Source organism: Hippocampus guttulatus, chromosome 18 (assembly GCF_054856545.1).
Source record: "Hippocampus guttulatus isolate MCC_2025c chromosome 18, RoL_Hgut_1.0, whole genome shotgun sequence".
In the NCBI taxonomy this organism is placed as follows: Eukaryota; Metazoa; Chordata; class Actinopteri; order Syngnathiformes; family Syngnathidae; genus Hippocampus; species Hippocampus guttulatus.
In genome coordinates this window covers 5193827-5335706 of record NC_141278.1, presented here as the reverse complement: position 1 = coordinate 5335706, position 141880 = coordinate 5193827, and the positions used below count along the sequence as shown (strand labels likewise).

Here is a 141880-nt window from a genome sequence, read left to right as displayed (position 1 = left end):
AGACAAGAAAAATCAAACCGTCCAAATCTTTCCTCACTCTAATCTGCAGCACAGCCGCTATCTGCTCGTGACAGATAGGCCGACTGAGTGTGAACTTAACAATAGTGGCAGGATGCATTTATGCACTGGCCTCAGACGACAAGCGTATGAAGAGCATTCATGGTTTCCATCGATGAATAATCAGTTGTTGCCCTGCGAGCTCATTCATGAATGTTGCCAGAATTCATTTCTTGGTGCCAAAAGGCCAAATCAACCAAGCATATGACAATTGATACTTTCCACTGGATGTTTGAATTATACTTGATCCCACAAGTCTGCAAACAGCGGCAGAGGTTGCATCATAAAATAATTCCTCCTTCAGCATTATGTGGCAACACTCATTAATAATAAACCTAAATGAGCGTTGGGTGTCCAAACCCGCTTTGATGTATTATTGGAAGACAGCATTCCCTGTACGATCATTATTTAAAGCTTGATATTATGAACATATTACGATGCCTGGAAGGAGAGCGTGGATTTGCCATATCCATCTGATTCTACGAGACAGCAGACGAATGACACACCCGAGGCATTCTCAGTCTCCAAGTGGATGTGACAGAAATGAAGAAAAAGGAGTGGTTATCAAATTGTGAGTTTTTCCCAACCGTCTACGTTGTTTCTGGGGGGTTGGTATGTTTTGTGTGGTTTTTGTTTATTTCAGGAATAGTTGTATAAAAAAAACAAAAATATTCAGGAAAAAGGCCAAATATAAGGTTATCATATCTTTTCTATTATATACAGTATATATATATATATAGATACTGCGCAGAACCCTCAAGCTTCCTGGCCTCTGGTAGAGGACCCGAGCTGAATGAGGGACAGACACCACCCGAGGGGGGGTGAGACGAGGAATTTATATATATATATATATATATATATATATATATATATATATATATGATGGATGACGTAGCCTTACCTTCTTTCGTACTGTTTGCAAACTACACGTTAAAGTCCTCCCCATGCCAAGCGCGGAACTTGTGAAGACTGAGGAGAGTCAGGCCACTGAATAAGAAAAAAAAAAAACAGGAATAAACTGAATGAGACCAATTTAAAAAAAACAACAACAATTAAACATGCTACAAAATTATCTATTTGATTGACATGGACAGAGTTAAGCCACGTGGGCAAAAGGCATAATGGCTACTTGTTCTCTAGATTTGTTGAGCGATAAGATATGGATTTTTATTAATCAAAGCCAAACGCCCTTTCTGAACTGAGACGAAAGCAGCAAAATTAATAGTAGCTAAGCATAACAAAAGTTACTTTTCATCTAATAGAATCAAGAATCATCTTGTAATGTCATGACATACGCATATGATTTTTAGTGCGCTTGGGGCAGTTCAGGGTGTTTCGCCCAGCCGTGGGTGCCCGGGGATTTGGGGGTGTCTGTCAGCACTGGCCAAATTGGATGGGGGGTTTTTTTTGTTTTGTTTTTTGCCCACATTCTACCAAAGGTTAATGACTTGAACCGGGATGCTGATGGTGGCAGCAGCTATTTAGTGCCATTAGTGTTCATGATACTAGGAAGAAAGATCAAGATAAATCTTTTGTTAGTGTGTAGCAACGCTCCATAGCAGCTCCTCAAAGATAAATTGCAAGAAACTAACTTTAGATTAAAAAGAAACTGGGATAATGTGCATCATTTATCATGCATTTCACTGTACGCTGTTTACACTCTACAATACTTGGAAGTTGAACGCGAGTTGAGGCCCACGCCAGCTGACTTCAGGTGAGAGGATGTGAGCAATCCCAATTTGGACTTCAGTGAACTGAACATGCATGCTTTAGGAATGTGAGAGAAAGTAGAGGACGCCCATCAGGTATGGGGAGAACGTACAAGATGGCTAGAGCAGGTTCGAACGCAGAACCTCTCCTATGATTGTGAAGCCAATATACTAACCACTTGGTCAGCATGGTGCTGGAATAAAACTGTCACCTAACACCTCTGGCAATCTTGGTGAAAACATTTGGACCAACTTTAAATAAAAATGAACTTGGATTGATTTGTTTACACTCAATGCTGTAACAGGACAGCTTTCACTGTCAGATTTATTTTATTTTTCTTAATGAAATTCTCATCATTGATTAAGATTAACATTGCAGTTGATTGTGCAGAGACTGAGAAATGAGGAATGACTGCAGCTGAGAAAACCAGTAAGCCCGGAGCATCAATTTGTTTCTCACAGAGAGTGAACTGTGTAGTTTCTTGCTGACCTCGTGTACTGAGCTGTGCCAAAGGCTGTCACCATCCAAAATAATATGTTTCGATAAATTGGAATTTATTTCTGTATTTTTTTTAAAAACAGTTGGCCAGAGAAACCCTGACACTAATCCTACTCGTAACTCACTAAAATGAATATCATGTAAAAAGCCATCAAGGAGAGTTTATGGCACCTCTAAGCATTCACACAATAAATAAATTTAGTTAGCAAAAAGATGTACAGTATATGATGCTGCACCATGAAGGTTAAAAGAACCAGGACCAAACGAATGAAATGCACGTCGACCCGGTTTTCTAAAGTGATACCTGCCTTTTGTTCAATTGTCGTCTAACAAGTCCCCTCCAGGCTGGAATTGTTTCAAGTGTCTCCTTCCCCCCAGGTTATTTACTACTCTTTCTTTTTCATACTTTATACAGAGATGCTAAATGTCCTAAATTCAGTCTTGTGCGTCGTGTTTTGGTCCTCTTTTACGGCAGCAGCAAACAGGTGTTCCTAATCAAATGTGGCATGTGTGGCAGTAGCACGAACGCCAATACCCCCTGTGCCCCTCGTTCCAGTCAAGACTGCGAAAACGTCCGGTGTCCCAGTTCTGCGGTCTGCCGTCCCGACCCTTTTGCGCCATTGATTTACACTTGGTCGAACAGGCATCCACGACGCCTCAGAACAAAGTATATTACCCACAATGGGACAAAAATCACAGGAAACTGAAAAGTTGAAATCGGTATTTTCAAGAATAGATATGGAATAATTATATATTTTACATTTGTACCTAGATGTTTTTTTCCATCGATGTTTGAAACACACCTACGTAATTTAAAATGTGCTTATTTTGGTCGTAGTGAATTGCCGTATTTGGTAACCTTGCGCCTGAGATCGCGCAGTGGTCGTAAATACTGAAGTACAAATAATGGAGCCATAGCTCACATGGACTGCAATGTTGAGCCCGAGTTAACGAGCCCGAGCTTTTCCTTTACTACTACGTTACTGAAGTGTTAATCGAAGCACAATAGCCAGAACCGGTGCCGCCATGTTTGATGATACACGGGGCGTAAATCGATTACGTCATACGCATTGTCCAATTCTGCCGTTTTTTGTATGCCTGTCACCACTCGAATGAATACACAGTCACATTTACCAGAAAGCTGAACTAACAATATTCATAGTCATGTATTATTCATTCATTACCCTCTGCTCAATCTTATTGTGGGGTTTTTACCTCTCTTTATACCCATGTCTGTATTATACTGCCTCCATGTAGCCAACATGGATTCAAGCTTCCTTCAGCGGTATTACTGGAGAGCATGGCCGGCCTTGCCATGATGATGCGTACAACATGCACACATATGATAAAAACAATATGAGATGACTCTGCATGAATTGGTGTGTGAAATTTTTGGTCTATATGGTAATTCTGGCTGTGAAGCACATTTTCCACACATTATGAGATTTGGTACACGACCTTAGAGTTTAGTATATGATGATGTATTGCTTTCATTACATTGCCATCTGCTAGAAATACAAACCACTTCTCGGTCACTCTGAGGTTTCACTTCTCTGTAATTCCTAATTTAAGTATATGATATATTTTTTTAAATAATAAATGTGAGAGTGAGTTTGTCTTTTCAATATGTGTCCCAATTTTGGCTGGTGACCAATACAGGGTCCACCCAGCCTCTCGCCCAAAGTCTACAGCTCACTCGTGAACCCAGTCAGCGCAAGCATGAAAGAAAATAGATGGCTGAATGAGAACACAAATGAACCGCGCAGCTATTTGTTGCCTCTATTATTCTGTATGGAATGAGGATTAAGAGGTCAGGACATTGATTATTATGCAGAATTATTATTGGGGAAGAATTTCTTGTTTTGTTTAGCGGCCTAATAGAGCGATTCATATTCGCCTACGTGAGTTTTACTCGCTCTTGCCTTCATTCACAGATGTGAGTCATGTGTTTATTAAGTTTAAAAAAATGGTTGGAGCTCCAAATTTAGGCTGTTGAGAAAGTGAGGAAGACTTCATTACATACACATACAGAATCTAATAAAACCGGTTCAAAAAGCTACTGTATACCAAATTAAGCACATAAAAAGATGACTCGACATCATGTAGAGAATATGGACAAAATATGTTGCTTATGGTTTATATACAGTATAAAAAAGAAAAAAAATGTTTAAAGGTGGGAAAAACTCCCTATTAACCATTACGAAGGAATTTCTTATCCAGTTGAACCTGAATTGTTTACTCACATTGTCAGCATCGAGTGCAGCGCCGACGTTCAAGCGCTCTCACCACTCTGCTCGTGTCACGGCGCAGACAACATTTATTCCGCCCTACCTCAGGTAGTCAGGCAGCAAATTAGCAGTGGCTGCTTTGCTGGAACAACGATCTCGAGGCGCTGTTTTCACAGTTGAAGCAGCACATCCAATTAGCCGTCTTCATCACTGATGCCAGTCAACAAGATAGGGAATTACCGGCGTTCAGTTATTTAAATACAGATAAATAACAATGTTGATTTCATTAACCAGAGCTGTGTCTGTGTCTAACTTGAACTTGTGTACGAGACACTATACATCATTTTCTCACTCTCAACAGCTTGTTTAGTGGCTTCAGTTAGTATAAAGGTCATATATTCACATTTAACAGGCCATAGAGTTAAACCAATAAGATGAAAAGCTGTCCGAGGTCCATCCACGGAGGCATGCGCATGCTATTTGGTGACACTTTTATATCATGTCAAATTCAAGGCCTGGAGGCCTAACCTGGTCCAACACATCTTTTTTTTTGTGGCACACGAAAGCAAATCGGGTGTTGGCAGAAAATCTGGACCAAAACGGCCCATTTGTGCCGTGCGGAATAATACATGTGGACGCCAGAGTGTAAATAAAAAAAAAACTAACTCCCAGATAGCGAACGAGCTGGATGCGTTATTGCTGCGAAGAAAGCACAAAAGCCATCCCTTTATATTCTCCTGAACTTCGAGCCCTGATGACGAAATGGGTGGGGGAAGTGCCGCAAGTATCTCGAGATATTTATTTGCCCAAGTATAGACTGAGCGCATGAGGGTCACAGGCGACGACTTGGTGAGCCGCTCAAGATGTGCGCCATGAATCATGCATTGCCCTTCTCCGTCAGACTGGATGTGATGACCTCTGCGAAGTCTATAAACGCACGCCTCTTCCCGTTTTCAGCCCGATAAGAGTGTGCAAAACACACTGCGTGGGTGGAGAGCAACCCGTGGAAGAAGAAAGCAAAGTTCCCCGTGTGATGCGTGTTCTCGTATCGTGTCCACTGCTCTCGTCCTGAATCAATTAATCACGGGGCGCTTCCCAAATAACATGCTCATGACTTCATGACAGAAGAAAAGCACGTTTGAGTAGGAGCAGCCAATGTGAGGCAGTTCAATAATGAACACGCACGCACTGTGCATCGGTTCTGTGTTTATTACGGTACCATTATTGTGGTTCGAACCTTCCTCCATCTCTGACAGATCGCTAAATGGTTAAGAACGATTTGCATTGGTCTCATTTGATGCATTACATGATAAAACCAGCAGGCATTCCGGTTGTGATAGAAAACACCAAAGACAAAGAGCCACAAATAAATACAGACGTTGGTGGAAACATTCACGTTTGTAATATTCTCCTCTGAAGACGACACACGATCAGGAATATATACACTTATGGATTTTTTTTTTTTTTTTGCATTTGCGGGAGTCCATTGCAATTTCATAATCTAATCACGTCATTCGCACATAATAACGAACACAGTCAATTCTAGATGGTGCAGATATGCAATCTCGCTGTAAATTACAATTTGATTCAAGATTCTTGAACAGAACAAACAAGAAAACAAGCGGGAGCCATTCAGGCACAACTATCTAGTTCTCATTAGCTGGAGTGCACGAATAACAAGTAAAACATCATCTAAAAAAAACCCCTCATCAACATCATGTGATTTTTTTTTTAACGGCTACACAGTTCTCATCTCATTAATTACACGGTGAATTCCAGTTGTCGTTAACTGAAGGAAGAAAACTGCAGTGAAGTTATGATAAATAAAATCTATATATAATAATAAAATAAAACAATGAGGTTGATAAGCGTTGTGGTACAGATATGAACTTGGAGTAACATCCATCGAAGCAGGTGGTTCATGTCAGAGGATTCCACTGTTCATCTGCTCACGCCGCTTGGTCCATTTGTGTGCGGTCTATCTCTTGGGTCTGTCAATGTCGTCAATGGCAGCCAGAAGTTTCTGGCGGGCTTTCTTGTTTATGTGGGAGCCCAGACAAACGTTCACCAGGTTTGCGAGCTGCTTCATGGAGTACTCCTGAAAAGCAAAGCAGAAAGGGTGTTTTATTTTATTTTATTTATTTTTTTAATTTGAGAGGGGTGGTGGTGTGTTGTTTTTCTTCTTGAGGCCAATTCATTTGTCGATAAGGTTAAAAAACATTCTACAAATGACTGCCGATGATGCCTCACCCTGTGGTTCTTGATGAACTGCTCCATATCATTCTCCGTCATGTAGTAGGCCTTGATGTAGGTTTCGACAAACTCCTTATCGGGAATGGGTCTGAGGTCAGTCAGCTTCTCCAACTTCATCAAGAACTGCTGGAAGTCCAGCTGCATTAGGGCCCGACCTTCGTTGCTGCATTTTTTCACATTGGCATAGCTACAAAAGAGGGGCAGGAAATCACATGTTGTCGTGTCTGGCCGCCGGAGAATGTTTCATTATTTTACTCGCGCCATCGTGGGCACACCCCATATTCGGGCTCGCCAGCCTCATTTCGCGCGGTTGGCGTCGCCAGATGGCACGGCGCTGCGTTTCTTTTCAAGCTGCAGATCACAGGCCCTCTTGTGCCGCGGAGGCGCCACAAGCCAAATGGTGCTCGGAACTTGCCGCTGAATCTCATTAGAAAGCTGACATTAGCCAAACTTGGGACGGGCTGCGCTTGAGTGCTTGACAATTCCATTTTTGCTCTTTTAATGGGGGTAAATGCAGACGATTAAATCCAGGGAAGGTTGAACTTAACATTAGGTAGCCACCAACCCATATTCTCCTGTGTTAGGTTTTCAGGTGCTAGAGCCTATCCCAGCTAAAGATTTATAATTAGCGCATTAAAAATGTCGATTTCCTTTTTTTCTTCTTCACATTTTACGTTAGCATTAAGCTTTTGTGCAAAGCATATATGGTTTGGTTGAACCTTTTTGCTGTTTTAGGCAGACAATGTGGAATGAATTATTTCATTCCGGTTGACTCGAAACACACTGCAACCTGTTTGGAGAACCGCAAGAGCGACAGTGAGGAAAACTTCAAAAAAGTGTGTTTCGGATTCCTCTGCAGATAAATAGTCTTTTCCGAGCGAAGCTAACGCTTTATGAATTTTCTTTTCTTAAGTTTGGAAAGAAAACGCAGACGCTACCTGCCATCAAAACTGTACCAGGTAGCTGGTGGAAAAGGTGCCATAGAGACAAGGAGAGGAAATTATAATTTCATGATGAGCCACGGCCTGGCGCCAGCAACATGATCCGCGTTTAGGTACTGCGGCCTTATCTTCTCAAGTTAAAATAAGTCAGGATGACTTTGGCCTTGCTGCCAGCATCACCGAGTGTTTGCTATCTTCGATCAGCATGTGCCCTTTTAACACCCGCTCGAGGAAGAGCTTTGATCAGCTGAAGGGGAAATGGATGGAACCAAATGGTGACCTTACCCGTTTTAAATACATGCAGGAAGTAAAAAACCCCAACAATTTGCAGCTTTTTTTTTTTTGTAAAAATGCAAAGAGAAAGGTGAGCAGCGAAAAATAGGAGTTGGGTAGACAATGAGGATGTGTGCAATAATCAAGATTCTTATGTCACTAATCCACTCCGTGCTGTTCTTTTTTTTTTCAGCCCTTCAAAATAAGGTTGGCTGCAGCCTCACATCATCATCATCATCATCATCAAGCTGGTAAAGATGAGAGCGCTTCAGCACGCCTCCGATGTAACAAACCACTCCGCACGTCCACTCAACCACAAGGACGCAGGTAGCGTTTCAAAAAAAAAAAACATGCACAGGCCCTTCCTGTCACCTATCAAAAGCCCTACTTGGTGCCGACAAGCAAAAAAGTGATGACCTGCATTGCAAAGGGATGTGTCAAGAACATGTTACAGTTAGTACGAGTGGCCCGCGTCATGCGATTCCCCGATGAGTCCGGACGAGACGGCAGCAGAGCAAAGCGAGCGAGACGGGATGAATGTCGAGTTGTTTTGTGAAAGCGTCTTCCCAAAGGATCTCCGCAAAGTGAGTCGGCACCACTCTGGCACGAGCTGGAAATACGGGCTGTTGTGCGCCCGTATGTCCAGGCGCATGACGGCATCATCTTCGGGACGATTCTCGGATGTGGATGTCAAAATATGTAAATGCTGCGTTCGCTTTTGTCCTATCGGCAGGCTTTCTTGGAAACGATGACAGTTGCGCATAGCACAAATCACAAATGTATTCTCGGAACATTTCCTCGAAGAAATCTGATGATGAGAAACATTCAATTGCGGGGCTCTAAATGAAAAATGGAATGAGACGGGGATTTTTTTGGGGTGTTTTGGGGGCTGGGGGTGATCCAAAGTACGGCTTGGCTGGACTGACATGGGTTCAAAAGGTCACCGCAAATATTTCTTGAGATGGGCCAAATGAAATGACTGTCTTACCCCTCGACAAGAGTCCTGTTGGCCAAGCGGATGCAGTGCTCCCACAGGACATTGGACACAGGCAGTGGGATGCGCACCTGTCTGGAGACGTCACCAAGCCGCTGGTTGAACATCTCAAACTCCTTTCGTATCAGAAAAAGAAAAAGCAGACATTTGTCAATCGAGACGGATGACATTTCGATGCTCATTCTTTTATTCCCGCACAAGTTGAACGCTTTCATGCACCCTGTAACCCGATACGCTGTCCACTGTAAGTCACCGCTGTCCCCGAAAGGGTTAAGCTACAAACGGAACGCCGCAACATTCCCACTTCCCTTCCAGTTTCACGTGTGGAAGGGTACGCACTCGTTTTCCTACTACAGTTTGACACATACATTGACGCACACGCACTCACACTCACCACTAACGCTCTATTCAGGAAGTCCAATCATGGGCATCGGTTACGATCTCCTTAAATGAGGCTCTTTCGTACGTTTCAGAGGTCAGGTGACCAGAAATTGTTGTGTTTTATCAAATGACACGTTTTTTTTTCATGATTCATGAGTGGGCAATGTGGGACTTTATGGTTCCAGATTAAGACTTACAGTCATTAATTGTCCTTAAAAATCACTCGTATGCGAAAATGAAAGTAAGCTAGCGCCGATTATATTGATGTATTCTGTTTTGATGGATAGCCGGTTTGGATTGTCTTGTGACTTATCAAAATCATGTAAACCTATTTTTGGTCTCGGGTTTCGGACAAGTGTGAGACCGCTTTGGCCCGCCGCGTGAACGTCTGATGTCGCTCACTGCGGTCCAAGGGATGCTCAGGTGGAGGATGCGTGAATGCTCACACGCACGGAAACGTTACTCTCCGCTGCGAGGTGGACGCGACAACCACACCGGCGCAACGCAAACCAGAGAAAAACAAAAGCTTGATAGCCGGCGCGCAAACCTGTAATGTTATTTCGTCTTAAAATAGCCTCACAATAGTTCCTTTACTTCAGCGTTTTCTCAATGAAGCAATTTGGAGGCTACGGCATCTCCATGCCAATTTATATGCAAATCAATGTCATTGTTGAATGTTGGTGATAAACGTGAATTCATGAATAAAATATCCTTCTGCATGCAGTATAACCAAAAAAAATAAATAAAAATGTGTGGCACGCAGGTTTCCATCAATGCACAATGCGCTTGCATTGTGTGTATCTGACAAGTTGTGAAAGGAGGTTATTAGTACCCGATGGGGAGAGGGACATGCCGGTTGTAATAGGCACCGTGTCAGTCCATCAAGCGGACCATTTTGACACCGTAAGGATTTAATCCAGTGACTCTGGGATTGCAATTTACCTCAAGAACTAAATTAGTTCGGTTTAAGCGTAGCGCTGCCAGAGCCGGACAAAGATCTGTGAGCCATGCAGGAATTCAAAGAGGTGAGTTGAACTTCTTTTTCGGGACAAAATACTTTTCCCTCTGAGTAGAATATTTTATTATGTATGACTCCATTCATAAATGCATCATCTCTGGACTTTGAGACAGATATGTGATTTAACACATTCCTTAACAGGTATGTGGGTCCTGTGCACAAGTGCACACGCCGCTAACTTTTTCTGACTTCTCGGTTTGACCTTCCCCCTCCCCCTTCCAATGCAAAATGCATGATGAGCATGCCTCGAGGTGCATATTTAGCGGGTTTACTTTCACTTCAGCGACAGACACAAAATGATGAAAACTCTCTGCTCCACGACACACACACACGTATATACATTATTTATATATATATATATACACACACACACACACACACACACACACACACACACATATATATTGACTGAATTTAGTTATTTGCATAATCTTCTGCAAAAGAAAAAAAATGTAAGAAGATTCGAGGTCCACTCTAGTACGTGAACACAGGCTTCAGTGGGCACAAATCAGAACAAAACAAAAGAAAGGAAAAAAACAGGTGACTATATTGGATTAATATAAGTACTGTAATACTTCTTGGGCAACAAATCCAATTTGCAAAAGAAGAAAAAAAAAAGAGCTTGCTCAGCGTGACCTGTTGCCTTTTGGCTCAGCATCACTAAATCAAATTTCCTTTTTTTTTTTTTCGGCCAGTGTGACAGAAAGAAGCCTGTGTTCTCGTGAAAGGAGAAGAATGGTGAAGATACAGATAACGTAATAGCAAAATGCACATTTGTTGTCGACACCTGTATTTGATGTTTGTGAAGGAAAACGAATGACTGTTGCTCTTGAGATCGAGTCAAAAATCCATTACGATCTATCCATTATCTTAAGTCAGTTTTACGATGGACAACAAATTCACATACCTGTATATGTACAGTCACTCTCTTGCTTGAGTTCTATTTTGCTACTCTGCCTTCCGCCCACATTCCCAAAATATTCATGTTCAAACTTGCCCATTGATGTAAATGGTTCTCCAAAATTAGCCGAGAAAGGCTCCGCCCCTTCGTGACCATATTGAGGACAAGCGGCACAGAAAGTGGATAGAATCCAAGGCGGGCTAAAACAACGGGAAACAAACTACGGTCACACCTTACCTTTAAGAGCACATCCACATATATGTTATGCTGGGACATGATCTCTTTAATGTCCCATTTGACGCCGGACATCAGGAGCAACATCTGCTCATAGTCGATGGCCTTGGCAGCCACGATCCAGTAAATGGGCTTCCGCAGTTCGCTGGCCGTCGACACAGTCTGAGAGAAGGAACAGCCGACCGTCATTTTGGCACGTGGTCAGATTAGATTTCGTTGTGCATCGTTTCGAATAATGTTTCACTTTTTGGGAGGAGGGGGGGGGTTGGACAATATCGCTTGACGCGGGCAAACGGTTTGCACGTGCGCGACTACATTGTCATAACCTGGCATTCAATCATCATTTAAACATCTGAAATGTCAAGTTCTTTGCCAAAGAAAGTGGCAGGAAAAGATCAGCGGGCTGACTTTTGAGTGACAATTTTTTTTTTTTCAGGAACACAGAGATAATGGCACACAGTGATGGGTTACTTGGCCGTTGCTACCGGAGCAGAAATTGGTTTCTCAAGAAGTAAAAGTCAGCACTGGTTGAAAAAAAATGAAGTGAGATACTTCACAGAGAACAAGGACATCAGTGTTACATCGGGCCCCAAAAATTCAACTCAAAAGAGCAAAAAAAAAAAAAAAAAACATCGTCAAGAATGATCACCTCGTGTAACAATAAGCTGCTTAGATATTTAAATGTCAAATATGTCACATTCGATCACGACGGTAGGCTTGGTCGCTCCCGCTATTGCTCGATTAGCAATTCGAATGGAGGCGTCTGTTGCTGACAGTGACAAATCATATTTGGAGTAATTAGACTAAAGGGTGCGGGATTTTACGTGCTCTACCTGGGAATAGAACTGCTGCAGAAAAGGCTTCTTGGCAGCGGGCATCATTGTGTCCAAATGGGATTGAAGCGACTCAAACTGCTCAGCCAAAAACACACTGAGAAAAGACGAGCAGAAATGTTGCCGATCAACGGCGGCGACGTCTCGTCTCCCAAATAGGTACGGGACATTCTGAAATCAAGTCTACAATATTCATCTCATTTCAACTTTTAGTCATGTCCACTGGACCTTCCGAGTCTTTAATGGCCTCGCTGCTTTTGTCGAAATGTACCTTGGATTGATCACGTTTCATTATTTCATGTTCACATCGGCTGCTTACGTTTTTTTGAGGGGCTACTTACAGGGACTCGGTGGCGACCACTCTCTGCGCCAGCCCATAAAGCGTGCCGCTGTTTGTGAGGACCACCATTTGGCTGAGGTGGGGGCTCGGCACCTTCTCCTTCCTGTCCTCTGAGGGAGCGTGCATGCTAGTAGCTTCACTGCCGGCCTCCTGCAAGGCAAAGAGATGGATGCAACGGATTAGCACGCGGCCAAAAGCAAACGTAAACTCAAATTTTTTGTTTTTGTTTTAATGCTTCACTCATTCACTCCCAAAGACGTTTTTAAACGTCTTTTCAGGCTTGGTCTAGAATTGGCTGGTACTGAATGAGTTAATTTTTGAGTTTTCAGGGATATACAGGATATATATATATATCTTGTGAAAATGTGCCGTGGAACCTAATTTTCTTACTTGACTCTTTTGACAACAATGTTAACTTAGCAAAATGGCGCAAACATGAATTGAAAGTGTAATAAAAAAAAAACCTGAAGACTAAGCCCAACTGTTCTTGAAAATTGTGAATTCTAGACAAAAAAAAAAAAACCCTAACTTTCATGAGAATATGGCAATGCACTGGCCAGTGGCGACTCCAGATCAGCAAAAGCCGGAACGGCGATTCATGGGGAAGCGTCTCTTCATTCAAATCGAAGCAACACATACTGCTTATAGCCATTTGGGAAGCAAGTTCAGATTGACAATATTTTGGGGGTTGATATCATCAAATTATTTTTTTTTCCAAGATCACAAACTCATGTATTACACAGTTGATTGAAAAGCCAGAAGGGAAACGGGGAAGACGAAGAACTCGCCAGGGAGGAAGACCACACAGAGAGAAAAAAAAAAAGGAAAACAGAAGAGAGACGGAGGATGTCAGCCCTAGAGGAGAAACTGCCCATTAAGGCAGAACACTTGAGAAAAAAAGAAAAGTGAAACAGCGTACTTTTTTTTTTCTTTCCCCCTGATGAAACATGTGACGCAACACGGCCATGTGAGAACCTTGGTGCTTTGAAAACAGCCTCCGGGCGGATCGGTGGCAATCACGCAACTAATAAATGGCTGTGAGCTGCGCCGCTATTAGGAGTGCTACAGATCATCCTCTCACAAAAGCACACTCCAGGGCATAGCGGCGCGAATGCTATGAACGGCCACTATTGGTCCACGCTGTCAGGGTTTGCGAAGCAAAAAGTGTGCAAACGAAAGAAAGAATTCAAGCATGGACTCTAATGATCTTGAAATACAACGCGTGAGCACAAAACGAGAAATGAACAGGGGGGGGGGGGGGGGCATCACAAGGCACCGCAACATCCGTGGTGAACGTCTCAACTTTTTGTGATTATTCAGGAGAAGGAAAGATGAGTATCGATAAAAGTCGCGGCTTGAAATGTTGGATTTCAGTGAGCGGACATAAGTCGCGTGCTGCGTTTGAGTTTTGCAAATCTTACTTTCAATAAAACTGCAGTTGCTTCAGACTTTAAATGTAGCTACAGTACTGTATATATAAAACCTCCGCGCCCCTCCTCCTAAAAAATAGTTCAGAAATGAATGAAGTATTCCGTTCCAGAGGCATCCATGTAATTATCTAATCAGGGCAGGGAGTAGCAGGAGATTGTTCCTGATAAGAACAACAATTAAAAATTGGCCTTTTCTTACGTTGAACTTTTTTTCAAATACGCTTGACAGATTTAAAAACGCAATAAATTCACTCTAGCAGGACTGGAGCTATTCAACTCCCGTGCTCATTTCAGCATGTGTTTGTTAACCCTTTCATGCACCCTGGAACCAAGGGGTGTCAAACTCATTTCTGTTGCGGGGCCACTTTGGAGTTACGTCTTCCCTCGGAGGGCCGTTATGACATCTCGTCGTGTTATTACTTGTAACACAACAAATTGATGGGATTACTAGTTTTGAAAGCAGTCAACGATAATAGTTTTCAAGTGTGTGCAAACAGGGTCACAAAATCATTGCAAAATCTTACATTATCACAAATCAAACATTATTTATTTATATGTGATAATTGGACATTTTGGTACAGATTTGAGCAAGGTTCATGGAAGTTGACATGCTTGATTTGCTTCGGCGGGCCACATAAAATGATGTGGCGGGCCGGATCTGGCCCCTGGGCCTTGAGTTTGACACCAGTGATGTAACCTGATAACATGAGCAACTGTCCACTGAAGTAACCGCTGCCCCTCAAAGGGTGAAGACAAGATCGCAATGAGCGCTTCAAAACAAACTCGCGTGTAAAAATCTCAAAAGCATCTGCGCTGCCTTGTAGAACAAACAGTCGGATCAGTTTTTCCCCTTCGTAGATAAATTGTCCTCTGCCGGTATGGACAATATACTGTAACAATGTCATACATCTTTGATCCTACCAGCTCCCCGAAAAGACGAAAATGTTTTCCCTGCGATCACAATCACATCCTTCTCAAAGCTTCTGTAAAGAATTCTTTCCCTGAGCTTGTCAGCGAGTAATAACGAAGAGCTTGCCCGGAATACCGCTTTCAAGATTCTTTCCGGTCATTCATATTCAGCGGATGTGCAAAGGGGGGTAAAAAAAAAGTTGTTTTGATTGTGTCTGTTGGTATTAATGCCACAAATGCACGCAACACACACTTGTCCCATGTGGAGCACGTGCTCGGTTAAAAGACGAGGCCATCAAAGCTTGGGAGCTTATCTACCCTTGTGTAATGATTTCAAAATAAAGGATTGAATTCCCATTGGAAATAAAGGATACATACGGAGATTCTGCACCGAATGAGGCGGGAGATAGATCAGACACGGGATAAAAGTGTATGCCCCGCTGTTTCGCTTAAAAGCAATGAAAAAGATAAAGCGGCAGGATTTGCTCACTTGAAAATGACAAACCAGCAACAGGAGAAGCACAATGACTTTGTGAAGTGTCGCACGGTACTCGTTGGGCGGGGATTCGTTTTCCCTCATTGGGGCTCTGGTACTGTGATGCAGGAAAGCCAGGATCAAGATGAACAGCGTCAGACCGCTCATCCGCAGGTGACAAAATCACCGTATTCGAGTCCAACTGCATTTTCATGTCAGGCAAGCGTGTCAGTTTTGCGCTTGACACAACAAAGTTGCTCGGCAGCAGCAAATGCTGTGATTTTTTAATTGTATTTATTTATTTACCCCTCCTCAGATCGGTTTCTCAAATTTGGAGGCATTGGCGTGCAAAGCCACCGAGCGACAGTGGACAGCCTATCATGTTATCAGGTTATCCTTACTGCTGCATGAAAGCGTTAAAAAAAAAAAAACATCCCTGAAAAAGTGAGATGTGATACTGATCAGATCATACCATTTGGTGAATTCAATTTAAATCTCCACAACAGAAATGTCACGACATTTTTTGCTGCTGACTAATATACAGTGACGCAAAACAATCTCGAGCATTGTTTGTGTACAGGTGTGTCTCTGAAAATTAGAATGTTGTTCTTTTTTTCTTTTTTTTTATTACTGCCATTTCCAATAAAAAGTTTTTAAAAAAGGACTATTAATAAAGGGAATTCAAACCATATCATCGCAGCCATCATAAATGAGGCTTTCAGCAGGGGGTTATAAATCTGATCTATTTGGTGAAGTGTCTCAATTTATCATGATTGACTGCTTATTCCTCTCCAGTGTACCCGGTGGGGTGGTGGGAGGTGGGAGTGGGGGGGGGGGGGGGGGGGTCATGGTCAGCTCAAGTGGTCTGGCTCCAAGGCAATTACTGTCAAGTGGATCTTTTTGCACCTCTTTGTCACACAATTACCGGATATTTTGTTCTCATTAGACACGTTAAATGAACGACGGCCTTCCTTGATTTTGTTTTGACAATCACTCGGCGCCTTGGAGCCGTCGTGGGGCTGACAACAATGAATCTGATGAGAGTGACGCGTTTGGGATTCAGAGACAGCAGTTGAACACGAGGATGCCAAAATGGGCCGCATCGCGTTGAGCTCAACTGGCCGACTTATGTTGGCGGTTAATTCAAGTCAAGTCGTCATTTCACTGCTTTTGAAGTCAATACAGTAAAGACGCTTCATCGTATGGACGGCTAACCCCGACCCCTGATCCTTCCAGCTGTGGCAATGAATAAAACGAAGGTGTCGGGAGTGCGCGTTGTAAATATTTAAATGACAGCGCTTCCATGCACAGCAAAATGTTTCTTCCCACGGGAAATGCGATGAGTCACCGGTGGAAATTTAGGGAAGCGGCGGAAAGTGTCTCCGAAGGGGATCAACCGTCTCCTTCTGACTGCCAAGGTACGTGACGTGCGCTACTGCTGAACCTTTCAAGCGAGGCCGCCTCCAATCAAAACCCCCTCAAAGTGTCAATACTTGTGATCGTCTGACAAATGCGGTCAGACCGTAGAGCTTAATTATGATCCATAACCGCTGTCAAAAGCCAGTCCCTACTCGAAGCGAGTGAGCGGGCCACAACAAAGACACTGATCGCGACAGCGATGCGCCCTGAAAGGTGACGATCCAATTACCGTACTGTAACGTGTTTGGTGTGCGACAAGAGGGCTGTGCCGCTTATTTGAGAGCCAGCTCACCATACTCTGTCGATTGGAATGTACGAAATATTACACAATCCAGAAATTAACATATGCAACCCACTCAACTCATCGCAACTCAGCAATTACAAGCTCCAAAAGAATAGGAAAATATAGACGTTCTAAGCCGGCCTTGTGAGGACATTCGGCCACATTTACTTTGTTGTAGTTACTTGAGTAACTAAGTTACAGGCTACTTGCCAGAATAGATGTAATGCAACAATTGCTGTGCTCAGCAGAACCTTTTTTTTTAATAAGCAAAACAGAAGCACCAAACTAATGCGTTAAAAAAAAAAAACATATCCCAGATGAATTAAAGTGAAAGGTCTTAAGGTGTGCACCGATGGTTCCGTTAGGGAAGCTACCGTACACACACTCGGCTTACTTTGACTCGGCCTGTCTCGGTTCTTCCGTAGTATAAATTGAATGGCACAAAATAACAAACTATGCCTGAATTAAGTTATAAAAGCCTATAATCATGAACATATAGTAGTGAACAACAAAAGGGATGGAGATAAAGGCAGGGGCAGAACAGGAAGACATGACAAGAAGAAATCTCTTGTTCATTAAAAATCCAAGTGTGTGACGGCTCGAAATGTTGCCTCGGGCAAGGGGCTCTCAACATCTGTCACAGCTGAACTTTCAACCAGGGACACAGATGGGCCTCGGCCATGAATTTGATATAGCGCTGTCATCAAATGTTCCCGCAGAAACATCATCAATGACAACAAGCGTTTACACGGTGCAGCTGATCCCTACCAAAATATCAACTAAAACCCGAAAAGGGGACTTGGAAGAAGAGGAAAATTAAATGTAACTCATTCGGTCATAAATTCCCTCTCTCTTGAACAAGCTTTAAATTAAAAAAATATATGTCAGCGAGCTATCATGAAGGCAAACATGATATTAACCCTTTCATGCGCCAGTAATGATAACCTGGTGACATGAGAAGCCGTCCACTGTAGGAAGCGCGGTTGATATTTTTCCTCTTCCCCCCCCCCCCCCGGCTCTTCCAATTGAAGGCGAGTCCACTCCGTACCTGAGACGAAATGAGATGGTACCTCACGTGGGACTCTGAGTCATTACCAACACGCTGGCTTTAGAATCAAACCGCCGCGACGTCAAATCACGGGAGCGCAACCGCAAGGATTTGACAGCTCGATTGAAACGCCGTGTCTAATTAACTCGAGAATGTGTTTACAAATGAGGTCCAACCTGCCCACTCTCTGGTGTACAAAGTCTTTCGCATTTGCATGCAAGTGCGAGACTGCGCCTGTGGACTCAGCCGCAGTCGGGTGGAAGCAAAATCACTTGCACTACTTAAAGGACAATTCGTGCTCAACCTGAGTACATGCCAAATAAAACTGGAATCAAGAAATCACTTACGTTGCGATCATGTGATTTTTCTTGAAAGCATTCCTGATTGTTGGCACTCAATAGTTTGGCTTGAAAATGTTCGTCGGCCTTCGGTGCACTACGAAGACTTGTTTAGTGCCCGCTGAGAGCTCAGTGGCACTCGAAGAAATCTCTTCATCTGCGACAATTCCCTTCTCAGCACGGCTGCGGCGTTCCCAAACAGTAAGACGTTATTTGTACTCAAAAGCTCTCCAAAAAGTTTGGGGTTCCCTGTAAGCTTTTATGTTCTCATGTAATTTCCCATAACACTTTAAATGACTGAAACTTAAATTCTGTTATGAAGATTTAGTCGTTTATCAGTTTTGAAGATGGTGTGAAAATCTCCGCAAAGTCTGTGTACAGCTTGTATGCTTCTTCACATTACACTCGTTTTCCCTCCGTTTTATTTATTCAGCCATTTTAACTTTTTTTGTTTTTTTTGGTTTTGTTTTTGTTTTCGTACAGCCTCCTCCTCAGGGGCATCCCTGAAGCGGTGAACTTTGCAGCGAAGAAGCCCACATTGCTAAACAGCAAAATGCCATTGTGCTGCACTGTCAAATGTATGGGGGTTTTTTTTCTCTCCCCCAGCTTGCCTCTGTAGGATCCTTCCACATTCAATATTTCAGCAGGCGTGCAGGGAATTTTGGTCAAAGTAAATCATGTTTTTTAACACAACACATACACTACTTCTATTATGAATACAACAACACACTCACATAGCTTTACACAAGGCGGAAAAAAGGTAATTCCAGTTTGATACGTTTTTCAAAACATATTCACAACGAAGAGGCAGAGTGAACTTCATTTGCATCAACTCTTACAGCACAGAGGAGACCGATTCGAGAACCAAGCCAACAATGTCATCAAAAGTTTCTATTTTGTTGTGGAGAAACAAAACTACGGGCGGCAATGGAGACACAGCCAGATTAAAACCCGGAAAATGGAGACAACCGAAAAGCAGAAGTGAACAAGACGGCTTTGGGAACATCATGGATCAGTCGAGCCAGGCTGCAGGGAGGGGGGGGGGGCTCGGGCATCATGAGAGTACGGCTAGCATCAGACTAATTGTCATCATTGAAGGCCCTAATGGAACAACACGTACGAATCCAGCCAGCCCTGGTCACTTAGAGAGAGGAAGGTATGTGTGTGTGAGTGACCGTTGGCCACCTAATGACGACCCGTAATGTATTTGGTGGCAACATAAGCTGCGGGCTCTCTCGGCAATAAGGCCACACATACGACCGCGACGGTGAGAGAGAATAGAAGAGGGGGAGGGAAAAAAGCATTAAAAGGAGAGAAATGGAGAGGCCATAAAGGAGAGAGCATGTTTGTGTCAGAAAATGAGCCCGGCAATGAGGTAATGAGCAATTGTAAAGCAGGGAAAAGAGGAAGCATGAGCGTGAGGAGACGGTGTACTGCAGTCGTACCATGTCAATGAGGCTCTCCTGGATCCGGTTCAGTGTGGTTCGCAGTCTGCTGCTGATCAGGCCCAGACCCGATGATTCATACTGTGAAATACACACATGCACACACACACACACGTTAGTGTCAGAAACAACTTCCCGTATGAGAGCGCACACTTCAGGAGAGTGTGAAAGCATGCCACACGCATACGCATCTGCGCTCATCGCATGTTCTCCGAGACAAGAGAATCCTTACGTTGGGTTTCAAGCGGATCCTCTTTCGACAGGGAGAGGGGTAACTGTAAGGGTAAGGGGCGCACATCAAAATAAAACATTCACACAAACTAACGCAGAGGACAGAAGAGGGTGGAGAGACTGGAAGCACTACAGAAAAAAAAAAAAAGTCGAACGCCTCTGGAGTTACTTTCAGATGCACTTGGCGTCAGTCGAGGAAGCAGATCAGGCACACCTTCAAATCACCATACAAGTGCTGCCTAGGGCGTGGAATTCGCAAGGCAGGCCTCATTCTACTCTTACCAAACAAGCCGGGCCCACCACTCGGGCTGTACCCGACTCTCTGCCACCATGAGCGGGCAAAGATGGGCTTGGGACAGGCTATAGATGACATAGGGACCACAGAAACGGGGTGGGGGAAAAAGACAGTAAAATTACAACAGTGAGGATCAAAAGTCAGAACTACCCCCAAAAAATCTAAAACCACTCCAAAGGGAATTAAATGGAGGAGTTTAAATTTTAATGTGCCTTCGAACTGACAATCACCAAAAAAAAAAAAAAGACTGTGACAGTCAGTTAACGAAGTGACGTTACGTGCGGCGATCATTAAAACAGGGCACGAACCATGAAAAGAAAAACTTGACGGAGAATACTGAGTCATTGTGGCACTTGCCTGGTGCAGTTTGGCTCGTTTGAAAAACCTTTTGAAGCCTCTGACATACTTTGTCAGACCAATTAAGCAGTTGATGTGGCCCAACAAAATAATTCGAGAAAAAGATTGAAATGGTTTAGTCTCACCTTAAAAATAACCATAAAATGTTTCCCCCCCTTTTTTTTTAATATATAAGCTGTTATTTAACATGCCCCAAGAAGTAAGCGTGCAATCCTGCTCCGTTACATCCAGGAAAGCCTAAAGACAAATTGCACTCAAGGTTTCCCAGGAATTACACAACAAATCAACTGTATATTAAATCGCTCAAGTTCAGGAGGTCATGCCAAGTCTTCATTCTGAAGTGCTCATTTTTTTGGGATCTCTACCATTCGAGCAACAGCGTCGGATTCAGTTATTTGCCATCTCTATCTGCGCAGTACACACCCATGACTTTGCTTAGGCTCGAATTTGTCTCTCTCCAAAGGAGACATTTTAGTGACGCATCCAAGTCTGAAATGCGGAGTCCAAAATCGTCTTTGCACTAAATCCAAACAGATGAACGCCTGATTATTTATGAAGTCTGTTCTGTGAAAATAATGCATCTTGAACCTACGTGTGACAGACTTGGTTCAGGCAATATAAACACATACTGGGGGGTATTTACCCCTTTGGAATATGAATCAGTCTTGACTTTTCAACGGGAAAAGTCAAGCATCTTGGCAGAGCAAAAAGAGCAAGTCCTGGGTCAAAACTGCGGCATGCGTGCATCGCATAAGGGCTTTTGAAAGATTCATGGAGCGATTTGCATTTTACTGTATGTGCCTCTTTAAGTGAGACCATTGATGCAATGGGATGGTTCATAAAATCCTACTCAAAGATGGCAGATGATCATAAAAATAATGTGTCGCAGTGCGTGGAAGACGGACAAAGAACTTTGAAGATGCGACTCACACGTCAGCCTCGTTTACCTCGGCGTGCCACGCGCATGCAAGCGTTAAGAATTTCTATTACAGCAGACCGTGTGGAGCGTTCGTCCTCTTTATCTCTTTCAACACAACAGGATAGAAGTCTCCATTTCCCTCTTGCTACCGTGACAGTAGGGTGACGGCGCAACAAATGTGTTTTGTGGAGAATAGTTTAGCAAGACGCGGCTGGGCTGAGTTGGCGGTAGGCTGCAACCTTTCATTCCGATGGAATATGCACAGAGATAATCCAATCGCTTGTTACCGGGTCAATTTGAATTTTGTTCCTAAGTCAAAACTCGTACACTGAGCCAAAATGCAGACTGGAGTCACCAGCTCCGTTTATGGGTGAGCGAGTTTCGGAATATGGGAACGATTCACCCGTGAGATCATAAATCTACAAGACCGGGAGGGGAATTTTCTCTCTACTGCAAGAATTCAACTCCCAGCGGGGCTCCTGTTGCTGTTACGGCAAAATAATCTGTCAAAATGAGGGAGAGCCTTTAGGTTACTCTGTCTAAATCTCAGTCAGGGGTGCATAACATTCTGTTGACGCAGCCTCTCTCTGCGCGCGTTCCCGACCGCTGAGAACTGACTGAAGAAAAAAAAAAGAAGAGGAATCACTATAATGCCGTACCATGTCATTTCGTCCAAAGAAGGCGTAAACGGCATAGAGGTAGTAGTCAAAAAGCTGCGACACACAGTGGATGACGTCGAAGGCAATCGGCTTCAGAATGCTCATCATCTGCATGTATTTCCCTGACGGGACAAGACATCAGCGGTTAGAAAGTGGTGGAGTCAGGAAAACCTTTGGCTTTTTTTTTTTTTTTTTTAAACATCATCGCGATTGAGATTAAGTTTAATTGCATCTGAAAGCTTAAAGTCACAGAGAATAGATACTTTCAACTTTGTGGTCACATTTTGAAGAAAGCCCTTTTCTATTCCAGCAACGACCAAGAGCATAAAGCATTGTTTATGTACGTAGTGGCAAAAATATCCCACCAGCACATATTCCAAAATCTGGTGGAAAGTTGCTGGAGATTCAAAGTGTGAAATTACGATAAATGATATCCCAGGAGGCTCGTCGATGTATCACATCACATTTGGATGCTGTAATAATGTCGCACGGACATCGAGGTACCTCTTAAGAAGTGCAAGGGCAGAGTTAAGGGCAAAGACTATATAGTATATGTACGTATGCACAAAAGGGACTCACCGACAAGCCGGATGACATTGAGAGTCGTGTTGGTAAGGATCGGGGCATTGGTTTTATTCAGGTTATAATCTGACCTCTTCTTGCTTCGTATGGTCTCGCGAGACACACTGACAGAAAGGAGACGTGACATGAACAAAATATGTTATTAGTCCGTTGCAAAAGAGCGGGACAACAACCTCAGCGGGGGTGGAAATTGTTCTAATTGATCCATCAGTACGCATTTTACAATGCCGGCGAGAAAGAAGGACCTGTAGGGTGAGGTCACTGCACCGGTGAGCACGATGAACTGGACCCCTGACACCCGTCATTGAGCTACATTAACCAGCAATCATGACATAGGGCATTTAATTACTGGACGTGACCACGCGACCCAGTTCATCATGAGCCATTAGCTAGTACTGCTTAAAATAATGAGATATTAGCATTTTGGGAGCTTTAGGCCAATGCGCGCGATGGAAACTGGAAAAGGGTTAAGTGATGGTGAGCGCCTGGGCAAAAGAGGCAGTGTATCAGACCTTTGAAAGAATGAGATTCAACCCCGAGTGCATTCTTAATGGTGCAATTAATACGCGAGTTTGCATTGCGGGACAGGGCGTTTTCAATATAACGTACCATAACAATGCCTCTGAACTGGCAAGCTCTTGAATAAGTAATAGTATTGCACGTTTTCTTCGCTGAGTAATTTTGTGAAAGCACTGCGCGATTCAACGTTGCATCAAAAGAAAAATGTACTTTCAAGTCACTGACCCTCACGTGATATGCATTTGCACAATAAGGAGGTCCAATACAAGAGCTGCTTTTGTAAGGACGCCATCAAAGTTAATAAGATATATACAATAGCGTGCTTGGATTGATATTGCCGTAGAATCAAAGCAGCAATCTTCCAGGTCCATGCGGCTACTCTAGCATGCGACCCGCCATACACAATGATCATAAAATTAGCCGTCGCCGGATTTGGTCAGGCTAGTCAATTGATCTTGGCGGCGCATGATAGCAACTGCAGTAATTGCTCTATAATAACCAATGTGGAAAGAAAGGGGATATTTCATGATTTCATTCACGGGAAGCCTACAGAGCACGGTTAAAAAAAAAAAAAAAAAGACGTAGTGGGTGACTTGCAGACTTGAAATAACAAATCTATCCATTTTCTAAACCGCTTACCCTCATTAAAGTCATGGTTGAGTTCGATCATTTTATTTTTTAAGCGTAAGTAATACCTGGGAGCAGAAAGGATAACACATGAACCTATTGTGAAACTCCACTCGCGGTCCCTCCCCACCCCCCGCTGTGCGTCCTATGTGCAACTGACCTCTTGAGGGGGACGTCTCCCGTCTGCTCGTCAACGTAGTCCTGCTTGAGCTCCTCGGGGACGTCACTGTCGCTGTCGTAATCGTGATAAGTGCTCTTCTCCAGCTCGTCGGACTCGTACTTTGAAAAGGGCAAAAAGAATGGGACACAAAAAAAAAAAGAAGGATCGGTGCGAGAGAAAAAAAAAAAAAAAAGAAGCAAGGCCAAATAGAAAAATACACAAGTGGAACCTACTGTCGAGAAGGAGGTCTGAAGGAATAACACTTTTAAGACTTGTAACGTAGAACCGCATTGGATATGGACGACTATATTGAAACTCAATGGACATGGAAATTTTCAAGGTTTTCCCTTCGGTAGTGAAAAGAATGAAAACACAAACTACTGCCATGACTCGTAATTTACTAAATGTAATTACAACTCATATCTCCTGGTGACATACAACTGCAAAAATGAGAAGCTTCTACCCTTTTGAGAACATAGCCATGAAAAGAAACACCTTCCAGATAAGAATTTGGTCACACCTTACCAGAAATAATTTGATATATTCTTTTTTTTTTTTTTGTACTCCTTCACCGTAAGCTCCGGCATCCCAACAGCTCGAGTGTTACAGGCTTATGCACAAGGAACGCTTGGGCTGTGAAAGCCTGACATATTAGATAAGGCAATATGGCTTTAAAAAGGATAATATAGCCATTTAAAAATAACCAGTGTAATACAAAGAGAAATGTGGTATCATTCATAAATAGACCTTGACAGCACAACTGAATGCTTTTTTTATTTTTTTTTTAAAGGAGACGGTAGAAAATTGCGCGCACTGGACCCGCGCGCCTCTATTAGTGTGATATATGAGTGCAAACACAAGAGGCCAACTCTTCTTGGGCTGAGAGAGAGCGTACAAGGAACCAATCACTCCAACTGTGTGCCAGCTCTTTTGTGTCGCAATCACTTCGAACGTGTCATACACTGAATGACAACTGCTCTGTCTGGCCGTCACATACGGTTCAATATCACCAAACAGCGTCTTTGGCGTCCTCATCATGGAAATGTAGTACATATCCATACGACGACGACAATGAAGTTCACTTCACTTCTAAGCAGAAACGCTTTGTCTGTTGACAGAATACAAAATGGCCGAAACACGCATGTCATTTAAAATTTCAATGGGGCGGATGGGGGCTGATGCGAAGCCCCCTCGGTGACTGTGTGACAATTAATCAACTTGTCTCTTTATAAACGCCGCGGTGTATCTCAACAGGTAGCTCATTAATTAGTCATCGGCATCACGCTGATGTTGACTTGACTCAATCAGAGGGCAGACGCTGTAAGCTGTCAACAAATGTCTATCTAATGTATATACTGTACCTCATGAACAATCACATGACACATAAATAACGTGCATCATTTGAAGTATTGATGATAGCCAAGAGGTTTTGTTCAAATGATATAACGCAAGCGTTTGGGCACTCACCCCATTCGATGCCAGCACATCCTCTGTCTCTTCCTCTTTTTGCTCAATGTGCATCTCAAAAGGGTTTCCGTCTTGCAGGTATTGCTGGAACAGACACAGTTGCTCTTGGATTTGGATGGCGGAGGATGCACCCTGTCGGCTTGGGGAAAGCGGAGGGGAGCGACACTGGTCCATGAACTTGAACTCCTAGTTTATGGAAGGTGTGAAATGGGGGGATAGATCAAGTTTTGAAGCATTGAGAAAAGTCCCAAGTGAAAATAATGTTTCAAAAAGCGACTCACTGAATGAATACTGCAGATTATCTCCCTTTTTAATTGTCTTGTCTTTTTGTCTTACATCCAGAATTGATCACAAATTCCTCGATTCAGATTTTGCTGAACAACCCGTGCAAAGGCATCAACCGCGACACCGGTTTCATTTCCTTCTTTAAAACCTAGCAGTGTTTGTCCTGGGCACTTGATGACAAGGAAAGAGTTAAACTCACGTGGAGCTGGGAGATATTGAAGTTGGATTTGACGGGGCAAAGTTCCCATGTTTCATTCTCGAGAAACATACGCAGCTCCTCCAGCCGTGCCCTGAGAAATTGTAAAAGAAAGTAGAATAAAAGGAATGAGTCGCAGCTTTTTTTCCCCAAAAGTTTGAACAGCCTTCACAGTCCAAATAGATAAAGCCCTGACTGGAGTGCAAATTAAAAACATTTTTTTAAAAAGGGATCATAATTTTCCAATTATCTCATGGCTCTTTACAATGCACTTTTAAGACCATGGAGAGGGGGAAAGGAAACGTGTCAAAAGCTGAAAATAAACATTCACTGAGAGTCCAGCTCATGCGAATATCAATTGTTTTCTCCTCCAAAATGCACCTTGGGGATCCCCTCACCAGTCTTGTTTGTCCTTGCAGTAACCGCAATCCTACCTGTGATAGTTTTTAAAGTAGTTGACACTCTGGCGTTTGATGGACTCTTGCAGGACCTCAGATTTACTGCTACAGAACTCCTCACCAACCTGCATCAGCCTAGGGAGAGAATGCAGAGAGTTAAATGAACATGCATGAGCTACCAACTCATTCACTCCCAAAGACGTTTTTAAACGTCTTTTCAGACTTGGTCTAGATTTGGCTGGTACTGAATGAGTTAAATGGAAATGTCTCTTGATGGGAATCTTATTTGATTAAAGATCCTTAAAAACAAAGCGGCGGGTTGTTGTGATCGGGTTCTCATAAGAGCAGGTATGTTTTGAAACTACTTATGAGGTGAGTTCGGAAATGCTACAAATTGTGAGCAATGTTCTGAGTGGGCCTGGGTAGTGGGGGCAGTTGAATTAATCAAATGAATGCTTGGTTCCTCCGCTGGGGTACAGTCATGATGAAACCCAAATCATTAGCAAGCAACAGCTACCTGCACTGGCATGAAACAATACCTGCTGATAACATCCAATACCACGATGAAGTCGTCATATTTGAAGTTGGACATGTCGGTCCCCAGGATGTAGGCTTTCACCTTTAACTGGACATCCTGATGGAAACGAGAGCAAACGGTCAATTTTGTTGGGACAGAAATGATAACGGTAAACGTCTGAAGAGAATCGGCGGCGAACCTGCCAGATCCGTGTCAGTCCGTGCTCCAGCTTCTTCTTGACATAGCTGCGGTCTATCGCCAACTCATCGGACTCTGTCGACACTGCGTCCTCTACGCATTTAAAAAGAGAATCGAGAAAGGCTGAGAAACAAAACAAATTTCCTATTTCTTCCTGTGCATTCAAGTATGAAATCATTGAAACTTTCAGAGAGCAAAGGAGTCACAATTTGAAATTGCGCTATCACCGAAGATAGCCGTCAATCAGTGACGGGGGGGAGCGTTGGGTAAATTCTTCCAGCCTGCAGTGCTCAACAGTGGACGACAGTCACCGCAGAGTAAAGTAAGTCTGTCTTCGTTGTGAGGTGGTGCAGCGAAACCAAATTCTTCACTTGGCCCACCACCTCACGTTGGCTGAGTACATTCGGGATGGAGAGCGAGAAGCAAGAGTGATTGATGAGGGGATTGGCGGATGGGTCTGTCAAGGTCATTTCCAGTAGACAAAGAAACTTGCGGACAAAAGAAATACAGCGAAACCTCGGTTCAGTAAGGATCAGCGAGTATGGATTTGTCAAAGCCTGCAGGAAACCAACAGAGCCTTTGAGGTTGTTCTTTCACATCAATACACACACTCACACACACACACAAAATCAAATGGGCCACTAAAAAGCAGGCCATTGTGAAATGTGTTGGTAAATTGTTGGCAATAAAACCCTTGCCGTTATACAGTGAAATCTGATTTTTGTTGTTTGTCTCTCTCTCTCTCATATACAAGAATTAAAACCAACTCCTCTCATATAAAAACATATTTGAAGAGAAGTGGACGGGGGAGTTGGGGGGTCTCAAGAGGAATCATATCTGGTGGAACAACTTCCTGGACTAAATGAAACAATTTAACATCAAATCTGTCAAATTTGTGCCATTCCGCATTTCTCCGTCATAATCCGTACAAATCAAATTCTTTCGTTCTCTTCAATGTTGCCATGAAGGTATCCAAATATGTGGTTTTAGCTTGCGCAACAGGTGGCCACCGGTGATCATTCCACAGCTATGTCTACTTCACCCTGCCGAGCTAATGATAATGACCGATTCCTAGCGATGTGATTGAAGAAATACAACCAAAAAAAACCCTCCAACAACAATAATCTCGTCGATTCTGTGAACATCAAATTCTCCTCCACCTCCTCCTCCTATCCTTGACCTGTGATTGCAATCATTATAGAAACAAATGAGACAAGGAGTAATGTGTTTTTGTCCGTGTTTAGGTAGGGCTGCCACTCACTATGTGCATGAATCAACTGCAAATTCCAGATGTCCCCATCGCTTCATGTTATCTGCACTGCCATTTATCATGACTAACGACGGTAATAATAATGGCAGTGTGGCAATATTTATGGAGATGTCAAGGAAAGTCAATTACTATTTTTAAAAAAAAATGTTGACGTATACGTATGGGAAGCAACGTGCGGTAGAACTTCTACGTCGACGGCGACTGAGGGTATAAATCCATGTGGTCAGATTCTGAAGCTCATAATGTGTCCGACTGGAAATCTGTTTCATTTTCTCATGCATTCTCAGATCAAAGCGCAATTTTAAGTTTTAAGTGGCAATCGTCACAATAGCCGTTGGGGCCAAATTAGAAAAATCAGACATATTGCAATTTAAGAAACACCAACACAGAGAGAAAGTGAAAAGCTGTCCTTTCATCGAGGGAGAAGATTACTGAGTGAAACGTTACAGAGACCGACTCAATATATTCAGTGCCAGAGTTAGACGAAAGACGCTGGAGGAGGAAAGGATCTATAAACAGGCTTGGCTGTTCTGGCCTCTAGTGCAGTGGTTCTAAACCTGGGTTGGCTCGAACCCCAGGGGTTCGGTGAATTGGTCTCAGGCGTTCAATGGAGCCTCTGCCATGGAAGTTAAGACACACCCGAGTCAACAAGTCAATTAGTTATGATACGCCCGCTTGGCCATCACTGGCTGCAGATGATCACATGACATTGCTTGTCCAATCAGTGCTGCGGGAAATTTAGTTCGCTCAGTAGTCAACGTGTGACTGTCGTGATAGTACGTCATGCACGGTTAGTTTTTAAAAAGTGATACTTTTGTCTTGAAATTTTATTTCCTTTTTTTTTCTCTTTTTAATAAATGCGTTTTTATATGTCTTGAAGTTGTTAAAAAAAATCCCATTTTTATTTTTCACTAATGAAGGGTTCGATGAATGTGCATTTGAACTGGTTGGGTTCAGTACCTCCAACAAGGTTAAGAACCACTGCTCTAGTGTGAGCTGGAGGTCAAAGTCACCTCAAAATCCTGTCGAACAAATGAGACGGCCCATGCACAGTAAATCACTGCAGCGACAGGTCACACGCATACTTGGAGAACCTCTAATGCAAGACAAAAGCTACGGCCAGGGACACCTTTACACAGAGGTGAAAGCAAATCAACCATAGAGATGATTGATGGCACTCTTGGCAGGAAACGAGGCGCATGTCCTTTCCTTCACGGGGAAGTTGGCATTTAATGAAATATCCAAAGGACTTGGACTCGGCAAGGCGGTCTACTTTACAGCAGCCAACTTGACATCATCCGCAAGTGGGGATCTTCTAAACGCACAGTATGCACGCGTATCTCCCGCATGGACTCCGGCGATCGGCTCTTATGCTTCTCCCATGCGTCTCACCGGCGATGAAGTTAAAGGGAATAAGAACCGCCACTTTGATTGGCCGGGAATCACCCATGAAGTGTAAATATACAATTACCAAATACCAAATGAATGTTGAGATCGCTTGTGTCCAGTTTGGGAATGTTGAGCAAGTCTCGACTTCGAAATGCTGTACATAAAAATCAAACATAAGGTGGCGTAGGCATCGGGCAGTACCTGGAGTGGGCGCGGCGGCTTGCTTGTCGTGGGCCTCGTGCCACTGCATCGTGCGGTGGTAACTCAGCATCACCTCCCACAATGCCTTGCAGAGATCCGTCAGACACGGGATGTAGCTGTCCAAGGTGATATGCTGCAAACACGGCGGTAATGCAGTCACTGATGCCGTTTGGTGGTACGAATTGCTAAAAGGCTCTAATCTACTTCGATACAGCCTGAAAGAAAATGAAGGAAAGCTCTCATTCAACAAATAAATGTTGTCAACTGTTTCACAACTCACGATTACGCATCAATGGCAATTAAGTGTCCCTCAAGATAAAACCAATCATTACTTGAACATGTGAAAGAAAAAAAAATTGCAGGTCCATCCAAAACTTTTCTGATGTAATCTTATTCTTCCTTCTTCTCCCGATATTTTAATGTGCTATATAATGTTATTCAGTATTTCAATCAAATTTGGGATAGGCCCCAATCTTGCCGCCCGCATGATTTTTAGAGAGAATCTTAGAACATGTTCGATACAGACACGCTACGCAATGTGAGAGCTTCCCGAGCCAGATGCGCCATACATTTAACGCTCCATATTTTCTACAAGTCAAGCATGTCAGCAGCATGTTGCCAAGCAACAAAGGCACCGAAAGACGTGCGCGAGTATGAGTGGCTCTGTGGGTTTGATGGGGAATACGCACAACCGCAGTTACACCTACACACAATGACTGCGCTTAACGAGGCGAACAACTGGGTGGGGTGGGACATCTATCCTGACGTTTAAATAACCGTTGCTGGAATCAAGCTTTCTTGACAGAACTGCCACAATAACTCCACGATTTGATTTTTTTTCTGAAAACGGCGACCTGACATCAGGCACGTCATATTGACTGCGCTGTGCTACTTACTGCACATTTTAAAAATGCTGTATACATTTCAGTGTCGGTTTTCTTTGTGTTGTTGTTTTTTTTTTTAAATAAAAATTTGTTGTCAAAACCGTTTCGACTAATCAGTAACCTGAAGCTTCAGTTCATCATCAAAGTGCTTTGATGAAGCCTAAACCAGATTAGAGAATCGGCAAAGAGATGAAGATTCCCTATGGGAATACGGTTTTGAACTGCCCGTTTCAGACCTGATCAGCCTTGACGTACATCTTCTCAAAAACTAGCGATATAATGGCCAGGTTCATAGAAGGTTCATCATCGCAAGAGCCCTTAAAACAAAGACATCAATTTCCATCAAGCTGGAAAAATGCTGATGCAGCAGCTCTGTATTGTTTGGTATGAATAAGCAACTACACCTGCATGACGGCATATGCCTTCAGGCATATACAAAAATGTGTAGCCCAAACAAAAATAAGCGACAAAATGGCTTGGCATCAGATTTTTTTTTTTTAATGTCAATATGATGTCTGAAATACAGACACCCCATTAACGTCAACCTTTTTTTTTTAATGACAAAAAAAAAAAAATAGACAGCATCGATATACAATGTGGCCAATGGCCTCCACCATGCCCGCCTTTCATTACGACTCCAAGAATTAAGATTCAAATAATGTGCATGATCCCCAAATAAATAACTTCCAAAATCTCCAGCCACTTCACTTCCAATGACTGGAATGAGAGAATTCCAACAAGAGCGGTCCAATAAACCAGGGGATTGATACAAAGTCTGGCCAATAATGATGAGATGCTGATATAAAATTAATATGGCCTTGCCCTAATCCTAACTGACCTCTCAGAGAGTTCTCATTGCTCTTGTATTTTAAGTCCCGCAATCAGAAAGGTGGGTTCAGAGGGTCCGACGTGTGCTTTCACATCATTCAACCTTTACTTAACGTGGAAACAGAGAGTCAATGCGTTCGCTCCTTCACAATTACTCTCTCGACCGTGCAAAAGGGAATCCATTTTCAAGACTGCCCGCTTTTGATGTGAGAGGTGTTAAAACAAGCGAGCAAGGAGTAAAAGAAAAGGACAGATTTTCATCTTCCCATTACAGAAGAGAAAATATGACCCACTCGGGTGACTATGTAAAATAAGCTCACCAAAACACTTTTGCAGTATGTTACAGTGCAGCTTTCGTAAAGCTGGAAACTACAAGAAACTGTACCCGTATTTGCCGGCGTGAACATTTTTGCAGTTTTCAAAGTAGAGTGCATCGTACAGCAAATAAAAATAAATCTGTTCTACCAGATCTCACCAGACTGCACAGGTGTACCTAAGCTTGAGGCTGGTCAGCATTCAACATGTAGGGTATAATAAAAAAGTCCTGAAATACTACTTTGTGTTATTCCTTTGAGGTCACCGCCTGTCATGTCTGTCCAATCAAACAAATATGCCTTGACTTCGACCTTTCCAAAAGCAAATAGTGTCTTTGCAAATTTAAAGCAGAGAGAAGGATGAAAAGACAGGGAAAAGGGAGAGCACTGGAAATCTGCCGCATGACAGCTGTGCCAGCCAAACAAGAAGAAGTCAACAAGCAAGCAGAGCGTGAAGAAGAAAACGATCAAAACTTGAATACGGTGTTAAATGGGACAGAACCCAAAAACATCCACTCCACACAGGCATCGGGAACCGTCACCGGTAACCTTCTAATCTCTGCGGGACACACAGCAATTTGCCCCAGTAAATTCAGGATAAATTGACCAAGCTATGTCTTCGAAAACAGCATTCTGGGATTTCTTTGAAAGTGGAACCTAGATGAGACAAATTCAGACACAAACAAGGAAAGGAAAGTAAGGGACCAGTGTGTACATTAGAAGAAGTGACCATGGCGTGATTTATATTCATTTACGGTACAGCATTCCATTGGTAATCGGCTTTACTATATCATGCTTTTTAACCATCACCTCACACAAAATCATGATAGGAAAGTACTGACACTGACAGACAGAACGCCACCAACGATTGGGTCAAGAAGACTTCGACTTGGTCACAGGTGATCTGCGTATCGAAGGTGCAGGACATGAGTCTCTTACCGTACATAGATCCTTATACTGCATTTTTTGGAACTTGGTATCAGCATTGCCAGCACAGAGCTCGACGTAACCCAGCACCACTTGGAACACAGTGTTGTGGATGGCTTGGGTGAAGTGCATGTGCAGCTGGTCCATAGCGGTCTGCAAAGAAAGCCAAACACCCAATTCTGAACATGATGGTGCCATTGGCATCTGCCCGTGTGCCTATCCCAGCTGTGTTCAGGCAGTAGGCAAGGGACACCCTGAACTGGTCGCCAGCTAATCGCAGGGCAAACACAGGCGAACAATTATTTGCACTCATACTCACTCCTCGGGACACTTTAGAGTGTTACATTAACCTGCCATGTATGTTTTTGGAATGTGGGAGGAAACCGGAATACCCAGAGAAAACCCACGCAGGCACGGGGAAAGGCCAGAGCCGGAATCGAACCTTGCACATCTGCACTGTGAGGGGGAAATGCTAACCAGTCGCCCACATGCCGTTCAGTGTCCCAAATATTTTGAAAAACAAATAGACTTCATAAGACAGCACAGTTTCCACATTTACAACTGCTAGGGCATAAATACGACACGGAATGTTCAGCAGTTAAGGGGCTACATTTGAATGACTGAATAAATCGATGAAAAGAAATTTGCCACGTATTATATGCGCTGTCCTTGGAGATGAATAACATTTATACATGGGGATAGTAAAAATGTCGGTGAGAAAGTGAGAAATGTTTTGCAGCTCAGTGGTGAGTACTCATTTAACAAGCATTGGCATTTCAGCCTACGCCTAATAGCTTTTTTCTCCATGACAGAAAGATGCATTGTTGTCCAAGATCTATTAAAAAGTCATCAGTGAGCTACATACTTGCTCCATGTGACATTATTCCTTCATTAAGATGAAGGTGGACTCTGCAGTTTCTCCCATCTCCCATCCCATACCATTGGAAAAACTGAATGAGGCTCCAACTAAACGCAGCTGAAAATAGTCCACTTGCACAGCCTCTTAAAATAAGCTTGCCCGGCCTTTTTTTTTTTTTGTGATTGCATTTTAGCTTTTCAAGAACCGCATGAAGGGGAAGAGTTCATTACCCGTTTTGAAACATTTATGTTTTTCATTACACTGAGTGGGCTTGGGGCTGTTCCCCCCCCCCCCCCCCCACCCATGTGCTGCTCGCTTCGGTTTGTTACCAAGTTGCATATGAGGCAGAATCCTCTCGAAGTAGGAGTAGGAGTTCAGAGATTTTTGAAAGGTTTATTCTGTTGTGTATGACTCATTATTATTCGAGCAATTCTCCTTTCAGTTGTGTTTCTTTGGAGATATGTTTGCAGAAACTTTGAAAATGCCCTTCTCACATCAAGCTCACACCACAAATATGTCTCTCCATTTAAACCAGGCTTGGGTGAGGCAAATCGATTTTTAACAGTAATTTTGCATCAAATACTGATACCATTCATTGAACCAATTCAGCCGAGACCTCTGGGAGCGGTGTGCACAACACTGTGCATGCAAGTAAATATTCATTTGGAAGATGGGGACATTGCGCAAGATATATTGGGTGATTGTCACCTTCTGCCAGGACTCCAAATTAGCACAACCTTGTGATTGTCATTTCACTCCGATACAGTTTAAAAAAAAAAAAAAAAGTAAATATTGGGCAAGACTTGCTCAGGAAACAAGGATTATGACAAGAGGAAACACACATTTCCGTGACCTTGAAGAGGAGCGCCACAACTCACCTGCGTCTTTCCCAGGAGTGTGTAAGCCAGATGGACCTTGGTATAGTGCGAAACATCAAAGTGCTTACAAGTCTTTGACAGGGCAACGTCAAGCTGCTCCTGGAGGCAGAAACAGATGGATGACAAAAGGTGGGGAAGGAAACAGTGGGGGGATTATCAACTTTAAGGCCGGGGGATTTCGATATAGATGTGCAGATGCATAGCTCGTACACAAAGCAGAGGCTACGGTAATTAGATGCGGATGAGAGTGGACGCTTTTGACAAAGCGCTACAAAGATGTGAGGGGGGGTTGTAAGAAAGGAAGACCTTGCCACACTGAATCGAACTTTTCGAACAGGGTGCTGACAGAGGTACAAAGCTCTCTGGCTGCAGGTTTTAAAGCCGCATAAAAAGACAACGATAAAAGTCCTAACTGTGCGTCAAGGTGTGTTTTTGTTACTCTGAGACTGCAAATACCAAACGGTATTTAATCCACATGTACACGTCACCGGACGTAGTCCATAGATTCCCCTTTGGCATGTGTGTCTTCCATCACAGTTGCAAACATGGCGCACATCATCTTCCTGACGTGTCAGACGGCTCTTTGTGATTAGTAAAATGAGTTTAGGGGATTTTCTTTTGTTGATCACCAAAGCTGACGGGTAAACAAGCGGGCACTTCCACCGGCGGCTCGTCAATATTTGCGCACATGCGTTTGTGCCTTTTTTCTTGTGTACAGACAAACGAAAGTAATTAATCTATTCAAGTGCAGAGGCGGTGGTGCAGTGAAAATTGCTTTGCATACCTTTTATCGTGCCATAATATCGCAACTGAGCGCGAGATGAAACTGATACGATTTGCGTCCTTTTGCGCTCAAAATAATGACTTTTCAGCCTGTCAATATTTGAACAGAGGCAGAATTAAATCGCCACAGTTGCGTCTGAATAAATGTTTTTCTTTCATATTAAAGCATAGGGCCAAATGCTAAATAACATTAATAGCATTTTCACATATAGTGGCTCTCAATAACTCAATTACAGATAAGGCAGAGTGAGCGGGCATGAGAGAGAGTACCTCTATTTGCTCCAGAGTGTCTTGTAGTTTGGAATTCAATTCACTGTGGAGACAAAAAAGTTGACTATCATCTTTAAGTTCCTTTAACACAAAAAAAAAAGACTCTAGCCATTATAGTATTTATATTTTCAATAGGCTAGAGAATATTGCTGAAGTTGTGGAACTGGTACTACATTAAAAAAAAAAGATTAAAAAACACTTTCAATATCTTTAATGACATTTGCGAGAGAAAAAAAAAAGGGCTGGTCTCCAACACCAGTTTCAAGTGTGATACTGTAGCACTCATAATGCTTGCTTATGACACACAGAAAATGCCCACACAACCTTGAAGCATCTTAAGATGTTATCTCCTGGTAAGAATCTTTTTCAACCGGTAATGAAGATAACAACAGAATTCACATCTTATTCCACCCATCCCAGGACACCCACATAATTCCCTTGGGCTAGCTAGCCCCAATGCAGCACCCAGCTGTAATCCTCCTTTGTTCCACCGTCTCCCTGCATCTGTCCCTGCTTTGTTTGGGGTCTTTTTCGGGTCAGCCCGTTCTTGTGTTGGGCCTTTTGAGACAGCAAGTTGCCCAAGGGGAGAATGTGTCCTTAATAAAAATTGCTAATTAAGCATCGTCGCTTAATGTGGAAGGAGAATGGGGAGGAGTGAGTCGAGTAGCGAAAATAGAGATTGGGTCCCTCGCAGCTTGCTCAGATAGAAAATCCAGAAATGATAAGATTCTAAAACTTGGTTCGAGATGAACTTTGAGAGTGACAAAAGAAAAAAAAAAAAGACAGTTTGGGACTTAGTCAGAGTTGTCAGCTACTGACGCGACGAGGACACTCATGATCCTCAAATACTGAGGAGTCAGTCCAACACCCATGCGACATTGGCTGCGCTGCCAAAATACAAACACCGCGGTCAAGGCTGTTACATAACACAATGCGCTGCAGAAAGTGTGGTTCAAGTACAGACAGGTGTGCTGATCCATCTAACCGGGCCGTGACTATTGAAGAAGGGCGTCCTCGTGTCCGCGCTCAACACTCGGGAGATGCTCGACTGAAGGTGGAGGAGAGGCCAACTGGATCAATGCCCTCGCTTGTCTTTACATCGCGTGAATACACAACCACAATGTCATGTGCTAGCGTTGAGTAAGCAAACACACAAGCTGAAAAAATCTGGTTATCTCGCATATACACTCTCTCTATAAATGGCAAAACAGTATTTGTGGTATATTCATGCATTTGAGTGCGGAATCAGATGCTTACTTACATACTGGCACCTTTTCCATAATCAGACAGAATCCATAAATAACAAATGAGGAGGAAAACCTAATTAACAACATGTTCCCCGCAGGGATCTCGAGGATTGAAATGTAGTTAAAGGAGTGTGTTTCGTTTTGTTTTTTTTAACACCTCATTTTCAATTAGAGGTGACAACAGGCGCGCCCACGGGGCTTGGAGGAAAGTCCCTCCGCAGTCGACTGCTGACTGGATAAACAGGCTAGCCGTGCCTTCGAGGGTCTGGCCCGGAAGCTCAGGTTCAGTGGGAATACTGTATTTATTTATTTTTTGCTGCGGTCATGAAAGCCACCGTTACGCAGCGGACCCAGAGGCAATAAAGTGGCTTTGAAAAGTGGAACGATGGCATGGAGGGAAAAAGGAAACGCAGTCACAATGTGGCTTAAAGAAATTTTATAAGGGGGGGCAAGGGGGTTGTTTTTGTTTTACAGACCAAACTCTGTGTAAAGCTTTCACACAGCCCAGAAATTGGTTATTCTTTGGAACTGGTGAGATGAACGGGAACACTCCCTCATTTCAGTTTCATTTTGTGAGCTCACATTGAGGCGGGAAGCCGAACTTTCTGTTACTGGGATCAGGCGATAGAATTTACGGTGTGTAATTCCCTCTGTTAACTTCAGGGGGCGCTCTCACTGCCCTTACAGCCACCAGTGTGTTACTTCATGAAAATGCATCGAGACAAAACCGTGTTCTTCAAATAACAATATTGACTCTTAAAAGGCAAGGGACATGAACGGGAGGGGGCGGCCATCAAACACCCCCCCCCCCACCCCCCGGCGGGGGCACTCAGTGGCGCATGGCAAACTGTCGCTACAAGGTTAAATCAAAGTGCATCCGGCCGGCAACAAGCTGCTGAGAGTGGGCAATGCCGTAAGGGCCAAAGAGCTTGAGTAAAACATGCATGATAATGCTCGTTCGCGAGTGTGGCACCAACGTACTCATGTTGAGAGCTACTACTGAATGCTATCACCACACCATATTGAGAAGAACGCAGAAATGGAGATGGCCAAAGGGGAAGATTCTTCTCCTTTGTTCCCCACCGTCCTCATTGAACACTAACTTAAGGGGTTGGATAGGCAACTTGTTCACTTTGCTACTCCGCAATGATTTTTTTTTTTCCAGCGTGACATCAGCCAGTCGCTAATCACGTCGCTTTGGCTTGATGAGGAAGTAGAACTGCCTCCAGCAAGAGATGTGTGCACGAAGTGAAATAAGTCCGGCACCTAAATTGATTTAAACTGTTCTCTCTCGCTCTCTCTGAATGTACAGCTTTGGTAAATGAGGCGAACCAGGGAAGGGGGAAGGGGCTTATCTCAAGTAGGATTTGTAGCAATTATTCAACCCGACCTATCAAAGTGGAAGAAGGATGTGGAATTATGCACATGCAAAGAGGTCTGTGATTATTTGCAAACAACACAAATTCCCAATGTGTAAAACCCCCCTTGCTGGGGTGGGCCCAGATGAGGTCAGGTTTCCTCACCTGACCAAGTCGGACAAATAATACCTGGCGGCAAGCACAACGAGCGAGAGGTTTTTTTTGTGTGTGTTTTTTAATCTCTGACTGGAAATGCAGTCACGCCACAGCAGGTTTCACCCAGCCCGCTCCCACGCTCTTGTGTTCTCCATAAATTTGGCATATGAGCCATCTGTTGTGGGTAAATATATTTTATTGCTGTTACTTTATTTTTTGTTTTTAAATCATAGTGCTCGACTGACACATCAATGACAAGTCGACGTTCATCAACATTAGTGTCAACAAGCAATCCGAAGTCGGAGACATAATCGGCGGCCAATAAAGTAGCGGACTGTTTTGTATGCAGCGACCACTTTTGTCAAATATTCTACTAGCATTCCCATATGCGTTCAATGCCAATAATGACAAATTAATGTCACGGTAAAGACAGAAGTGATATCCAAGCAGATTAAGAGCAGATGCAGTGGGGGGGGGGGGGGGGGGGGGGGGGTCGTGGGGGGGAGGGAGCGGGGGTAAAAGGAATGTTCAGCATTGCAATTTCCAGTGTATAATCTGCGCCTACTGATCATCAGTCATCCTGTCACTTCAGCCCAATTGTTACAACCGGGAGTGTTCAGCATCCAAGTCTTTTTGGAGTCACTTTGCTTAACTGATGAATATCCAACCATCCATTTTCCGATCCACCTTATCCTCACAAGGGTCGCGGGGGGTGCTGGAGCCTATCCCAGCCGTCTTTGGGCAGTAGGCGGGGGACACCCTGAACCGGTTGTCAGCCAATTGCAGGGCACACAGAGACGAACAACCATCCGCGCTCAGCAAAACATGCAAACTCCACACAGGAAGGCCGCAGGCGGGATCGAACCCACGACCTCTGCACTGTGAGGTTGTCGCGCTAACCACTGGACCGCCTAACTGCTGAATAATAATAGTTCCCCATCGTGGGAAATATTAATGGTAAATGAACAACAATTAGTAACTTTTTTTTTCAATGGCAATTCCCAAATTGGATAAATTGAATTCCACCACTAAAGCATAATGAAAAATTCAATATTTTGACATTCCGACCATACCTGATGCAGCTATAGTGTTTGAATGTGCTGGCAGCCTTCTGACATTCCAGACACAGCTGGATAGCACCAGGATAGTCTTCCTCCTGAAGAAATGGAGCAAAATTGGTAAATTACAAACAATTCATAAGCTCTTTTCAAGTCCAAGAGTGGTAAAAATACAACAATGTATTTTATCATATCAGCTATGACGTTACCCAGTATAGGTTCATATTTTTCACAGTCACGGTTTTATAAACTAGATTCTGTAAGATGGTTGTTAGAAGAACAAGGCATTAAATTCAGTGTCGGTCATATTGATTTTGGTTGCTCCAGAAAATCTTCATAAAAGAGAAGCATTTGTTAGAGGGTCAAGAGCTTGTATGAGTTCAGCTCTCGATGCAGAATCTCGAATGATATTTGGGCTTTCAAGTCAATCGTCAGCATGTCTATGCAGGTGGGAGGGCGGATGTACAATACCTCGAGCATTTCGCTGAGTCGCACATCTGTTCTTTGCTGTGGAGGGAACACCAAGACTTGAACACGGTACTATTACATACCAAAAAGTATGTGCATGCACAAAAAAAGTCCAAAACATAATCTAATCTAATAAACTATACGGATTTCATCATTTAACATTCTGTCGGTCGTAAATACACTGTCCAATCAAACTGATTCATTGCAGTCTGACTGAGAAGCCCAAAAGCATGCGGGTTCAAAGAAAGTCACGCAAAATGGGAAGCACAAATAAAGTAAATATACTGAAGGCTGAAGAGAACCGTTTGGATATTGGGTAAGCCTGAAGAGAGGACAATGACTCTCCAATTTGAGTGCAGATACAAAAATAAAAAATAAAAATACAAGATTTAGCAGAATTATTGTCGTGAATATACTTTACCAGCGTCTTGATGGTCCGAAGAGATTTGAGCAGGCTTGTCAGGAGCTGCCGCCTTCTCTGATTGGCTAATAAGCCCAAGCTTGCTTCTGTGAATCCCTCCTTTGACACACTCAGTTGCCTAAGGCAAATTGCAAAAAAATAATAATAATAAAAAGCTCAGAATAATACCCTTTTTTGAAGGATTTGGCTTTAATACACTCAGCTAATGGTGTTGTTTTGTTGAGTTAATTTCCATGACATTCATGCGTGCGAGCAGCCCTCTTTTGAATACATTCACACACGAGCTTGGTGTGTCAGTCCGAATTAAAATGTTAAAGGTGGTCAAGAAATAAATAATGGCGGACATACAACAAATAAATAATAAATACAAATACCGAGGGATGATGCCATTCTATTGCCAATCCAGCAAGAGCGAGCGATCCCATTGTGGAGAGTGAGAAGCGATAACAGGGCAGAGATGGAATAAATCCCACTTTTCAAAGCTTTCAAAAGTACCGACTCTATATTTAGATAGGAGGGCGGTGTGATAAATGGGAACGAAATAGGTTGGCTATTATTTGCATATCAGACAGAACGTTGGCCCTGAACAACACCAAAGATCTTTGATTGCAAGGCTGATTGTGGGGGTAACAAAGCGAGAGCCATTTTCTTTTGCAATAAACATACGATGTAATAAGCATTTATTTTTTTGCCTTACAAGAACATACTGTAGTATCCGGCTCAAGGGACTGCTCTTCATCATTCCACTCTGGAGCAAAACAGGAATTGATGATAACAGTTTTTTTTGTTTTTTGACTCAGTTCTATTAATACATTTTTTAACATCCTGCTGTGTGTTGCTGTACTGCTTGAGCAGTGAAAGATTATCTGATCTTAAATTAAGTACACGAAAAGCAACAAGAATATGAGGATTCAATGCGGTCAAGCATACAAAGCACACCATCACCTTCTTGCATTTGTACAAATAACGGCAGCCAGCTGCAGGTTGGTCTGTAACGCCGTCACTCTCTCCAGTTCCTGAAAACATAAACCGAACCACTTCAAAATTTTTCTCAAGTGTTGAAAAGGCGCCTGTGGCAAAAGATTGATTTCTCTGATGCAGCCATTTATCCAACATAGCGCTTCTTCAACGCTGAAGCACACATAAATCAACTGCGATGTAAACACAGATTAGGGTGAGGAGGCTCCTGCTGTCAGCGTGAGATGAAATTCGAGATTGGACGCCAGAATAAAACCCAAAAAAAACAAACAAACAAACAAACAAAAAAAAATAGTGCTCAGGAGCGCAAAAACACAATAATGTGAATAATGGCAGTATGTTACTACTTCAGAAAATTTTTGTCGTTTACCTCAAGGCCCAATTAGCACTTTAGTGTTGTTGATGACAATTTTTATTAATTTATAAAGTTTTTGATAAATCATGGGATGGGAGGAATAATTCTCAATCTGTCGATGGATTGCCTTGCAGTTGCAAAACAATTTTGAATTGATTATTCAAATTTAATTTATTCTTTAATATATGCATCTCGCAATGCTGGAAGACGGGGAGGGAGGGGGCGAACTCTGTACAACCGAGCACGAATGCCCTGTCCATCCTCTCAACATAAACAGGGGAAAGGTGAGCCAGCACTTTTAACAGTGCAAAGCAACTCCTAATATGGCCACAAACGAGCGCTGGGTGGGAAAGCAGCAATGCCAAGTAAAGGTCAAGCTGTTTAGCCTCACTAGATATTTTTTCCCCCCTCTCTCAATGCCTTGCTATTCATATATTCATCAGAGGGCTTCACTCTGACCCTCCAACACGTTGACGATGCACAGGTTCCTTTTACTAAATGTCTCTGTCAATTCGAATGCTGCTGCTGTTTGAGTCTGCTTCATTGTCAAGGAAACGCAATGAAACAAAGATGACTGGCATTTAGGTTACAAAGTGCATGGACCCCGGGAGGTGGCATTTTGTAAGAAGCCACATGCCAACACGGTTTGGCTGATATTAGGCATCTCTTCCCCGACAGCTCTATTTCCTGTCAGTTTCTAATCTCCCTCGTGAAACAGCCTTGAGACCTCCATTCTAATTGGCAGGTCTGACCACCAAGGTTGGCTGAACCTTTCTCTTCAAACGCAACAACTTGGGAGCACAATGAAAGGCGCACGGCTGAGTCTAATAAATGTTTTTCCAGTGAAAATATAATTGAGTCCCTGACTCAGCCCATTCCTTTTTGATTGTGTTTAGCCACCCGGTTTGGGCTCCTTCATGGAAATCCATTCGATCTTGTATAGCAGCACATATACTTTGCAATCATATCATCTTTGGAATACCGGGCACGAGTGCAAAGGTAAGCAAAGAGAAGACGCGCAAATAACTGCAGTCGCCTTCAAAATACACGCGTGAAAGTCAAACTGGAAGCGGATCACTGACAAAAGCTAAGGTCGTGCTGTAGCCCATCCGTCCTTTTTCGAGTGCAAGAGGAGGTTATGTGCAGCTCGCGGGTGTCAACAGTGATCAGACGCAAGCTCCAGCAGAAGGCTACTCCCTCGATTGCTATGAATCACATTAGATGCTTACCAGACCATCCTTTTTAAGCCGCGAGCCATGGGTTGAGATGTCTGCACAAATTATGCTTCCAATGAAGGGCGATACACGGCACGCGAGCGCTGGCGAGAGGAAGCGGGGCGGCCGTGGGGGCTGCCTACGCGTTATGCGGCGATACGCATTTCCGTTTACATCGTAAAAATGATCATAGAGAGCAGATAAAGAGTTGGTGGTGGTGGAGGCAGAAATTATTCAGGATTTACTACACAGATGCAAAGCAAGGACAAAATGTAGACGGCAACTGCTTTTTCTGTCATTCCTATCAGGGGCCCTTAATGCAGGAAATCAAGCTCATTTTAACTCATTTTAAATAAATAAATAAATAAAAGGCTCTCTTTTGACTCATTATGACATGAATGCAGGGGATATGGAAAATGCCCCCTGGACCTCAGAGGGCATTTCGTAGACCAACTTGTGGATGTGAACTGAGATGGCTGGAGGCGAATTCCCGCGGCTAATAAGTTCTGCTGTCATTTGAACGCGGCAGAGTCACCAGGGGGGTCACGGAAATAATGACCAGTTTACTATTCACAGATTGACCGTCGGATGGCTTAAGAACATTTCATTTGATTGCATTTTTGCAATCTGCCACATATTTCCAGGACCAAAAGCGTCACCACCATTAGTGACGAAACTCATTTAAGATAAGATAAGATATCCTTTATTTGTCCCACACTGGGGAAATTTACAGCCTCCAGCAGCAAGAATGTAGGCAGAAAGAAGAAGAAAAAACAAACAAACACCGTTCAATTAAGTGCAATATAAATACAAAATGGATAAATCGCAGTGCTATTTACAGTTGTTTTCCACATCATTTAATTATTATTAATCTTATTGTTGCTATTTTTTATTCAGCAGCCTGACAGCAGTTGGTAGGAACGAGCGTCGGTATCTCTCTTTCTTGCAGCGCAGGTGTAACAGTCTCTGGCTGTCTCATCCATTTATTGGATATACTTGGGGGGGGACACAAGAAGCAAGCAAATATTCTTTGAAGAGTGATGGCCCCATAAATGGCGGACGCACACACCCGGGAAATTGAGTAAAGTTAAGCCTGGTCAAGCTTACCAAACTTATTAATAATAATTAATTGCATTTTGCCTGTGGGTGCTGGGTTCCATAATTACTCCCAGGTCCTGACTTGGAAGTATATGCAGTCAAAATAAATATCGCTCCTGCTGCAGAAAGACCAGACTGAGAGGAGATGATGAAGACATGACCAAAAGAGACTTATTTTACCACATTATCTCCCTCTCACACTTAACATGAAATGGGTTGCAGGCATTTCAGGTCGTTGCAACATCATTGGAGGAGCAAAGAAGGGATTTTCTGGGATTAAGTTTTAATTTAATTCAGGATGATATTTTGAATTTCCCAAAAAAAAAAAAAAGCTTCTAACGCCTCTTCGATCTTTCCAACTGATGTACTTTCACAAGATCACCCGAGAGGGCATTAACTGAGACGCTAACACAGTATGATTTTTATTGAGAGATTTAAAGATAAATAAATAAATATTTTGGTGATTTTAGTTCAAGTGAGGAACATCAGAAAGAAGCTGTTCAGTGCAAGTTTTTGTGGGGTTTTTTTTTGTTTGGTTTTTTTTTTACCTTGACATAAGCAGGCTGCTTCTCCAGAATGAGATCAGCAACCTTTTTGGAAACCTACAGAGAAAGAGAGAGAGCAGAGAATGAGAATGGCCCTGTTAGAACAGAGAAACTTTTTTTCCCCAGATGTCACCCAAGAAAACAGCTGGGGCAGTGCAACCTCAAAATCAAGAGTGTGAATATATAGATAGAGATACATATCTATAGAGTATATGATTGGATGAACAAGACGATACAGCTCCTACACCTCATCTTATTTCAATATTAGTCAACTCAATTGTGGCCAGTGAGTGCATCCATTTTAAAGGAGTGGTGTCATTTAGTGATTCAGTGGTTCGCCCTCGTTTCATGTAATGAATGATATGCTGCCCTAAATTGTACATTTGGCGTTCAGGCACTTCATTGCCCCTCGCAGCACCGCATACGCATGCCTACAGGCACGCACACGCTAAATTCAAAGTGCCTTTCCAAGGAGGATTTAAGCAAAGGTATCAAAGCCACACGAAGTTTTCAGCAGCAGCTTTCGAACCAGGTTATTAGAACATGGCCGTCTCTGGTATTAGCTCAGCTACCGCTTCTGTGGAGTGAGTCAAAGTGCGTGGTTTTTTTTTTTTGGATTACGCCGGTTTTCACGGCGGCTGAGGTCTCACAGTGCGCAAAGGCAATTAGGTAGGAGATGAACCTCTGCCGGGAGTGAGTCAGAGTTGCCAATTAAGCTCAGATGCGGTGGCGGACAGACAAGGCAGATGTTCTCTCCCCAAATGACACAAAATGCCTCTTCGACCAAGGCAAAGAGGATTCAGGTAAAGCAGCTAATATGTACGGGTGATGCACCCGTCTGTCATCTCATTACGAATGGGGAAATATTTGCATCTCAGTTGGGACAAAAGGGAAGCCGGTCACAGGGGATCCCTGCGGCGAGCATATTCAAGCACCATCATTGCTTCTGCACAGGGATAAGCTTCATTTCACACAGTGACTACACATCCCAGAAGTAATGATCTGCGCGACCAGTGAGTCTGGCTGTGCACACCGTGAATGTACAAACACATAAAAGCTACCAACGAGCCTAGATGGTCTTTTCATTCCTGGCAGCGGGACATCAGTAGCGGTGAGATGAACCGCATCATATGGCTCACGTTTTTTTGACGTCACCTCAAAATAAATCGATTCCTTATCAGGCTGCTCGAAAATAATCATTCATTAAGTTGCTCGTTGATAAAATCCTGTTTTTAAAAAAAAAAGCCTTTTCCCATTCCTTTGGGTTTTGCATTATTATGCATGTTGCACGCAAACTCTTAGATCCCGCAAAAAAAAAAAAAAAACATTCTGCATGCATATCTAAGACCATCTGTTCATGGTAGGGTGAAAATGAATGCCATTTCTTTGACTTTAGATTTGCACACAAGCCATACATTAACTCTCAATCTGTTGACTGGGACGTTTCCAGAAGCTCACTGCACGCCAGCCGGCATAAGCATCCAATTGAAGCAATTCATTACCATAACTCAAGCGCCCAAAAAGAGGCTTGTGGTTTTTTTTGTTTTTTTTAATGACTCTCATGAGGATTTTTTTCTTATTTTCCTCTTGACGCTTTGCGCTACAAGAAGAAAAAAAAAAACGCACAAAATATTTGTCATTTGATTGTTGACTAAAATCAGAGCCCGGCAGACTGACTCAAGCAATTGAATGATGTTGATTTTTCTCTCCTTCGATCCACTTTCCATATGGCTTTTCCTCATTAGGGTTGCGGGTAAGCACTCACTTCCATGCACTTATTCGCTTATAATAATTTTTTTTTTTTTGCAAATGCCCCATGGCACTGAAACTCGCTAACTGTCGGAGGTGTCACCGAACAACACGGCTAGAGTGTTTTGGCGCGACTGTTCACTGGAACAGTTGCCATGGCTATTTCTCCAGAGGTGCCCGGAAGCTAACTGTGACATATTAGGGGAAAGCGACAAGATGTACTCCGAGTGTTTACAAACACATAGCGCTCGCCGCGCTGCTGGTCACATAAAGTCTGGGGTGCTCTCAATTTACCGGCTGTTTGGCAGCTAACTTGCCATACTGGCGGGGGAACAGGTACTATGTTCAAGAGAGAGGCTTGATAACGGAGTAAGGATTGCGGTACAAAAAGACATTCAAAATTTTCAGCAAAAATGGCGCACAAAACTTAACACATGTTCATACAGGTCGTGGCAAGAATGTGAGCCTGGAATGGACAATTTCTGTTTATATTGATTTTTTTTTCTTAACAATTGTAACATGTCGTACCCGTCATCATTTTAAAATGGGAAACATTCTTTTCAGCTCCGTTCTGTGAGCGTGTGTGACTTACAGCAGCCTGTTGTCTTTTCAGTCTGTCTCGGTACTCTTCCAAGTCCTGCAGGTTCAACTCGGTTGGGAGTTTCTAAACAAACACAAAACAACAACAAAGTTTATTTGTACGCCAGCCGCTGACAGACGCATCACACGGCGATGTCTCCTGCTGCTTCAAAACAGATCCTCATTAGAAAAAGTTCGAACCCGGGGAGAGCCGAGGAGGTATTTGCTGCTCGGTATCTGAATTTAAAATATATGCCACGAAGCATTCGGAGGGGGTTCAAGATTGTCTCGCTGATCTGACTTGCTCTTATATTCAATGAAACGGAAATGATTACCTCAATTTATACCCGAAGATCAGATGTAGGTTGGGCCAAGAAGGCAGCGGACATTATTTAGTAAATAGCAAACAAACTCAGCTGGGTAAAGAAGATATTACAATTCCATGCCCCAAAGGATGATAGGTAATTACTTTCCCCTTGATTGAGAGTCTCATTTCAGGTGGTGTGGTGCGACCAAGATAAATCTAATGAGATTTCACACCCTCCTTCTGTTCAGTGGATACAATCCATCAGTCTGGATGTCAATGGAACGAGAAGAGGAAGTGGCAGCAGCTCAGATGAGAAACCAGGAAGCGCAAAATAACGATCACGGATTCGGAGGCATTGCAAATACCGCATTGCTATCGCGGGCGGTGGCCTTGATGGAATTACTGCCGTTACCGCGGGGGGAGTGGAAACTGCGAGCCGGTCTTCTCATCAGTTTTACAGGAGGGCGAGTTGTCATTCATTCCGTCGTTCGTCAAGCACTTTGAAACAGAGAGTATTTTTACACGACCTGCAGTTCGTGCTGCACCATGTCAAAAGAGTCATTGGAGAAGTAGATCTCCTCGATGCCGTCGATGATCTCCTGCTCGGCCTGAGGGTCGATCGGCTGCTCCCTGAGCTCTCGCAGCTCCTCCTAAAACACCCACAGACAATTCGGTTTACCGTTCACACAGTTCCGGCGCAGGGAAACACACAATCAGCCCAAGAAACGTTTAAAAAAAATTTAAAACCTCTAGCAGTCTACATAAAATAGCATTGCGGGAAGAAGGGAGTCAGAGGAGTTTCACCAAGGCTTAAGGACAAAGTCAGAAGGGGGTTGAATGAAAATCAGATGGATAACAAGGGGCAGAGAGAAGAAAAGGAAAGGGAATAGGAGTGTGGTTTGGGAGAAGATTACATGTTATTTCATTGCGCTGCTCTCATGAGGGATATCGGTCAGGGTTGTGGGGAACAAAGCCAGGAAATGAATGACTTAAAAAAAAAGGAGATTCCCTCCCCTTCAGAGTTCTCGTGAGAACCGTAAGAGTCTTATTGATTAACATGCTGCGCATCCGCCGAGGCTGCTTGCCGCACGCTCTTTCAGATTTGAAGCTCTCACCACCGACAGTGTTAATTAGCAGGTTTGTGGTCACGGGTCAATGACAAAGTGTGAGCAAATGTCTCAAGTTTGCAGTTTATAACGAGGCAAATAGTTGATGAACAGTTGCTGACGGCATAACAAAGGTCCAAGAGCGTGGATGAACATCACTTCAAATGCACTTTCTGGATCTTTGAAGGTCTCGATAGGTGGCATTTTGAAAGGGGAAATTGCTGCTACCGCGGGCAAAATCGTTCCAGTTAAATGATGAGCGAGGCTGTAAAAGTAGAAAACAAGCACGATAGAGTGGCTTGGCACTCGAGGGGAGGTCAAGTTACTTTGCAAATAATTTGGATTCATCCTCTAAACCACAAAGTCAAGGCCCGGGGGCCAGATCTGGCCCATCACATCATTTTATGTGGCCCGAGAAAGCAAATCAAACATGTCGACTTCTACGATGCTTGCTAAAATTTTAACCAAAATTTCAAATTCTCATATGTAATATACAAGAGAGCCATTGTAAGTTTTCTTGTTACCAAACCCTCATTACAGTAACTTCAACTAAAGTTGAATAAACCATTATTCTTGACTTCCTTATATGGTTTCACAGTCATAACGGCCCTCCAAGGGAACTATAATTGGGCCCACGACAAAAAAATTTGTTAGACACCCCTGCTCTTAACCCTCTGGGTATCTGTGCTTGTAGCAATCAATCAAACAACTGTCACTAAAAGCCAAACAATGTCAGCTTGCAATAGGTGAACCCGAAGAGACTAATAAGGTAATGAAACGCAAACAAACGTAGCCACATCTGAATTCATAAGGCTTTACATACGGAACATATACGCATTCTGTACTCGAGCGCACATCTAAATAAAACATCTCACGTACGCGTAATGCTGACTGCGACTTCTTTTATGTGTTGGATCAATACATTGAGGCATCAGCACATTCCAATCTATTGCAACTAAAAATAGACTTGGCAAGGTTGGATGTGGATTACGATCCATAGGCACTTCGGCAATTCGCGCATGTCCGATTTAATTTTACCTCAATATTGCGATTTAATATGCAATTTTTTTTCAAGGTCCTCTTCCGAAGTTTTTTTTTTTTTTTTTTAAATAAACACAAGCAATTCAGTAATTCGTGTTACAATAAAAAATCTAAGACGTGGTTACATGAACCTTTTCAGGGACAGCGACTACTAGAGTGGACAGTTTACTATGTTATCAGCTTACAGGATGTATGGAAGGATTAAATAAAACAGAAAAGGATGTCAAACCCAAGGCCCGGGGGCCAGATCTGGCCCGCCACATCATTTTATGTGGCCCGCGAAAGCAAATCAAACATGTCAACTTCCACGATGCTTGCTAAAAGCTCCACCAAAATTTAAAATTCTCATATGTAATAAATAAAAGACATATTGTAAGCATTTTCTTGTTACCAAACCCCCATTACAGTAACCTAACCAATAGTGCAATAAACCGTAATTATTGAATTTGACAACCCTGATGTAGACTAAGGAAAATAAAGGCAATTGAAGCACCGCATGCAGCCTTTACGCACGCTACAGTGCCGATTCAAATCCAGCTCGTTCGTCCACAGTCGAGCTCGTTGGGTACAGGCCACATAAGATGAGTCTGATTAAGAGAACCTTGTTACACACCCACCAAGCACCAAAGCAGCTCTCACACTGCTATCGGTCTGGAGTGTGCCGAGAGGCAGCCAAGTGTGCCACACGTGACCCTCCCCAAGTTTGTTGGTGGGCATGTTTCGCGCTCGCACCTCTGTATCGGACAATTATGCTGAGTAATAAAGCCAACGCATCAGATCATATATGTACAAGTATATGGTGCAGCAGAACAACATTCAGATAACGTGATCGGATGATGGGGAAGCGTGTGAATGAAGCACTCTGTGCCATTCGCCTCAGGTGAAGAAGAGAGCGAAAGCCCCGAGGGAAATGTGTGGGCGAGTGCGTTGAGATTGGAAACGAGGGGTGAAGGCACAGGAGATCACGGGCGGCCAGACGAAAGGTGGGTGGGAAAATCAACTCAAATGGGAGAGAAAGTGAGAGGGGGCGGCGGGGCGGAGAAGAAGGGGTGGGGGTTGAATGACTCATTGCTGGTGGAAGTTCTAGTGGAGGGAGCCGAAGACAGACGGATGAGCGTAAATCCAAAACAAAAGATGTGTCTCTTCTGTCCCTTTCCCCAATGGTCGCCCGCCTTCGTTGGACTTGCTGTCAAGCGGAAAACTTGCACACAACTCAAACTGAAAGAGTCCTCGGGATTCAATGCATTCGTGCTTCAAAAGCTTTGAACAGATCTCACTTTGAACTGGCATGACGCAAAAAAAAAAAAAAAATCATCCTCTGTGGAAATTCATTCACCCAGGTTACTTTTTTTTTTTTTTTTTTGGGTAGCCCCGGAAATTACAAATCTATTTGCATTCAAATTGCAGGACACTGAACAGACACTATCAAAGAATCAAAGGGTATATCAAAGTCTCGAGTGCTCACTGAATGATGACAATCAGGACCGGGATAAAACGGACCTTGATAGCCGGGAGGTTTGCTCAAAAACAAAGCGTTTCTCAACAATGGGAGCTTCATGTAAATTCCCGTGGGACAGAGATGAAGGTTAGGTTAGCAAGATGAGGGGGCTTATTATTTCCATGATGGAACAGTCTTTCGAGGCATGAATGTAGATAGATTATTTACAGAGGCCAACTTTAACCACACGCGCTCATACACCTCAGACCTCAAGTGTAAGGTAGAGGCACTGACCCCGACCAAATCATGCAGATTTATCTCTGTGCTCATGCCCTCTCCAAATTATATAACGCAAAATAAAAACATTGTGGTATAGCCTCAAATTTCATTTCTGTTAGAGAACATGCAGCCTCTCAACTCGACTTGCTGCGTTGTGAGAAAAGCAAGGGGGACCCCTGCTGATGGAAGAGGGTACACGCAACTTGCGTAGCAGAATTTGGCGATGCAGGAAAATGTTGCACAGAAAATTCCACCAAAGCAATTTGTTCGGTATTTTCCATTTCTATTACTCTATGACTAAATTTGTCCCCAAAAACATATGTAAATCAATTCATTAAACTTGACGACAATCCTTCAATGTGCGAGTCACGTCCGATGATGGGTGATGCATCTTCGTTCATCGACCATCAGTGAGCCAGATGTTACTCTCGGCTCCTGGTGAAAGCCAAATGATTTGAATCGCGACTCGTGAGACAGGAATGATGTCAAGCTGTGAAAGTGATGAAAAATCAAAGTCATTGGGCAAACGTATACTCGAGCAACGAGCATCCTCTGTCGTCATGGTTCCCCACAGATATTCCATTCTCAGGTGACATTTCTACACTTTTGCGTATTCTGTTGCAACTGTACACTGATTCCGTACTTCTTGCTGTTCTCAAAGCAAAATGAAGAACAAGGACTTGACCCCTGAATCATGAAAAAAAGAGTCAACCTAGAGATCCTAAAAAAATTGAATAATTGCTCGTGTTCACTGAGAAATGGATACAAAGCCGACTATTCAAAAGGGACAACGTTCATTTAAAATGAGCACCAAACCATGTTACAAGGTAGCAATCTGCTGAGTCATCTCATGCAATTAAGCATAACTGACTGTGTTCCCATTCACCCTAAAAAAAAAAAGAGTGACCTACTGGAGCAGAACTTATTTCACACTCTGGGTTCGGTGGTAAATGAGATGAAGTCCTGAATTGAAATAAATGTTGGCCTTCAGTCTCGCTTCTGCTCCTGGAAACCTCCTGGGAGTGAATTGTAATGAACCACGATGGCAGTAAGACTCTGACACATACACACCTTATATTTGGGTAAATTCGAACCCCCTCCATTGCAGTCAATCTAATCTCAAAAGGTGTACTTTCATTACAAAACCGCAGAAAGTTCCATCATCTCAGTGTTCTTATCGGGGGTAAAATCAAAAAAATAAATATTAAACATGGAGCGACACTATAATATATCTATATAATGGTAAGAAGGCCGCTTAAATTTACCTTGCTTGGGATCCTCAAGTTTTCCGTGGGACTGAGGTCTGTCATACTCTCCTGAGGGCTTTTTAGACCCTGATAGAAATAAACAAAATTACATTAAAATATGGGAAAAAATGAATTTTTTTTATAGTTCAACGCATATCTGTCATGTGGAACTGTGATTCAAATTATTAACTTTATGATGATGACCAGATTGTAAATTAATCATTCACCTGTCAATATTGCCTGTAATGACCGCCAGCAATTTTATTTAAAAAAAAAAGAAAAAAGTTTTAATCTATGAAACTCTGGTTTTGAAATTTGGGTGCACCTAATTTTTTCGCTGGTGCACCAAAGAAAAAAAAGTTGGCTGCAGCAGTGCAAATGGGGCATAAAGTTAGTCTTGAGCCCTGGGTTGGAAAGTCGGGTGCTTCGTACCTCAAGGCACCACTGCAGTTGTGAAAATTAAAAACAGATCAATAATAATAAGAATAATAAAAAAAGGCTATTGAATAGACGGTCCTGAAAACCTGGACTCACCCCCCACTCACCAATTTTTAATACGCTGATATTTATTGGTTATAGTTTACATTTATATTTATTTATATACCTTTTGTCTTCTACTTTCTCCCTTTCATAATTTTGCTCCTTTAAATTGGGAATTTCTCCATTGTGAGACAAATAAAAGTTTTCTTATCTTATCTTATCTTAAAATTTGACATTTACTGCTCTACTTTCTGTGGAACTTAATGTCGCCAGCATTGAAACAAAAACTGCTGGGGGGAAAACAACTTCGAAGCTTGGTAGCAGGAAAAATAACATAAATCTCAGAAGAGGCAAAAGAAAAACTTGTTTTTGTCACCGTCAAGTGCTCATCGAAGGGGGAAAAAGACGGAAATCAGAGTTTTGTGAAAATCTTAGGGCATTTCAATGTGTCAAGCAATGTATTATGTCTACGTTGGTTATCATCGACAAAAATAAATTCATCCCCAAAAATGCAATCGAAGTGTTGTGTTCTGTTATATTGTACAGACAGTAAATAATGCACTATTATGGGATTGTTATGTCCGTTATATACGAACGCACAGTGGTTTGCATACAATGAGCTTTTTCCTCATATCCTAGTTATTTTATAAAGCAGGGGTGTCCAAAGTCGGTCCTCAAGGGCCGCTGTCCTGCCTGTTATCGAGCTCTCCCAAGAGCAACACACCTGATTCAAATAATCAGGAACGTTCTAATGCTGCTTCCGAGCTGGCTGATGAGCTGATCATCTGAATCAGGTATGTTGCAGCCGGGAGAGCTGGAAAACAGGCAGGACAGTGGCCCTCCAGGCCCGGAGCTGGACATGCCTGTTATAAAGTCAAGACACCCGCTACGCCGGTTATACGTGCACTTGGACTAGGTTACTCGATTGACACCTGTCAAATTAGCACCTTAGCCATCATGCTAGCAAGTTCTCCAGCTGCGTCTGCAATAAAGGTCAGGCAAGTCATTTTACGTAGGTTAACTTCACTTACCTGTCGGGCCATGAGAGACTTGATTTTCTGCATGTTAGCGCTGAAATCTGTCCACTGGTCATGTAAATGGCGATTGTTTTAGCTATGTTGTCATGTTAGCGATACGCCTATATCAATACGGTGAGGGACGCCATGGTTGGCAGTCACGTGACCTGTGAGAAAGGCGGTGGCTTGCCTGACACGTTCCAAAGCATCATGGGAAACGTAGTGTTTTTGGTTTGGCTTTTTTTTTCCTAGCAGGCCTTGACCAATAATTGGCGCCAATATTAGAACGTAACAGTAAAAAGCACGATATCTAACACAAATTACTCATTAGTTTTACACTGATTACATTCGGCACAACAACATTGTATTCGCCCACTTGATCAGGTGATAAACCTGAATAGTTTCTTTTGCCCTAAATAACCTGCTTGACATGATCATTATATTTGCGTGCCTACTTTAATTCACACTGTCATCAGAGCAAAAGATAACAAAAACTGCTTTGCTCTTCGCAAAACCTTTTGTTGTTGATTTATTGGCAAAAACGAATTCTTACTCTGGACTGCAGTGTGCAAATAGATTTGTGTTTGTGTCAAACGAATCATGCGAATAGCACGTTGTAGCGGCCCCTGGTGGCGTAAATCAAAACAACACCAACTCTGAGTTTTATTGAAGACTATTTGTTCATAGTCTGAATGGTTAGTAATGCAGTCTATAATATCGAATGTTTCTACTAGAACGATTGAATAGCAAATGACACTGCACTATGACAGAGCCACTATACATATGGCCTTGTAATTTTCACTTTAGGCATATTTGGTCAAATCGGGAGACACAATGATCTATTGTTCCTGCATGGTTAATGAAGCTCCAGGCTATTTCCCAGTCAAATGAAGGTGAGCAAGCGCTTTTTAGGTATTTGTAGGCATTCAGCCAAAGAGGAGCCTCCCCTCGAGCATACGCTGCTAACAGATGGCACGACCCACTCACAACGACTTCATTCACTAGGTCATAATGTAATTCGAGGTGAGGTTCATTTAATAAAGTGCTTATTTTTGTTCAGGATCTGCCATGTTAAATTCTCATCAATATTAAAATTTCCTGACAAGGGGGATTCATTATTATCCTACACTCCCCAGCAAGTATCGTCTGACCTCAGAGTATTTTGAGTGTCCGGTTGTCTCTTATAGTGTATACACCAACAACAGACACTTTATTTTTCATCTTCTCATAACAGGGTGCCAGCAGAAGTTGCTGGAGTGCACTCATCATACTGAAGCATCAGTCCGCTTCTGCGTGTGTCTCACCATCACAGCCGGTAGGTACGCTGCATACCAATGCATCATGTCTACAACCAAACCAACTATTCTGCAGCAATTGCAAGTCTTTCACAAGTGACAGAACAAGTGACAGGGGCTCATGTTTGTTTGTTTGTTTTCAGGCTGAAAGTGATTGTTTTCAGCCTGAACGATTGTTAAAAACAAAAGTCATGTACCGGCAATCATATTTATTCAAATAAAAAACAGAGATACAAATGCAAACTGTACATTAATTTAAAAAGCATTCATTCCCCTTATTGACATTCACGTGCAGAGAAATGCTACATGTATAGAAAATGGGTTAAAGGTTTCAAAAAGGAATAAACAGATCTTAAGGACACCTTGAAATGGAATCATATTATAAATGAATCTCAGTCTAACCTATGTACAGTATTTACAGTTTTTCGTCTCACTCACTACCATAAATTAGAAAAATACTTGATGAAACACAAGTCTCATTAAACTCAGTCTTTTAGAACCACATTAAATAAATAAAAAATTCAATTAAGGAATAAGTTTTAAATATGATTCTCTTTCTCTCTCTCTCTCTCCCTCGCAATGTCTTTCCGACACAAATTTCCTGTAGAAAATGTAAGAAAATCCTGTTTTAAATAAAATGGGATGACAGCAAAATGACCTCAATCAAATAAATTATCTGTCCTGGAGTGTGGACAACAACGGTGCACAATAAGATTGTCCACTCGCACAGGTCTCTATTAGCTCTTGTGCAAACAGTGAGTCATTAAAAGCAGTGCCTTGGGCTTTGACAAGAGTCTCAAGACATACCCAAATCGTATTTTTTAAGGCGAGGACTTAAAAGTCACTTGAGAAAATTCTGCCCAGGGGTTTCAGGAACATGTCTGATGACATCGTAGATTGTGGTGTGCATATCCTGAAGTGACTCCAGCCGAGCCAGAGATCTGCATGATGCCTGCAGGACAGTAGGGAGAAAAACATCCATTTAACAGCTCTTGCTGCTTTTGGGGGCAAATGTGGGGGGGAGAAAAATAAAAAAAAACATACTTGTGCAGATTCCATTTTCCCAGGCATGGAGACAAATTCATAGATGCCAAAGTCTTCAGATGCATCTTCATGGCCTGTTGATGAATATATTCTATTATTAGATCATGAGGAGATAGTCCCTTCTTGACTCAAACTGTCAGAATGTGACAGTATGGCATCTCATACAGCTAATATGTTAAACATATGTGCCTATGACATACTGTGCAATCTATTTAACTGAAAACAAAAATTTGAAATTAGTTACACTGATGACATGGAGAACATCTTTCCTTTCATCTTCAGTACCGCTTATCCTCATGAGGGTCACAAGTGAGTGACTTTCAGCAGCTTACGTGTACCCCTAATCGGCCCACTGCCCAATTGCAGAATGCTAACAAATGATCATTTGAACTCACATTCACGCCTACAGTTAATTTTAAGACTTCAATTAACTCGAGAAACATATTTTTACAATGTGGAAGGTCAAGCTCCACAATTAAGAGTGAGTGAAATGTCATGTCTGTGTTTATTTATTTTTGTTTGCAAGCGCCTTTTGTTAATTCCCCATTTTTCCCCCTTGGATCCTTGTGTCTAGCGTTTTCTGTTTTGCGCTTTTGATCATAAACATTTTTGTTATTCGCATTTTGTCTGTGACTGAATTTCTGGGATCCTAAACATTAATCGGTTTATTCCGAACCTGTCATGAAAAAGAATGAATAATACGCATGTGTACAGAAGAGTTGTGATATAAGCAGTGTCTTACCAGATCGATGTGGTCGTTTCTGATCAGAGATTGGTCTGGAAAAAAAGGTTGTTCTAAGTAGAAGATGATACCAGTCTGTATTTGAATCACATGACTTCATTGAATAGTTTGCTTTTGTCCTTACCTGTTATAAATTCTCATGAGCACTGCGGATAAGATGGAAGGAGGCAAAATGAAAAATGAATACGTGAGGCAGTCGAGAAAATGTGGAATCATGCATGATAACTGAGTATGGGAGTTGCAAAAAGGGCTATCTAACCTCTTTTTGGATGACAGGCTTTCCTAAAAAATACCAGCAGCATGCTGCCGATGATGAACAGAGAACACAAAGTAATAACAGCCACCGGGGAGACAGCATTATTATCCTGGGTGTGCTTCTCTTTTCCTGCAAACAAACACGGGAGGGACTACAAATTACTCCTGTTTAAACTGCATTTGGACTGCATTAGCCGACTTTGGAACAGGAGGGGGGCAAGGTTGGAGTACCGCTGCATACAAAAAAAAGAGTGAAAAATGATGTCATCCGAATCGTAGTAGTCGTTGTAAGTCATAGATGAAAAATAAAAATAAAAGAAATTCAAGTCACCCGGCTTCTGTGTACTAGTTAAACCCTAACCAGTAATCAGCATAAGCCATCGCTGAGCCTTTTCTCTCCATCACCGTGACAACATATCAGCGTTCCACACAGTCTCTCCGCATGCTATAAAACTTCGTCAACAAATACAACAGCTGTTATGCTCTGTTTACTTTCCCACACACTGAACTTTAATACGGACTCCAGGCAGTGAAACCTAGCAACGGAGATAAAAATGCGCCGTTCATGAGCCATAGTAGTCATAATCAGGTTTCACTTCCCTGCCAAGCGCGGAATTGGTAGCCCTGGACAGAATAAAACCTCATCTGATTTCCCTGAATGTTTATCGCGCAATTCCCCGAAACACCCCGCGCTTTTGATTCTCGTCATTTTCCACCCACCTGTTCCAAGGCTGGCGACCACCAAGGTAAACTGGGTCTCGTCTTGCTTCTGCGTCACATTGTTGAAGGCTCGGCACAGGTACTCTTCAGCCTGGGCCAGTTTGTAGGAGAGAACCTCCAAGCGCGGGCCCTCGGTGATGACCCGCGTCGTGTTGCGCCGCTTGGAGATCCACACGTAGCTGTTGGGCGGGTTGGATTCAGCCTGGCACTCAAAGAAGACCACTTCTCCTGGGTTGATGGTGAACACCTCCCCTGTGCGGAGGCCTTGGTCAGAGTTCACCTCTAAGTTGTACGGGCCATCTAAGGAGGATATAAATGGGTCGGGGAAAACAAAAATCATACATCAGAAAATTCAATCTCCAACTATCTCGAAACTCGCGCATGGTCAACTGTCAAAGAAAGGCATAGATTGGACCCGATTAAGGAGAAAGCCCACTCACAGTAAACGGTGAGCTCCGAGGCCTTTCTGCATCTCTCCTGGCTGACAGGGTTGCTCGCCACACAGCGGTAACTTCCCTTGTCCTCCTTTTTCACGGGACTGATCAGTAGCGTGGACTTGTCTTTGGAAAAGTGATATCTGTCACTGACACCCAGAAGGACATTGTCTCTGTACCACTGAAACACAACTCTCGTTCCTCTCTCCACCGAACATGTCCACGTCACGTTGGCCTTGTCCTCAACGACTGCATAAGATGGGCTCCTTTCGATGACTGGCGTGGATACGGGAACTGAGAAGCAAATACAACGGTGTGCATTTAGAGATTGCTACAATAACTGACCTGAATTGATGCATCAAACTCAAGTAAACTCACCATCCACAGTGACACGCACTGTGTGCTCCTCTTTGAAAACCCGCCCCGACTTGTTGAGAAACTCGATGTTGAGATTGAGGTGATAATCGCCTTCGTCGCGCCGGTTTAATGTTCGTATCAGCAAAGACATATTGGGCTCTTTGAAAAAGACGTGGTTGCGGTACATCATGTTAGGAATGGAGGATTCTTTGGTAAATGTCACCAGAGTGGTCCTGTTGCCGCTCGTGGTGGTGTGGGACCACGTTCCCTGGATATTCGCCTCATCCAATTGGAAGTATATCTCAACCGGCAGGCGGAGGGACTTTCCCTCGATGCCGTGGCGTGTTGATGAAGGGACATGGATGAATCTTGCGCTGACATCTGTGAGATGAGGAAGAAGAGTTGGTTTTTAGAGTCACTGAACACAGTCCAGTGTAGGGCTGAACGAGTTTTTAAAATAATCGTATTGCAATGTTTCCCCCTCAATATTCCAATTGTGATTATTTAAAAAAGGAAAAGTCTACCATCCGACCAAAATATTTTTTTTGTTTGTTTTTTTTGGTGATAATTGCATGCTTTGGAATTTGAAAATCGCATTCTACGACATTGTGATATTGCCTAGTTCAGGGTATATCCCACCTCCCGGGCCAGGCTACAGCTCACGTGACCCAAGGGGGGAGGGGGGAGTTTACATTTAGACACATCTCTTCATCGGAATGATCATTTCCAGGTTGAAGAGAAACAACACAGCAGCTGTATCAACATATATCGTTCCTGTATACTACTCCCCGTACTGGGTTAATCAGAACTGAATGTTATCTCCTTTGTAAAGTGAGAATTTGCATTTCATGTCTCCTCATTGAAATGTGCTGGAATGCCTAACAGGGAGTGTAACTTGCTCATGTCAAAGCATTAATGGGGCCTTGATCAACAACTCGAGGCTTGGTCTCAGAGGTTATTTGGACAATCTCTATCCTTTTCTCCAAGTTGTCCAGATCCTCAAACTGTAATGAGTTAATATTGACACAAGTCACTGCTGTCATTGTTTGACAAGGACAAGACCTGTCTTTCAACCTCACGCCACACAAAGCAAACACACGGGCGGTCTAAAGGCACTGGATAGCTGTTGATATGTAGCACCTCACTGTCTGCTGTTGAGGGCAGTTGCCAGGGAGGCTTGTCAACACAATGCTCAACAACTTCTCACTTCAACAAATTGTGTTTCAAACAATGCCGACATTGTGAGTTCAGCACAATTAATATGACCCGCATATTAGATCTGCTGGGGGGGGGGGGGGGGTGTTAATGTCCTTCATTGTGTTACATAAGCATCATTAATATTTCATTTGAGATGGCTGGTGTCTTTTGGCAGGAGGGATCTTCACGATTACTGATTGCTTTTGGCGCACTTTTTTTTTCTTCTTTTGTAAAGTCGAAAAAGTGGAATGAAGTAGTTTTTCAGTTTCTGTTTGGATGCCAGGCTGAGAGCAAACAGCATGTGAGGGGGTGGCGGTACTGTGAGCCACTAACTTGCAAAGAGACTCTCACTGTTTGCTCACATTGGGATATCTTCTAACTATCCTTTTCACGCTTTTCATTATTTCTATTTATATATGAATATACACACACAGAATTATGTGTATAGTTTGATGTCATTGAGGTTAACTACGGCATAGAGAAACTCAACTGAAAACTTTCTGAAATTCAAAATACATTTTTAAGCAGGGCATAGTCGGTTTGCTAACTGTATTAAGTTGTAAAGTGAAGGTCCACCATGTGCGTATTTACAGGCTAGCATTAGCCATAAAGGCACATTCTCTGCCTGGTGATCATGTAAGTTGAGGGGTTCGTTGTTTTTGAATGGATGGCTCTTAGGAAACGGCAAAAGGAGAGATGGATTCCGTTTGAACGCCGCTTTATTGAAACATAGAATGATAATAATTAATAAGATAATATTAGCTTACAATCACTTCCAAAGTGAGATTCCAATTTGTGTTTTTCAAAGAATCGAAACTTTTCCATCATTAAAAAATAATAATAATAATTATAGCTGTCAAATCTTGCGTCAAAATAACGTGCTAAGTTTGGATGAGAAGAGGTAATCATTAAAAAGTCATCAATATTCAAACACCTTTCACACAGATCGAATGCAAATGGCAGGACTTTCAATTTGACATGGAAAATCCAATTTGCAAGTTAGGCATATCTGTCCTTCAAATCTAATCAGAGCAGGTTGGTGTGCTTGTAGTGAGGCTAAAATTAGGTAAACGTTTGATATACACACACACACCTCCTTTCCGAACAAATGCTACTTCCTCCTGTTCCTCCATGTTTCCATGCTCCTTATCACAATGACTTAACTACTCTGCTAGCCGTTATGCACTAAATAATAGATGCGGCACCCACACCCTTGCAACACGTTCATCTCTCCCAGGCCTGCAGGCGAGTTTCTGTGTTTTGTGTGAGCGTGCGTGTGTGTTGTCACAAGCAGGCGTGTGCCTTCATTTACACCAGCTGGGACACACTGAAAAGACAAAATGAGGAGAAGTGTGCCGAGCCCGCTGCTTAACTGTTGCCCCAAACAAAGTGGTCATTGTTGTGGTCATACACTGCTGCAGTGATGGTAAAGCTTGTACACGCACGCACGCACACACACGCACGCGCACACACACACACACACAAACACTCAAGGTAAGGAAGGGCACACATGCACATCCAAACAATTGCAAGAGAAAGCCCATAAATACTCACACCTGCCTCTTATCACCTTCACAACCAAGTAAGTTGTTTGGATACTAAATAAAGTCAGCCGGTGCGTGTCCAAAGGCAAGTTTAGGTCTCCCACTTTGCTCAAAGATAAGACAAACACATCTCCTTAAGGATGTAGCGGTTAATTTTAGATGTTGTGTTTGGGTAAGGTTGTCTCAAAATGAGTCACAGAGCAGTGGTGTTGCCCACTTCTTGTTTCCACTGCCTTTTGAAAAATTATTCTCATGCTGGCAACATTCAAAAAGCGAAGTTACACAGCGAGGATTATGGATGAAAAGAATGTGTCAATAAACAAGATCCAGACCACAAAATTTACTGAAGACATATTCCAATTAGAGTAGAGTAACTTCGCACTTATAAAGCTGTTTTTTTGTTGTTGTTGTTGTTGTTTTAATGGTGACAAGAGGTGAGAGAATGCCCTTTTGGGTACGTTTTGGTTCTGAATGTTCTTTTTGTATTGTTCATGTCATATTTTCATTTTAAACTAAACATTAAGAAAATATGATGAATAAGACTGCATCTCAGATGCGTGTAATTGCTGCAGACAAATGTCTCATTTAACATTTTCTCACTTCTAAAAAATAAATAAATAAATAATAATAATTACATCTTGCTACATGTTAACGTTTTTCATCCCTCACATCATCCCATCAGCAGCGCTCACCTGTTAGCAGGACCAGCAGCAAGCAGATGTGAAGTAGCATTCCCCCCATGGCCTCCATGGCATCTTATCCTCTTGGGACTTGTGAGGAATGAGAAATAAACAAGGGAGGTGGTAGAGTGATGATTGAGGAGGGAGTAGAGAAGTGCGACTGGTTGTGGTGACTACATTTGCCAGGGAAATGAGATGAGCTAGCTTCAGCAGCAAGGCTCCTCCCATGTGACATCAGGTGGGGGAAGAAGAAGAAGAAGAGGTTCACCTGAGTGGAAGGACAGTATGCCCCCCCCCCACACACACACACAAACATAGTCCTGCCTTAAGGCTGAAGGTTTCGTTTCATCACAGAAACTGAGACATGTGCATGTAAATTAATAGTTTCAACGCCAGACTTGGAAACCTGAATCTTGACGGTAAAACGCCAGCTTTTTACATCAATCCCTTAAGGTGTGTACATGTGTCGGGAGGGGCAGGAAAAAAAGCAGTTAGACAGCTTAGAAGTACAGGACTAAAATTTGGTATAAAGCGGTCGTGCTGTGACATGATTTGGTAAACGGCAAAAACCGACACTGCTCTGCTTAAGCGTTCACATCGCTGACCTTCAAGTTGTCCTGAAGGTGCAGAACCTCGTCCATCTGAAGGAGATATGTGACTTGACAACTTTTTAAAAATAAAGCTTATACGACCCCCCTCACCCGCCCCCAAGGAAATGAAAAATATCAATAGACAGAAATATAAGAACAGCAGATCTGTAGTCCGTAAGTATTTGCTGTAAATTGTGAGGGGTAGCGTAGTCATTGAATATGTGATGAAACTCGGCACGTACCTTATGAATGAAGCCATTGTTGGCAGTGTAAATGAACGCCCCATTTGGTGATGGCACCACGGAGAGAAAATGAACAATCGCGAGTGTCGATTTTTATAACAGACACACACGCACACAATTTGCACATTACACTCAGAAATATCGGGATATTAACAACATGGTGCAGATATGAATATTTACTGTTTGCAGTAATGTATAAGTTCAGGAGTTCTTGAGGTTTTTTTTTTTTTTTTAACCATTTGAAATAACTGTTGCAGGTATCCAGGCCAACATAAATCCTTTATTGACTGTACAGGCTATGTTTTAAGTAACATCCTGACATTCTTAAAACCTCTTTAAGGTGAAAATAAACATTTCTTTACTGAAGTTGACACACCACACAAACATTGTTTGCCAAAGTTGAATTAAGAAAAAAAATCGGTAAGTACTGGATATCAATTGAGACTTCAAATGACGAACACATCAACCCATTTTCTCTCAAACATTGTGGGCGCGTCCGCTGAATGTGCTAAAACGATTCCCTGCTCAACTGTCAACTGCCAATTAAATCCACTTCCATGACCTGGAACAATGTAGGCTTCTTTTTCTAACCACATCCATATCATGACGACATGTTTGAGGCTCCAGTGCCTGCACTATAGCCCACTGGGTCATCGCTTCATGGGTGCAGGCCTGTCCACCAGACGCGCTCTATCAAGGCCCACCTGGCTTCAGAATGGGGCCCCTGGTGACTCACGTGATTTGATCCGTGCTTCGTCCAGTTCCTCACCTAGTTGCTGTTTGCCCTGGGTGACCCAACCCAGGGGCATAACCCCCCCGACAACATATTAAGTCCTTGGACAATTTGGACGCACAAACCCCTCCACCACGATAAGGTGAGATCGCAAATGCGGGGTTGGACTTGTGAGTGTGTAACGATATTTTTTTAGTTTCATGTTTTGTTTTGAGAAAGTCAATGACCACAGTTTTGGTTTGGTTTAGCTGAAGGAAAATATCAAGTTGTTAATTTCCTTTAGACAGTGATACAATGCGTCAATCGAACAAATCATTTGGTTCAATTGATAAATGTGGCTGCGTGTCATCCAAATAGCGATGGGAGCCAACAGTTATTTTTTTTTCCTGTGAGTTGCAACTTAACCAATAGATGGAGTCATTGCATCATCCCAATCATGTGAAAAGAGCCATCAAGTCATCGTTGGAGCACTTCGGTGTGAGTTAAATCAACATTTTTTAGACAGGACCTAAAACTAAAGAGTAAAACTATTTCCATTGCATGCTTGTTGGCCAACTGAAGTAATGTTTCTCTCTCTCTCTCTCTCTCTCTAACTTGTGACTTCTGTGTTTACTGCTCTGAATAGCTTCAACGTCCAGTTTGATACAATAATAGTTTGGAAAATAAATATAATTTAGCATTTCCTTAAATTCTGATCTTGTGATGCCTTGAGACGAGCTATGACTGCTTAAAGGCACTTTTGTCAATTTCTATTTGTTTTTTTTTTGTTGTTGTTGTTGTTGGGGGGGGGGGGTTGCATCATGTGACTGTCAAAAAATACTTCCACTGGTTATTCTTGAAGACTATTTGTCATTCTCTTCAGCTAGTTTCAAGATGCTGTAAAGACATATGATTCTAGTCAGAAGTACTATTTTCTGTTTGAGGCCTTAAGTGAAGATTCATGTTTACAGAAGTGGAGCAACAAGTACTGCAATATGCACTCGTAAAAATAAAATGTGTGATGTATGCAGTAAGTTTAGTTCTCCTTCGACAAGAAAAAAAGATATTGAGAAACACAAATGGAACCTCAGGCTGTGACCTTTTGGCTTGATGAGAAACTAAGAAGCAGAACAATCCTAGTACAATCCAATAGTGCTGAAATGACGTACACTGGGGGGGCCCGGTGGCCCAGTGGTTAGCGCGTCGACCTCACAGTGCAGAGGTACCGGGTTCAATTCCAGCTCCGGCCTCCCTGTGTGGAGTTTGCATGCTCTCCTGCGTGGGTTTTCTCCGGGTACTCCGGTTTCCTCCCACATTCCAAAAATATTGCACGGCAGGCTGATTGAACACTCTAAATTGTCCCTCGGTGTGAGTGTGAGTGCGGATGGTTGTTCGGCTCTGTGTGCCCTGCGATTGGCTGGCAACCGATTCAGGGTGTCCCCCCCCGCCTACTGCCCGAAGACGGCTTTGATTGGCTGCATCACCCCTCCCGCGACCCTTGTGAGGATAAGCGGATCGGAAAATGGATGGATGGATAGATAGAACGTATCTAGGAAGAATTCATAAATTCGCCCTAAACTCGGGATTGTCATCATGAATTATGACTCAAACAAGCACTCAATTGTTCTGTGACTCTCATCAATACACTCAAACTGATTAGCACATAAAACACAACTCTTTTGTTTTTATCAGATGCAAGACAACGTGACCTGCCATGACAGTTTTCCAAGAACCAGGACGCCAAAGCTGAGTCACGCACATGCGACACAACCTCAAACGAGGCCCCCCGTTTGAGGTTCTTGCTGTACTTGAAAATGTCACTTTTTCCATTTCCAGTCTCCCAGGCGGTGACTGCTGCCCCATTTCGCCACTGCTCTACTTGACTGGACTGCAAGCATCAAGCTTTTCATCTTCATTCTCATCATCCTGTCACGTCCTTGTGGTACAATATTTTCTTTGACGTGCGTCAAAAGGCACATTTAATTCCCACAGTCTTTATAGGTAACAGTATTTGTTTAATCAAGGAGGTTTGTAAAACCAAACCAATTTCCAATTTTTGGGAGCAACTATTAGTGCGGACTATTAGCTAGCACTCCCATTTATGAGGTTCGATTTGGTGATTATTGAGCCCCCCGGTGTGCCATAACAGCTCATCGAATAATCGCCTTCAACTCAACTATCATCGCATTATAGTCGACTACTTCTTTTTTAAACCCTGGCAGATACTGTAAAACCTTTTTCTCTTTTTGTGGATCCCTCTTCCCCCTCGGCATCATTCCTGCTCACTGGAAGCCTTGGCCTCCATCTGCAGGCACTCAAAGCAGACACAGCACAGCAGCCCACATCAAGGCCACATTATTGGCACGTGTGTGTGTGTGTGTGTGTGTGTGTGTGTGTGTGTGTGTGTGTGTGTGTGTGTGTGTGTGTGTGTGTGTGTGTGTGTGTGTGTGTGTGTGTGTGTGCGGTGCAGTCATTACAGTGGGGCCACATGGGGTGTCATTGGCCCACTGTGATACAGGCTCACATATCTTTCTCTCTCGGGCAAGTGGTGTACAGACGATAAATACCGCTGTATATTTTTAACAAATGGACTTTGGTTCTGCCTGAAAGGGCGAGCGCGTTGACAAACACCTTCACAGGCACCGTCTCCACTCTTCGATGAAAACTGAAAGTGGGCACATGCACCAGTGCCTTTTGAGGGTGTTTGATGAGCGGATGTCACGCTTCTGATTCCAACCTAAAATGTTTTTTGGCTCCCTATACACAAACGTTATCCTTTACTTGAAAGGGTGAGATACTTAAAGAGAAGTAGCGAGGCTGCAAAAGGGGTGTGGATGTTTGCATGGTATGCGAGTGATTTCATTGGATGGCAAAGGTTCCATTCACACGCTAAGATTTATAACAGAAGGAAAATGCGTATGCTGGATGCACACGTCGTGCAGAGTGTGGGTGTATGCATGTACACGCCATGCACTTAAGTTTGCACAGGAATGACACTTGGTTGACTGCCGCACCACTGAACCTTTGTATCTCTGTTAGAGGAATCTATGAGCGCCGAGTCATTTCTTTAACTTTGTCCGAGAAAATCTCTGACAATCTCTCACAGAGGAGGCGGTTCCGTTGCTCCCATGAACCGAGTGCCTAAACAAGGACTGAACTCCATTCATAATAATCTGGGAGTTTGAAGTGTGTGTCAATATGCTGTGAATGTGAAAACAACTGCAGATTCTCTTCTTTCGAGAATACAGCACGCACACGCGCAGGGCTGTAAGTGTGAGGGTGCGTTTGTGTGCATGTGACACTGTGTCTGGTGGAAGGAGCCTAACCCTTTTAACGCATTCCATTATCGAGCGCCCACGCACTCACCATGTGACCCGCAGTCAATGACAGGAAGTGAGCCAATGTCAAATCTTGCTGTCTGGAACCCAGATCCTCTTCTGTCACCAGTCAAAACCACACCGGACAATGTCAATCTAAGGCTGCGCTTGTGCATTATACATGATTGTCCATTAAAATGCAAGTCACTGAAGCAGACGTGACTCTTAACTGTAGTTGGCACTGATAAAAATGCAGTCATGTTGACATTCACTGACTTTGGCTCGGATCGGTTCTATGAAAAAAGTGCAAAAACAAATGTCCTCACGCCCAACAGGTGTAACACTCAGTGTGTTATTGTGCGAACCGTGAAGCAAATGAGGAAACGGCAAAGCCTTAAAATATTAAATTTGTCAGCTCCAGACGTGATGGTGTAGAATGTCTGAGTTGAAATTCGCCACGGGAATTGAAATGAAAGTGAACATTTATCCCGTGGACTCTTTAATTTCCCTGTAGACTGAGAAATGCAAAATGCCTTTCATCCAACACACACATCTCTGAGAAAATGTGATGTTTACCTCAGTGCAAATGCCGCAAACTCGACTGGTGTCTGAGGGCATGTGTCTGTGTGGCTGGTTGCACGTGCATGCATAAAGAGTTGAATGGACACAGCCACCTCTATGTTCGCTCCTGCAATAAACTGGCTGCTAAGACACACTGCCATCAGAGGCTGAAAATCAGTCCTCCCTTTGCTAAGGATTGCGCTTGTCCTTTATGCTTCACACCATCGTAAAACATGGGATAAGGGAAAACAACACTGTACTTGCCACCAATAGGCGGTAAAAGGAGCCATTAATGTCACTTGCCCAACGTAAAGTACAACCAGCCTGCATGCTCTTCAAATTGCTATGGAAGTTAGACGCCCCCCCTAAAAAAAAAAAAAAATTGCAAAAAGGGGAATTGCATTGCCCCTTTTTGTAATCTTAGAACACGCTAATGGTTTTCATCACTCAATGTGAACCTCTGGTGCAGGGGCTTATGCGCATATACTGGAGGAAAAGTGTTCCGAGCATTCAATTCAGCGTAATGGCCAGTAGTGTTCTCCAATCTCCTTTCCAAAAGCCTAACATCACATCTGGAGGTCTGCCCACATGAATCATCGTGGTTCCCACCAGCACATTGTTCAGATAAGAGATACCATCCATAGTTCCTGTCAGAAAAGAGGAGATGAATGGATAAGGATATCTCGCTGCAATATCAAAAGGCAGAGGTATTCCTTGTTTTGAATGTAAAGGCCACAAGCATCTGATTTAATCGGTGAGAGGTGTGAAGAAAATAAAACAAGCCATGTTGACCCCGTTGGTTGGTTGACTGTGAAATATGGCGGATACGATGGAGGATAAATTCCTTCAAGGAGTCATCACAATTTGAATCAGTTCCCGAGTGTTTTAATAACATGGCTGTGATATGCTTTTGCCAAAACGCACATCCTATTTTTGTCATGTTGAAATCAAGCTGTTATAAAGGGCCGGGCCGCAGCCGTCTGCTTTCATTACTGTACGGCTTCCGAGGCTTCACTTAGCCAGTGTGGAAAAAATAAAAAGCGAGCCCCCGTGAAGACAACGACAGAATTTGAAACTGGTGGAAGCAACAGTTCATGCACAAGACAGTGGAGCAGATGTACAGACTGACTTGCCACATTTTCTAAAATGACTCAAGGCTTTACAGGTACAGTAGCAAAATATGTACGAAGTGGTTGTATAACTTGACACTTCATGGGTGGAAAGCCCCCCCCCCCACTCCAAGACTCCAGAGACCCAATTTTTGTACACAAGCTAACTACATAAATCAGAATCTGCAGGTGATTGAACGAGCACGCAGTGAGGAGCAGCTGTCACTTAAACACATGAATAGAGTTCAGTGGCATTGAAGTGGATCAGGCAGAGGAAGGACAGCTGGACCCGAGGGGACAATAGCACTCTCAGTTAATCATTAATACACTTAATGAACAGCAACTAGGCCCTGGAGATTCTTTTGCCAGTCCTTCCGGAATATTCTGCCTGGAACAGGAGGACGCCAACCAGCAGCTTCAGTTGATTAAACCGGCACTTGTTGATAGAGTTAATGGGGATGCAGGAGATTTAGACTACTGAGTAATGAATGACATGAGCTCGGCACAATTAATTCCCTTTTCACGCTTAACAAAAAACCCCAACACACATCTAACATCTGGTCTTTGTATTCAACTGGAGAGGATGTAATTATCATTTATTCCTGGGGTCAAACAGTTCACATTGTTTACTTAGACAGGATCCTGGTTTTGTTTAAATAATGAAAGACACACACTCCAACCGCGACTTCAGGCACACGAGCATACATTTGACCGCACTTAACCTTATTCGACATCTGGATTTTCTCGATAATTCCAATAATATATTCAGATGGAAGCACATTTAGAGTGTGTTTGCTCTAAATGGAGAAATCTAATTGGCTAAATGTATTTGTGATGCCGATTTTAAAAAATCTCTTAACTTTTATTCCCAAAGCACAGCAGGTGTTATCTCAAAATTGCCCCAAAATATCTGCAAAAAATGATGTCAGGTGACAGAAAGGTTGATTTTGGGGGGCGGGGCGGATGTGGAAGAGAAAATAATAAGGGCAGATTCAGAAAAAATAGATAATCTCGAAAAGTTTACATGCATCTCTAATTGTAAAAAACAAATTAACCAGTGTATGAATATTGGGCAGACACCTCTGTATGTTCTTGGCATTGATTGATACGATAAGAGAAGTTTTACTTGAATACGATGTTTATATTTGGGCTGCTTGTAGTTTGCAGTGGCTTGAAGCTGCACTGCATCATACTGAGAGGATACCAAGGTTTTGGTTACTTTATTTAGTAAACGGTCAAGCAATGATTAGCATTCATTATCTTTACCTAATGACATGGCCCGTGTGAATTCAGAAACATTTCTAACACGGTTGCCAAGTGGTAAGACCTGAAGCATTTTGGGGTGACAACGTAGGTTACCATAGTGATGCAGCCTGTTGAAAAGTTTTGTTCTCATTCGGCGACAGACAAGAGACTAAAATTTTAATTTCTTTGAACTACCATTCCACAATGATTTCACTTCATGAAGTCTGCAACTGAAACCTGACCAACCTGAACTGTATTTGATAATGAGTTCATGCCGTATTCAACTCCCTCCCATGACATCATTCAATGAGCGCAGCCAGATTATTAATAAAAGAGGTTTTGTTTAATTCTTCGGTGTCTAACTTTGTGTGCATCTACAGTACTGAATAATGCGTGTGACACCTTAGTGACCACATGGATTTGTTTGTGTGTCTGCATGCGCTTATGTGTCCAACTCTGGCCCTCCCCATCTCTGGAGGCGGCAGGTGTTCCTGTGTCCCCGCAAAAGAGCAGGTTTTTATGTCGCCTCCTCAAGCTAGTGGCTTGGTTGTCATAGCGATGGCTCAACAGAAAGAGGCTTGTGTCTGGGGGCCTGTGCCGGGGAGAAGAGAGGGACAAGGACAAGGGAAGAGGAGAAACGGGGCTTTACGTGCGCCACACACTTGGGACGAGAGTCAAGGAAGCGAAAGAGAGGAAATCAAGTGACTGAGACACATCAAAAGCCCGAATGGTCGGCTGGCATCGTGTCATGTCGGCATCAAATGAGGCTACTGATCACAAGTGATTCTTATCAACCAGCGACAATTGTTGGAACTTTAAAGGCATCCGATATCACAGGTGATAGATTCCTCCCTCGGATGAGACAGCTGTCTGCTTAGATACCTCAGACTTTTCACTCCACCTGTGGAATGGAGCCAACCCGACCCTATTAAGTGGTAGACAGGCCCACAATCAATCTCATCTGTTGTCTGTATGCATATGCCCGCGCGTGCGTATTTGTTTTTGTGCGTGTGTGTAAGGAGATCTGGGAGCGACTGCGAGTCACCTGCCCCTTGTTGGCTTGGGTCTCCCACGGGAGCTTTGTAATTCTCTCTTGGCTGAGCTGATGAGCAGCTGCTACAGGCACACTTACAAAAAACACACACAGGGATACAATCAAACACAGAGACGTTTGCACTCTGATTTAAACGTCTTTTGTCCACTCTTGGAAATTAGTCAAAATGACAGCTGTAGGACATTTTAACTCAGATAACCTGGCTTTTTATTGCCTTTGCCAACGCAAAAGGGAGATGTACTGCTTGTGACTGGCGGTTTGTTCAATTTCAAGATTGCATGAATACTATTGGAGGGGCATTACAAATTGCTGCGAACACAAACGAAGAAACGTGTTCTCTGTTTTTTTGCTTGTTGGTTGGTCGTTGATTCAGATGATTCACTGAAACGTTTTAGGAAATATGACCAGAAATTACAAATATGGACACAGTCTCACTCTGATGTGGAAGTCCATCGGAATTCTCTATCTTTGGGTTATTTATCAAAAAGCTTGTTTAAAAAAACTGATCTCAATTTATTTCTACACTCCCACGCTTGATGAATGTAAATCAAGTATGGAATATTTTTTGCCCTGCTCACCCTCTGACATTTGGATTTTTTTTTTGCCTCTTTTATTGCCGCTTCTCCTCTCTCCTGTGTCCCTTTTATCTTACTCCGACAAGAGGTTAAGTGGCGATCATCGAAGTAAAGTTGTTTCTGTAAAGATGGAAAAGGGATCCCTTCATGTGTGATCCTTCCTCATGGTTTCTTCCTTTTATTGCCCGAAATAATTTTCCATTTGTTTCCCTGAACAGTTTTTCTCTGTTTATTTCTGCCTAGACAGAGGGGTTTGGCCGGGGGGTTCGTTGTGGGCCCTTTGAGACTCTTTATTTGATCAAGGGCTGTATAAATAAACTCGACTTGTTTTAAACTGTGATAAAATGTGCAATTTATCTCCTTTAAAATGATGAAGTAGGGCACCACAAAGTTGCAGGATTGTTCCAAAATGATGAATATTTTGAGGAATGGCACACAAGAAAGCTGCAGATTTGCAAAGCTTACTTCCACAATGTAACTCCTAGTGTTCCCCCCCCCCCCCACACACACACACACACACACACACAGCATGCATCCAATGATGCCTAATATCATGCTGTGACAAAATGTGCTCACAGCACATTTTTAAAATTACATTTATATAAAATCTCAAGGAGTGGCTCTGTCAAGCAGCATTCCTCCACACGAGGGACGCCAGTGGCAGATTCTCGCAACACAGGGCTGATTTGCCAGACGAGACCTTGCAGCAACTTGCATTGTGATTCATAACTGTGAATGGGAATGTTTTTATATTTCTGACACCTTTTGACTGACCATACACACTTTCGCCTTTGCTGGAAATACTTTCCCTTCTTTCAGATCGCAACCTCAGTCAAGTCTTGTTACGGCGATTTATGTACACTTGGACCGCATTTCGGATTAGCTTTGAGTTTGCGGTTTGGTTTGGTTTGGTTCCGTCCACTTGAAACAAGACAGACATAATATATCATCCACAATATAATCACCAATTCCAAAGGTTTCTCGTGTTCAAAAATAAATGATGAAGATAAAGACGACAGTGTGCTCCCAAACGACTGGCTTGTTCCTCCTTCCTCTCCAGAAAGTGATTCCCTTTCATAAGATAAACACAGACTGTGGAAAGTTGATACAAAATATATTACATTGTCAAACACTGACATGGTAGTTGATGTGGGAAATGATATCCAACACTCATTTTCAGAATGTGTTTGGATAAATGTTTGAAAGTCTCCTCACCACACACAGTGAATACAATTGCTTTGTTTTGCAGCCCTAGAAAAGAAGCAATCATGCTAATATAGTCCACCCTGGGGATCGCTTTCAAAGCAGATTTCACACAAACGATGACAAAAAATAATCTAAATTTCCACATTTATAGTCAGAGGCTCATTATTTGCTTTTGTCATTTCCAATTGCAAGTTCATTACATTTGCCTAAAATGTTGGCCGTTGACTGCCAAGTGAAGAATATCTCAGCATAAGAAATCAATCAGGCAACTTGCTTGTCCTCATCGTCTTTTCCTGGTCTTCTCATACAATAAATGCTTACCAATAGTTATGATAATGCAACTTCCACACTGCAGCTGGCCTTTCATTGAGAAAATCTGACATCAAGTCCTGTCATGTCTCAACTCTGCCCATTATGAGAAGAAACTGTTGGAAAACAAGCCTGCAATATTAATGATGAATCTTACGATCAATGGTAGTTTCCATAATTAACTTGATAGGCCTGTATTCAAGCTAAAAAAAAAGTATTTATTTCACATTTGTGGAAGGAGGAAACTGCTTTGCTGATTGTGAAATGGTGAAAAACTGGCTTGTGCAATATGACAATTTATGAACATTATGGCATTACATTCCTATGTTACATCCTTTTGTTTATTCATGATTTAATTACCCAGTGACTATTTTTGTTTTTCTAATTTATGGTTGAAATGTAAGGCTACATTCTTCACACTCATCAACACTTTTAGTATATTTACAATATTCTTTTGGTCAATCTCCCTTGCAGAAGAACTCGGATTCACACCCAAATTCTGTATTCGCTATTCACTTACCTTTTAAGCAGTGACTCCCGTATTAACTTCAATGAGTTACTAATTGTATGGCGTCCATATCACATCTTAATTCAAGTCACCGCTGATTTCGGATTTTTTTTAAAATGCAAACTCAGCGATACAGTGCCACTGGCATAAAAGTCTGAGTCAATACGAGCGAGCTCTTGGTTTAAAAAAAAAAAAGTTGAACTGTGTCAAGTTATCAAAGCCGGTGTTGTACGCAATTGACCTTACTTTTTTTACTTTAAGTTAAGTAAAGGAGTACTTCTACCTGGACTAGAATGTGTGTTTGTTTGTTTGATACAAGTATTTTAGGTATATTTTATTTTAGGTACTTTTGCCACCTCTTGTATGGGGTACTATTGACCAAATTAGGCTTGTTACATAACGTACTGTAGTCCAAATGATCACCAGAACAGAAGAGTCCCTATGTCACAGATCAATCCCCGGGCCTTGAACCTGACCCCTTTGGGACCATCCAGGTTGAGCACTCCACGTATCACCCCTGCTGGCTCATTGTTGCCGCCGGAGCTCGTCAACGGCTGCGAGGGGAGATAGATAGTGTGGCCGGCCGTCCATCCAAAAAAAAAAAAACCCTCCACCCCCTTCTGCACCCCCCCCCCCCCCGCCCCTGCACACCCCCGACCCCTGCAGCGCTCCCGAGTTTGACACGGGAGACAAAACCCGCCGGCGAGGAGCACTATGAATGGTAAAGCTCCGAGGAGGCCGAGGGGAGAGCAAAGAGGAGGCGGTGTGCCTTTGTAGTCGGGGAGGAATGCGGAAATGTCCCCGCTCCGTGTCAAACCTCTCTGAAGGGGGTCAGGCCACATTCAGCCGGCGTGGGAAAGCCAGGCGGAGACGCAGCTCACACGGCCGAGCGAGGCTGCTGGTGCATGGGCTTGTTTGGGGGATATATGGAAGGGGGGGGGGGGGGGGGATCGAGAGAAAGGGGGAAATCTAAAGAGGAGCGTGGCTTTGGAGGGCTTGTATCACGCGTTTGCCTTTGTCCTGCGTACCCCACCCCACCCCACTAACAGTTGAAGGCGGTGTGTGTGTGTGTGTGTGTGTGTGTGTGTGTGTGCGCGCGCGCGCGTGTGCGTGGAGCTTTCGAACAACCCTCCGCCTCCACCCGCTCACCCTCCTCCTCCCCCCGTTTGAGTGTCCCTGCCTGGTGCAGTTTGAGGGATGGGGGTTTAGAGCATGCACCGTCCAACAGCTACCTGTGTGGCCCCCGTATGGAGTACAGTGGACAGGGATGCGTTTGAGCGACCCTTTTTCCCTTTTTTTTTTCTTGTCGGAGACCCGGGTGCCTCCTCACTTTATCGGACATGCCGACGTTGCGACATATTGTTGACAACATAAAACGAGGTAAACACTAAAAGTCGTGTTGAATGTGAGACTAAAAGTGTGTATACATGTTGCACTAGTGTCCAGTTATATTTAGCAGGCAAAATGGAGCATTTCAACCACGCGATTTAATTTATTTTAATTTTTAATCAATAAAAATGTGTTAAAAATAGTCGTAGCCGTTATTGAGAATGAAAGTGTTATTAAAACCTAAAACACAAGTATTGGGGTAATAATACGAGGCTTGATGTATGAAAGGCAATTTTTGTTAGCGTTTTAAAAGGACTTGAAACTGTTGAAGTTTAGACAATGCAGCCAGGAGACAGCCACGTGCTCGCAACGTTTGTGTGGCCTCAGTGACAAACTTTTAGCTCATAACAAATGTTGCTAAAAATGGACACAGGGGAAGAGGCTAGATACGGCACTCAAAACGTGTTAGCTTGGACTTTATTTCTGCTTGTTCTCTTTAAATGCTGTTCGATTTCCTTTAACGCGAGACAGTCCATGTCTTGGAACATTTGCATGTGCGGTGAGTCTTTGAACGCACCAGACTGCGTGTTTCACATAGAGCTAGCATAAAAACACTGACGTTAAAGTAATGTTTTTTTCTTGTGTTTTAACTTTGTTTTAAGAGGAGGAGGACATGTAAGCGTAACAGGAGGAGGAGGAGGAGGAGGAGTGCAAGTTGGGAGGCATCGAGGCTGCTGTAGTGATAGTCGGGAAAAAACATGATGACAGTCCTGTAATTGCTACCTGGGGCACATTTTGACCAACTCTGACAAAGATGGTGTGTACCTCCATCCGTGTCTCTCTGTCATCTAGGCATTGCACGTGCCCACTTTTTCCTGTGAATATGTCTCGGTGAGAAAGTCTGGCTCGTCAGCCTCGCTGGGAATCCCCGCACTATTTTCAACAAGACGAGGAGGGAAAAAATAAGCAAAAATGGACAAAGAAACGATTGGTACGCAGTATGAGCCCGTGGCCGAGATTGGAGAAGGCGCCTATGGAAAAGTGTACAAAGCCAGAGATCTGAAGAACGGGGGACGATTTGTTGCCCTAAAACGAGTTCGCGTCCAAACGGAGGAAGAGGGGATGCCTCTCTCAACCATCCGGGAGGTGGCGGTACTGAGGCAGCTGGAAGCCTTTGAGCATCCCAATGTTGTCAGGTAAGTTTTGGGGAGAAAAGGTGTGTGTCTGTGCGTGGCCAAACTCTCATTTTAAGTAAGAACCTGCTCTAATATATGCACGTTTATGTGTTGCTCACCATGGCTATGTTCGGAATTATTCAGGCACTCCCTACCACCCAATCACTATTTAGTACAACGTACAATATGAGCTGCTAGCGTTGTATCGGTCATTGAGTTCAACTCACTAAAAAGCAAGCAGAATTTTGGCACGTAGTGAACAGTCTTTCAAAAAGAGGCTTCAAGCCATGAAATGCATCTCCGAGTTGAAGTTTACAGACAAACTATGTGTAAAGCAGGGAGAATTCCATGCTGTGTATCTCAAACAATCACATTGCTTTGCCTTATGAAAGTTCACTCAGCTAATAAAATGGAAAAACACCATAGATGGGCTCATAAATAACATTTGTGCCCCAGTCTTATAACCCTTTAAGCGGCTTGTAGTTGAACACAAGTGGTGGAGTAATGCATGTAGATCAAGGGTGGGCAGTTTTAACCGGGTCTACTCGGGGGGGGGGGGGGGGTGGCATTGTTCCACACACTTCCTAACCAACAAAATACATGCATGCATGCGTGCAAAATATATATATATTTTTGCATGCATGTATTAAAAATCCAATTCGAACATACTCCTCTTGCTTTATGTTGAGAGGGAAGAAATTTCATCTGCGCTGTATGTTACACATACAGTGCATTTGACAATAAAGCTTGTCCAATCCAATACTGTTTTATTTCAGTGCAACGCGCTCTCTTGCATAGAAATTACCATTCAAGGACGACACAAAGCTGCTGAAGAAACCAACATAAAGTACATGATCTTATATTTTATTTATTTATTTTCTCACCAAAATCGTCTCACTCAAAATTTTGATCATTCCAAATCGGGGGAAAAAAATGGCAGACTCATGTTGTGTTATAGAGCAGTATAAGACCCAGTGTAGGTGCAGCTAAGCCATATCTGCCATCTAGTGGTTGTTAGTGATATTACAACGACAGTAAAGCCCTGCTGGGGGGAAGATGTTTGAATGTCATTGTCTTTTTATTTTGTGTTGTAAGGTGTTTCTCTATATGGCCAAGTACCAAATGTCCTACGTCCTCTTACCAGTCTGTGGCCCAGTAGTTGGTGACCACTGGACTGTCGGACATTTCACCGTGACGTCACAGCTGGAATGATTATAGCCTTCTTCTCTAGCGCATGTTGTTTGAATGTGACGTGTGAGTCAAAAAGTAGATTAGTCACGAGTGGGTAAATTGCTTCGACCCGAGACGTAATTTCCATGTCAACAGCTAAGTTGATTGAAAACTTGTCATGGTGGTAATTCAGTTAACATGATCATGGGGGCGGGTGAGGGGGGGTAATTAATTGACTTTTCTTTGCTTGAATCAATGACTCAGATGTGTCCTATTGATTAAATAATCGCATTTTCGTATCACTATTCATGAATTTGCTATCGATGCAGTGCATCCTGGGGAATATTGCTTCTCGAATCACTGTTTTTATTCATTACCGGTACGTTTGAAGATGCATTGTTTAAATTTAAATTTGTGTTTTTAATTCGGCACGAAACTAAGCACAACATCTTACAGTCTTTGTGACATTATTGTGTCATTCCATTTCCAGTTATCCGAATCTACCGAAAAACAAAACACAAACAAAATTCAAAAGTTTGATGAGGGTACGTATAAATCATTTTTGGCTTGACTGCGTTTCCAATTTCCATTTCCAGTCGGCCCGTGCTTCACTCCCGGGCCGGTAGGTTTTGATTAATTCCATTGTCAACTGCTGACTGAGGCCATTTAGTTTCAGTTTTATTTCAAACAATCACCGGTCAGTTATCTATGCCACTCTTATGCATTGGGGAAGTCCTCAACGGATATGACGGAAGCATCACATTCACATTCTTGCTTCTAACAATAATTCCTCAGTGAATCATTGAATAATGAGTGATGATGCCTTTGTCCTAGCACAATTGCGATGAATTATTTTTAACTTGACCAAAACCCGTTCCGTCAGCTCAGTTTGGCGTGTAGATCTGCCACTGTGAAAGGGGGCAGGGGGGGTGTTAGAATCTCTCCTGTAATGGTTAAAAGCTTTTTGAATTGGTGCAGGGACCCCCCAGTTTACCCAAACATTATAACCGAGCACCTCAAGCCAGGAAGGGTGCATTGTGGCCCTTCTGTGAGACTCCCGGCAACCGCTGGATGTTGGTAATGAGCTCCATTATTCATTCCATATGTTGAGTGTCTGCTGAGAGCCCCACATTGTAGCCCGACAATCGAGCTGTGAGGGGCGTTTCACCTCAACGCTTCAAGAGAAGGGCGTCATCTATTCTTTGACATCGCACACGCGGTACTAATACCTTGAACGAAGCACCTCTCATTCACACCACTGACTCGAGCGTTTCCAGTCCGCCTCTTTCAAGAGTGTCGGCATGGACACATGAAGCCTTGTCGGAGGACTAGAAGAGATATTCCGTCTTTTCTTTACGTGCATGGAAGTTGTAATTAATGTGACACAGTAGGACCCTCACACTTCAAGATCTCACAATGTATTTATTTCCGAAATGGATAAAGACAGATTAAATAAATTTCTATAAATTTCCCCAGTGTGGGACAAATAAAGGATATCTTAATCTTAAATACTCCCCGTCATGTTTTGGTGTAATCATTCACTTGCACTGACCCAATATTTGACATTGATTTAGACTTTTCTGGACATACTTGATGAGGTCATGTGATGCCAATAACTAATCGGTGTCAACACAGCTCATGGCCACTGGGTTTCCATTACGTTTCCCTTCGCCTCCAGACATCGCTACTGTGATGGAAGATGACGCCCTTGCCGCAGCTCTCTTTAACATGCCAAAGAGCATCAGGAGTTGTCATAGCGCTGTTTGAGGAATGCCGCTTGTGTCCCCCGGCTCTTTGAAGATGGCACACTGCATCGTTTTTTGTTTTAGCTTTTCACCAAAGCCTCATTTGGCAGGTTGCAGACATAATCTGGATTCTTGGCCTTTGCTTGTTGCCTCGTTTGGCACAACCTTAACCACTGATGATTAGTGTTTGCTAGCCTTTAATGGCTGAAAGCTTTGTTTTTACAAGGGTAAATTGGTTAGAAAGGACAATATGTTATTTTCCTGCATCGCTTTCTTGTGATCATTCAACTCAATAAGATTCCAAAGCTTTCAATGAACATGCACATGGCAGCAACAAGGTTTTACAGCGATGAAAATTTTTTTAACTTGTCGAGGCAATTAAAAGGTTTCAGGGGAATCATTATGAAAAAAAAAATTGTAATATGTTATATGCACCCCCCCCCAGCTCCCACTAGGTTAAACATGGTATTCTGATGAATAATATGTTTGTGGAAAATGAATTAAGCAGAAAAACACACCAGTTTTTATCCATCTCAGGGGGCGGCCATTTTGCCTTTTACTGACACTTGCTATTGACTGAAAATGACATCATAATGCCTAAGGGCTCAGGTAGCGGCCGTCACAGCTCACCTCTTTTGGCTGGTTTGGTCAAGTGATGTCAAGTGAACGACATATATTGTTGCAAATATTCACACGAGTAATTTAGTGAAACCCCCAAAGTCGGACACAAAGTTGCTCCGTGACACTGGTGCACTTCCAAATGATTTTGATAGACCAACAATTTGAAGTAACAAAAAAAATATATATATACTGTATATCTCAACTATGTGACACTAAAATAAAGTATTATTCCTCACACTTTGCTTGAACTAGCACCTACGCGGAGACAGAACAGGAAGGTGTTAGCAAAGCAATCCTGTGGCTGCCAGACTCTTTCCTATGTTGCAGCAAGTTCCACTTTCGGTTCCCACTTTTTTCTCTTTGCCATCGTTGGTACATTATACGTTGCCCGCCACCCCCAAAAAACAACAACAACAACAACAACAAAGCAAAACACCTTCTGTGGAATTAATCCTTTGGATGTTCAGTGAGATGAAGTCTCGAGAGATTGACTGACTTTATGCGTGATGTCGAACATAATAGTTTGAACTTGACTCGTTTTTGGATGTTCGGCACAATCAGCCAGCTACAGTATATTGATCGCTCACTTTTCCTCCTCTTCCAGGCTCTTTGATGTGTGTACAGTGTCTCGGACTAACCGCGAAACCAAACTCACCCTGGTCTTTGAGCATGTGGATCAAGACCTGACCACCTACCTAGAGAAAGCCCCTGACCCCGGCGTGCCGCCAGAAACCATCAAGGTAATGACGAGTGGCTACTAGTCGACAGCTTGAAGAGTTGACGACCAGCAACGAGTTTCTGTAGTTTGTGTTCAATTGTTGTGACACATATCAAACCACTAAGGTGACTTGATGGCAACTAGACTTCTTTTATAAATGGAAAAGGAGATATTTGATAATCCACCGTGGCTTGAATGACCGCGGCCGTGTCCCTTTGGTACTGACGGAGCTTTTTTTGACTAAAGCCATGGAGGACAAACTGCAGTTCTTTGCAACAGCAGAACTACCGGGGTGTTTTTAAAGGCCCGCACATGTGGCCAACGGGCTCCACATTAACTCATTCAGTACCAGCCAATTTTGGACCAAGTCTGAAAAGACGTTTAAAAACGTCTTTGGGAGTGAATGAGTTAATGGCTTCTTCTTTTCACTTGGCCTTCTCCTTGCATGATTCAAGCCTATGCTCGGAAAATTAGTGTGTGAATGAAGTAATCAAATCTAAAGATTTTTGCTTTTACGGAAAAGTTTTATATTGGATTGAAAGTTATACTGTGTGGGGCCATTATGAGCATACGGAAGTGCCTTCATCGGTTGCTCCAGTGTGCTAAAATCCACTGAGTGTTCACTTACAAATTGCCCAAAGGTCGGAACTGGACGCGCCATTAACCCTTCCTCTGTGACTGTTTTTTCTTTTTTTTTAATCTTTCCCACAAACCTTTTTTTTTTTAAAGAACTCTTAATCGTGTTTCACCCCTAGGCCCCATGATTTAACGTTTACAATACTGGGGAGTTATAGCTCCATTTTTGGGACTCTGAGTTGAAGTGTCAGTTTTGAAATGGAGACCTTGTGGAAGCTCGAATATCTGTTGGTTTTTTTCCACCCCAGGGCCCAGTTTATGTGTGAACGTTCTGTCAAACAGCGATATTGATGATAAACTGTGTAAGCATAGACGAAACAGGTGGATCTGACCTGAGGTCTTTACCCAATGTAGTGTCTAGCGCTGTAATTTCTTGCTTGTATTACTTTATCACACAATGTGTACGCTGATTCACTATATATTTTTTTTAATGCACCAAAGATTATCGGCGTTAATTTCTGCCATTCAAAAGTATACGACAATGCTAGTCATATGTGTCGCATTTTTTTTTCACAAATTATTTCACGGAAGAAAAAAAAAATCAGTAGCTCGTCTCTTATTTCTTCTCAATGTATTCTCTTAACTGTTTCACAATTGCAAATAATTGTGATGCATGAATATGTTCAAGTTCTTTTCTCCCCAGTGCAAATTATCTTGACATGGAATATTTTTCTAAAATGTCCACCATTGGTTATGATCATTGACATTTTTGAATCAACCAAATTTGTGATTTATGAATGAAATAATGGTTAGTTCACAATGTGCCCTGCTGGACAGCTATGCCGCTCATCCTGCCGTCAGATCTGTGGAGGGTGAGCCACCTGTTGAGTCGGTTTGGGGCTCGTCTTCGCGCCCGCTTTGCTTTCCCTGAACATCCATGCAACCCGAGCCATTAGAAGACAAAAGGGCAATGAGGGATTGACAATACGACACTGGCTCCATCCCTTGTTATTTCTAGGAGAGTGGACGCTGCCCACTTGCTCATCCCCGAAACGCCCCCACAACACCACAAATTCATTGGACCGAATCGGATTGTGGTTTCCGTCAGATTTGGTACACCTTAGCCTGTTGATGTTACCATTAAATCCCCTACATGTTAACAAAGCTCAGATACAGTTGACCCTAAACCAGCATAAAACCAGTTACCCCACTCCTTGCCAGCCTGTCCACCTCTGTCCCCACTGCCCCCACCCTCCACTCGGCTTGGAGACCCACCACATGCTCATTGATGAAAGGGGCCCTCCTCCAGGAATTAAATGAGCTGGAAGGACATCAAGCAGCCCAGCTACCCCAGGCTCAGTGCGCCTCGGCCGGGGCCAGCGCTTGGGTGTCACCCACCCTTCTCCGCTGCCATCATCCAGGCTACCACAGCTCTATTCTCTGAGCCTATAAAGGGGGAGGTTAATGAAGCATGGGGAGGGAATTACACTAACGCTAACCGGCAGATGTCCCATATTGTGCCTCACTACAATAAACAATATGGCCGCCTTTGGTACATTTGCATTAGAAAAGGAAGCATACCCAGAAAGCCATGTTGTGGCTGCATCTTGCAGAGGGCTTACTACTTTCCCCCCCCCCCCCCCCCTGGCCCCTCTGTTTCTGTGGGGTCAAACCGGTTGCCTTTTTGTGTGATATTGTCTCTTCCAGACCAAGATGGCCTAAGGACTTTTCTGAGTTCGAACTCTTAGGGGGAACTGACTTGCTTAAAATGTATGGCAGTTTCAACTTAATTTTAAACTTTGCAACACATTTATATTTGTGTCTATTGTATCTGCCATGCTGTCAATCACCTGTGCAGTTGACTCAGTTGTAGTAGAAATTGATACATCAGAGAGGAAGGCGCTGAGGCCAAGTGGGGGGCATCATTGTTTGTGTGTTTGCCTAAGAGTCACACTTCTGAGGTAATTAGCATTTACTAGCAAATCCTGCTGAAAGGAAGCACGGTGAAATGGTTATTTAAAGCAGAGAGGAACTGACTCGGGGGTGCTATTGTGTCAACACACACACACACATACACGCGCGCACACGCACGTTAAAATAACCAACTGCCTCCCTCTGTTCTATGACCCTGTCTGTCTGCTGCCCTCCTCACCAGGTCATGGCTGGATGGAGATGTAGAAAGGAAGGTCTGTTTATGCATCCTGCCTGCCCTTGGTCAGGACCCCCCGACTACCCCCTTACCACACACAGACATACAAACACACTGAACATTTTCACATACACGCGTTATTACACACCAAGCTTCGACAGCCGACAAGCTGAGGTGTACGCAAATCGGACTGTTGTGTGTTTAGGTGGACACGGGGCCAAGGGACACGCCATTTGTATGTATACAAACGCGCACGCTCTCGGCTCCCCGTGTCCACGGCGGGGTGTCCCATCTCCCGCGCTGCACAGCAGCCAGCCCCGCGCCGCTTGCTAATGTTTTCTGCTTGAGTGTGCAGGCCTCTTTGACTCACTCACCAGCTGGTCAGTTAGTGAATAGAGCTGTGGGCTCAGCTCCATGTCACTTGTGAGGTCTTGGCTGGGGACCTTTTGGGGAGGGTGGGAGGCTGGTGGGCTAAGGGGCATGTGTGTATTTACAGGAGCGTGTGTGTATGTAAAGGCTGGGATAAGACGCATCAAGCTGCCCGAATTTTTTTTTTTCCTTCCTTCCTTTTTTAAGTGGCTTTCATACGCAGTATACGTCCAACCCTTCCCCTTCTGATTTTGGATATGCAAGCTGGTCTTTTATTGGAATACCATAAACGATCCAAAACCGGCGCTCTGCCCTTTCGGTATGAGCTTCATTCCGGAGCCAAAACCACCACTTTCTTTATCAATGGCTCGTTACTTGTTTACAGGTGCAAGCAAGACCTGTTTTGGGAAGTATTTCAGTTTGGGAGGAACAAGTCCAAGCTGGTTCGACATAGTTGCCTTCTCCTCGCGCTCGTTTTCTTGAGCTCATGCGTTATCGATGCAGTGCCTATGGCCATTTTTGAGGTCAGCCTGTGGTCATAAAATGAGAGGGAATGCCAATTAACTCCAGCGGAGCAGCTGCTATGAAACAGAGCTCCATGATTGTATAGAGCGGGGCCTCCTTCTATCATTTGTGTGTGTGTGTGTGTGTGTGTGTGTGTGTGTGTGTGTGTGTGTGTGTGTGTGTGTGTGTGTGTGTGTGTGTGTTATCAAACATCTGCCACAGTCAACAAGAAAAGACACAGGCCTCCTCCATTAACTCCTTTTCTACCAAACTCTGTCTGCCATTTTAGTGAAGCTTATGACATTCAGGCTATTTAGTTTCCATGTGAGAATATCTCTGTTCAAATGTAATTATTTAACCCCCCCCCCCCCCGTCCCCCGTCCCCCCAAAAAAAAGTTATTGACTGATTGTTTTCTTACAGGATATGATGTATCAGTTGCTCCAGGGGCTGGACTTCCTGCATTCACACCGTGTAGTTCACCGTGACCTCAAACCGCAGAACATCTTGGTCACCAGCGGAGGACAGATTAAACTAGCCGACTTCGGTCTCGCCCGCATCTACAGCTTCCAGATGGCGCTCACCTCTGTGGTGAGTCCATATCTCACAGATAATAAAGTCCGATCTGAAGAAGCCATTTGGGATTCTTAGTTCAAGAAATCTTGCCAAATCGAGCTTCATTCATGTTTTTTTTTTTTTTTTTTTTAAATATAATGAAAGTGCAGACATGCTGCTGTCAAATCCCCTCCCATCCCGTGGGAGTTAGATGAAAAATGATGTAAATGTGATGTGTCGGGCGCTCGTGGGACATGAGCGGGCAGTTCCATTCCAGTGAGTCACATGATCGAATTTCTGTAAAGTAAGAGCCAAGGGTTCCTGTGGCTCTTACTCTCAAGAATTCCTCAGTGGCAATAGTAGACAGGGATGGAACAGATGAGGAGACACAAGGACCCCTCCCTTTCCCGCTCTTGGTACTTTGATGTCTTGTGGGCTCCGATGACCAGATAAAATGGAGACTGAAGAACTCAAATCAAGACACAGGCAGCAAATGTCGCTCAGAATATATATTTTTTGTCCTGAATTATTAAGGGATATTTTCTTACTAGCCATGCACAACATTAACTCATTTATTTTAGGGATTGATTTCTAATATTTTTGCCACTGATTATTTATTTATTTATTCATTTTGCTTGATGCTTGCTGGCTTGTCAGTATTTCAAATGACCCAGTTAGTTCTCACACACATTTTAAAAGCATCAGAAAAATGGTAGGAATATTAATGTGCAGTATTTGTTCTTCATTAACATTTGGACTACGGTTGTGCAGAGATCTTTTCGGCAGCTCTCATGGTCCACTATAGGGACGCACCGAAACATATCTGAAGTGTCAAAATGATTTTCACATGAACATAATGCCTCCAAAAAGTGTGCTGTGCAGTGGGAGTTTTTCTTCCCGCCATTGCCTTAACACTGGTATTACTGGCAAGGGTACAGTTTCGAAGGTTGCATTCTAAAAAGGGAATTCACCTTGAGGTGTGAGTGAAACACATCGTGAACCGTAAATCACTTGTGCACACCAAGGCGTTTAACTTTTGAGCTGGTTTGTGCACACACACTAGCTCACACTCACACTCATTTCCTTCTTTGACTATACTTGTACAGCAAAGGCCACAATAATACAAGTGTGTGAGTTTAAAGCTGTGTGTGGTAGAGTGCAGCACGAGTCTTCGCTCCCAGATAAATGTTCCTGAGTCTACCCCCCGCCACCCCCTCCCAAAAACCCCCCACATACAATCGCACACCGCCTTCATTAAGCCATTCTGCGCTTCTTCACGGCTCATAGAAGCTATTATCGTCAAGACGAGTGAATTGCATGTATTGTACACAAAGCGCCACACCGTTTAAGAGGATCTTCCCCCTTGCCCAACACAGAGCAGCAGTTACTGATTTAGTCACCTAATGCCACCGTTATTGGCAGACAGATGGGCTGTGGAGAACTGCTGTTGCTTAAGGGACCAAGACTTCTCTTTGTGATTCATTTTGCACTTTTCAAATGTCAATGTCTGCCCGTGGCCATTTGCATAAAGTTGCTCCAAAGTCCCCGGCTCATTTTTTTATTTCAGTCTTACCAATTGAAATTTCCACTGTAATCACCTTAGCATCTTCACGCTCATCAAACTTGGACATACACGTGTTCTAACACTGGTCAAATGACTGTATTAGCCTCTTAGAGTCATCAGTGCTGCTTTGGTCGCTACTGTGTTTAGCTATTCTGACAAGAAAAATCTGAAAGTAGATGTGTATGATTGCATTTGGCTGACCATCCACATCACCATTTTATGAAGTTTTGCATATCTTGAGAAAGAGAGAGAGAGACCACCCATTGGGTTGGTACCGAGGCCTCGATTAGGCTGCCTCTGGTAGTCCCCAGGGGGCAGTTGCTTTGTTAATGGCATTTTAATGACCCAGTCTGGCTCCGGCTTCATTGAACTGCCGTGAGTGACAGGCAGATGGGCAAAGCTGATGGGTTCATCTGACGTGCCATAGAGGAAAGAGTTGGTCTGATTACCAGCTTCCCAAATTTATTGGGCAAAATGTTTTATCGAGAATAGATCACAGTGCAGTTTTTGCTTGATTAAAGAAAATTTGCCGCTTCTTATTTCAAAACTGTAAATCCAACCAATCCTAACCACCAGCCAAGATTTTTGCTTCTTGAATTCTGATCACAAGGATCAGTGAAACTGTGGACATGCTCAAACGTTTTGGTTTCTTGTATGCACATTCTGAAGACTGAAAAAAAGATCAGGGGTCTCAAAGTTACGTCGCCACCTATGGGTGTGGTGTACATATAACAGCATTTTTATTCGGTATGTTTCTGCTCATTTGTACGGATCCAACATCAAGCTTCAATCCTAATTTTTGGTATCGTTTTGACGGTAGAAGCACGGTGACTTTTTTTTAGGTGTTATGCCTATTTTCTCTTTTCGCTCATTTGGCAAAATATGGCGTGACATAACAATTAGCTTCCATTCATCTATGTCTTGTGGATTTCATCGTTTGTCAAATTGGATTCAAGGAGAATACCACCAGACTCATCACTTGTTTGATTTGCGTTTTTCTGCTTTGCGTGCAAACTATCCCGAGGGTTGCTATATTTAACAGGCGCAAGATTTGTAGCAAGCATGCTTTTGCAAGTAAGTATTCTTGAAGATGGCCCGCGGACACCTCTATAGCTTCTTCTGAAAGCAGATGTCCCCCCCCCCCCCCACCCGACCCCCTCATTAAAGGTATTTTTTACCAATTAAGGCGTCCCTCTGCAATTACAAAAATAGAAGCATATCTCAGGCGACACAAATCAAAACCATATTTCCTGCACTCAAAACAGAAGAATGGTTCTTATAAATGTGTTTTCAAGAGCCCAATGTCTACCATATGAGCCCTTTTATAATCCGGTAGCACATCAAGCAAGACTTAGAACACTAATATCTCCCTGTCAGGGCAGTAGTAGTCTCTGAATTGATCTGCTTTGCTGAAATGCATTTCTGCTATTTGTAAAGGGGGAACAATGAAAACCAGGCCGGCACCAGGGAGGCGGGGGGAGGGGGGGGGGGGTCAACGCAGGAGAGCACGTGTAGCGCACTCGGGGATTGTTTAGATATCTCCTCAAACAGCTCCACATGGGGGGGAAAAAAAGGAAACACTTGTATGCTTTGACTGCAGCCAAAAGCGAAGGAGCTGTCCCAGAACTTTAGCTAACACATTTAGCTTGCTACATGCAAACAGGTCAAGGCTTTGCTTTCACTGTTTATATTTACATTCACCCTCACGTGCACCGTGCTTCTTGCATCTCGCCAGCATCGCCCTCTAACCCCGCCCCCCTCCCCGGCCCCAAACTATATTAATTGTCACCAGTCTTTGGCGTCGCTCCAGGTCACCAAGTGGGGATTCTAAGCAGCGGGAGTCGAGCATGTGCACACACAAAAGTGCAACGGGATATGGAAGCTGTGTCCGTAGCAGGAAGGGGAGGGGGGGGGGGAGAGAAAAAATGACGGCATATATCTGGAATTTTCCAGCTAATGATGTGCGGATGTGGTAGCACAGGGGAGAGGGAGCCACTGACTGTGCTGTCTTTGTTTCACTTGCTGAGGGCCCCATGCTGCATTCCTGTATGCTGTGCATACTTTGGCAACAGTCTGTTTTACTGTAACAGTTTGTCTGCTGCTCTAGCACTTTTCTTTCGAGCCATATATCAATATCCCCGATAATCTCACTTTTATGTCCTTTCTTGGCCAGGTGCAGTCTGATTGTTGCGACTATAAATTGCAGAACAAGAGGGGGGAAAGGAGCGAGCGAGTCATGAAATATTCTCGTTACAAGGACTGAATGGGGCCTGCGGGGACTCTCAGGCCGAGAACCCTGTAGACTGTTTTCCCTCGTATGATAATTATTTCTATATCCTCTGCTCTTCCCATATGTGGCCTGCCTACACACCCTGAACCTTTTATCCCCTTTCCTCTGAGATTCACTTTGGGAGACTTTAATTTGTGCTGAATTGCTCTCAGGAATGTAATCACATTCTGACCTAAGACTGATAATGTGTACAAGCTGGGAAATGTGACAACACCAAACGTTTACTGCACTTATTCTGCAAAAAGTGAATGAACAGTTTCAAGCTTTTAATCGTGTCCCTTATTTATTGGTGTGTGGGGGTTATATGCGCCCACTCTATTTACAATGCTTGCAAGATAAATCAATGGCTCTGCCTGTGCCGCACGCTTTCAACTGATCTTTGCTATCAACTATCTTGAGTATGTTTAATGTTAAATTGCCCACAGGGATGATAGATAATATACTGCAATTAGCCTTTTAAAACATCAGGCACATGTTTGAGATAATTGGCATTCATTTGGAGCCACACACATTCACACGAACGCTTTTGGCACCGGAGCGTATTCAACCAGGCGAACGCAGGTGCTCACTCAGTCACGTGCAACCACTCCCACATTCGCTAACAAACACCCACACACACTGGCATTCATGCACCCTATTGTCCTCCTCCGCTGTGCTCGCGCAGAACGCCGGTGGCAGGGGTCCAAGCGCTGCAAGTGGCACGGCCACGGAGGTCTGACCCAGGAGGTCTGGAGGTCCTCTGGGGCTGAGAGCTCAGCAGTGAAAGTGGAGGGACAGCGTTAGCGGTGGTGAGGGGGAGGATGCTCTCAGCTGAAAGGAATTCTCAGAATGCTGTCCTCCGATCCGGAGTCAGCCTCGTACACCACACACAGACTGACTAACGTTTTAGGTTTTGTTTTGTTTTTTTTTCCTCGCTCGGCTTTGTCTGACCCCCCTCCGTTGTTTGTGTTACCATGTGGAAGAAGGGAAGAAAGCAGCCAAGAAAAATACTGACAACATAGAACAGCAGACCATAGAAACAAAACTCGAACCTCCTTCTTCCTGCAACCCCCCCCCCCGCCTCCCTCTACCACCTGTATATTTACTCTTGCAACATTCACCGTTGAACTACAGGAACACATGGAGCGCGAGACCAAACTATAAGGTGACCCAGACAATCATGGAAAAGAGGCGGAAAACCCCGATAATTTCTTGTCATGAAAGATCCCAATAAAATCTGTGTGTCATAATTGAAGAATGATGTGACTTTTTTTTTTTAAGTGGCAAACGGCGTGTGAAAGGGTTCGCATGATGCCTTCAGCTGTCAAATTACGTTTCCTCTTCCACCCTAGTCTGCGCAGCGTCATGAAATACTTAAGTTGAAGAAAGTGGGATATGATCTGAGCGTAGTGTGGAGGAGTTCAGAAAAACACTTTTGGTTTGGGGTCTTATCTACGGAGCGCTGACGACAGAAACAAATGTGCCGAGTTTATTATGCAGTTCAGAAGCATAATAAGGTTTCACCCGACCATAGATTGGCTGCGACAAAAATGGTATCCGAGAACTTGTCAGTGTCAGTCACCCCATCTTTCTTTCTGGGTTTTTATTTTTATTTTTTTGGGGGGTATGTGTGTGGGGCCAAATAAGTGACATAAATGGAGACGATATCTGCGCTTGTGGGTAACGTTTTAGGTTTTCGAATAACTGAATTGCACTGCAGCGGATATACTGCAAACTCCAGGTCTGTGGTTCTTCTTAGAAGGCTGCACGTGCAAGCAATGTGCAGCGGGTGGAAGGATAAGAACAGATACATTTTATGCCTGCAAACCGCAGCGATAATGAGACGAAATTTGAACATTATCATAAGTAACGATGTTTGTGTGGGGTTTTTTTTTTCAATCACCAGCTTTCTGTCTCTCCCTTCCTCTTTAAATTCCCAAATTAAATTTATCATGGTAAATAATTAGCTTTGAAGTAATCTATTCCCAAGTAAAAAATTTTTTTAAAAAGTCGTAAAAATAATTTGAAATTGAAACTGCGGCCTTCATCAAATATTTCACTACAGAGGCTCTTTAATTTTTAACATTCTTAACTGCCATAAAATTGTAAAGAGAAGTTATACGGTTGCGTAATAAAACAACAGTTGGGGTTACTCATGTGAGCTCGATGAACCGCGCTAACTTCTCTCTACACATAATGTGGTGAAGGAAACCCCCAAAATGCAAATGAAAAGTTTTTTTAGAATACTGAAGTCTTCCGATCTTGAGTTATCAGGGTATTTATTTGGTCAGTAGCTTTTCAAAGCCATCGCATTCACAGCCTACTTGTCCCAGCTTCCTCCCTCATTTCCACTTGAGCAGGAAACAGGAGATGAGAGTATCTCACATCTGCAAAAAAAGCAACCCTCAATTCTATAAATAGTTTTAAAGTAGAAATGGGACTGATATGTTGGATTGGCCTAATCGGCCTCGACTAAGGATCCATTAAATCAGGTCTGCAAACCGGCTCCCGAAATTGAGTGCTCATAAGCACAGTAGAAAAGACCTCATCCAAATCTTCGCATTTGTTGTCAGGATCATTTTTCAAGCTCATTAGTAAATACTGTAACTTTTTTCTCCTTTTTTTTTTAAACTTTGCGCTCTCTCTCCCTCTCTCTCCCCCTAAAATCTATGCCGCATGCAACCATGATACGTGTAGGTGACTCACTGCACTCACGTTGCTTTCCGGTGTTCGCATTTTGATTTTGATCAGCGTGCTGCGGTGCCTGAGGAGGTGGAACAAGAGCGAGAGGTTGATGATAAATCAAGGCCTTTAGGAAAGCACCTGGAAACCTTCCATTATAACTCGATGGTCACCGAGTTGTATCTGGAGCCTTTTTTTTTTTTTTTTTACAACAATGTCGCTGCTTACTCATGAGAGAAGCACGAAGGAACTTGAAAATCATGCCAAAAATAAAGTGACCGTAATGGATTATTACATTTTGAATGGAAAGTAGTACTTCTTTCTGAAATGTTGGAAGATGTGACAATACATCAAAAAAAAAGAAAAGCTCGCTCTTTGCCTTCCTTTTATTCTCACCACCGTTCTCTCCGAACGCTATAGGTGGTGACACTGTGGTACCGAGCCCCGGAGGTGCTGCTGCAGTCTAGTTACGCGACCCCAGTGGACCTGTGGAGCGTCGGCTGCATCTTTGCTGAGATGTTCAGAAGGAGGTGAGGCGAAATGTGTTCACTGTAGCATGTGGGATAGCGGTTAATGAATAGACGGTACCAGATGCAAAACCTGAAAGGGAAGACGTGTTATAAATAGCTGTCATACTGTTCCAGTATTTCCTGAAATAGTGGTCGTCCCTCGAATAGATCCCATGTCGCATTTAGTTGCGAGGTAGACAATACTGTCATTGCCACTGACAAATTAACTGCTGGGCCACGTTACTAACCAAAACAGCAGCACCTTGCTTTGCACATTCACGGTCTGCTAGATGAATTGGTGCCTGGAATCTCACCCGCATGTTGAAAACAACGAGTTCCCTTACGATGGGGGAGTACATTAAAATAATTCCATCTTTTGTTTGTAGGCTGAAGTTTTCCCAAATCATGCTGCTGTGAGACAAAAACCCATCTGTCCGATGCATTTTGAGCTGCGAGGGCAGGGTCATCACAGTTGGCTTATCAAACTATTCCAGTAATGACTGGCAACTTGCTGTGGTTGCAGCACATGAGTCGAGACGCCACTTCTTGATATACAGAAGGTGTTTGTCAGTTTGTGGTCTAACTGACTTCACACCCTTAAGCCATCCCAAGCTAATAACCTCATTTTCCGTCAAACCTAGTCAAAAGCTTTGCTTCCTTCCCATTTTTAAAATCCGTTCGGCATCGCCATATTCGTCATAGCGCCGGTTTAAATATGAAGGGTTAAAAAAAAAATTTTCTGTTGAGCAACTGACTTTAATGGTCTGCTTTCGTGTAGATAAGAATGGCAATTTATGCTTCCTTCCCCAACCGTCCACACACAGCCACCACACACACACACACACACAACCACACACACACACGCACACACACTGACCCGCGGTGTATACACGACATGCGGTGGGACTGGCACAATGTGACTGACTGCGAGTAAATACAGTATGCACACGAAAGCGAAATCTGAATGAAGTGCCATTGAACAAACCACGCAGCGCCGTTCCCTCTGCGTAAGACTTGTCCTTTTTTTTTTTTTTTTTTTTTCCAGCTTGATTCTGACTCCATCTGTTGTCACGTTCATAAAAAAAAAAAAAAATCCTAATTCATTACAAATTACAAAAGATCTGAGACAGCAACAAATATGCAAATGGTGTGGAGCGCCATCGAGCAATATAAAGTGTCCAGTAGTAAAATAACATTCGGTGTACTCCCAAGTGCAACTACTTTTTGGGATGTTTGGAATTGTTTTGTCAAATTGTCTGTGGTCCAACAGGTCTAGTAGCCTACTATTTAACAACAACAACAAAAAAAGTTCTGACATGTCACTTCATCGCGCTCTATTTTGTCCAACTGTGCCTAAGGACTGAGAGCCGGGCAGAGAACGCTGTAATGGACACGCACACACGCCCACGTGCACATTCGGTCTCTCTCAAGGTGATTAAGTTGGCTTTTTAAAAGGCCACCTGTTAGAGATTAAAGGGCACCTGGGCGATGCTGTCGCAGAAGGGGGCGGGGGGGCGGAACAATGGGAGAGAAATCTATTGTTTGCCGTCTTCCCGGCCCCAAATCCAAGATTTTAGCCACTGAAAACTCAGAAAGATTTCCGCTGATTATTTGTGACCATCAGAATAGGTGCCGCATGAAATATTTGTGTTCATCAGATTGCGTGTTAAGGTTGCACTCAAAATGAGCTTTTCATTGTTGATACCCCAATTTTTTTCTTTTTTTATCTTAGCTGTTAAATGATAAGAGAAAAAAAGAAACGCACTCAACCTGAGTATTGCCAAGAGGCATGGAAATGCAACCATGGATGTTGTTATGTGACTTTTTGCAAATCTGTGAGTGAGCCTTATACAGTGCATTGAAAATACACCGTAAAAAAAGTTTCTTTAAATTTTCTTAGTTTGAACATGTATCGGTTGTACATGATTAAAATGTGTTCACAATTTTTGAGGGGGGAAATTACAAAAAAACAAAACAAAAAATGCTGTGTTGGATTTCATTTATTTTATTTTGTCAAGTGGTTGCACAGCATTAAAACATTTCGATCCAGACACATTTTTAAGGTAGACCACACAACGACCCAGATTTTATTTTGCGCAAACATTTGACAGAATAAAATGGAGTCAATTCAACAAAGCCTTTTTTCAGTGTATTTGCCCGTGCATTCTTTAATGTGACGCCTCAAGCCTAATCTTTCGCCATTATGAAATTGTAAATCAGTCAACTTTGCCTTAATGCTCGGTTTAAAAAAAAAAGGGTTTTCCTGATATTTTAAGATAAGGCATAAGACACATGCTCAATTTGTGCAATGCTAAAGTAACCCGAAGAAAATGTAAAGACCCATAAGCATCAGCGATCAGCCACCCCGGGGCAAGTTTCCCCTTTCATGGTCTGACATACCAATGTTTAATGCCTCCTCTAATGACTACATTGTTGTGAAAGGAATTTGAGCAAATATCATACAAGTCTACATTTGCATGGCTCGGATAGTGTCAATGTGAGTCATGGTTGGAAGTGAATGAGAAAGAGAAAACCGCCTGCTTGTTGACATTCCTCTAATCTTAAAAAGGTCGACCGTGTTGTGTTAATGGTCCGGCAGAAGCCTCGCATCCATGTTGACTTTCTCACAGTCTGTTACGCCGGAGGCTTTTTCTATTGATAAACCTCCACCAACACCTTGTGCGTATATTATACTGTTTAAAACAGGGCGGGGAGAGGATGGGGTAGGATGGGGGGGTTTAAAAAAAAAAAGCATCACCACATCAGACAAAACGCTCTTTTTCCTCTCGATTTGCCACCCAACTTGACACTCACGTGCAACCATGCACACACGCATGCACATACACACAGGCATTCCAGAGGTTGCTGCAGTGGAATGTGGGACAGAGAAGTATTGGCGCTGAAGGAAGCATGACTCAGCTGACTCTCCCAACCTAGCATATTCCCTGTGTGTGTATAGTGGAGGGGGGGGGGGGGCATAAACACTGCACATTATATGCGGATGCAAACCTCACGAAGGAGGACAAATCCAGTGTGAAGACTAGCACCGCGTCCGCAACTGCGCGCGCATGCCTGTGGTCACCGCTAACAAACCGGCAATCCGCAGCAGGTTTAAAAACGGACCTCTCGGAATTATCAGCCCTACTTGTTTTGGCATGATGGCTTTGCTGGAGGTGAATCTTCAAAACTGGTTTGGTGTGATCTTAAAGGCGGTTTGGAAACCCGCACAGATGCGGTTGCCTTTCAAAGGGCTTTCAGCGAGCCGTCAGCGACTAGACGCACAAAGTCTCGTCAATTAAGGAGGCTGCTTATTGAATAGCTGCAACAAATTCGGTATTAAGTTAATGAACACTTTGATTTGTGTGATGATTAGCGTACCCGGTGCCAAGCCGCAGTCTGCCCTGTCTAATTGCTTACCTTTCTCAAAGCATTGCTCATACTTTGGCAAAGCCGAACAGCAATTGCGAGAAGATGCAAAGTGGAACAGCTTCACTTTTCAGCCCTCCCGAGGCTTCGAATAAAAGGAAAACAGTGAAGATGTGCATTGTTCCATCTTCTGTTGCATGACTAAAAATAGAGCATGTTTACATATTTTCAGAAGTACCACAAGTATGGTTTGTTGGGCACAAAGGGCATTGTTCAAATTAAGCCTTTGACATCAACACCTCCGCGTTTCCTTCAGCGGGAAGGTCGAGTTCCCATGCTTCGTTCTCTGTTCGGATAATCACATGTTTCTTTCACACGCCGCTCCCACTCCTATTTTACGACTTAACATTCACGGCGAAAGCGAGAGCGAGCGAACGCGCACAGGATGCTTAGGCTTTTTCCGTCCCGTGCTACCGACGGCAAACTTGGTCTGATGCTGACTCCTGGAATTTGCGCCCGTGCCAAAGCAGACATGGACGCCCACGGGCTTCCGAAGACGGGCCAAAGCCACAGGAACCACCAGCAGTCTTGCTGCCGTTCTCCTCTCGTTTTTTTTTTTTTTTTTCACTCGCGTTACCAATACAACCCCACAATGCTGAATGCTGGAGACGGAGATGCAAGTGTGAGACTTCTTTCCTTGAGAGTGACACTTGCCATTTTGCCTCGGGCTCAAAAACGCAGTTTATCAACGCAGTATGTATACAGTGCGTGTATTGTGTTCATTTGCATTCCAAACTAGGAAGTACACGTATGCTGAGCGATATGAAATCGGCACAAATGTCAGCTTGAAAATTATGGGCTGTAAATTTGGTACCTGGGCCAGCTTCGGTGGGGACTTAACTTGACTTAATCCATGTTTTATGAACGCCATCATCACCATGCAATAAAGGAAACCAACAAACAAATTGACAGTAAGCAACATAAATCATCCGGAGCAGTTCGCAATCACTATTTATCAAACATGACATAAACACAAAAGCAATCACTAGGAAATATCGTCATACTCATGCTGACTATTGAATGTTTTCATTTGTGCGGATCGCTAGTCAAATTCGGCTGTGAGATTTTGCGCAGGAGCGAGTGACACTCAAAAGTTTCCTCTCGCTTGCAGACCTCTGTTTCGCGGGAACTCTGACGTCGATCAGCTGGGAAAGATTTTTGAGTGAGTATTTGGAGATTTGAATTTGGATGACCGTTCGCATCGTTTTGGGAGTGAAGGAAGAGAACGCTCCTCTCGGCTGTCATCCCCGCAGTGTTGTTGGGGTACCTTCAGCAGAGGACTGGCCCCAGGAGGTGGCCCTACCACAGAGTGCCTTCACCCCGCAGCCTGCTAAGCCAATACAGGACTTGGTTCCTGACATTGACGAGCAAGGGCGGGCCCTCTTGTTGGTACGTCCAAATTGAATTGGTTCTGTGACAACGCCCGTAACTCAGTTTACTCGTGTATGAAATCAGTTTGCCGTTAACGCGTAGCCCCGCAGAGCACCAAGTAGCAATCAGCCGAAATGTTTCATAAAGTCGGTGGGGTAGCCATCCGGGCCCGGAGACTCGCGCGTGGAGAGTCTGTGTTGCAGAAATGCACTGTATGGCTTGCTTGACAATCTCGCCATGTTGTTTGTGGTTCAATTACAAAAGAAATGAAGTGAAATGCAGTCAAGATATGAAACTTTTTTTTTTCCTGTTAAGAAAATTGGAGTTTTTCCGTGTGCGGTGCAAAAAAGATTGTTTTGTCTGTGAGGTAGCTGGTGTTCAACATCTGCCTTTGCGTTTGTGCTATCGCCAACTATTGGCCCGGCATGCACATTACACTTTAGTTGGTCAGGTTTTTTTTTTTTTTAACGGTCCATGACGTTTGACGATAATTTTGCTGTCTGACTTTTTTTTCTGTCCTCTATGCAGCAATTCCTTGCCTTCAATCCCTCCAGGAGGATATCTGCATTTGCTGCACTTACCCACCCTTATTTCCAAAGTGTGGACAGCCTCAGTCGAAGTGTGTATGCGGCACAGCCTATCCCCGGCAACAAGCCCGCTATTGAAGAGAGGACTGCCTGAGCGTCCTCGCTGTCCCTCACCGTTCCCGTACCAAGTATTCACCCGGCCGCTCGTTGGTCTTGACAGTCTTTTTGACTGTTCAATCAAAGTGCTTTGAACTATGACTCCCAGTGAAATGAGCTGTAAAATGGATGAAATTGAAGTATAAAACACAAGATGATGCAAGACAAACATTCATCTCTTAAATAGCTTTTGGAAATGGCCGACATTTCACTTCACAATTCTGCCACCGCTCAAAATTAGCTCCCATGCTTTAGGTGTCGCTTACTTGTTTGCAAGTTGAACTTTGAGAGCTTGCGGACCCCGTGTGTATAAAAAGGGGATGAATCCTTGTGTGATTTTGTGTTTTATATTTTTAGCTTTTCTGTTCAGCGTTAAAACTTACTCCACTGTGATTCATTGTGGTATAACAGAACAAAGCACGAACGACCAGGTGGTGCGTACAGTATGCTTAAATAAACCCTTCTAGGAGAGTACTTGGAAGAAGGCAATGCTAGGAATGAGGATCTTCCGCCCCGGATATGCACAAAAGCTATCCTCCTCCTGTGAACTGATGGATTGAAATTGCTGCTTTTAGGTTCTAAAATGTTGATGATTGACTACGTTATCAATGCAAAGACTCTTCTATGACTGGGACTAATCAGTGAAAGGACTGTAGACTCCATGCAGCAGCCACTGTGCGACCAGTGTAGAGCTCCCTTCCGAGACTTCTCGATTGGAGGGGAATGGGGGGTTCCCGATGCCTAAAATGGATCATTCTTCTACTTTATGGACTTGTGAAGCACAAGCACGGTCGCATTTACGAACACGTCAAGTGTGCACTGATGTCCCCGTAGACGCCAAACGAATGAGTCATGACTAACTGCCACTTACTGCCGCCAACATTGCAGGCCTTACAAACGTTATACTGCCATCCAGAGGATGCCCCGCGTAACTGCAGACCAGTAGCAGGATTCTAATGGTCTTTGCAACTTTGGGGCCAAGCACACTTAAAGGCATTTATCAACATCATGGGCTGATACTGGTGCTCCGGCAATGATGAAAATGAAAAGTTCTTGCCACTCCCTTGATGTTTCTGACATGATGATAGTTAGCCATCAAGGTGTCTTATAACCTTTTTTTTTTTTTTTTTAATATTCAACTGACACAGTAACGTACACGCTTGCAATAGGTGGCTTTAGTCCCACCAGCACGATTCATCAGTACATTTGGCATAGAATTTTGCTACCAATATTCCGTATTTAATTTTAATTTTATTGCTAAGTCTTATATGCATGTTTTATCAAGGTGTGTACTTGATTTTTTTTTTAAGATGCCGGGGCATAAAGTATTCTTATACCAACTCTATAGAGAATTACCGAACCTGTGTGAGGATAAATTGACGATGTAAGGAATGTATAAATGGCTAGATGACTATACTGTACTGTTTGTAGTGCAGCAGTCATTGTAGAAAATGTCTGATATTTGCATTGTCAGCCCATAGAAATGTCACAAAAGCGGATCAGGTAACAAAGTGAGGGTCAGTGGAATGTTGTACGGCGAGCGTATTTTGTCTGTTGAAAATGTCTGGCGGGTTCTGCGGGTGCTTGTTGAATTTCCTTCAGCTTGAAAGTAGCTGCAAATATGTGCGTGTTTTTTTTCTTCTTCTAAATAATGCACAAATATCTTAAACTTCTTCCCCCGTTATTTTGTAGACAAGTCCCGCTTTGTTCAATTTTAATTTTTATTTTTTACCAGCAAGGAAAAAAGGAAGTTGCAGAGATGTATTTTTCTATATAGGTTTTTTTTTTTTTTTTTTTTTTTTTTTTGCGCAGAACAGTAACATACTTTTAACACTGGTGTATCTTCTCTTAACTGGTCGTGCTGCTAGCACACACACACACACACACACTTTTCACACATACACTCACAGACACACAAAATCATTCTTTCTCAGGTTTTTGCTCCGGGTGTCCAAACCTTTCGCACAGTTTGCACATCCTCTGGCTACTAACTGACCACATTACAACTCCTTCAGGTTCTCTTCAAGCTGTCCAATGATCATGCCATTGATCATATCCTACTGTCGGTCCTATTTATCACGTTATGTTACTGTAGTCATTACTGTATGAATATAACTGCCTGTATGAACTGTTCTTTTTTTTTTTTTTTTTTGGCCACAAAAGCAACCTTTTGTTGCTAATTGGTGAACGTAATCAACAAATCCTTATCGGCTTGACTCGGCACTGTGTAAACATTCTGTTTGGAAATGACTCAAATCTGATGTTGTGACATACAATGCAATGAAAGCTCAAAATATTTTAGGTTTGTAGGAGTTTTGGTAACGACTGCTTTAGTCTTTTAAACTTGATACAATCACTGTATATTGTTTCTTAGCCAGTAACAGTATCACGTTTCAAAATGAGTAAAATTGAATTCCACATTTGAGCTTTTAGAGGTTTCGCTGTTTTAGGGGCATAAAGCATCTTGTAAGTCAAATAACACGTTCCTGTCACATTTTCAGCACGTCAAATTGGGACTCGGAACAAAACAATCATGGTGTTATTGAATGAATTCAAGAATTGGCGTCATATTATTGTTTACACCAGCTGAATTAAAAGCCGCTTTTTACGAAAATTGTGTTGGATCCTAATTATACATGACATATGTTTCAATGTAACCCTGCAAAGAAATGGGGTAGAATAAATGAGGTCTGGGTGTCATTTGGAAGTTTTACCAAAAGCAGAGTCGAAAGATGACACAGCAACGTTAAAGGAAACGAGAGCTGCAAAAAGCTACAAATTGACATGTCCGACACCTACAAAAAAAGGGGGGGGGGTTGTTGGTTGCATGTAGTTGTTGCTCAATGCGGAATGTGTGCAAGACTGCTACATAAGCTGTGTCTTCATTTCCATCAATAATGATAATTTTGACCCCATCACTATCAGTTGTTCATTTAAATTTTCTCCTGCGTTTTTGGTTTGCAGTGATAAAAAAAAAACTACAGGCTAGCTTTTTCCGGTATTTGTGCATTACTTTGTTTTTCTGTTGGCTTTTTACTTTGACCTCTGACATTTGAAAACAGATATTTGTACTTTCTACTTAACTATTCTTTTTCCATGCTCCACTGATGATGACACAATGTGAAAAAATGTGGTTTACTTGACCACAGTTGAGATTTTGAGGTCTTCTCAGGTGGGAAAAATGACAGCAGTGACATGGAGGAAGGGAAACCAGGGAACACTGGTGATGACTGCAACTGATTTGGAGAAGCAAGATATTCCCTATCCAATGCCTTTTTTTAAAAGAATTGTTTTCATTTCAAGTATGGTTTGCGGTGAATAGGTTGCCATGTGGCAAAAACCAAGATCTTTGAGTCAAATCTTAAAAAAAAAAAAAAGTAGGGTGAGTTTGTTTCAGTTATTGGCTGATTTATCTTTTTTTTTTTCCTCATGATGTTTTTCTGAGTACGATGTAAGTTAATAAAACAGGGACGGTCATAATGAAGTGTTAATTTTTCCCCATTGTACTAATGACATTGAAAAAGTGTGGGTAGGTATTTTCACTTTTGTATTTCAGTATTTTTTCTTTTTCCTTTTTTTGTCGAGTTGATCAAGCCACGTGCAATCTAAAGATGAACAGAGGGTAGCAGCAACGCTTCACAGACCAACTTGGCCCGACTCATTTCTCATCGCAGAAGGAGACGAAGCGCCTAGCAAGAAACCCCGTTTTGATGTAGCCGTTTACCAATAACCAGGAAAAAAAACACTAATGTTCATGCATTTTGCTAGATTCCCCCACTGTTAATTAAGCCAAAATGGGCAAGAGAGACAATCGAGTGGTGAGTTACTGTGTTATGTTTTTGTGTAAACCCGCTAAATTAGCTTGCGACCAGCCCAGCTCAGCACAACAGAGCCCATACCAATGCTCGCTAATGATACGCCTAGCCTATTGTCAATTTAACCGTGAGGCAGCATCCCCCATTTATGTGAAACTATTTACTATGGTATTATTAATTCCACGCCGTAGCCGCGAACGAAAAATCTGTACGTTGCGTGTGGGGGCTCGTGCACTGTCGCGCGTAGCAGCAGAGGATTCCCAACGTTAGCTCACTATTTTGTATAGTGTGCTGCGCCGTTTTAGCACGACTTTAATGTCGTTCCATGCCATCATGCTGCGGCTACGATCAATATCAATATTTAACAGGAGTGTCCATTAAGGGGGGGGGGGGGGTCACGGCGTTAGGATCATGTCGATATTTGTTTATTTGTACCCGTGTTGGAATGTTCCTGTTGACAATGCTCTTGTCATGATTACGCAGGGGTCCTCGACTTACGCGGTCTGAGGTTACGAACAACGCGTATCAAAATATGCTTGGCGGCGTTAGAAAATAGTGTCACGTGGGACTGAAGCGCACGCGCAAATACCGCCGAACTTGGTTTTTCATTCGCTTTTAAATTTATAGGCAAGAAGACTGTTTAAACCAAATAATTACACGAATTATTACATTACTATTGTAATCTTAATAAGTTTTCATGTGCCAATATTTCTCCTGTAACATCTTAAATTTAGGGTAGGGTAACTCAATATCTTATCTATTTTTTCCAGGAGAAAAAGTTCAATATGTGTTGTTTGACATTCCAGGCCTATGTAAATCCAATTGCTGCTGCAAGATCCAGGGGGCCGGTACAGAACTCAGGACCCACCATACAGGATTATTTAGGCAGACCTCGGCCAACATGGTGCGTATAGGATAAAAACTCTGGCTCGTAAATTATACAGTGGAACAGATTATTTGTTTAAAATAACTTGCATGTGTATTACAACTGATGTACTTAATTAAATCATTTGCTGTGTCTTCATCAGGGAAGAGATAAAGGAGCAGCTGGAGAAGAAGAAAAAAGGCTCACGAGCCTTGGCTGACTTTGAGGACAAAATGAATGAGGTGTGAAAACTGGCTTTGCCCTCATTCAACAACACAATCTGTGGTTTATTTTCATGAAAATCAGCATCTTGAATTTTAGGTGTACCTTATTTTGTCTTATGGACTCTTGGTAAATTGTTTTCTCGGTAACAGAGATGGAAGAAAGAGTTGGCAAAGAACCGAGAACGGCTTTTAGGCGCAAGTGACAAGGACAAAGAAAAAGACAAAAAGGCAGGAGAGCGAGAAAGAGAGGAGAAGAAAGATAAGAAGGAGGTGCAGTATACGCGCATAAGAAAATTACCTTGCTTAAATAGCCTTAATATCTCATGTTGCCTTTTTAATCTGTGTGCAGAAAAGGGAGAAGAAGAAGAAATCCAGTAGGGTGAGGGGAGACCTCTAGTTTTCACTGTACCTCATGCTGTTATAGTTAGTCAACTCAAAACAAGTTCCCTCAAATCTAATGAGCCCTGCTTTTATTGTGTTCTGCTCAAGCATTCTTCATCTTCTTCCTCCTCCTCATCGAGTTCTGATTCCTCCACCAGCTCCTCCTCAGAATCTGAAGACGAGGTAAGTCACGGACGGCCATGAGCTTTTAAACTGACGAATGGTGCCAAAAGGAAATATCATACACCGAGCTGAATGATGCCTCAAAAGTATTGATTACTATCCAGCTCCATATCAAAGTGCACTGTGACTCATGACCATCGCTGAGGACTGGATGCAGCAATCTTTGCCTGTAGGCGGCAGTCACGGTGCATATTTATATATACAGTTAAACCCAGAATTGTTCATATATACACAGATTTTCAAATTCAAGTCTGTCATTGTGAAATAAATGATGGAATAACACCAATGGCAGTTTCTGGTATGCGCACCATGTGTGGTTGGAGAGGGTGGCTTTTCTCGAGAATGTTTTTTATCTAATGAACTTGACGTTGTTTATTTGAAATGGGGCATGCCAATAGTGATTTGGGAACACTGTTGAACCTCATCTGAACTTCTGTGCGTTTGTTTGTCTTCAGCCCGAAAAGAAGACCGTGAAGAAAAAGCGGAAAAGAAAGAGGTCGTCGGCCAGAAGAGCATCAGATGACTCGGATGCAGACTCAGATGCCGAAAGAAAGGTCCTTTATTTATTTATTTATTTAGCCTTGTTCTTTGTATTGTGCAATAACACAACAATGACTTATTCATTCGAGATTGAATGACTGTAATGTTTTTATGGGGGGTTTTTTTGGGTCAACATCCCAAATTCACCCTCAATGCTCTTTTTACCTCAAGAAGAAAAAGAAAAGACTCAAGGAAGAAGGAGATAATAAGGTGATTTAAATCTTCTTCAAATGTTAAATGCACCTTTCATTCATTCTGAATATGGATTAAGGGACTAAAATATTGTCGCCTAGGATGACAAAAGCCGTCGAAGGAAAATAAAAAGTGAGCCAAAGTCATCTGCCGAGTCGGATGGAGATGAAATGGTAACATAACCCTTGTGTGTTTGTTTTATCTTGCTTTTGCTTTAGCCTTGTTGATTTTTTTTTTTTTTAATAGTGTAAAGAATTAAAGTTTGTGCATCCATAAAATATAACATATATCCATGTATATGTACGATACGTAGATGTGATGATGAAACTCAAAAGACCATCACAAATTAGTTGCAACAATAATCCTTAGTTTTTTTTTGCAGAGGATAAAGAATACATGGCTGATAGTATTGTATTGCCCTCTGCGTGTGTTACTACCATTTGTGGTCAAATATATCAGGTGAAGGTTTATAATTACAGCAATATCGATGGTTACCACGGTCGCCCTTTTTACGCTGTTTCGCATTTCGGGTTAGCCTTAAGCTAGCAGACTTTTGTTAAGCGTCATTAATGTCATTTGGTGCAATGCATAATTTCAAATTGTTTTTACCTTGAGCGTCACAGTAAACTTCCACTGAGAGTGGCAGTAAACAACTTTAAGCAAACATCCGCAAGTCGGGGTATCACTGTCAGACAGCGAAACCCAAAGTACATTTGTCACGCAATTGTGGTCAGAAAGTCCATTCTTGTGAAACATCGTTGATTTTGGCTTCCTTTGTTTCGATTTGTTTTATTTTGCTTCTGCTTCCCTCTTCTTCTCAGGCTGACACCAAGAAGAGAAAGAGAAATAGTGAGGAAAAAGAGAAAATCACAGTAAGAGTACAGTTTCAAATGTTCCAGTTCCACATTGAAACACGGTTGTTTTTGTTTTAGCTGACAGAAAAAAAAATGTCTTTTCAACACAGGACAAATCGAAGAAAAAGCGGAAAAAGAAGCACAAGAAGCACAGCGGGAAAAAGAAGAGGAAGTTGGCATCTCCGTCGGACTCTGAGCTGGACTAGCTCTGATGCGACTGTTCCATACATACTCCTGCAATTTTAGCTTTTTAAATGTTTTTTTTTTTTGACCACCAGAAACATCCAGCTCAGATTGCGACAATTGCGGTGCTGTGCTGAGGTTGTGAAGCCTTGTTGAATCAGGTGCATCTTCTTTTTTTGAGGTGCTAGTAGATTTCTTGACAGCACTTGCCACCCATTTTACTGAACTTTCCCTCTGAGGAATAATCTGCTTCCTCTTTCGCATGTCGAGCTCAACGCTTGATGTCACGCCAGCCTCATATTGAAGTTGGACCTGTACGATAAAAAAAAAAAAAGCGTCTCCGTTCATTGCTGCACAACTGTGCACATGTATGAATTGGGAGTTGATGAATAAAGTCACCTTTTATCCGTCATTGCGGTTACCCAAGGATGACATTTTGAAGGTTTATCTTCAGTAGCCCAACTACCTCCACCCATTATTTGCTTTGACTGTTACCACGCATGTTTTATTTTCATTATTATTAAATTGCTCCACAGACAACCTACCTGCTAAAAATGTGGGAATTCACTGCAGCACACGTATAATCATTGGTGTTAATTTGACTTTTACCGTTGCCTTTTACGCATACTGTAACCCAGGGAAGCAACATATTTTATAAGCAGTGGAAAACAGCTATTATGAGTTGTGACGGCCAGTCAGAGCCATATTTACCCACCGTATTCTGCTTGTGTAGTTTTGTAGCGATGCGGAATTTGCATTGTTGCTTCAGTGTCATATTCCATCATATAAAGCTAAATGACGTGTGATGTTTTTGCTATTTTAAACCACTGTAAACTGCAATTAACTATCAGATTGTCAAGGCTGAACTATGGCTGTGACCGTCCAGCCATTGGTTATATTTAGGCAACATGGATGTAAAATCTCAATGCCCACATCCATTTTCAGAGTTGTGAACTGCATTTGTGGGCAGGGGCTGAGTGTAATCTGAAAGTCACATGATGTCGTGGGTGTGATTTAAAAGGTAGTTTCAAGATTCAATGAAAAGAAGTGCGAAGATTTAATCTGAGCAAACAGAAGTCTGCTGATTCTTATTCGGGAGGCTGTTGGGAAACGTTGACAAGCCAAAGTAAGTCGACGCATTTTCTGCTTGTCATCACTTTTCTCTTGTCACGGAAACGTTGACTAAATCTTCAGATGGGTGTTTCCTCAGTCGTAATTTTAGAATGCCTGTTGTAGTTGTCGTGTGCTCCAGATGTTGAGGCTCAGTGTGTGGCTGGCATTGGGGGCCTTTGTGTCCTGTAAAATCCCATGTCCCGACGAAACCGTCTGCTCCGATCACACAACCTGCTGCCAGACTGAGCAGGGGTACAGCTGCTGTGGATATCCCAATGTAAATTCACATAGTAATCTCAAGTGTTGTACTGTACTGATTTTTTTTATTTTTAATAATCCTGTATTTCCTGGGATTCTTCAGGCGGTATGCTGCCCAGATTTGTCCCACTGCTGCCCTCGAGGGTTTCGCTGTGACTTGGTTTCCCAGCAGTGTGAGAAAGTCACGACGTCATGGATGGACTCTCCATTTCTGCTGAAAAAAACTGCTGGTGGACCTTCCGTCATCCCACTTCAATCATTGTCATACTCCAATATTATTGAAAAGGTGAGTGCTGCTGGCACTTCAGAAATATCACAGGTCAAAAAGTCCAGATGGGTTTAAAATGATTTTGTCGGTTGAAAGTGATTTTGTTGAAGTAGACATGACTGCACTTAATTGGCTTCTTCAGTAGGGGAGAAAGTAATGTGATGATGGCAACCGTGTATACAAAAAAACCCACGACAAACAAGATTGCATAAAACATCAAAGCTACCAAAGCTAGTCACCGATACTTAAGGCAAAAAAATATGTATCTGACATCAAGTAAATGCTCCTTAGCTTTTTAAATAAATACAGCTCAAGTATTGGTTATCAATCTCCAATTTGGAATTATGGAATGGGTTTAATACACCAAAATTCTGTTGAAATACAAGAACAGTTTGTGGTTAACCAAGCCTGTATAATGAAACTTAACATGTTATGCATCCTTTTATGATCTTATTGCAGACACATGTGCCAATTGTGGTAGATGCCAGTGGTAGTGAGGGCGAATTTGGAGTCATTCGCTGCAGTTCAAAGTTCTTTTGCCCACAAGGCACATCTTGCTGCAAAGGATTGTCATCAGAATCTTGGAATTGCTGTCCCTACCCACTGGTATGGATCCGCTATTAACTTTAATTTTGTTCACAAATGGACAGAAAAATAATGTGTGGTGTTAGCCATTCCTGCTGAAGTCAGTAGTGTCTGCTTCCTGGACAAGTGGACACAGTGGATCAACGTTTTTCCCCTCCTCCATCTATTTGCATAGGCAGCTACCAGATAGGCAGCAAACATTCAATGCAATCTGTTGTAGCTGAAATAAAAGGAGATTGAATTTCAAGATAATTCATAAACTTGCAGCTGATTGTATTTAGGTATTTAAGTTAAATTAAAATTAAATATAAATATAGGTATTTACGAGAATGATTTCGTTCTAAAAAAAAAAAAAAACGACTGTCATTGATTTTCAGGGCCAATGTTGTGCAGATGGTCAGCACTGCTGTGAATATGGATACACGTGCAACATCCACCCCTTAGCATGTAGCAGAAGAACCTTCATGAGTCCATCCGCAGCATGGATTCAGGAACATCCTCAACATGACCGGTGACACTTTGTTGTTATTGACAATTCTCGTTTAGAGTTTACTTTTCAATGTATTATATGTAATCAATTTTAAAAGAATAAAACAAAGCCGTTTCCTCAACCTGAATTTCACCTTTTGGGTGGTCATGATGCTGTAGTCAACTGGGTACCTACGAGCTATTTTCATAAACACTTTTTTCATAGTGTTTATTATTCATTAGATTTTTCACACTAAATTATTGGAGTATTTTTGTGTAAATTCCCATTGACGTAAAACTGGCACGTCCGTAAAAAGGTGACCTCCGTCGTAAATCAAGGAGTTACTCTCGCGAGTCACTTATGGAAGGAAATGAACGGAAATGCGACGTCACTTCCGTCATGGACGATCACGATTTCGTTCAGGGTTCAAAAGATGAGATCGCTAAAGGCAGTCGTGATTTAAAGTACTGGGCGCAGTTGACAAAACCGTTCCCGAATACGACGAACACGCATGCCGCTTTAAGTAAGAAAACAGTCGCCATTTTTTGATTCTAGATCTTAACATCAAAGCCACGAAGTTGCCATTGTGAAAGATAAGATAAGATGAGATATCCTTTATATGTCCCACACGGGGGAAATTTACAGCCTCCAGCAGCAAGAATGTAGGCAGAAAGAAGAAGAAAAAACAAACAAACACCGTTCAATTAAGTGCAATATAAATACAAAATGGATAAATCGCAGTGCTATTTACCTTACCTCTCTGAGCTCATCCGCCCCTACACACCTGCCCGGCGCCTCAGGTCTGTGGACCAGACTTTATTAGAAGTACCAAGAACTAAACTGAGGCTCAGAGGGGATCGAGCCTTTTCTGTTGCTGGTCCCTCTCTCTGGAATGACCTCCCACTAAACATTCGGCAAGCCTCCTCGCTGCCCATCTTCAAAACCCTCCTCAAAACTCACTTGTATTCTTTGGCATTCGACTCAGAATGACTTAGATTTGTTCTTGGTTTTACTGTTTGGTGCTTTCTACCGCCTTTATTACCGATTTGTCTTACTGTTTATTGTGCATGTTAAATTGCTCCATGTACAGCACTTTGTATGCAGCGATGGCTGTTTGAAAGTGCTCTATAAATACTGTTGACTTGACTTGACTTGACTATTTACAGTTGTTTTCCACATCATTTAATTATTATTAATCTATTTTTTATTCAGCAGCCTGACAGCAGTTGGTAGGAACGAGCGTCGGTATCTCTCCTTCTTGCAGCGCGGGTGTAACAGTCTTTGTTACACACCAAGGTTGGTTCAACCTTACAAGTGGACACAACGAAAAATGAAGCCACGCCTTTTTAAACTACAATGTTTTACATTCTAAATGAAACACAAATGCAGTAACATACATTTCCCAGGCGTCTCCGATATATTCCTCATCTTACAGTACGACACCACATATGAAGTCTGGCGTAGTATCAAGACTGACCTATGAGTGATGGCATGGTCCTATTTGGCACCCTGAATGCAAAATACAAAGTAGAAGCTAGGCTAACTGAGCTTATCTGGTAACCACACTGAACTTTATATATTCTACTTGTCATTATTAGTATGGTGAAGGACTTTGGTGGACAGGCAGCACAAGCACAAATATTTAAATTCAAATGGCCGAGGTAAAATATGTTTTTTTTAAAGGTATAGACTGTAATTCACTTTAAGAACAGAAGTAAAAATGTTGTAGATGTTGCACCTGTTTCCGATACCCGGTACCACCAGCAGTCTTCCGGAATCAAAAATTCACCCTGCTTCCTGTTAAAATTGAAGAGGCCCAGCATAGAGAACAACAAAGTCCAGAGGCACATGGGGTCTGGGATTCTGCTTTAAATTTCCTTTATACGACACTTCAGGCCATCAATTCAACAAAATGGAAGTCCCCTCTTTAGGTTTGCAACCACTCATGTGGAAATGTGGACGAAGAAACAGAAGCTTTGGAAAAAAAACATGTTTTGGGGATGCGAGAGGAATCCCGCGCAAACTCCACACAAAAAGCTGAGATTCAAAACCTGAACTTCAAACTTGGAGGCAGATGTGCCAACCACTAATAGACCACGCAAAAACACCGTAGGAGCTTTTAATTGATTTAATTTATGCACAACTTTGTCTTGTCTGATCGTGTATACAGCAGTTTTATATGTTTAAAAAAATAAAACAAACTACAGGTCAGAATCCAGTAATTCAACTGTGATTACAATTTTAAAATATAAAATGGCTGGTCAGGTATTTGATAGGTTTGGCCTTACCCACATTAATCCACCATCAATATTTTACAAAAAAAAAATAGTACAACTGGAAACAGATCAGAATAAATATTTAATATAACAAAAACACTAGGCAAAACTGGCTGTAACAGTTTTGCTCTGCCCATCCAACTAAAGGACGGAATACAAACAGAATCAGAAACCTCTCTGATTAAAGGTAGGTAGGTAATAGAACTTAAAATTATATCAGGCAGAGTTTGAAGGCCTGGGACAGATTTGGTTGACATGGCAACATATAGAGGCTGAAATCTTGGAGAAAAAAAAGAATAGCTACGAAATGAAGAGAATAGACTTTTGATTATCAATAATAACAATAAAAATAATCAAATTCGGGTTGATATTGCATAAATGTAGGTCAGCGCTTCAGATATTGTGGACCAGATATAAGCCGGTCGGTAATACATATTTTTAAATACTCACAAAGTCAACTACCGTACACACTCAGAAAAGTTCATGGTCCAGTTTTTGTCTCGTGCTGTGGAGTGGTGGTGGTTCCGTGACAGGAAGGAAGTTGGGGGCGTGTGAGTGTCGGGGGGGCTCCAATTTGATTCAGTATTTTCCCCGGTTAGTCTTGGGCTATTACCGGGCTAGTGTACAACATACCTGACACTCTTGACACTGGAATTATGGCTGTGATGAAGATCCAAGACCAGGTACTGTCACGTTTTTCCTACTGTGAAGTGAACGACACGCCTAGTTGTACTTTTCTTATAAGTTGGACCTCCTAGCTTGGGTTTTTATTATGCAGTGAACGCCTTCATTCAGGCTGGCTGCTGCAGTGGATAATGTAATTATCGAACGTGAATCAGCTCGCTACGCAAGTGTGGTTATTACATTTGAGGAAAAAAATGCAGAAGTGAAAAAAAAAATACCCATCAGTGGGAGTACACGAGAGCTAGCTTGAAAAGCTAGCGGCTAACGGTAAACATCACTGAACAGACACTAACAAAGGAGGCTATGTGTGCGTCTTGTGGCACTTAAAAAACAGATAACACTTTATCTTCACCAACGTATTTAAAACACTACCGTCAGTCAGTATGCTGTGGCTTTTTTTTTTTGTATCGATTGTCCCTTTGTCAGTGAAAACCGCTGCAAGAGCACCCCGCTAACTTCTTAACGCGAGTTGTTAGCATCAATTTAAACCGTTTCACGACCAAAACAAAATGCAAAGAAAGATAAGATTAATAAATATTTGTATGTTTCTGAATGTGTCCCCCACCAAAACTGTACTTTGTAAGGTGTATGTCTGTCTTTATGTGGCACCTTGGGGTGGAGGGCGTTCATATGTTAACAATGGTGTGAACTCACAAATCAAAGAACTTAATGTTAATTAGCGCCAATTGATTTCCCATGTATTCGTTTTTCTGACGTTTTACTTTTCCTCCTTACATTTCCAAACAGCGCGTCACTGTTCTGCCTTCCACTATACCACCCTGGCATAGATAGATGAACAGACACAGAACTTGTGTACGGGTTATTTGAACAAGTGCTGTGTATAATTGCCAGTAAAAATGAAGTTTTGATTTTGTACACTGAATTTAACAGCTCAGTCATCGCTCTGTACTTCTAAAGAAGAGACTGGGGGTACTTTTGCCACCACTATGAGACGATGCAAAATGATCTCCAATTTAGCCATGGAATTAGACTCTGCTTACTCACAGGATCACCCCAGCTGTTGTCAATGGATCAGAGACACAATCTTGTCACAAGTGTCATATTGTTTATCACCTTATGTTTATCCAGTGTTCTTATTAATTGTTAGCTAACGGACCATTGAGGCAAGATTAGGAGTCACACTATTGATTGATTTGTAGGTTGAAATGAATAAACTCTCTGTTTTCTTGACTTATATTGCTGTAAAATAACTGCAAGTTGTCTTAGACATTGATATTTATGAAATGATTAGTGTCTCCTGACAGATTGTAGCAATTGAACCAAATTTTCAGATTAAAACTTGTCAGTGTGTGATGCTTCCTCCATACAGCTAGTATGTACTCAAGAGGCGGAAGAGTGGATGACTAATTTCCCCATCTTCATTCTGCATTGTTCTCCGTGGCGTTTACTGACAGAAAACCGGACAAATAGCTGGAAATAGACATTGGAAGGGCAGGAACTGACTCAGGGGTGAATGTCACTGTCACGATGGGTTTATGTTTGAGCTCTAGAGGGCGACATGTACTTTCATTTTCTTGAGATTGGAGCCTCAGGATGTGAATGGAGAGAGAGCATGCACAAAAAAAAAGCAGATGATTTGGTCCTACCCAGAGTTTCTGTGCATTTCCAAGTGGCACATCAGGATTGTGTTGATTATCGCGGGCAGCCAAAGAAGCCTCCTATTGTTGTGTAAAATCGTATTTATATTAGTACCCAATTGTATTTACTCACTGGCTTGTTTATGCTTTGATGAAGATTTGTGGGCATGTCAGAGCAGTTTTTCAGAAATTGTGGCCAAATGGTCCTTGAGTAACTTGGTGGATGTATTTTGCAACACTTTAAGAAAAATCTCATGCTGTAGTTTCAAGTAACTGTTGGCGTTATCTATTAATTTCCTCTCCCGCTGGCGTTTATTAGGGTCACTGGTAGGCATATCCCACCCGAACTAACTTTTAACAAGTACCCATTTAAACTCAGTGAAGTCATTTAGAGTCTTCAATGAACCCTACATGCATGTTTTGGAACATGGAAGGAAGCTAGAGTAACTGGAGTTAAGTGAGATTCGAACCTTTCACACTTCCATTTTTTCTGTCTGCGGCCCTCAAACGAAAAAGTTTGGACACCCCTGTTGTACACTCTCAGGCACACGTCTTCTCAGAACTCCCGTGTTGCGCTCATGTGTTCATCACCGGCGCTTTATGTTCTTCATGTTTTAGTGCCAGAGGGTGAGTCCAATCCTCTCATAATTTAGGACTGCTCTGTTTGTCTCATCTCCACTGCCTCTCAGTTAATGGGCTTAGCGGCTTGGCACGGTTGCTACTTTCAGGATGTGTGTTGAATATGAGGCAGAGTGACGCACGCAGACAACAACACGCACAGACTGGTCTTGTTAGCTGCCCTCGCAGTCTCTCTCACAGAGCCTGTTTGTTCCACTTTCATAATGAGGAGAGCATTGAAGCAATGTTACTGATAATATACCCAAAGGGGATAGGAGGACGCACACAGGATGCGTTGATCCGATTCATTCAACGCTGCTTTGACGATTTATGCTCCTTACTCAAGTCTGATACCTGGAACTTGTACTGACAAAGCCAACTCAGTCCATATGAATTTGGATGATTCCTTTCCTTGTGTTTACATGACATCCGAGTCACCTGGCTTGCTTTCAACTGCCCTCTGCCCCCTTTTCTCCATTCATCTTCAGGATACATGGCGATGGTTGAGTTTTAGGTAACTGACCATAATAATCCCCCTGCTTCCCCCCCCCCCCCCACCTCCTCCTCCCCCTCAGTGCCTCTCTCACTCCCTTGGTCTCATCCCCCGGAAAGAGCTGGCTTCAGCAGTCTGGCTGAAAGGCACATTGCATCCCCACACATGCACCAGCGCTCTTTTGTGAGCGCGCCCGCACTACAGCAGCGAGGACCTGCACCTTTGTGTCGGCCTCGAGGCAGCGCCGTCATTCTGCCGCATGCCGCCTGCCGACACCATTACGCAGAGGAATTCCCTGCTGTCTCCGCTGCTTCTGTTAAAAGCGGCTCAAAGCGAGGAGGAGAGGAGGCGTGCTGCAGAGCTCTAGGAGTGCTTGGATTTCACATCAAGATGCGCACTGGTTGTTTCCGAGGAAGTGGCCATGTCTTTGGGAATTGTCGGTGACCCCTGTCGCTCCCGGCTGGGAACATATGACAGAGGGATCTGTGAATTGTGAGTGAGGGACTTGCTATATTTGTCTTCGCTGATTCCTGATGCGGTCGGAGCGGGCAAGTCGTGTTTGTATCGTGGTGCTGGAGGAGGTGGAGGAGGATGAGCCCTGCTTTTCACCCCCACCCCCTGAGCCCAAATCGACCCTAGACCGCAGATCACATCATCCCCCTCGAAGGGCTTCTGCGCTGGAGGACAAGGTGAGGTGGCCTTGTCTTTATGGTTCCATTATTGACTCCATTTTTGTAAAGGGAAATGTGCGTTGAGATGTCAAGGCTACTTCTTTGTCACACCTGAGTTGAAACGTGACATTCGTTACGTAAGTCTGTCTGATTTTATTCTATTAAAATAGAGTGCACTTCTGCTCATGCTAATTTTAGCAGCGGTTTAAAGCCAACGCCATTGTAGTTTCTAAACCAGTATGTAAACATTGCCAATGCAGCTCGAATCCACTTTGAAGTACAGTATCTACTTTTAATAAGGGGATGCGCAGGATGTAACATCACGCTCGCTTTATTCCACTTGTCATCTGTGGAATTGGCATCCGCCAAACATCAACATGCCTCTTTTTTTATTTTATTTATTTTTTGCTGGGACAGAGTGAGAGTTTATTTGGGGGAGGGGGTCAATTTGAGAAGCCTGGATTCACCTATAGCTCAATGTGCTGTTGACTCACTTCTGCTTAGTGAAAATTCTCGGAGGAAAGCAATGAAGATTTTTGGAAGACTCGGAGCGCCTTGTTCAGATTGACAGGCCGCCGCAAAATTGAAGTACCGGTACATAAAAACACTTAACATACACTGTGTATTACTAAAGCGATAGTTGAGTGAAAATACAGTTCACTGTTTTTATTTATTTGGGGGTACATATAGTGACGTCCATAAATATTGTGACACAGTTCTCATCTTGTTCCCCACAAAATATGAACTTCTGGCGAGCCTCAAAAACACAAAGCCCAGATAAGAGTTTACCCAAACAAATCCCAAAAAGCCTTTGGATATGTGAGACGAAGATCAACTTCTACTAGAATGATGAGAAAAGGATGGAAAAGGAAAGGAACTCATCATCCAAAACATACCACTTCATCAGTGAAGCGTGGTGATGGTGTTGGTGTCATGATGTGGGCATGTATGGCTGCCAAAACTGGGAACTGGTTCCCTCGTATTTATTCATGATGTGACTGCTGACAAAAGCCCGCAGGAAGAATTCCAAAGGGTTTCGGGCAATATTCTCTGCTCATATTCAGCCAAATGCTTCAGAACTCATTGGACGGCACTTCACAGTGCAGATGGACAATGACCCGAAGCGCACTGTGAAAACAAGAAAATATTTTTTAAGTCGAGCAATTGCTCGCCTTGAGCACGCATTTCACTTGCTGAAGATCATGGATGAAATGTTTTTTAAGTCGAGCAATTGCTCGCCTTGAGCACGCATTTCACTTGCTGAAGATCATGGATGAAATCCTGTGTCTCAGTATCATTCATTGAAGGGAGGCCTTTAGTTGTACTAATATATCGTTTTCCTTGATGTAGTCTAGCAAATGATAGTGATGAGAATACAATAACGGAGGACAAGTGGAATTGAAGATAAAATGGCCGCAGAGCACAATTTCAAACCTGCGAGGTTTCTTTACGACACTGTGCTGCAGCTGCCTCTGTCATAAACAAATCTGGCACGGGCAAGCATTTTTGGTGGTACTCGCACACCGATGCCTCTTGTATCACGCTCACAGAAAATAGTAACGGCGGTAATAACAATTTGGAAATGATGATGCTGTTGTTGTTGTAGCCATCCTTGCTTCGAGCCATCTTCAATGTGGATCCAGATGAAGTTCGGTCCCTCATATTCAAGAAAGAGGATGTCAATATTCAGGTAAGTCAAGCTCGACTGTCTCTTCTTTGACTCATTTGCTCTTGTTTTTAATGAAGCAAACACTCTTTTGCTTGTCAGCATATTCACACGATATACCACATTAAAAATCTGAGGAGAATCACTTGACTGGCTGGACACAACCTTGACATCATCTCATTCCTTGCCCCATCTCCATCTTTCAGGATATATTATCCACCTAACTGCTCTAAGCTTTGTTTGTTTGGTTTTTTTTTTCTGCGATGGTCAATATTTGCTGGGGTCATCACAATAGCTCTTCCTGGAGTCAGCAACACTGGCCCCCACCTATTGCAGTCACGTGACACTTGTTTATAGCCCCACTCTGATGATTGCCCTCTGATGCTGCTGAAATGCAAGGGGGGAGCTGCAGCGGGGTGCAGTGAATGGAGGGATTGACGGCAAAGTGAATGAGAGTCTTTACAGTGCCATTTGTGGGGCCAAGTTCACTTTAGACACTAGCAGAGAAACATTAGATATACCCGCAGAGTCCATAAAGATTCACTAGTGAAGAAGAAGTACATTACATCAATTGTGTACATTTTCTTTAAGTATAATTTTCTATGTACTGCATAACGTGCAGAATGCATGTTTACCTGTCTGAAATGCGCAACAGGATACTGAAAAGCGGACACCGCTACACGCTGCAGCCTACCTGGGTGACACTGAGATCATTGAACTGCTCATCCTCTCAGGTAAAACTACAGTCAATGTCTTATTGCAAGTATTTCAAATCAAATTTGTTTTGTCAAAGCTTCAGTCATGAACTACCGCAATATCATTTGTGACGGTAAGGGGGGGAAAAAAAAGTGATGATCAACATTAAGATCTGTTCGCATGGCCTCGAGAGCTTCAGCCGCGATGCTGAGACGATCCATGAAATGGGATTAAGCCACTCCATTTAATATTTAACAAATGTCTTCTGCGGAATGTCCTGTTTTTCTTCTTTGATGGTCACATGCGCCAGTGCTATGTCTACTCATTGCCTTGTGACATGATGTCACGGTGTCCAATAGCAACTGGTGGCGCTGCTAGTGATTTCGAAATCAGCTGAGCGTGTTGGGGGGGTGGGGGGGGTGTCTCTCTGTACGTTCTTGGCTTTCTGTAAATCAGCTGCACACGTCCGGATGTGGTCGCAGCACCAACGCAACACTAGAGCAGGGGTGTGAGCGGGTGCACGTGCCTCCACATGTGCTGCCCTGTTCCTCAGTATTGGGAAGAGCGTGTGACAGGTGCAGTTTCAGGGCTATTTTAACCTGCCAAGTGGCGTCAACGAGGATCAAGGGAGTTTTGAATCCTCCAGCTGCCATTGGCTCAAGAGACGCCTCCCACTGTCAGTCATTGAAATCGATTTGTCCTTGAGTTCTTGTAACGGTCAAATCATTTAGATTTATTGGAGGTGGTTAATTTTGTCTTGTTGATACCGTACTAATATGACGTCCGCTATTTTCTGCCAAGGAGCCAGAGTTAATGCCAAAGACAACAAGTGGTTGACCCCTCTTCACCGTGCTGTGGCTTCGTGCAGTGAGGTAATCATTTTCTAAACACCCATTCATTTGGACTCGACTGAAGCCTCGTCGCCTCCTTGTCGCCTTTGAGAAAGTATGAGGGAGCATTCGGTTTTTCTTTGAAAAGCCCTCCTGTCAACCTTCCCCATGACCGCTGTCTGCGCAGGATGCGGTGGCCATGCTGCTGAAGCACAGCGCCGATGTCAACGCCAGGGACAAGAACTGGCAGACTCCGCTCCATGTAGCGGCGAGCAACAAGGCCATGCGCTGTGCCGAAGCCTTAGTCCCGTTGCTGAGCAATGTCAACGTGTCGGACCGGGCGGGACGCACCGCTCTGCACCACGCTGCCTTCAGTGGACACGTAGAGGTCGGCTTCTCGTGCGGTAAAAACGGACTTCCGCATGTGGACAGCGGTGGATGTTTGCTTGCGTTTGGATTGCAGATGGTGAAGTTGCTACTGTCAAGAGGAGCTAACATCAATGCGTTTGACAAGAAGGACAGGAGGGCCATCCATTGGGCTGCTTACATGGGTTAGGTTACACCACGTTCTCTGGCTGTTTAGGTTCTGGGTTTCTGCCGAAGTTTCTTTTAAACGATACTCTTGTAACCCAGTTTTATGTGCAAATCAAAACCTGGAGTTTATCAGTAACCGATGCTAGCACAATAGTGAAATCATAAATCAAACAGCTCGTCTTTGTATGAAAGAAAAATCTTCTTGGCCATAAATCTCGAAGAGTCAAATAAATCCAAAATATTAAAAAAGAAAAAAAAAATCCATGTCCTCCAAAACTGGTTCATTCACTCCCAAAGACGTTTTTAAACGTCTTTTCAGACTTGGTCTAGAATTGGCTGGTACTGAATGAGTTTTAATTGAGCTATTTTTTTTTTCGCAGGTCACCTGGAGGTAGTTAAATTACTGGTGAGCAGTGGCGCCGAGGTGGACTGTAAGGACAAGAAGGCCTACACCCCGCTGCATGCAGCTGCTTCCAGCGGGATGAGCAGCACTGTACACTACCTGCTGGGCCTTGGGGTTCAGGTCAGCACGCGCAGTGCTTCCCACCTAGTAATGACATTGAAAAGATCTTAAAATGTGTTTTCTGTAGGTGAATGTGGTGAATGCCTACGGCAACACTCCACTCCATTTGGCGTGTTACAACGGGCAGGATGTGGTGGTCAGTGAGCTCATCAAGGCGGGGGCGAGTGTCAACCAGGTTTGTGTGTGCGCGTGGGTGTGTGTTCAAAATTAAACCTGCTCAACATATGTTTTGCATTTTGGGGGATTTGTTCCTTTCCTCTAGGTCAACGAGAGGGGTTTCTCTGCGCTCCATTTTGCCTCCTCCTCACGCCAAGGGGCGCTGTGCCAAGAGCTACTGTTGGCCCACGGAGCGCACATCAACATGCGGGTGCGGGCTCCTCGCAAACACTTACAAGCTCGGGTTTAACTGACAAGCTCGGCAGCATTGCTGTTACAGGATCTTAAACCGCCCACCTTCCCTTTTGAGAGGATGTACTCAGTAAATACCCCCACAGACCTTGCGTCTCCAAACTCCTGCGATTGTATGATTGCTCCTTTGTCGCAACCGGAAAGACACACATTAGGAGTACCGATGGAAACCGGTACGAGGACACATGCAGCCTCCAGATCAGCGGCCATATGCGACATGGTGGGGGGGAGCCCAGTGTCTCCCCAAGGCTGCTGGCTACTAGAGGGATATACCGTATTGGCTCGAATATAAGACGACCCCCTCTTTTTCAAGACTCAAGTTTGAAAAAAGACTTTTTGAACACCAAATTAACTTTTATACAGAAAATAATTACAGTACATCTGAAACAAATGATTATAACAATATATTTGAGAGAACAAGCATGTTATTTTGCCTCATTCAAATCTTAATATCTGAACATTTAAATATGTAAACTAAAGTGCAGTCACATTCATCAATGAATGGCTTCTGGTTTTTGAATTGTAAATTACATCATAACTTCTCCTCAGCTGACGGTTAACCTGGCCGATCTTCGACCCACTTTTCTCCAGATTGTCGCCACGTTTCTCCATTTTCTGTTATCTCTTCTATTATTTTCTTCTCTTTTCTTTCTTACCACTAGTTTTTATTTTTCTTCTTTGTGTTACCGCAGTTTTTATTTTTATTCTTCGTGGCAGGGGTTCTCTTTGGCCTGGGGAGTCAAATTCAGCATTCGCTTCAATGATATCTGGCACCATCTCGCGTCATGAATATAAGACTATATAAGACGACCCTCACTTTTTCAGTCTTATTTCAATGCAAAAAAACACGTCTTATATTCAGGCCAATCCGGTACTATCTGTGTGGGTGACACTTGCATAATGTCGAGCTCAGCTGAGCTTTCATACGTACTCCGATGTCCACCAATGCTGTTGTCCATCTGTCCAGAGTAAGGACGGGAAGACTCCCCTCCATATGGCAGCTACCCACGGCAGGTTTTCCTGCTCTCAGGCCCTCATTCAAAATGGTAAAGCCCGGAAGCCAAATGCTCACTTGTGTTTTGTAATAGGAGCAGTGTATGTCTCATTTATGTGTTTGTAGGAGCCGAGATTGATTGCGTGGACAGGGACAGAAACACCGCCCTTCACATCGCCGCACGTCATGGCCATGAGCTCATCATCACGGCACTTGTCAAACACAGAGCCTGCCTCGCCAAGTCGGTCACAAAAAGACTTTGGAGTACATTTGTATGATCTGGCATGACAGAGGAGACAAAAGAGGCGTCATTTGTGTCCTAGCCTTATTAGTCTGACCTAAATCCAAAACAAAGAAGGACCTTTTGAACCATTATTTATCCTAAAGCCCAATGTACCAGGTGTTTTGACCATCGGCGTCTTGTGACAATCTCTCTTCTTTTTCCCTCTCCAGGAGAGGTATTCACGGGATGTTCCCGCTGCACCTGGCAGCTCTCACCGGCTTCCCCGATTGCTGCAGGAAGCTGCTGTCCTCGGGTACGTTAATGTTGACAACCTTTCTCAGGCCCTGAAACCACCCTGTTGATCAGTACATGGATCGTGTTTACCTATTTGTCTCAGGATTTGACATTGACACTCCCGACGATTACGGAAGGACATGTCTACACGCTGCTGCAGCTGGAGGGTGAGTCCTGCTTTTATCCATCCCATTTGCAGTGTTTGTAAGAGTTCATTTCATGGCATACGTTGTTTAATTGCTCAGGAACCTGGAGTGCCTGAACCTGCTGCTAAACATAGGAGCAGACTTTAACAAGAAAGACAACTACGGAAGGTAAGCGAGCAGCCATCAAACGTGCCTCGACAAGACTGCAAAATAAATCAAATAAAGAGCTAAAATGCACAGCGAGAGGAAGACATATAAATGATGTCGCCCTCTCGCCTTCATAGGACTCCACTTCATTATGCATCAGCAAACTGCAATTACCACTGCGTGTTTGCCCTGGTGGGCTCGGGGGCAAGCATCAATGAGCTGGACCAGAGAGGCTGCGGCCCCCTGCACTACGCCGCTGCAGCCGACACCGACGGAAAGTACGTTAGTTTTCTGATTCAAACCGCACACATCTTCAGTGCCCGATTGCTCTGTAAACACTCTTATATTTCGGATTGTCATAGGTGTGTGGAGTACCTTTTGAGGAACAATGCTGAGCCAGGTGTTAGGGACCAACAGGGGTACAGTGCAGTCCACTATGCCTCAGCCTATGGCCGCACTCTCTCTCTGGAGCTGGTGTGTACCTCAGTCATTATGTAGTAGGGGGGGGGGGGCTACAAATTATTCATATCAAGTCTGAAGTGCTTCAAATATTTCTGAGGGATGATCTGAATTCCCAAGGACAGTAAATACTCTTTGTTTGTGTTTTTGTTTAGATGGCAAGTGAAACGCCTCTTGACGTGGTAAGAATGCTTAGCACTATACTTGAGATGATGCAAATGGATCTCTTCATGAAAGGTGTGCCCTCTGTTGGACGGATGAGGCATTGCTCAAAGTGTGAAACTCCCAATGCCACAACGAAAGTAGTGATGAACAAAATGTCATCAAGACATAATCGAACGTAAATTGAATCAGGCTTACCCATGTGGCATTGCATTGGAATGCAATCCTGAGTCTGACGTCGAGTTCCGTTTTATTTTAACTATCTGTCTTTTTCAGCTGATGGAGTCATCAGGAACAGACTTCCCAAGTGACTCTGAGTGCCATGGGCAGATCAGTCCACTCCACTTGGCTGTGAGTTCAGTGGGTTTTTTTGGGGGGGTGTTTGTGATCCTCACCAGGGCTTGACCGATTAATCGGCCAACATTAGCTTTCAAAATTAGAAATATTTTTTTTTACACATTACAACAAAAGACAATTGCCCGGGTCTGCAAATATCGGTCGTGCCCTAATTCTTCCACACCAAAGTCTGCATATGCACGTTATGCCCTTCATTCCTGCAGGCTTATCATGGACACTGCGGAGCCTTAGAAGTCCTCTTGTCTTCCATGCCAGACGTGGACGTCCGTAACCCGCAAGGCCACACTCCTCTCAGCCTGGCTTGCTCCAAGGGACACCAGGAGTGCGTCTCGCTGCTGCTACACCGGCGCGCCTCACCCATGGCCTGCGATTACTCCCAGAAAATGACAGCTCTACACGCTGCAGGTAGACAAAATAAGTCTGCTTCACATGACTCCATATCACAAGTGAACCCAGCCTTTACACTGACCTACGTTTACAACCTCAATGCTAATATATATATTTTTCATTTAGCTGTTTTAATTTATTGCTAGCAATCCATGCTGTTTTTGTATGTTTTCATCCAATCCCATTTAAGTCTCTATGCGTTGCCTCTAATCTGCCCGGGTTCATCAGAATTAGTTTTGATAGTGCTGGTTGATGAAATGTCAACTAGATTACCAGAGAGACTGCTTCTTGAATCAGTCAAATGTCACATTTGCCTCACTTTACCTCATCTTACATATTTTACCATAATTCCAGGAAAATGTGAGCCCAAAAAAAAAGAGTGCATATATTTTTGTGAAGTGAATCCCACTGTCTTGGTGTATGTGTGTGCGTGCTCCAGTGACAAATGGCCACTCTGGGTGCCTGCGTCTTCTCATGAGCAACAATGAGCAGCACATCAATTTGGATGCACTCGATGTCAACAAGCAGTGAGTTATGGAAGGCTGATTTCATCATGCTGGCTTTCCTTTTATGAAAATTTATGCAAACACTTTGACCAAAGTCCTAATGATTGATGAGTAGTCATCAATGTGTGTGTGTGTGTGTGTGTGTGTGTGTGTGTGTGCGTTTACACAAAGGACCCCGCTGATGTTAGCTGTGCTGAATGGACACACTGAGTGTGTATATTCGCTGCTCAGTCAAGGAGCCAGTGTCCAGGTTCAGGACTGCTGGGGTAGGACGGCCCTTCACCGAGGGGTGAGATGAATCATGTTAGTGGGTGTGGATTCATTAGAACAAAATGCGCTGCCGCTGTGCTATCATGATGTTATCACCAAGGTGCTCGTTTACCCATTTGAGCTATGTTATGTCGACACAGGCGGTGACAGGCCAGGAGGAGTGTGTGGAGGCTCTCCTTCAGCGTGGCGCCAGCGCGTGTGTGAAGGACATTCGCGGTCTCTCCCCTCTTCACTTGGCGTCCGCCTGCGGCCGTGTCGGCGTCCTTGGCGCTATGCTGCAGTCGCCCGGGACCTCAAATGCTCTCTTGGAGCTGACTGACAACAAAGGCTACACGCCGCTACACTGGGCCTGCTACAGCGGTAACTCAACCTCAGCCTGAAACTGAATGATGGAAAATAATAATAATTAACGTTTTAAGTTTAACTTTTTTTTTTCCCAGGATGTGACGCTTGTGTGGAGTTGTTGTTGGAGCAGGAAGTCTTCAGGAAGATAAAAGGGAACACATTCAGCCCATTGCACTGTGCGGTGTAAGCAAATACTAATATTTGTGCACATGAATGCCTGATGCGATCACAGACACAAGTGACAATGTGTGTTTTGTGTTTTAGAATGAACGACAACGAAGGAGTGGCCGAGATGTTAATCGACTCCCTGGGCGCCAACATCATTGACTCCACTGACTCCAAGGGCAGGTGAAAGGCACAGAAGTGACGACAAAATTGGCATTTTGAGCGACATTTAGATTTGCCTCTGATGCCCATAAATGTCCAACTCTGGTTCTGCCTGGTCTCTGCTGAGGTTGGATTAGACTTTTGCGCAAGGCTTGTTTTCGTTGTAGTGAATCTAGCTGCGAGGCAAGAGCAGAGAAAAAGATTTCGTATAACGGAACAGGGGGACTTTTCGTTGTAGGGGGAGCAGAAAAGTGGGAATGGCTTTCATGCATGAAAATCTTTTCACACTAGAGAGTATTTTCGCCCATGTAGGTTTCGTTGTAGAGGAGTTTCACTGTACAAGAATTTATAGATTTGTATTTCATATCTTTTTATATGTAAGTATATTGTATAGATAATTCATGCGAGAGAATTCAATTAATGCATGACAACAAAGGACAAATTAATAGTATTGTTTTGTCGGAAAAAAACCCACACAATGCTTCTGCCCGACATTGACAATATAAATGACTGTATTTGAATGATGTGATGCACTTTGTGAGTCCTCTCTGTGCAAAGTGTCATTTACTCGCTGTTCTCACGGGTACGGCTTTGCGACACCGCCGATGCAGGTCCCCGCTTCACGCCGCCGCTTTCGCAGACCGCGCCGAATGCATTTCCCTGCTGCTCGGTCACGGAGCTCATGCCAACATTGCAGACAAGCACACGCGTAGGACGCCGCTGATGATGGCGGCTCTCAACGGGCAAACCAATGCCGTGGGTTCGTACAGGCACGATATTCACCTTCTCTGACTTTGCGAGGAGCTGCTTTATGTAACTCTTCCTACTGCGCTACGTTGCAGAGGTGTTGGTGAGCAGCAGCAAAGCGGACTTCACTCTTCAAGACACTGACAGGAACACAGCCTTACACTTGGCTTGTAGCAAGGTAACGACTGGAACTGTGTCTGTAATCTCTTTACGATTTACCCTGCTCATCTAATAATAGCCATACTTATTTTTGGAGGTATTTTTATTTTGTGATAAAAAGACAGCGTAGTCTCCAGGTCGCCCAAAACATTAGTGAGATATAGTTGGTGCACTGGTTAGGACAGTGGCTTCCCAGTGCAGAGGTGCCCGGTTTGATCCCAGCTCTGGCCTTCCTGTGTTCAGTTTGCATTTTCTCCCCGTGCCTGCGTTGGTTTTCTCCGGTTTCTTGTCACATTGAAGGAAAAAAAAAAAAACATGCATGGCAGGTTGACTGGGCACTCCAAATTGTCCTTAGGCGCGATTGTTAGTGTGAATGGTTCATCTATTTTGCGTCCTGTGATTGGCTGGCAACCAGTTCAAGGTGGACCCCTCCGACTGCCCAAAGACGGCTGGGATCGGCTCCAGCACACCCACCACCCTGAGGATAATCCGGCCATCTTCTGATGTGCTTATCCTCGCAATAACCATCCACGCTCACACTTTGGGATAATTTTGAGGGTTCCATCAACCTGCCACGCATGTTTTTGGAATCTGGGCGGAAACCGGAGTACCTGGAGAAAACCCACGCAGGCACAGGGAGAACATGCAAACTCCACTCAGGAACGCAGATATGTATGTCTTTTTTGATGTAAATAGGTTTAAACACTGGTTGAAATACATTTTTTATCTGAACCGCTTATCGTCACAGCGCAAAAACACTATAAATATCGAAAATAATTTGGCTACATTTCATATTGACTTTGACGTAGGCTTTTGCTCACTGCGCACTATTTTTTTCTCTGTCAGGGTCACGAGACGTGTGCCTTGTTGATTCTGGAGAAGATCAGAGATAAGAATCTCATCAACTGCACCAACGCCTCTCTGCGCACGTACGTGGCCACGCTAGCTCACAGCCAGACGCTCTTGGTCACGGTCCACTCACTTTGATCCTCCCTCGCAGGCCGCTCCACGTTGCGGCCAAAAACGGTTTAACGGTCGTTGTCCAGGAACTTCTGGGGAAAGGAGCGAGCGTGCAAGCTGTGGATGAGAACGGTGAGCATTCACGTTTGAAACAAACAAGCTCCTCCGTCTTCACTCCCTCCCATGTCTTTAGGTTACACGCCCGCTCTGGCCTGCGCCCCCACCCGCGACGTGGCCGACTGCTTGGCGCTCATCCTCAACTCCATGATGCCCGCCTCGCCCATGGTCACCGTAGCGACCCTGCCCGCCTTTTCTCTGCCGCACATGGTCATCAGCCCTCACCCTGTTTCCAATCACGTTGCGAAGGGCGTGGCCTTTGAAAGCCTTCCTCCTCTGAGGCCCGACCGCGCCTCGTACTGTAGACCTGAGCGCCCCCTGTCCTGTGTCACTACTGACGAAGAACTGAACGACTCAGATTCAGAGACCTACTGAGGACTGCTACCACTTCTCATCATGTCGGAAGGCCAGTGTGTCACTCGGGAAGGAGCCTCGAACAGATCACTGACATTTAGAAAAGACAAACTAAGAGGGGAAAAACACTCGAGTAGATATCCAGTGGATATCTGGATATCTATCTGAAACCTTCAAATAACAAATACTGCAGTGCTTACTTTATTCTCCTACAAATACATCTCCTCTCTCCTAACCAGTGGCGAGCATTTGGTACCTGGTCCAACAGAGTGGGGAATATCCTTACTTCATCCCGTCACCATGGCGTTGCAATTGTAAAAAAAAAAAAAAACCCGACAAAAGTCGGACTTGGGAACAAAAACGTGCATATTCTATATGGGACCAGGTGGATGAAGATTTGATCTTGATTGACGCCTGTATGAATTAAGCAGCCCAACTACTTGATGTTTGAGTAAGTGCACGAGTGCGTAATCATGAACAATTATTGCCTTTTCAGGAATAAGCACCTTTCCTGTAGGAGATGAAAACTATATGGTGCAATGTTTGTAAAGAGGACGCAGAATAAAGATATTTGTTTTTATTCACTGTTCCAAGATTTTTTACAATTCTCATCTTGTCCACATTGAATATGTTTTGTCTCCTGACAGAATGGTAGCTGGTCATTCGTTATCCAGGTGATAGACTCGGCCGTACAAGCACGCGGTGACCAGCCCGCCTTCTGTGTTCGAATGTTTCATGGTCACCCTTCCCTCTGGACTTTTCTCCACGCCTTCCGGCTGTTCCAGGACGTAACGGCTCACCAGCACTGACGGGTACACGTAGTCGGTCCCAAACTCACCCTCCAGAACAAAATCAAATGTTGTTTCCGCCTCTTCGACTTCCTGTCCACATGAGCTAGCCTCGGGCCCCGCACAACGAACCAGTGCACACACCTGTAAGCACATTGTGGTGCATCAAATTTCCCCGTGTTGGACACTTTTTAGCATTTCAGCTCAAGGCCTAATATGCTTCAGAGCATGTTCCTTCAAAATCTTCTGAATGTATTCTAATTGATCCTGAGATCACCGGTTATGAGTAAATTAAACGTAAAATATTTACACGTACCTGCACAGCATAACGCCCGTTGACAGTGTGCGTTCCCGCAAAAGCTCCCAGTGCATAGAGTTCATCACTGTTATTTTTTGGCGAGCGCTGAAACTGTAGGCGGCAACAAAAGGTGCCGTCGCACACCTTCAGGTTGCCTTTCATGTTGGCGAGGAGGACAAATTTAAACGGATCATGCATCATGGTGGAGGTGATTGTGGAGGACGGTGGTGGATCGGAAGGACAGTCGTCACGGCGACAGTAGCTCAAATCTGCTGCTATCCGCTGGACTTGGCCATATTCCGTGGCCACGCCCAGCACAGGTATCCTGGCAACCAGCAGGCGGCCCTCCTCTGGGTCTCCGCTCTGCGCGTGGTGGTAGGTTGCTGCAAACGGAGTGTAGATGCCACTTCCGGTCATGATGAGACGGTCACTGCGTATGTTGGCGGCGAGCAGCGTGACGTGAGAGCCCAGACTGAACGCCCGCTGGAACTGGATGGTGTCCAGGAGGGGCAGCTGGTTCATCCAGGCGGTGGGGAAGATCAGCTGACGCACCCCCTGGAGGATGAAATTGAAAGACCACATACTTGGAAATAATGGTCTAGGATTTAAAATCTTTATAAAAGGTATCGCACCTACAGATAATTCAATCTTCAATTCAGTGTCATCTTCTCACCATCTCCAGTAGAGTGACTTTAGGCTCATAGAAGAGGATGTCAAAGCAGGTGATTAGGCCAAACCTCCCGGCAAAGGTGGTCTCAAAACTGATGATCTCAGGCTGTGGCGGCGTGTCAAAAGCATCCTCAAAATAAAGATTCTGCTTATGGTAGCGTGCCACCAACAGTCCGTCGGACCTGCGTGAGAACATTTTGGAGTCTCTTGACCATGTACAGTTTGTATTTGTGTAGATTGTACCATTTAGTTTGCATTTTGGAGGCTTTGCACCTGAAAGCCACGTTGGTGTTGAACTGCCAGCGTCCATCTGTGGGACAAGAAGACGTAGGGTCTGTCTGGAGAGGGCACGGTTGCACATCACCCATGTTGGCCACCACGTAAAGGTTGTGACGGCGAGCCATGCAGCTCAACTGCTGCTGAACCTGGTAAGCAGAAAGCACACGTTCAAGTGAATAAAACTGAAACATTTACTGTTCGAAAACACAGCAGTGTTGTGTACCTCTGTATTATTAAATTTTCCTGACTCTGTGCAGGGGTTCCATTTTTCCTTTTCGGGGTCAGGAATGGTCTCCAGGTAACCGGAAATGGACGAACGGCTGAAGTTGAAACCGTGAAGACCATCTTCTGGAAAGACAATGATCTGGGCACCCTGATCCAGAAAGATAGGGTACCCAGTTAGCAAAGGCATCTGACCCGGATTCGGCATGAAGCTGGCACAGCTGGCCTTGAGTCGGCACTGGCATAATGCATGTGGGCCGAACACGGCCCAGGAGTGGCAAAGGAGCCACTGGCTTGACTCTGGCAAACCAGATGAGGGCCAGTTGTGGAGTGAATTATTTGGGCCAGAAATCAATTTACAACTCCGGCTCGTATATGGCCAGCCAGTATTGAGCCACCCTTAAATGCAGTTTCAGATTTATTTCTCAACACACAGCCTTGTTTTACAATTGCACAGTGATGCGGAATTCCATTCATCACACACACACGCACACACACACACGCGTGAGGTTCAATCAGGCCCCCAGGATAATTTAAAAATGAAAAAAATATATAAAAGACCCAGAATTAATATTTTTAATGAGGTGCAATTCATTGAGTATCCGCTAGGGAACACTGTTTTGACCAGAGAAGAAGACAACAGCCGCCTCAGTCCGTCACTGAGACAGACCCATGACAGCAGACGCTATCAGGAGCACTCTCACATTTACACATTTAATAGCACTCTCCTTAGTTTGTAAGGTGTAGGCTGGGATTACATTTAGATTTTATATGCACGTGTAAATGGTTTAAAACTTCCTTTCTTTATAAATCTTGTTTAATCATAAAGTGTATTACTATATTTTTCAATACCAATTACTTGTTAAAGTTTGTACAATCAATGGGATCAGTTGCAATGCATATACTGTATGTGAATGATAAAAGTAAATTGCACATTTGTTGAAGGAAATGTAAGGTGCTTCATGAAATGTTTTGTAAAAGATACATTCATTAAATTTAAACATTTTCCAAATGTTCTTGTGCTTCTTAATACCAAAACAAACGAAAGGCATATTGTTTTGTTTGTTTATAGCAAAGTATGGTATCATTTTAATGGTCCGGTCCACTCGACATCTACCGAGGCCGTATGTGGCCCACCATGTGAAATGAGTTTGACACCAATGATGTATAGTAAGGCGTTTTTAGCCGAAAAAAACGACCATGTAGAGTAAGGCGTTTTTAGCCCCAAAAAAAACGACCATGTATACTAAGGTGTTTTTAGCTGAAAAAAACGACCATGTATAGTAAGGCATTTTTAGCCCAAAAAAACGACCATGTATAGTAAGGCGTTTTTAGCTGAAAAAAAAAAACGACCATGTATAGTAAGGCGTTTTTAGCTGAAAAAAAACGACCATGTAGAGTTGGTATGGGTTTAAACCCCTCTCAGTGATGTGTGAAAAATACAACACCAAACATTTTAATGCAAACCCTCCAGAAAGCATGTCAAATACGCCTACCATGCAGGAAAAGTAATAGTAACTGTTGGGGTAGAGGTATACACACTGGCTTTCCGTTCAGACAACCCCGGTTCAAATCCCGCTCAGGGCAGTGAGAAAATACAACATCAAAAAATTACTTATTCCTGCAAATCCTCCAGAGAGCATGTCAAATACGACCATGTATAGCAAGGTGTTTTTAGCCAAAAAAAAGACCATGTATAGTAAGGTGTTTTTAGCTGAAAAAAACGACCATGTATAGTAAGGCATTTTAGCCAAAAAAAACGACCATGTATAGTAAGGTATTTTTAGCTGAAAAAAACGACCATGTATAGTAAGGCGTTTTTAGCTGGAAAAAACGACCATGTATAGTAAGGCATTTTTAGCCCACAAAAACGACCATGTATAGTAAGGCGTTTTTAGCTGAAAAAAACGACCATGTATAGTAAGGCGTTTTTAGCCGAAAAAAACGATCACGTATAGTAAAGTGTTTTTAGCCCAAAAAAAAAAGACCATATATAGTAAGGCGTTTTTAGCTGAAAAAAAAACGACCATGTATAGTAAGGCGTTTTTAGCCGAAAAAAATGACCATGTATAATAGTAAGGCGTTTTTAGCCAAAAAAAAGACCATGTATAGTAAGGCGTTTTTAGCTGAAAAAAACGACCATGTATAGTAAGGCGTTTTTAGCTGAAAAAAACGATCACGTATAGTAAAGTGTTTTTAGCCCAAAAAAAAAAGACCATGTATAGTAAGGCGTTTTTAGCCCAAAAAAACGACCATGTATAGTAAGGCGTTTTTAGCCGAAAAAAATGACCATGTATAGTAAGGCGTCTTTAGCCGAAAAAAACGACCATGTATAGTAAGGCGTTTTTAGCCGAAAAAAACGACCATGTATAGTAAGTCATTTTTAGCCGAAAAAAACGACCATGTATAGTAAGGCGTTTTTAGCCCAAAAAACCGACCATGTATAGTAAGGCGTTTTTAGCCGAAAAAAACGACCATGTATAGTAAGGCGTTTTTAACTGAAAAAAACGACCACGTATAGTAAGGCGTTTTTAGCTGAAAAAAACGACCATGTATAGTATGATGCGGCCCACATCATGGATGCCAGACGTGGGCCACTGCAGGACCGTCATTCATTGAAGTATGTGGGCCGAGTGTACGTGCCGTGTCTGCCCCAGAGCTGGGCCAGACCAATTTTGCTAACTGGGTAGTTTTCATCAAGGATATGCTCATTACTGCACTAACATCATGTACCAGGGTATATGCTGTACAGTACAGTATAGATAGCTAACCTACAATAAAATGAATGTAAGGGTGCGTTTAGGTTAAAGTTTAACTTAACGATCAGCAGAAAAAGTGATTGTCAGAAGAGGACTGTAAAACGTGTTTTTTTAAACTTTTTTTTCTCCAAAAAATATATTTACTTTACTACACAGTGACTAATTTTGCCACCTCATAAAACATACGTTCAGTTCAATTGCCCTTTGACAAACTCTCTGAATAATAATTGTAACAACAGGATTTTTAGATTAAGTTGATGTTGCTTGTGGGACAGCTTTCGGGTGAAAGTGACGCGTGTTCTCCCCCGATGTTACGAGACCGAGTTACGTGCTTGTACTTCAAGAGTTATGCCAATAAAAGTTAAGTAAGCTAAATGCTTTAACCGTCCATTCTGTATGGCCAGTAAGAACGGAACAGAGTGAAACAATAATAAACATAAAATCTTCAAAATAAAATGTAGTACCTGCCGGGCAGCCAGGTCGGCTTGCTCCTCGTATACGGCCAGGTTCTTTCGCATGTGTTGCAGGGCATCCAGCCGAGAAAGGGGGATATGAGGGTCCGGATTGAGGATCACGCGGTGTTCGTAGACAGCAGCAACGTATGTTAAATCCGAAGTAATAGCCTCGGTTTGACCGAAGGCCCAGGTGGACGCGAAAGCAACCCAAAGGACAACGTCCAGCAACATGCTCACGGTCGCTCATATAATTCACACTAACACCGTCAGAAGTCCCCTCGGGAATGTATGGTTAATGTTTAAAGTTGTGCGTGTGAAAATGCGGTAACATACATTTTGAAATGTAAACAAAAACCTTTAAGTTGAAAAGTCTCAGACGGAAGACTTCCAAAAAATTACAAAAACAATTTCCAGGTTAGCCAAAGCAGTGATCATGGCGGGTCACCGAGTGGCGCTAGTATACAAAGCGTTGTTGAACAAGCAGCAGAAGAAGAAGGTTGGCTTGCAGATGAATTGCAGTCGGGTGTGGTGAGGGAATTGATGGAGTACAGTAGTGATGGGATTTTCGGCTCTTTTCGGTGATCCAGTTCATTTGGATCGGCTCAGTGAAAAGAGCCGGCTCTTTTAAGCTCTCAAACGTCTCTTTTAACTTTAGCTTTTCTTTTAAATATTTATGACAAATCTAGCATACATTTTGATCAATGACTTGGTGAACTAAATATTGCACTCTACTGACTGCAAATAGCAACAATTATAAAGCAAAGAAATGACTTTTTACTAATTTTATTGAACATTAAAAAGGCTCCAAACAACAAACAAGCAACAAAATTAAACTTCAACCAACAACAATCAAACATGCTGCATCATAACAAAAATAGTAAGTATTAACTACAACAGCAGGAGTGAGCAAAACAAACATAAGCTACTCCTTGCTTTATTTTAAATTTGCAGTCAACAAAACTAAATACTTCAATTTGGACGGGCTGATCCGGCTCCTTCTCTCAGTAATTATTTGTCCAGTCTTTGTGAACACCCTCTCTGACGGGACAGATGTTGCTACAATGCACAATTACTTTGATCAAACGGGGGTAGACGGAAACTCGGTATTTCCTCCAGCTCAGTGGATCAGCTGCCCTTGAAATCTGTGGTTCTTCAAGATTTGCCCTAATTTAGTGTCTGCATACCTGTCAACCACGGCTAATAGCTGCCCTTATAAATGATGACGATTCCCCTTACAAAGCAACGAAAACCCGTACAACGGTTTACAGTATTGAATTATTTAAAATTTAAGCGTACATTTGCTACTCTGCTTTCTGCGCACGCGCAAAGTGAAGAAAGTAGTCGAGCCGATCGATGACACGTTTTTGACTTTTTGGCTCTGTTTGTTGACTAGCTATCTTCAGTCAGATCACAAATTGAGTGCCTCAGCCACCTTCCTCTCTTCAGGAATACCATTTACCTACAAAGATTGAGAGAAAAGATGGTTAATTTCATTCATTTTGTACTATTAGTCCAAAGTTATGACAACATTCATAAATTATGAATCATTTGGACTCCAAGTCCAAGAGTCCACTTTGGTTGATAACATTTGCCTACCTCCAACCTTCGAAATGTCGACATGACATAACTATCTCCTTTGTTAGCAGTGAAAAAGAAAAGGGCGTTAGTGGATCATGCACACTGCAGAGGGCGCTCTCACACTACAGTTGTCTGATTCCAGGGCTGCTCAATTTCTTTTTTCTTCTTGGATTAATACTACCATCATGACCAAAATTAAAATGTATCGTTTTCTTCAACGGATGAAGGTTTGAGAATGATCGCCATACATGGAGCATTTGGAAAGTACTCAACCGACATCTATGTTTTTAAAATTGTTTTAAAGAAGCAGGTGGTGGCTTTAGTCACATCACACTGCCGCCTGCCTAGGCATGCTCATGATCCTAAACAAAGGTAATGCAAACAAACCTGATTGTTGTTGTGGTATGGTAATCTGGTTTTGCAGGTTCCTGCAGTCAAAGACATTTGGTGAGTGGGAATAAACCTCAAATGGCATGCCAAAAGCATGTAATCGCATAGTTCTCTGCACCAAGCCCATTATGGACAAATCACGGGACAGCTCGAAGCTCTTAAGCCGTGCTTGTATGTTGAAAAGAAAAGAAAAACAAGATGAGGTTTTCTGTACTCACGTCTGTGTCTGCATGAGAGGCATGCTGGTGGTCTCGTAGGTGTCGGGATGGATGGGCGGCACCACCTCGCCGCTGACCGGGTTGAAGACGGGCAGTGTGGAGAGCGGCCAGGAGATTTCCCGGTTCTTTGACATGTTGCGCATCTCTTTGGTGGATTTCTGGATGGAGCTGTGGTGGACCAGCTGAATGCTAGACGGACCAAAATTCAACACATAACAGTCCGTTATTTTTGTCTACCTCTTGTATCAGGCCTATATTCATAAAAAAAGATATATTTAATAGAAGATAAAGGCATACGCGAAATGTTGCAAATTTGCTATCTTGACGGTTAAACGGTTGATGTCCTTTTGATTTTTTTATGCAATATTTTGAATCAATCAAACCAGTAAATGTTTCACTTTGTCGTGAACCGAGTCACCGTTTCAAGTGAAGTGACCGAACTATACAGGATTGTAAATTTTGTAATTGAGATCGTCATGTACAGTATGTAAATGGATCTTGCAGAGTAAAACTGGTGCTGAGAAACTCTGTGGGGCGAGGATCTTAATTTAGACAAAATTAGAGCTTTACCGCCATCTTTTGGGATATACGATATAAAACAGGGCACGGTGGCTGTCCTCCGTGAATAGCGGCGAAACGCATCAAAGGCGCCTTTACACATTGAGGTCATCTAATATCGTGCCTACATTTTGGAGCAGCCCTCATGGATGAATGGACCCTGACACACTGATGAATACAAGAACGGTGATGGAAAATCAACATGGAGGACAGAGAGAAAGGGAGGGAAAGAAACATCGAAGAGGCAAAACACTTACGCTGATGTTTGCATGTTTCTTTTTTTCCTAGAATCAAAACAAAGATGGAATGAATTAAATACCACCGGCAGTCCTAACGGACACAACTGCACTCAAACGGACACATTGGTGAGGTGACAATGGGACGGGGGGGGGGGGGGGGGGGGGGGGGCTCTCAAGCCTGGAAAAGGTGACATGGCTTACAGTGGATGAGAGGTCGTTGCCGTGGCAACAGATGGACGGTGATGAAAAGCTGCCGTTTTGGTCCAGATTAGTGCTAGTGTGCTGCTAACGTCCCTGCACTCATCACCATTCAAAAAGTCTTCGCTAACAAGAGCAATCAACCAGAAAATACTTGAAAATGAGCGAAAAATTCCCAATTTGGTTTTGAGCAGAGGCCAAAATGTAAAAGCGGTACTTGAGCGCCACCTTCTGGCATCTTGGTATTAATAAAACATTGCTTTGCTGCTATCGTGTGGCATCTTGGTGCCAAAGAACTTTGCTCAAGTATGTTGAGGAATAGCAATCAGACAAAAAAAAAAATCACTTTGGCACCATCTTGTGGTATCAAAGAACAATGTTGGAGTGAGCAGGGGAGTTTCTTTGAGACAAATCTAGTCCTTTGGAGCCATCCATTAGCAATTATAATGCTTTTTAGCGGCTCAATCCCTTCCAGATTTTCGCGATTGGCAGTAAGGCTCAGTTCACTGTATCGCAAGACCAAGCATACGTACACCCCTTCCCTTCGGCAGCACATGGTATAGCCTAGCATGAAGAGGAGAGCGAGCGCCACCACCGAAGGAACAGCCAGCGTCACGATGAAGTCCGTGAAGTAGTCCCGGCTCTTCAGGGACTCTGACGGGGGGTTGTACTCCCCGAATTCAGGCAGCACCCCAGGACCCGCCTCAGGACGCTTGACGTATACCGGGATTACTTTGTTGATGTCAACCTAGAGCATAAAAATAAGCGTGTCAGTGGAAAAGCAGAAAAGATGAGCTTCAAGGCTTTTTGAACTGGGGTCCTTGAGTGAGGGTCCGCTAAACAGTTTGGAATAAATGATTTCATCTCTTTTTTTTTTTTTAAAAAGTGCATACCTACATATGGCCAATTAAAGACACGGACCTGATGTTGGGGCCAGTCGAAAAAGTGGCATGACGACATGTCATGTGGAGGGGTGGGAAGATGTACAATTTGAATATTTCATGGCTGGACTATTTTTCTGATGACCTTTTTTTTATACTTGCACTCCCTCCATGTGAAAAAAGTACCGCGCTGTAATTTCTACCCCCTGTGTCAAAATAGGCTGCTTACTTTTAGCAATGTCCACTGATGACGGCGGTTACGGTCAGGACATTCTGTAGTTTGTCATGTTTTGAAAAGTTTGATTTGAGTGAACGAATCTTGTCACCTTACCAGAGAGATTTTACACCAGTCGATGTGAAACTGCGCTCGGAACTTCTTGTCACAGCTGATGACGGGCTCCATCTCCTGACTACAGCGCAGTTGGTTGTGGGGGCTCTCCACCTCGCGCAGGCACGACGAGAAGGGGACATCAGCGCCGACCATCACGTACACGCTACAGGAAAAAAAAAAAAACATGACATCCTTCTCATATTGGATGGATGATTCTTTGATGTCAAGCTCACATGGACTTTATTTTTGTCAATGTTCCTTTTTCCTACATCCTTACCCTTCCTTCAGGTTATTAATAGGCAGTGGTACACGTCCTCCGCGGTCTAACGCCGAGGTGATGTTGATGGCATTGAGGCGCTCGGGTTGCCACACGTTCTTCACGGCTCCCAGAAAATCTCCCAGCACCTCGCTGGCCAGCATCTCCTCAACGTTCATGTTTTTGATGTAAAACTCTGCCTGGTAGGGCAGCGGGAACTCTACGGTGGGATGAAGAGAGCAGTGAAGGGAATGAGGGCAGATGTTAATCCAGAAAGCTGCGCTAGTTTCGCTGACATCTTTGGTCCTGACGAGGAGGTCTCGTCGCACACTGCTGTCCGATTCCTTTTGGTCCAGATGGAATATAGTATATCACTATACAGTATAGGAGAAGCGATGATAATTCTTGGATTTGAGTGGTCAATGACACACAGTGTCATGTCATCGAACTGTAGTTTATGGAAGGACAGTCGACACAACTAATGTGTTTGGTACATGAAATGATGCAGTAAATTGGCTCTGTGTCAAAGTAGACCTTGCCCAGCTGAAAAGACTTTAATTATTATTTAAAACATTTACATAACCTCATTCTATTTTTTTCTTTTCTTCAGAGGAGCCCATTACACCATTCCAGAAGTGATTTAGCCCTCAGGATTTAATCGGGGGATCTGCTGTTTGAGTGTGTGCGGGCGCTAAGCTCTCACACTGGTGCATACCCTCGGTGGCCATGACATTTATGACCAAGTTGTTCCGTGCTGTCTCGAAAGTGCGTCGGTTATAGGCGGTAATCTGCAACACACAAAGGGGGGGGGGGGGGGCTTTAAGATCAGATCATGAGTGCGGTTTATACGGCGCGGGCTGAGCTGCGGAGGCCGGCACAGCGAGCCAGCACGCTGCATTGGAGGCACATGCTGGGACCGCTCATCCTTTCGGGAAAAGAATTTCGACAGTAAAAAAAAGGAAAAAAAAGCATAAATAACATAATGGAATTAAGCACTGAAACTATAACACTGTACCGTGCTGCTAATTAAAGACAATCAACAGAGTTCAACAACATGACAATTTCTCATCTTGTGGTCAGGAGGGGTTATTTTCTTCAACTGCCGAGGTTTTTGTGCCTTTTTGCATCATAAAAGTAGATCACAATATGATATGATTTATTCTAAAATGTCTTTTACTATATACCTTATATATAACATTTACCATGGGCCAGCCCACAATAGGAGAAATTACATGATGGGAACCCCTTTAAGCAACAACAACAAAATTACCCCTCCCCCTGCTTTAAATACATTTGAAGTCATTTCTAGGTACCACTCGATGAAATATATGAACATGTTATTTTCCCCGTTTTACACTGTTGACACACCTCTATGATGGTGGCCTTGCCCACATGCTCAGAGGTGGGGGAACCGTAGAGAACTCCGTCACCATTGGGAGTGCGCTGGATGTAGCGCAGCCAGCCGGGTCGGTCTGGGTACCCCAGGAGGTTGGTGTTAAAAGTGATGGGGTCGTTGGTGGCGTCACCTGAAAGTAAAGTAGCGTTCATTACATCCACTCCGATGTCCTGACGGGGTTTCAACACCACCTCAATAACGCTCATTGAGATCTACAGCACCGAATGTGAAGTGATGCCAGGAAAGCACCTGCCTCCGCGAGAGCGCGACTTTCAACAACCTGCCCAAACAGTCAAATACGGCTGCGCACTAAATCACGATATTTGACAGCGTTGTACCTGATTTTGGGTAGAGGGGAAACTCCCCTTTGAAGTACTCTCTTTCCAAGACGTGGACGAACAGCACGCCCGCAGACGGGTAGACGTTACGCTCCGCGTGCGACTTGGACAAGATGGTGATCACTGAAACAGAGTTTGCATGTACAGTATTACAATCACAACAGCAACAATATGTTCAGCTAGTCCCTTGAATGTGCTGTAAAATCTTCTTTTTGGTCTACTAATTTGTACTAAAGATGAATAGTGCCACTGCCATTCCGATAACCACCCCAGATTAACTACGTACTTCCCCTCTCATGATGTTAGCATTAGCTCTGTGCTAGCAGTACTTTTCAGAGTCGTGTCATTCAATCTTCATTTAAGTGTAAACTTTTTTTAGCTGCTGACTTCCTCCTTTTGTTACTTTAAAATCGAATTTTGCATTTCATAGGTACTCCCAAATCATGTACTATTCCAAACTGACCAAATTATTCTTTGAAGTAACCCTCTAAAGTCACACAAAAACTCAGTTCTGGCAGCAAAGTTCAAATAATAATAATAAGTTCAAATGTGTCACATTTATCACACCCTCAACCCTCATAGCGCTTCTAGACTTTACTCTTCTTCACGAAAAGGAATACTGTACTCAATTCATTGCATAAGAATTCTGTTCGAACAACTAGAAGGGGATGAATTGTTTTTGTGTTTGACCCACTCAATTTTAAATGCAAACATAACATAAAAAGCGGACACCGTTCAATACTAGAGGTTATTTGCAGCTTTGTGGATTTTTTTTTTCAAGCTGGCCCTCTTTGCTCTTTCCAAGGCCACCCTCCTCCCCTCTTATCTTCGTACATTATTTTTTTTCCCCTCTCTTTTTGCCCTTTTTTCTCTCGAATGGTGGGTGGCCACTCTTTCTTTCATCGCCATGGGAGATTGAGTGCACAAGGAAGGGGTGTGGGGGAGAAGAAAAAAACAGTAGTGGGAAGAGAAAACGTTTGCCTGTGGACACCAGCACGGCACGCATACACTACAAATATATGTGTGTCTCCTTTCCCACTGGCACTGTTATTTTAAAATATATTTTTATCCACTCCCCATCAGTATCAAACTGACACTGCTAACCGAAGCGCCACGATCGCACATGAATGGGACCGTTCAACCCGCTCTCCTTATGCACTGACTGAAGCTCCCAATGATAATCTAATGAGGAACGTAATAGAGGATTTAGCTTTTAATCCATATCCATGGAACAGGAAATCTGGATTGAAAAGAAAAAAAAAGATTAGGGCTCACTGTTACAGTTTGGCTTATTGAAGAGGGACACGATGACACGTGGAACTGTTCGAAGTCCAAAGACTAAACGTGCATGTCAAACATCTGACACAGACGTTGACCTGGCCATATGTCTGAAGTCCCCGAGGGCTCAGTCACAGCTGGCTACGATCAATGGCCCTTTAGTCGACACTTGACAATAGTGTTACTTATAAACAATGATGCCAGATTTGTGAGGAAAAGCTTATTTTGCTTTTGACGTTCACCAAAGATCTGAACTGAGCAAGAAACCCAAGGGCCACAAATCACTGCAAACTACAAACACAATCATGTCGTAAAAATACCTCTGATGTTGTCATTATCATTGAATTATTATTACGACATGGGTGTACCTAATGTCGCGGCTGGTGATTCTATCTCTCCAAGCTCCAAGGACGGCAAGTGGGAACTGAGCGAGACAAATCCTCTTACGAGAGCAACAAAGGCCGCCGTGACATTACAATCGCGCCCGAGAATTAAAAACTCGCACAGTGGTTAGTTGGTGCCCTCGACAAAAAGACATTCTGGTCTATTATGCTCCCGTTTGGGCCTCGGCACTTCTTGAGCAGACAAAAGCACGAAAGGCCTCCAGCTTGCACTCACGGTCAAGTGCTGGCAGCCAAAATTCAGCATGGTGGAACCTTGTCGTGACGCAAGATGTACAAGTGAGCACAAACGGGAGAAAGTATCATGTAATATCAAAGAAAGGGGCGGGGGGAATATTTGAGGAAATATGGACTGGGTACTACCACGCTCTCAGTAGCCTAGTCTTGGGCATTCAGGTCGTGTGGTGGACTATCACTGGGTAATTTACCTTGAGTCTCCCCAAACGATATCAAATCTGCCTATTTGTGGCATTCCGACTCCTGGCCGAGCCCTCTCGAGATGATGACCTGCAGTTCCTACTGTTCGTAATACTTCACCCATTCCCGGTTAATGCATAACAGGCCAATGAAGATGGAGCCGTCTGCTTTAAGAGCAAGACTAATGCATCGAAAGACAAATGTTTCGGAATGAACAGAAAATCTCCATTCCGCAGCTCACATACACACCGTTACCCATTAATTTCATTCAATGTCTAAAAACATCACATTGGTCGTTATTGACTGCCTGTTGACAAGTATACTTGTCAATTCTGCTTTCTGAAAAATGGTAAAATGCTCTAAAATGGCTGGCAGGGAATGAGTTAAAACCTATGTCCATAAATGACTAACCAAGCCTTCTGGGGATTTTGGAAATAGGTAACTTGGTCTTGCACTTTCCTGGCCCAACCTTGTCCAAGCGTGAGTCTCAGGTGTGTGAGGCCCCAGTGAAAAATCCGTGCGGAAACCCAAAGTAGCAGATGGGCCTCTAGCTAGCTGATGTACCAGGGAAAAAAAAAAGAGGGAGGGATAGCTTTCAGCTTCATGAGTGCATGGCGCTCCAGTCGGGAGGAATGCATGTGCTTCTTTGGTGTGCAGCTGAGGAGCGTAGGAAAACAACGATGGCTACTGTTCAGACACAAACTCTTTGGCACTACGCCTGTGCTGATTGCCTGTGAGCACACAACCTGGAAGTGAAAGTCGCGAGCGTCTACGCAAGCAGACGATGATGGTAGAAGTGGACAACAGTTTAACCTACAAGCGCTTTATCTTTCCTTGGAAAAGGTAAGCTGAAACAATGTCGTGAAATTTACCCAATAGTGTGCAGTCGGAATGGTAGAATTGTTTTTCTATGTCACTTCAGCGCTAAAACTTGGTTTCTACAGGGGGCAAGTTTAACTGAGTGAAGCACTGTTAGAGCAAGAACACCAACGCGTTGGGACGGCAAACAAGTGACAACATTCATGACAGTATTAAAGGGGGAACCAGTTGAGCATGACATTGTGTTATGACTGCGAAGAAGGGGAAAGGGGGGGGGGGACAGCTTGTCAACACATGAAGTGCACCACTGCACACACCCACTCACCATCTCTGTACAAGGCTGTTCTCTGCTTCCAGCCAACGGTTCTCTCCTTGCGGACATTTCCTTCATGCAAAGCCATGTGTGTGGCAGTGCTGCCATGCACAATGTAAACTAGAGGATCAATGGATCAAGAGTGTCATTCAGTGTCCATTTTGAGATTTTGTGTGTCTCTGTCAATATTAATAGATGTCCAACATTTAAAAGAAATATCGTCCAAACTTTTACCACTGTCTGGTTTACGACTTAAGTACAATGACAGGAGTCTTCTGAAAGTGTCTACAATAATCTTGTAGATAAGTTTGTCTCCATTTATTTAGGATGTCTGACTAAAAAAAAATACTGTTGAAGTTACAAAATGAGGTCACTGTATACCACTGATTCCTATTTATGTCATGATTGATCATCAGGTGTGCTGTGGGAAATTTGCCAGTTTAAAAATATTTCAGATTTTTTTTTAAACCATCCTTCATTATTTGCTGATAAACTCCAAAATTGACTAGTTTTGTACTTGGGTCACTATCTGATACCAAGCAAGAGTTGAAGAGCTTCATTCGGAAAAAAAAGTAGTCCATCCATGATCTTGTGGAATGTATCGGCAATTTTGGAGTGGCTTTTTGCAGTAAGGCCTTGTCACTATCCCACAAATAGTGATTAACTGGAGCTACACGTTTACTGTGACATTTTTGTTTTGTGGTGTGTCAAGATTTTTTTGGTCACGTGAAATTTGTCTGGTCTACTTGAAAACTGGGTTATACAGTGTACCCACACTTATGAATAACTGACAAATTCACTGACAGCGTGTATTGCTAATAAATGGTTTTAAAAGAAAAGCCTATGAGAACTACAAAGAATTTTTAGACTGAAAAAATATCCAAACAAGGCATGATATTAATGAACATGAAAATGATGAGAGACAATCAAAACAGGCACGTCAACATACATAAACACGAATGGCAAATTAAGATGAATGACGTGACGCAAAGAGCAACGCTTAACACTCCACGTTGAAGACACACGTTCAACACCGCTTTGAAGGCTTGAGCGTTTAAAGCATTCCACCGAAAAGTGCTATTTTTTTTTCTCCATGACTCCTTCACTGCGGCTAATACGCAAGGCTAACTAAGGAGCTATCTCGCTAGCTAACTGTCATGGACACGCATGAAACGTCCGATATTTGCTGGCTTCGTCGTTACATACCCGTGGTGAGCCACACGGCGACGACCTCGGAGGACACGGTGCTCGTCATCCTCCTTGTAAGTCTCACGTGAAGCTAGATGTTTGTCTCCGAGTCGCCAGAGGATTTAACAGCCATGATTCTAAAAGAAAAAAAAAAAAAAAAAAAAAAGCATCCTGCAGCATTCCCTCCTCCTCCGCCTCCTTCCTTGGCTGGAGCAACACAGCAGGACTTCTCACTGGCTCAACGTCTGCGTGGAAAAAGATGGTTGTCTCCTTAAACGGAAGTGAAATTCTAGACGCCACTCGCTCAGCAAATGTGATGAGACTTTCACTATTTCACTCAATCGTTGTGTTATTCCGTGTTTTAAAGGTACGTAAAAGGCAATTTATCTACTCATTTAACCTCCAAATCAACGCATTGGGATACACACGTAAACTATTTTTTTTTTAAATTCCACACTCC

General features: G+C 43.2%; 8 protein-coding genes across 17 annotated transcripts; 4 read left to right on the top strand and 4 right to left on the bottom strand.

Moving 5' to 3' along the window:
• Positions 1-5679: 5679 nt before the first annotated feature.
• Positions 5680-54323, bottom strand: vps50 (VPS50 EARP/GARPII complex subunit). 2 transcript variants are annotated; one of them, XM_086136765.1, is made up of 29 exons: positions 54177-54323; positions 52684-52752; positions 48082-48204; positions 47261-47332; positions 44923-44976; positions 41675-41745; positions 40730-40847; positions 40312-40347; positions 39856-39938; positions 36022-36064; positions 34969-35067; positions 33244-33384; positions 30279-30411; positions 27420-27511; positions 27243-27337; positions 26740-26838; positions 26309-26399; positions 25825-26010; positions 24358-24476; positions 23049-23155; positions 22470-22591; positions 20522-20599; positions 20009-20089; positions 12663-12811; positions 12322-12418; positions 11492-11650; positions 8949-9070; positions 6744-6933; positions 5680-6591 (listed from the first exon to the last, which is right to left on the bottom strand). In XM_086136765.1, the coding sequence occupies exons 1-29, from the start codon at positions 54207-54209 to the stop codon at positions 6472-6474; spliced, it is 2982 nt and encodes a 993-aa protein (XP_085992891.1). In that variant the 5' UTR covers positions 54210-54323; the 3' UTR covers positions 5680-6471. The 2 variants fall into 2 exon arrangements, with proteins under 2 accessions (XP_085992891.1, XP_085992892.1); XM_086136766.1 differs by lacking the exon at positions 20522-20599.
• A 1327-nt stretch (positions 54324-55650) lies between these two features.
• Positions 55651-62614, bottom strand: hepacam2 (HEPACAM family member 2). 2 transcript variants are annotated; one of them, XM_086137608.1, is made up of 9 exons: positions 62442-62614; positions 59030-59389; positions 58658-58945; positions 58218-58517; positions 57502-57627; positions 57367-57388; positions 57243-57295; positions 56501-56574; positions 55651-56408 (listed from the first exon to the last, which is right to left on the bottom strand). In XM_086137608.1, exons 1-9 carry the CDS (start codon positions 62497-62499, stop codon positions 56298-56300), a joined length of 1392 nt encoding a protein of 463 aa, XP_085993734.1. In that variant the 5' UTR covers positions 62500-62614; the 3' UTR covers positions 55651-56297. The 2 variants fall into 2 exon arrangements, with proteins under 2 accessions (XP_085993734.1, XP_085993735.1); XM_086137609.1 differs by having other exon boundaries at positions 57243-57277.
• A 12304-nt stretch (positions 62615-74918) lies between these two features.
• Positions 74919-99884, top strand: cdk6 (cyclin dependent kinase 6). Of its 2 annotated transcripts, XM_086136824.1 has the most exons (8): positions 74919-75237; positions 76039-76382; positions 80502-80637; positions 84635-84802; positions 91702-91811; positions 96328-96378; positions 96470-96605; positions 97116-99884. In XM_086136824.1, exons 2-8 carry the CDS (start codon positions 76159-76161, stop codon positions 97266-97268), a joined length of 978 nt encoding a protein of 325 aa, XP_085992950.1. In that variant the 5' UTR covers positions 74919-75237; positions 76039-76158; the 3' UTR covers positions 97269-99884. The 2 variants fall into 2 exon arrangements, with proteins under 2 accessions (XP_085992950.1, XP_085992951.1); XM_086136825.1 differs by lacking the exon at positions 74919-75237 and having other exon boundaries at positions 75264-76382.
• Positions 99885-100938: 1054 nt separating this feature from the next.
• On the top strand, positions 100939-104919 carry fam133b (family with sequence similarity 133 member B). 3 transcript variants are annotated; one of them, XM_086136065.1, is made up of 11 exons: positions 100939-101088; positions 101892-101989; positions 102114-102192; positions 102325-102444; positions 102524-102553; positions 102664-102738; positions 103194-103292; positions 103453-103488; positions 103572-103643; positions 104292-104342; positions 104435-104919. In XM_086136065.1, exons 1-11 carry the CDS (start codon positions 101065-101067, stop codon positions 104528-104530), a joined length of 780 nt encoding a protein of 259 aa, XP_085992191.1. In that variant the 5' UTR covers positions 100939-101064; the 3' UTR covers positions 104531-104919. The 3 variants fall into 3 exon arrangements, with proteins under 3 accessions (XP_085992191.1, XP_085992190.1, XP_085992192.1); XM_086136064.1 differs by having other exon boundaries at positions 103450-103488; XM_086136066.1 differs by lacking the exons at positions 103453-103488; positions 103572-103643.
• Positions 104920-105200: 281 nt separating this feature from the next.
• Positions 105201-107348, top strand: LOC147190771 (progranulin-like). Its single transcript, XM_086136067.1, has 5 exons — positions 105201-105633; positions 105744-105897; positions 105982-106164; positions 106606-106752; positions 107109-107348. Exons 2-5 carry the CDS (start codon positions 105760-105762, stop codon positions 107244-107246), a joined length of 606 nt encoding a protein of 201 aa, XP_085992193.1. The 5' UTR covers positions 105201-105633; positions 105744-105759; the 3' UTR covers positions 107247-107348.
• A 2645-nt stretch (positions 107349-109993) lies between these two features.
• LOC147190770 (serine/threonine-protein phosphatase 6 regulatory ankyrin repeat subunit A-like) lies at positions 109994-125731 on the top strand. Of its 2 annotated transcripts, none has more exons than XM_086136047.1 (29): positions 109994-110159; positions 115147-115230; positions 115862-115940; positions 116704-116774; positions 116920-117120; positions 117196-117283; positions 117647-117789; positions 117857-117964; positions 118052-118156; positions 119165-119243; positions 119318-119432; positions 119645-119727; positions 119812-119875; positions 119954-120022; positions 120139-120279; positions 120364-120475; positions 120616-120642; positions 120899-120973; positions 121183-121384; positions 121806-121893; positions 122044-122161; positions 122283-122502; positions 122583-122670; positions 122752-122835; positions 123426-123574; positions 123657-123739; positions 124567-124649; positions 124721-124812; positions 124874-125731. In XM_086136047.1, exons 1-29 carry the CDS (start codon positions 110133-110135, stop codon positions 125170-125172), a joined length of 3177 nt encoding a protein of 1058 aa, XP_085992173.1. In that variant the 5' UTR covers positions 109994-110132; the 3' UTR covers positions 125173-125731. The 2 variants fall into 2 exon arrangements, with proteins under 2 accessions (XP_085992173.1, XP_085992172.1); XM_086136046.1 differs by lacking the exon at positions 109994-110159 and adding an exon at positions 112992-113558.
• On the bottom strand, positions 125714-131068 carry btd (biotinidase). Its single transcript, XM_086136048.1, has 6 exons — positions 130631-131068; positions 127409-127558; positions 127180-127331; positions 126911-127088; positions 126256-126792; positions 125714-126083 (listed from the first exon to the last, which is right to left on the bottom strand). The coding sequence occupies exons 1-6, from the start codon at positions 130850-130852 to the stop codon at positions 125811-125813; spliced, it is 1512 nt and encodes a 503-aa protein (XP_085992174.1). The 5' UTR covers positions 130853-131068; the 3' UTR covers positions 125714-125810.
• A 320-nt stretch (positions 131069-131388) lies between these two features.
• sgce (sarcoglycan, epsilon) lies at positions 131389-141649 on the bottom strand. Of its 4 annotated transcripts, XM_086136049.1 has the most exons (13): positions 141439-141578; positions 140245-140352; positions 137005-137127; positions 136639-136796; positions 135986-136058; positions 135292-135490; positions 135015-135177; positions 134336-134550; positions 133623-133649; positions 132808-132996; positions 132587-132627; positions 132218-132255; positions 131389-132080 (listed from the first exon to the last, which is right to left on the bottom strand). In XM_086136049.1, the coding sequence occupies exons 1-13, from the start codon at positions 141485-141487 to the stop codon at positions 132030-132032; spliced, it is 1434 nt and encodes a 477-aa protein (XP_085992175.1). In that variant the 5' UTR covers positions 141488-141578; the 3' UTR covers positions 131389-132029. The 4 variants fall into 4 exon arrangements, with proteins under 4 accessions (XP_085992175.1, XP_085992177.1, XP_085992176.1 ...); XM_086136051.1 differs by lacking the exon at positions 132218-132255 and having other exon boundaries at positions 141439-141649; XM_086136050.1 differs by lacking the exon at positions 133623-133649 and having other exon boundaries at positions 141439-141649.
• Between the last annotated feature and the right edge of the window lie 231 nt (positions 141650-141880).

Coding starts and splice junctions, on each gene's coding strand:
- LOC147190770 (XM_086136046.1), top strand. CDS start 113,403: ATGCGGTCGGAGCGGGCAAGTCGTGTTTGTATCGTGGTGCTGGAGGAG. Junction 118,157..119,164: donor GAGCGCACATCAACATGCGG/GTGCGGGCTCCT, acceptor CCATCTGTCCAG/AGTAAGGACGGGAAGACTCC. Junction 122,836..123,425: donor TCCACTGACTCCAAGGGCAG/GTGAAAGGCACA, acceptor CCGCCGATGCAG/GTCCCCGCTTCACGCCGCCG.
- fam133b (XM_086136064.1), top strand. CDS start 101,065: ATGGGCAAGAGAGACAATCGAGTG. Junction 101,089..101,891: donor GCAAGAGAGACAATCGAGTG/GTGAGTTACTGT, acceptor TTGACATTCCAG/GCCTATGTAAATCCAATTGC. Junction 102,739..103,193: donor CCTCAGAATCTGAAGACGAG/GTAAGTCACGGA, acceptor GTTTGTCTTCAG/CCCGAAAAGAAGACCGTGAA.
- vps50 (XM_086136765.1), bottom strand. CDS start 54,209: ATGCAGAAAATCAAGTCTCTCATGGCCCGACAG. Junction 44,977..47,260: donor TGAAAAGACAACAGGCTGCT/GTAAGTCACACA, acceptor CTTTCTCTGTAG/GTTTCCAAAAAGGTTGCTGA. Junction 40,348..40,729: donor TTCGGACCATCAAGACGCTG/GTAAAGTATATT, acceptor TTCCCTCCACAG/CAAAGAACAGATGTGCGACT.
- cdk6 (XM_086136824.1), top strand. CDS start 76,159: ATGGACAAAGAAACGATTGGTACGCAGTATGAGCCCGTGGCCGAGATT. Junction 84,803..91,701: donor AGATGGCGCTCACCTCTGTG/GTGAGTCCATAT, acceptor CGAACGCTATAG/GTGGTGACACTGTGGTACCG. Junction 96,379..96,469: donor CAGCTGGGAAAGATTTTTGA/GTGAGTATTTGG, acceptor TCATCCCCGCAG/TGTTGTTGGGGTACCTTCAG.
- LOC147190771 (XM_086136067.1), top strand. CDS start 105,760: ATGTTGAGGCTCAGTGTGTGGCTGGCATTGGGGGCCTTTGTGTCCTGT. Junction 105,898..105,981: donor GCTGCTGTGGATATCCCAAT/GTAAATTCACAT, acceptor GGGATTCTTCAG/GCGGTATGCTGCCCAGATTT. Junction 106,753..107,108: donor ATTGCTGTCCCTACCCACTG/GTATGGATCCGC, acceptor ATTGATTTTCAG/GGCCAATGTTGTGCAGATGG.
- hepacam2 (XM_086137608.1), bottom strand. CDS start 62,499: ATGGAGGCCATGGGGGGAATGCTACTTCACATCTGCTTGCTGCTGGTC. Junction 58,946..59,029: donor AGTGCGTGTCACTGTGGATG/GTGAGTTTACTT, acceptor TTTGCTTCTCAG/TTCCCGTATCCACGCCAGTC. Junction 57,628..58,217: donor GGTCGCCAGCCTTGGAACAG/GTGGGTGGAAAA, acceptor GTTTGTTTGCAG/GAAAAGAGAAGCACACCCAG.
- btd (XM_086136048.1), bottom strand. CDS start 130,852: ATGTTGCTGGACGTTGTCCTTTGGGTTGCTTTCGCGTCCACCTGGGCC. Junction 127,089..127,179: donor AACACCAACGTGGCTTTCAG/GTGCAAAGCCTC, acceptor GTTCTCACGCAG/GTCCGACGGACTGTTGGTGG. Junction 126,793..126,910: donor AAGTCACTCTACTGGAGATG/GTGAGAAGATGA, acceptor TTCATCCTCCAG/GGGGTGCGTCAGCTGATCTT.
- sgce (XM_086136049.1), bottom strand. CDS start 141,487: ATGACGAGCACCGTGTCCTCCGAGGTCGTCGCCGTGTGGCTCACCACG. Junction 132,997..133,622: donor AGAAACATGCAAACATCAGC/GTAAGTGTTTTG, acceptor TGGTCCGTCTAG/CATTCAGCTGGTCCACCACA. Junction 132,628..132,807: donor CCTCTCATGCAGACACAGAC/GTGAGTACAGAA, acceptor CTTTGACTGCAG/GAACCTGCAAAACCAGATTA.